This window comes from Prinia subflava, chromosome 4 (genome assembly GCF_021018805.1).
Source record: "Prinia subflava isolate CZ2003 ecotype Zambia chromosome 4, Cam_Psub_1.2, whole genome shotgun sequence".
In the NCBI taxonomy this organism is placed as follows: domain Eukaryota; kingdom Metazoa; phylum Chordata; class Aves; order Passeriformes; family Cisticolidae; genus Prinia; species Prinia subflava.
Genome location: NC_086250.1, coordinates 27,649,092 through 27,793,270, shown reverse-complemented (window position 1 = coordinate 27,793,270; position 144,179 = coordinate 27,649,092). Strand labels below are relative to the sequence as shown.

At 37.2% G+C, this 144,179-nt stretch overlaps 3 long non-coding RNA genes across 4 annotated transcripts; all 3 read left to right on the top strand.

The window, feature by feature from the left end:
• Positions 1-14,431: 14,431 nt before the first annotated feature.
• On the top strand, positions 14,432-16,572 carry LOC134549341 (uncharacterized). Its single transcript, XR_010080064.1, has 3 exons — positions 14,432-14,509; positions 14,951-15,023; positions 15,557-16,572. It is a non-coding gene; the product is annotated as an uncharacterized LOC134549341 (long non-coding RNA).
• A 1,161-nt stretch (positions 16,573-17,733) lies between these two features.
• On the top strand, positions 17,734-20,269 carry LOC134549340 (uncharacterized). Its single transcript, XR_010080063.1, has 3 exons — positions 17,734-17,947; positions 18,734-18,812; positions 19,832-20,269. It is a non-coding gene; the product is annotated as an uncharacterized LOC134549340 (long non-coding RNA).
• A 25,420-nt stretch (positions 20,270-45,689) lies between these two features.
• On the top strand, positions 45,690-126,612 carry LOC134550038 (uncharacterized). 2 transcript variants are annotated; one of them, XR_010080236.1, is made up of 6 exons: positions 45,690-46,073; positions 65,815-66,019; positions 100,929-101,132; positions 119,547-119,644; positions 122,747-122,906; positions 122,994-126,612. It is a non-coding gene; the product is annotated as an uncharacterized LOC134550038 (long non-coding RNA). The 2 variants fall into 2 exon arrangements; XR_010080237.1 differs by lacking the exon at positions 100,929-101,132.
• Positions 126,613-144,179: the final 17,567 nt, after the last annotated feature.

Sequence of the window (144,179 nt, the reverse complement as noted above, 5' to 3'; positions counted from 1 at the left end):
AGAAAAAATGACACCAGTGATAGAATTGCTTCAGCTGCAGTGGAAAAGATCATTGTACTTTGTTTTGAAAGCTACAAGAATAAAGAACGCTTTCCCTGTAATAAGGCCTGTGGCTCCTTCATTCTTCTGCACATCATCACAGAAGGTCAGGCAAGACAATGCAGTGGTTACTTCTCTGTGTCTTTGATAGTTCTGTCACCTCGGTTTCTAGAAATTGATGAGTCTGGCAGCTCATTCATTTCTGGACACTTCAAAAGACACTGAACATTTGTTTTAATGCCCTGTTCTTCAAAATCTTAGGTGACTTTTGAAGGTGACTACAAGGAAGATGAGTAGAGTTGCTTCATGCAGGTGAGCTTTTCAGCTGTTGCTTGATTTAATAGCAAGAAGATACAGACTTTGTACGTGAATTCTTTCCTTTTGCAGATGAGAAGACACTGTGGCATTGCCAGCTTCCAACTTCCTCTTGAAGAAATGGAACTTTTTTCTTCGGACACTATAAAAGTCTGCATGCACCAGATACCCTCCCTAGTACTAACCTTGCAATTAAAACAGATTTCGAAAAGAAAGAGAGGTTAATATCTCAAAGTTTGCAGAGTCCTGGAAAAGGTTTTGGTCCTGGAATACTATTGTGGGAGCTTTGCTTTAGTTTCAGATTCCCAGGAAACTCTCCATTGAGAATGCTCTTTGGCTTTTTTAAAGTAGCATAAGAACTCCTGTTATCTTATAGCAATAGGTTAAGAAAGTTCTGAACTGTAATAATTTCCCTCTTAATTTTCCCTGCGATATCTTTGTTTTTAATTTATTGAGTAGATTTTCTTTTCTCAACCATTATTTTATCAAAATTTGTTGTGAACTAGTTCCCATCTTGTTCCCTCCCTTTTTTGCTGGCAACTTTTGCAGCTGTTGCCAGTGAGACTTTTGAAAGCTTTAACCCTTGCTTGGCTGCTAAGAAATGTTTTTGTTTAATGGTTGTGGTAAAGGGGACTCAGACTTGAGGTTACTGTTTCAGGATGTGTGTGAAGGTGTTGCTACCAGGGAGCCTTTGATAAAAGGCTGGGTAGCTTTTGGCTGGGGAAAGGGCAGGTCTAGGTAATCGTCCCTCAGGGCAAGAGAAGGACCATGTGAGCTCCTGGGGCTCCTCCTTGTTTGTTGGGCCGTTCTGTGGTTTTGGCCCATCTTGTTTGGGGTCAGGCAAGGGGATTCCTGGGCTGTTGTCTTTTCTGCCAGCATAATTCAGTGATACAGCAAATGAGTGTTCAGCCTATATCTCTAAGTTGTCGGCTGAATGCTCTGAAGGCTCTTTATCAGTTTGAACAGGGTAGAACTGTTGTGTGGAGAGAAAGGGCTGGTTGTTCAACTGTTGTTTTATTTGAAATTTTTATCCATCCTGGATATGGGAGCTGTTCCCAGCAAATTTTAAATCTCATCAACACAAGAAGCATGTGTGGGATTTGGGCGGAGGGGATATAAGGATGTATGTGCATTAGGAAAATGGTTTCAAAACTGTTTTGCCTCTGTGCTTTCTGATTGCTAACTCTCTGAACTGCTTGTATGGGGAGGGAAGAGAGCAGACTATGACAAACAACTAGTGCAAAGTAGCTTTTCTTTGTGTCAGTAAAATTGAGTAATAGAGAAACATAGCAGAAGCTCCTTTTGCGAGTGGTTGGTTTCTAATGTGCAGGTGTTATTTTAATTAACACTTTTTTTCCAGCATTAACAAAACCCAAGAGATCCTGTTGATGTCCAGGAGAGGCATAAAGAGAGACAAACAGATTAATCCTAGTCTTGCCCATTGTGAAAGATTTTATATATAGTCACTATGATCTCTACTATGACTTTTTAATCCAGGATCCTGAGAAGTAAATAGCAATTCTCACTGTTGAGAATTCTTCTGCAAATCCATACTGATAGATCTTTTGCAAAGGTTCCCTGACAGCACTCTCCTGCCAGACCTCTGTAAGTCTCTGACTTGCACAGTCATAATCTCTGAGCTACCTATAGCAGGTTCTGGCATTGTCTGCATTTATTATTGTGTAGTAAAAATGTAAGAAATGTGATTATGGACTTCCCTGATGGTGGAGGGCATGTTACCTATTTCTTTGAGCTTTGCAGGCAAGGCTAGGTCAAATGTATCATTGTTGGAGTTTAGATTTTTTGGGTTTGGTTTTGTTTGGTGTTTGAATTTTAAGAGATGTCTGGTTTGCTGTATTGTTTGGGGGTTTTTTTAATAATGAAGAATTAATTGAGTAGCAATATGGAAATTGTTTAAACTCCAGTTAATAATTCAGAGAAGAACAGATCCTAGAGTTTACAAATCTCATATCTTTTCTGATAGTATCCAAATTTCCTCTGGTTTTGTTGACCTGGAATCTATTTAGGATCCTTATAAATGCTGTGTCATTTCTATTGGTATGTGTCAGGGTTCTGGATTTGGTACGTTAATTATCACCAGTTACATTAGCATTTAAGCAAGTTTGCCAGATGGGATGGAAGGACAAAGGAAAACATGCAATATGTTTCTTGTTCTGTCTTGCCCTCTATAGGGGTAGCAGATCATGATTTTCATTCATTTTCATTTGAATGCTAAAATCTGCCTTGGTTTGATAGAGATAGTTAAGCTATGTTAGCTTTGCTCCCCAGCTGAGTGCAGGGATATTTCTTCTCATGCAGTAGAGGAAAACAATTTTGTTCTTTACTTAGGACAGAAAAAGGAGATATAAACATTAGAAAGCCTGTGAAACAGATGGTGATTTAACTGGTAAAGTTATTACAGATAGAATGGCAGTCATTCAGACAGAAGATGTGCAAATCATAATAGCTTCTCAGGTGCATATGCATGATACGAGCTGTGTTACAGAGCAGGTCAAGCAATCAGTTTTACATTCATATCCTGAGCCTCAGTCATTTTTGTTAGATCACTCTCCTGTGAGCTGCTTATTCCATCAGGGCATGGAAATTTATTCTCAAATGAAGAGCATTTGTTTGGGAAAAGAGACAGGAAATTCAAACTGGTTTGACCTGTTTCTAGATGACCAAGATGAAAATTACGTTTAGTCTAGTTGGGATATGGTGGCAACTTCTTCTTTAAAATACAAATGGGGCTTTTAACTTTAGTAAGGTAACAAAAATATTGCACGTGTTTTTATGTGGAAAAGAATATCCATAATATTTTCCCACTGTTCTTTCATGTTTCTAAGGTCCTTTTTATTAGAAACATCCTAGTTTTCTTTTTAAGCTTTCATGTACAGGCATGGACTTGCCTATTTTGTCATTCTCTGTAGAATCTATTCATTAGCACAATGTCATGTAGATGAGTCTTAAAGTTCTTTGGATAAAGAAAGAAAAAGAACATTTCCAAACATTGAAACATGTATAAATGGATGTGCCATCATCTCCTTGAAAGTGCAGAAAGCCTGCAACAGGAACTCTGATCTTTTGGACCATTCTTATTATCTTTTTGGAGTGTCAACACTCAAACTGTGATAAAAATGTCAGTGGCAGCGTTATCCATTTTTGTGTTGATCACTTTCACAGAAGTACTCACCAACTGAGCCTATTACTCAAGCCCAGGTCATATTTGAAGCACTAAATCCTTCATGCATTTTTTTCTGTGCAACTGCCAAAATTTCCTCTTGTTACAATGATGTTGACATGTCACTCTTACAACTAAATTTACTTATTTAATATAAATGGTACAGCAGGTGTGTTTATGCATTTGAATATGAAGTTCTGCCTGATTTCTTTTTAAAAAAAAGGTGATTAGCAGTGACCTCTGTGATGAAAGTAAATTTGATACCAGGGATTTTACTGAAAATCTTTTCAACTCACAGTTCAATGAAATTTGTCATTAGCTGTGGAAGTATTTCTAATTTGTCTAGTAAAGTACCACAATTATAAAAGACTTTAATAAAAATCAGAGCAGAAACTATTTAGTCAAGGTCAGGGTAAGAACCAACAGTGAGAGCATCTGTTTTAATGCAGCTGATGATGTAGAAAACCTGAGCAAGACTTAGATGGGTGGATGCCAGGATCATGGGTATATGCCTTCTCAAATGCCCGCCCCTCTGGCAGGGTTTTGTTAGTGCTCTAGGTCTGACATACCACAGACTCGTGGGAGTGACAACCAAGAGCAGCTTCCTTGCCTGTGAGATAACTCTGTCATATTTCAGGGGTTGAAAGCACCGAGTGCTCGGGAGCCCCAGTAACCCTGCTTGTGCCATGGTGCCCTTCTAGCCAGAGGTAACCACCTGCAGGGAAGATGCACTAGAGGAGGCCTGGGACACTTAGCAAGCTGCCTAGGATTTTTATCCCAAAGAAAATAGGTGCCTGTGGAGGTGACAATGGTGAACAAAAGTGACAAAGGAGGTGCGACTAGACTAGGTTTCCATTTCCAGTAAGTGGAAGCCAGCAGATTAGACATGTGAGTAAAAGTTAGCAGAAGCAAAATAAAAATTATCTGCTTTTTTCCCCCCAATCATTGAATAATTTTCATCTTTGACTTTGGAAAAAAACTAGTATGTTATTGTTGGATAAATAAAATAAAATTAGTTTTGAGCATATAGCAAATCTATTATGTATGTTCTAAAAAGGAAAATCTAAACAAGGACTTAGTAAGATGATAGGACATGTTTTACAGAAAATATAAACATTTAAGGCTTGAAAATAATTCAAAGTATAAAGGCTAGAAGGGTTTACTAAAGGGGCGTTGTGCCAGGCAGAGACATTATCTTCGCTAAAATTATTGAACTTCTAGACCAAGGAGGTCTGGTTTAGATCATCTGACTGTACTGGGATCTGGTAATTAAAATCTGGATATTTATAGTCAAAAGTGGAAAACTGGGGATCTGCATAAGTAATATAAGTGATTAGCTAAATGGAAGACAGCACTGGTTAGTGCTGAATGAGAAAGTACAGGGTTGTGTAGGTATCCCTATTGGAGCTCTTGGAGGATGAGTTTTGTCATGTCTTAAATTTTTCAAGAGATTTACTTGGACCCTGAAAATGAGAGCAAGTTGATGAAATTTTCTTAGGAGAAGGAAGAGAGCTAACTCAATGAGTTGATCACTGAATGACTAAGTCACTGTTATTATACATCAGTTGGGAAGGGAGATGGAAAATCATAGGATGCATTTGGATTTGATTCTGCCCTACTGTTTTATACCAATTAAAGCGTATGTTTAGGTTTTTTTGTGACCTAAACTGCAACAGTTAGCCTTAGTGTCACAATAGATCATTTTCTTTTGCCAGTAAGAACCTTGCAGGTATGCAAAGGCAAAATGCAAAATATCTTGAATACTTTGCATTACATGCAAATGAACCTTGCAGTGCAGTCACATGAGGGAAAAAAAAGGACAGGAAACTGTTTTGAGAGACTTTATCCGGTGTGCATGACAGCAGGAAGCAAGAATTCTTCTTCAAATTAAGCTGACTACCTCAGATTTGACACAGTGGTGAATGGTTTGCAATGTGGGCTTGCACACCCCTGCAAACAAGAACATTTTTCCTGTAGAATCAATTTGTGAGAACAGATCAGAGAGAACTGGAGAGAAATGGTACAAAGGGGAGACTGAGAGAAGAGTGGTGCAGATAAGGAGACAGAAGGAACCAGAATATCAAAAAGATGGAAGAGAGAATATGAAGATGAGCAGGGATAAGGGGTGCACGAAGGAGGGGATGAAAAATAGAGGAGAGGGCACAAGGGAAGGCAGGCAGAAGAAGGTGTGTGTGAATGCCAGTAGGAGTTGGTGAGAAAAGGCTCACGTGCACTGCAGCAGCAGAGGAAGATGCAGGATGGAAGCACGTACTGGGGGGAGGGGGAGAAGCAGTGAATACTCTCAGCAGGAGGGGGAGAGAGATAGATGGCAAACATACACAGAGGAGTGGTGGGGAGAAATAGTGGATGTACACAGCAGGGAGAGAGCAAGTGAGAGAGAGACACAGCAGATGCACACAGCAGGGGGGAGAAATGCATAGAATGAGGAGGGGGGCAGCACAGGGAAAGTATCAAAAAGCCTCAACAAAAATTAACAATAAAAGAATAAGAAATAATAAAAATCTTGATTTCATTATATTATTATTTAACACAGGAAATCAAGAAGAGAATTGAAGATAATTTATATCAGTTAAAAATTTTAAACACTTCAGATGTTAATAGTGTTTGGTTTGGAATAAGACTGTGCTTGACGTAATGAACTCCTCTTTGCATTTGCAGTGAGGCAGATGTCTGCTTTCTGTGTCTGACAGGGGACCCAGTCCATTGCTTTTTGACGTCAATAGGACCGGGGCTTTTTCAAGGGCATGCATTTATCTTGTCAATGTGGTCTAACCAGCCAGCCTCGCCTCACTGCTCTGGTCTCACACAGGTGAGGAGGGTGGGTGGGAAGTGTCGTCACCTAAACTGTCCAAAATCTAACAGCTGTCACATGCTTCTCCGTACTCTTAGGCATGTTTGGGGGCTGATCGCTGTTACCCAGTGCAGCATGCACTTGAGGGGTGGTTGCTGTGATGGGCCTCTGTGTGCGGCTCATTGAGTATCTGGCACCCGCCCAGTGGCATGAACAATATTAGACCAACTTGATAAATATAAAGCACCATCAGTTAAAGAGAAGTCAAATGGTGGAATAGGTAAAAGAGCAGTTTTTTGAGGATCCTTTTTCCTGTTATTGTATTAAATGATGTGTAACTTTTCCTAGATTTTGTGGAAAGCAAACAAGAAAGCTCCAACAATTTTTATGAGCATAACATAAACTCCACTGGTATGCATACGGAGAGAGCACTGCCACTGGAATGACTTTGCTATTACACCTGTACTCAAAGTTGCTTCTCAGTGACTGAGCTGGCAATTCAATGAAAAAAAATGACATAGGAAAAGGGACTCAAAGGGAGACATCTCTCATTCGTGAGGAGACAATATCAGTACAGCAAAGGCATGAGGATCTGGAGGTTGAAGATGCTGTTTCCTAGCAAAGTAAGGTTTGCTCCACAAGAGAGGGGGAGTCGCTGTGGAATAAAAAAGTGTGGATGGACATTTTGGTTTGTTTTTGTGGGCAGAATCAAAGGAATGTTCTGCAGTTGGGCATCAGTATGAGCTGTTAGGAAAGTCTGTCTCTCCTTCAAATGGTTTGTAACTCCTAAAATGATTCATTGTCATTGCTGTGAGGAAGATTCTACATAGTGCTGATAGCATGCTTTTGAAGGGAGGGGTACCACTGTCCAAATTCAAGGCACAAAGAGAGTATACCCAATGTACTCTGTATAGCCAATGTATCCATGCAGGCACACACCTTTGATCAGGGAATGGGAATGTGAGGTTCATATATCTTCAGTGAGAAGTAGAATAGTGATTGGATTAGTCTAAGGTGGAAATATGATAAAAGACATGCTCAAAAAATATAAATGTTCTTATTCATATCACTGTTTTCCTCCTTTCTGAATTCTTACTTATTCTGAAAGCTCTCAGAGAAAAGATTTATTCAAGTTTCATTTAACCTCTGCAATATGATCAGTGGCTGCTGCTGTCCTCCTACGGTGTAAGGAGCTTCATGGAGTGCTGTGCTCTCTGGCCAAGCAGATACAGTAAAAAGAGAGAGAAGATGGGTGAAATGTGTGGGTTTCAAGAGAGATGATGTATATGTCAGAGACTGATATGAAAATGCCAGTGTTGTAGATCATACTGAGAAACTAGGAAGTTCTAGAAGAGTCTGTTTGTCTTGTCCAGATTTGGAAAGATCTCACTGCCCATTTCCTTCTGCCATGGTGAATCCTGTTGTGATTTGACAATGAATGTGGAAAAACAGGGAGGGAGGGTCTCCTGCCAAAAAGAATCCTTGTCTTTTTGCACAAGTGGAAGCAGAAATAAATATCATGTGGTGGGACTGATGCATTCAATTAGATTTCAATACTTGTGAAAGGGCAGGTCAGCAGCAAGCTGACTGTTCTGCTTCTGTGTGCGTTGGTACCTGCTCTGAGAGTGTCTTAGTGATCTTAGTGTAAGTGCTATGTGTATTAAGTCTTGTAAACATACTTCCATCAGTCTTGTGCTAGATCAGCATGATGAGTTTATGCTCCTATTTCTGAACTGGATGAATAGAAGGATTTTGCTTAGGCACTGCTAGAGTGGGGAAAGGTTCACTCTGAGCTGCCATCTCCATCCTCAGAGACTCTGCTCTCTGGTAGCATTAGCTGAGACTTCTCTCATTCTGTGCCCTAATGCTGCTTTGAATACAGCAGGGCATGGCTCAGTCACCCTGAGTGACCAAAATGAGTGCTGATGACCAAGAGCTCTCTCTTGCACTCTTTTGCAACCATGTTTTCAGAATGCTGCTGGGGTTGAGGCAGAGGGAGGAACTCTCACCCCTCCTGGGAACTCTGAAAAGCTGTCTGAAACTGATGGGAAGACGTGTCTTTAGGCTGGGCCCAGTACACATAGAAGATTAAATAATTGCTTTTTGAATGGTACAAATGGCTAGGATATTAATACTGTCTCTTTCTGTGTTGGTAGAATAAGTTTTGTCTCTCTTCTCAGATGCTTTAAATTTCTACAAGGTTTTCAAATGTAAAAATCCTTTTAGTCCAAATGTTCAAGTGGGACTTGGAAAAAATCCCCCTTTGCATTCTGATAATTTTGATTTTGACCAATGTTAGGCTGGGAAAGCAAGGGTTATTTTGGGCAATTCAAGTGTGACAAGATGAGCTGAATCTTATTATCAGAAATCCAACAACAACAAAAAGACTAAAATAGAGGGAATCAGTAAATGGTGATTAAACCCCCCCCCACCAAACAGTAGATACAGCTTCAGCAGGTCTATTATAACAGCAAAAGCTTAGCTGATAGTATCAGATGGGTGACAGCTGAAAACTCCGTGGAGGTAACGTTGCCACTCCACAGAACCCATGTGAGAATATGGTAGGGACGGGAGCACCACTTGGCCTCAGGTACCACAATTGCTCTGTAATTCTCTGATGAAAATCTTTGCTTTTCAATAACTGTTGGATTATTTATTATATGCTTATATGTCAATAGCACAACAAAGTGTTTTTTGACTTATATTCTTCTGCATATGTAAGTAACACCTCAAAAACCCTGAATCTTGTTTATGAAGTGGCTGCTGTGAAGATTTAATTCTGGAGGGACAAGCTTTAGTAATACCTATAAAATACTAAAGCCTTTCTCTTTTTCATCAGCTTCTCTACTGAAATTAATTTTACGGAATCTAAAATTAGATGCTGTTTGTTTAACTACTTGAACTGTAGGGGTTACATGCCAGATATATAAAAGTGTTTTGAATACAAAACAGTACAAAATTAAGTCATTTAAAAATGAGAATGATAACTGTGAGAAAAGCTCAGTCCCCTTCAGCTCTGATTAGTGACTGCGTGATACTTAAAGGGATAGGCTTGAATATTAATATGGTTGATGTGTTCTATTTTCAATCTATTCTATAAAAATTAGAATTAGGTGTAAAGCATAAATCACCTTTGATTTTTTCATTTCATAAGAAATCCTGGGCTTTTTGGGTTTAGAATTCTTAGTTTTTTGGGGTTTTTTGAGGTATATGTTTCTTGTTTTAAACTTCAGCATTAACAGTGTTGTGATTTAAATTATCCTTCTCATATCCAGAATGAAATTAGAAGACCTTATCAGGATGTTGATTGCAGTTTTGCTGATTTTTTTTCAGGACCAGGTAGAGTGCAGACATTATAGCTTCTTTTTCCCTGTCAACAGACAGAGGAAAAAAACATATAATTCTCACATATGATGAAAGACTGGAAGGAAAAGACAGAGAGGAAGAGAGCAAAAAGTAAAATGGTAGGTAGGGTAAAGAGATGAGTATAATGCAGCTGAATTTCTGTGCATTTATGCAGCACAAACCAGGACTTAACACAGCAACGTGACAAAAATGTCAATTATGACTGCTGTGTAACGAAAAGGAAAGGCCTGCTCAGCTCCTGATATATAGCAAGATCTTGATTTCAGTTATGTTATTGAAGTTGAATTTAGGTAATGTCATAATTACAAATGTATTTAAAAAGAAAGAAAAAAATGAAAAGTTTATACATGCTTTTTTAGACCTATCTCACCATTGACATTTCACTTGACAATTCAAAGCAGTTAGATCATACCATGCAATTTTTAAAGTATTATTTATTCCATTATTAGTAAAGGTTTTCTTGGTGTTTCTATATTTACTCAATTAATGATACAATATGCACAAAAAGTGTTTTAGTGACCTTATTTTAAAACACTATTTTGGATATGTTTTGTCCCTCCCCTCCTCCCTCCCCCTCCCCCACTATATTGTGCACAGGTTCTGAGAATATTTTTCTATTCTGTATTAATTTTTGCTCCATCTAGTCATTGTATTCAATTAGTAAGAACTTTCCTTTCTAATGTTGTTGTGTCTAGGGGCTTGGCACATAAGGGCATGATGAGAGAGTTCTGTGCATCATCTTCTTTATTGCTTCCCGTGTGACACATCTTTAACAGACTCCAGAGAAAATCAGTGTATTTGAAAAAAAAATTAGACATCTCTTCCCTTAGGATTTTTTTTAGAAAATAGATACAATATTGACTTCCTGTTATATGTTAAATAAGAAAAAACATTTTCACACTCTTAGAAATGCATGTTGTCTATGTGATCTGCATTAGACTGGGACTGTAGTAATAGACTGTATTCCTGAGTATTCCTCAATTAATGACTTACACCATAATAATGTATAATATTCAGTTCTGATAAATACAGCTTTCCTTATTTCCTAAATGTACTTCCATTTAGGAAATGAGTTAAATATGACAGTTACAGATAAGATAAATCTCTGACTTTGGGCACATTTGGAAGCGTATATGACAATAAAGTAATCTGTTAGTTGAGAGAAATTCCTCCTACCCTGTTAATGGATACCTACTTGGATCCTCTCTTGAAAGATACTTATGATGACCTGGGAAGAAAAGGAAAGGCTCAGTGCAATACATGGGTTTTGTGATGTCCTATGGCATTCAACTCTTTGAACTAAATTTGTACAGTAAAAGCGTTTCTTTTCAGGAGGCTGAAAATGCATTATTACATGCAAAAATTACTTTTTGTTGGTGTTGTGAGAAGAATTAAGCACTTATTTTTACTCTACACTGTGTGCATATTTATTTATTTACTTATTTTTGCAGATGGACACCCTAACATAAGAGACTCCTGACCAACTGTGACATCTCATTCAAGTAGAGGGAAAAATATCATGCCCTGTACTGTTTCCTTTTCTTTATCAGTCAGAGCAAGTCAGTTTTCTAATTACAGGTTGTATTTAGAGTATAAGACATAAGGAATGAGAATAAATAAACGAAAACCTGTTAATATGCCTTTCTACATCAGCAATAGGAATTGCATTTAAAATGCTCAGTGCAATATTGTATCAACAAGACAAAAATATTGGAAAGAATGCAGAAAAACCTGAGCATTAAAAACATTTTTAAAAGGCAAAAGCAAAAAATACTGGAATTTCTGATCATCAAATAGATGGATTTGGTAGTTATGGTTAGCATTTTTTTTATTAATAACAGATTATTCAGTAAAACAGGAAGGTGAGGTGGTAAATTCCAAATGTTCGAAAAAGTTCTTCCAGAAGACCTCTGCAACATACTACTACAAAAAAATCAAGTTAATCAAATGTGGTATAGGAGAAAATAGTTAACAGGTCTTTGATTTTTAAATCTAATTTACTTTGAACTTCAGACTATTTGTCAAATTCTTTACCAAATGGTCTTCAGAAAAAAATGAAGTTGGTGTACTTAGATGACTTTGCTCCCAAGGGCAGGCTGAGCAGACCGGAACTTTAAAGAACCGAAGGGGTACAAATGTGGGAAGTACTCTGGTGAATACAAAGGTGATTGCTGCAGAGGGGATAAGCATGGACCAATGAGCTGGTAGGCTCAGACAGAGGGAGGAAAAAACCCCTAACCCACAGCATTTCTTTTTTACCTCTGCACCACAGAATTTAAACTGTGGTATGTACCTCTACTATTTTTGGATGGTCTTATGTACAAACTGATTTAAAAAAGGACTGGAAAAACAAGAGAGAGGTGGCTAATTAATAGCTATTGATAACAATTTTGTGGACACAACCTGTGACTTGTGAGATACTATCCTCATTTATTACTGACAGGTATTTTGCACGTTCCTAAACCATAGCAGCTATGGAGATGGACTGTGTACTAGACGGATTAATGTTCTGATCTGCAATTGCATTTTTCTAGATTTCCAATATGAATATGAATGTATGTACAAAAGCCATCACTTTAATCTTTTTCCATAGGCTAAGAAAGATCCAAAAATCGCTTGGTATAGTGTATCCTGTAAAACACTCTGCATGAGGTATGGGTTGCTGTGTGGTTCATTGCCTGTGTTCTACTTGATAACGGTACATTACAACAGCAAAGGTGGTAGAGTTTTGCTGAACTGGGTGGGCACAATGAGGTTAACAGCTGTTCTTGCTTTGGAAAATACTCTAGGATGTGATGAGGAGGAATGTTTTTGAGTCAGCCTTTTCTGTATAAGGGACACTTACATTAAAGCTTCTGGTGGTGATTACACTCCAGTTGTATTCTGCCTGGCTCCTGTGGATTGCATTACAAAATGACAATTGAACCTCTGGGTGCTTTATAATGTATATACTGTTGGTGCATAACATGTGGTGGAAAGCAATATCCTTCTGCATCCCAATTTTGGATTGAGGAAATAAATGCACTAGGCAGTTTTGAATAATTACTTATAGTCTGTTCATGAATCTGTGTCTCTGCCATTTATTTGAGCATAAGCAAGTCTCTGGTTGCATCCAAGACTTTGGCTTTTCTTTTAAAATTCTTTGCAGAAGAATGCTTTCTCTTCTCCTTCAGGAGGTATATTTGGTATATGTATATATACTTGTCAACTTATTCAACTTGTCATTTCCCGAGAATACATTTGGGGAACAGTCAGAGCAGGAGCCTGCTATTAGGGACCTCCTGCACAGTGTGCTACAAATGAAAGAAAGGTTCACTTTATATTGATCATGTTATATTTTTAACTAAAAGCTTTTTTGCCTTATTTGATTATTTTTTTTTTGTTTAAATGTAAAACATAAAAATGATTTTCAGTCAATTCATATATAGATCTAAGTACAACAGTCTTTGAAAAAGTATTTATTTTAAAACATAAATATTACCTAGTTTAGAAACAGTAAATAAAAACTAATTCCTAACATATGAATCTGGCTCTTGAGAAAATACACCCAATTCTGAAATGTTGGTGAATTAATATTTTTGAAGAAGCTAAAAGCTTAAGGAGTCACCTGCTTAATATGCATAGCAAGTAACAACCACTGCATATGACTTCAGCAACAGAGCCAAAGATTATGGATTTGTGCATTTTTATCAGCACAACATTTAGGCTTATACTAAATTTTTCAGCTTACTCTTATATTTCATTGGCTTCTGGATTGAAAGTGAAACTTATGCACACTTACAGTCCTTAGTGGTGGGGGACCCCAGGACAGCTGAATGTTTTTGTGGGCTTAGGCCTAATCAAGAAATATCTGGCATGCTGTGTTTCAGAGTCAAATATGTTACTGGTTTAATTGATCTCAAATTCAACCTGGTTTTGGCATAACAATGTGTTTTTGCAGAGCAGCCTGCTTTTACTTGCAGAATGGTATAATAGTGTATAGACTCTGTTGTACGCCTTTTGTTTTAAAGAGTAAAAAAAAAAAAAAAGTCCTCAAGCCCAAAAGAGAATGAAGGTCTTGCATAATTCTTAATGGAAGAGCTGTGCTTTATTCTGAGGTTAAAAAGGAAAATTGAAACAAAAGAATGACCAGTTAATAGAATATAGGATGTTTAGGTAAAATAAAATCATTTAGTCCATGATGAAGAAGGTGCCTGCTGTCAAGCAAGCAAAGAAGGCATAATAACTAATATCTTATTTGTACCTGGGTTATTAGGATAAATCTGCAGATAAGGATATGTGTATAATAGAAGCTACAAAAGCTGCAAATCTGATGTGATAAATGATTCAAAGTGCAACACATTAGATTAGAATTTAGTGTTTGTAAAATGAATGAAACAATACATCTATATGCCAAAACCATATTATCATAAATGTATTTGCCAAACTATTAGACATAAATTGCACTTAAATTTAGTAATCTATGATGGTATGCTTGAATGTATCTTTGTGATTAAACATGAACAATTGCTCCTTTAAGGTAAAGGTCTGTGTATGTGTGATTAATCAGATTGAAATGACAGGGCGGACAGCTCATGCCATGCCTAGTTATCAGAGTGATTGATTTTAGTCAATGCTGCTGGATGAAAAAAAATCTGTTAATAACTACAGCTGCAAAACTCCTGATGTCACTGATAGCACAAATCACGTCTCACACTCCTATTATCTGGCTCATTTGCAGATACGGAGCACACAAACCGATCCATTGGAACGCAAAATTATAACGTGCAGATTTATGTAAGAGGGATGACTGCAAGGTGCGTTGCTTGAGCAGTGTAAGAAGCTGAAAATTGCTGCTGTTGTAGCTGTCATAGGCACGTTATTTTCTTTGGTATATGTGGAAATTTTGCTGTCAGGTTTTTATCCTCCCGATTGTTTGTGCTGTACCTCTCTTCCTGCTTAAAATAGAAAATCAGTCACTGAAACTGGATGCTATTAAGTGTTCTTAGAATAGTTCTTAACTAAGTTGGTCGATTTGCACTTTCTGATGAAGGAACATGTGGTTGTTTATTGCTGGCTCTGAACAAATATGTTTTTCCAGAGTCAACTAATAGGATTACTAATTACATTTCATCAACAGAATTGTTTATCATAGGTATATTCCTTCTATCTAATATTTATCTTTTTAGTTGTCTTTTCAGTTTGAAAGATATGGAATTTATCTGCATCAAACATCGTGTCTTGTCTGCATTTTGCAGGGGTTGACAAGGAACGCTGACGTCTTATGGACTTCATAGGAGAAGAGGGACAACAAGTAGTCTCAAGTATTTGGTAGGATTGTTATCCTAAATCCAGCCCTTTACCAGCCTTCCTCTATTAGCTTTTCATCTGCCATTCCCCACTGGCCTAAAGCAACACATTTGATATGCCTCTAAGAATAAAAATCTTTTTGGGTTCTTATAGTCCCTTGTCTCCCCAGAATTCACAGGTGCATCTGTTTTCAAAAAACACATACAGTTATGGTCTGAAATGCTGGGGCTCTTGTTTTTTTTAAATGATAAAAAAATCCTTGGCTTTTTCAAGCTTCTCCCTTCTGCTCTGTAGGCAAGTAATTCTACTGCAAAAGTATTTATAAGAAAAACCCCAGACTTACTAATGTGTATGCTATTTCATCCCACCACTGTTTAGTGCTGTCTGGTATTCTGCAGAAGACCAGAGTGTGCTCGTAGGGATACCAGTTAGCCCCAACATTTCATGCATATAAATGATAGGGGAAAAAAATGTTCAGTTCGAGAAAGCAGAGATGATTCTTGCTTAGTTGGATATTAAAGCACTGTCATTATTATTTGTTCTTATTTCTCCAGAGGATCTGTGTCTTGATTAGGATTCTATTGTGGTAAGTGCCTCTATCAATCACAGGGAGATCAAGTCCTTGCCTGAAGATGTGCATATAAAGATACTCCATACAGTAGCATGCCTTGAAGGAGCTTGATGGTAATTTCATAGGTGGCAAATATATTAATGTGAGTTCAGGTAAAATGGCATGTTTCTGAAGTCTGAGGTGTTTCAAGATAAAACCTTCTATTTATTTATTTATTTTAATTATTCCTATGATCCTCACAGGAATAATTGTGATGCAAAAACAAAGGACTTAGCTGACTTTTAGATTTGTGACTTTCTGAACTTTAGATATTGTCATTTAATATTTTCAGTAAGGCTGTGTAGGAGTTCTGTGTTAGGTGCTTTCATCAAAGGAATGAAAAACTGAAGATGAATCCTTGCCACTGGTGCAGTTTAGTTAGGAATTTACTGAGGATTTATCACTTAATCTAAAGGTCATAACATTTTAAATAACATGTTTTAATATTCAGAATGGACCCAATTGCCCTCTAAACAGCTGATAACCTTGAAATGCTGTTAGCCACAGATACCCATACATTACCTTCCCTCACTTTCCTTTCATAGAAATAATGAAATTTGAACTTTACTGCAAATATGCTTTTGTCTTTTGTTCAAGAAAAAGAGTTAGAGTTGACTATAAGCCTGCTCATGTGTGATGTTCCTGAGCTCCCTGCTTGATTTTTTTGTTGATATGGAAAACCAAGAAGATATGTTTAAAATACTGCCAGTTGTTTTTACGTGTAGGAGGAATGCCATCCATGAAGGAATCTGAACTAGGAGGACAAGACAGGAGTTCTTGGTTGCACTCTTTTGCTAACGTCATTAAGCCATTACCGTAAGATTGCATGAAGATGCAGCACCCAAGGAATTTTAGATAAAATGTCACAGTTTGACACTGAATACAGGGCATATATATACACATCCATTCCATCTCACAGAGCATCCACTCTGTCTCCAGGCACAGCTGCAGGACTCTTCATAAATAAATAACCTCGTGTAAGACAGATTATGTTCCTTGGATATCAATCACTGGTAAATATCGTGTTCCTGTTTACGATGGAAGAATACTAAATGGAAACTCATGAAGATTTCAGATTTGCCATTATATTTACAGTCCTGGGGCTTACTGCTGAGAATTATTGGATGTCTTTGCCTCTGAATGCAGGCTGAAAGCTGCAGTGGGATACTCATTCCTAGCTTGCCTCACAGATTTTCAAATCAAGACCAATTGTACTTCTTAAAGCCCTACCTCTAAATCACTGTAAATATTGCAAAAGGATTCTAAACTTTGTCAGATGGGGTCAGTGAGGGAACAAAAGCTCAAACTCATCCATTCCTGATTCCATACCTACAAAATGCTTTGGACCAAAGTGTTCTCAATATTGTGTGATTATAGGGACTAAATGTAGTGGAGGAGATGGAGGGAAAAATGTCAGAAAGATACCTGGAGCATTGGAGTGCCTTCTAGTAGCTGCACAATGAAAGGCCAGTTATGTCATTTCCTTTCTTTTACTGGGCAATCAGCTCTTTTTGTGTCAGTGGTCAGACATTTTCCAATTCCAACTGCAAATAATACATCTCTCCATGTACAGATATCATGAAACAGGGTTGTTTTAACCCTCAATTTTTGCCATCTCTCAGAGGCAATGAGTCTTATTTCTTGCAGTCTTGAATGCTTCCCTCACCAGCCACTGTTGTTCACTGGCCAAAATAAAGTTGAGAGATTGCTTACTAATTCAGGAATCCTGTGTTGAAGGCTGTCAGTGTTTTGAATGAAGCCACAGTAGGGTGTTCTGAGATAACTCTAATTTTTTTCAATATGACTGCAGCTGGTGTTGCATTCCTTATTAATTTTGGTTTATTTATAAATAATCCCAGACAAGTTTCAATATTTCTTTTTCATATTCTATTCCATTCTGTTTATTCTTACAGGGAAAAATATAGTTAGAATATACAGACTCCCCTCCCCCTCTATTTAGTATATCCCAAGCTAGCTTGTGATCATTTTTATTGAACTCTAAAAATAAGGAAAAACTCAAAGCTTGCTAAATACTCTTTGTTTTTAATTATTGTTTTTATTAGGGTAATAAAAGGGATATTTGTTATCATTTACCTTCTTAACATAATTGCTCTTATTTTAGGATTGGATTACCTAATTCTGGAACACTCTCATTAAATAGCTGAAGGATGATCAAAACAGAGGAGGAGCCCAGCAGAACAGTATCAGCAGAGTCAAAACCACCTTGGCCAAAATGTGAGCTAAGTGGGGTACACAACATTTCATTACCCTGGTTTAGTCCAGGTACCCTGGAACCATTCCTATGGAGGGGTATCTAGCCGAGGCAACCAACCTGGTAAGAGAACCACTGAAGCTTATTGTAGCCATCTGTATCCTGAGTGAGCTTTAACGTGGTGCTGTAGGATTCAGGCTGACCAAAATTCAGATGTTCGTTGAGGGATGATTGTTTCCAACTGGCATATAACAAATATGATTTTTTCATAAAGTTTTTTTAAAAATTTCTGTTCTGAGTTAAAGCTAGAAAAAACTAGTTTCAATGTGTCTCTTAATTTGGCATTTTTGTGGTAATGCTCTACTTCATACAATGTCGTGGTTAGTACACCATGGGCTTCATAACGCAGCCTCCTGAATTTTCCAAGAAGATTGCTTCAGTGTAGGGGAAAGCTTATTATTTTGCTATTAATTTCTCTTACAGAATAAATAATTTCCAGATAAAAAGTGATTTAGCTTACCACAGAAATGCACAGCATTTTCAAACGTAGAAATCAGAATCTTATTTTTACTACTTGTATGAAACAGTCACTAGGAGAAAACCATTTATGGATTGAGAAAGGGAGACATTTTAGAGGTATATTCAGCCAATTTTGATTCTCTGAAATTATCTTAGGTATTTTCAATCATTTTTCTTCCGTGGATTCATATTTCAGACAGTATTTCTGACAATCTATTTTATGCTTCATTGACCACAAGGTTTGAAATTCTAGTTCATATTGGCACAGTAGTGTCAAATTTGTAGTGATAAATGGATAACTTTTTTCTAATTTTAAATAGGCCTCTGTTGTTTAATTTGAGATCTGTAATTTTTTTTTTGGTTCATTACTGCTGCTATTTTTCTGTCTAGGAAAACATCATTAAAAGAGACAGAAGGATCAAGGTGCTTTAGACTCGTCCATGTGAAGAAATGGATTGTCCAAGGAAGGGTAAATGTACTCATGCCATCTATTCATTTTGTTTTAACAGAATTAATGTTTTAGTTTTCTGAATTTTTTCTTTTTTAGTGAACCAATACTGCTAGTCTTGGGAATCTGTTTAAAATGTGCAACTCAGGATTCATTTTTGGGTAGTATGCTTGCTAATGTTATTTTCATAAGCCGAGATCTTTTATTTAGGTGTATTATGAATTAAATTTCTTGACTTTCAACAGATTAGTAGTGCTACTAAATTATAACCTCCTTATACTTAAAGTGATAATACCTCCTATCATTATTTGTGTTCCATTACCTAATTGTAAGGAGGAGGAAGCTGAAAAAGAAATTATGCACTGAGAAAATGCTTTTATTTTAGTATGTTCTTTATTATTCTTTATCCATTTTATAACAAACCATATATCTTCAAAAATGGACCAAGAATCTCAAGTTACTTATGTTGCTTTCCTAAATCTACAGAAATTTGCATTTTATATCACTCGTATAGGATATTTCTCATCCCAGTCCTTAAGATTGTGTAGATTTTTTTTCATTGTTTTTTTCTTGAAACGGGTGAAAAAATATCCCTAGATTTTCATATGCTGTCATATCTGGGAGAGTCTATTCTTTTATATAGACTGCAATTAAATAGAGAGGACACAGAGCAGGATTATAATATGTCAAGAGACAAAGAAGGGAGTTGCCTACCTGTGGTCAATGAATGAATAGCTTGAGAGAGCTGAACAGTACTGTGTTATATCTAAAGACAATACAGAAAAGCAGCTATTCCTTAAAGTGGAATAAAGAGTTTGCTTCTGAAACCAGTGAATGACAATTAAAAGACATGGTGTGATGAGGAATAGGACTATTTCCCTTATTTGGGACTTTGGCTTGTATGTACTTATGTGTATATAATTTCCTTGTGTATATTTTGTGTTGCAAATTAGTCAAGTTCCTGCTTTTTGTGTGTATCAAACCTATGCTTTCACCAGGAAAATCTATTTGGCGTATGTTTTTGATTGCCATTTGTGCAGGAAGCCATGATAGTGAATCATAGGATCATAGACTATTCTGAGTTGGAAGGGACTCAAGGATCAACTCCTGACCACATGGGACAACCTAAAAGTTAAACCTAGTATCTAAGAGTGTTCTCAACCACTTCTGGAACGCTGACATGCTTGGATCCATGAGTTCACTGGTGAGCTTTTTTCAGTTCCTAATCACATTTTCAGTTAAGAACTTTTTCCGAATCACAGAGTCAAAAAATACCGTGGAAGGGTTCTCAAGGGTCGCCTGGTCCAACCATTCATAACAAAAGTTAAGAATTGTCTCAACAAGATGGCCCAGCACCATGTCCAGCCAAATTGTCCAGTGCTGGGGAAATCACTTCTTCTCTGGGGAAGTTATTCCAATGTCTGGTTGTTTTCATTGTGAAATTTTTTCCTTGTGTAAGCAATCAGAATCTCCCCAGGAGTAACTTGTATCCATTAAACCTTGTCTATTCTGTGTGACTGCTTGTAAGAAGTGCTATAGAAGAGCTTCTTTTCACAGTGGTTTCAAAATTCTGATTGTTTCTTGAAATGCTAAACTGTTATGTTATAGTACAAACAGAAAATCTTTTAGTTAAGTAAAGATGAAATGTTTCAACTGGCACATATTGATGCGCAAATGTGTGTGTATATATACATATTCATATATGTAAAATGCAGTCTGATGTATATAATACTTATATCATGAGTAAGTGAGAAATACAAAACTTACGTCATGAACTGTGATAATAATGCGCTAAAACTTGAACGGAAATTCCAGAATAACCAGGTGACATTTTGTCCTTAAAATTCTGGTGGGCAAGATACCATTTTACCATTTTCTTTACTGCTACAAATTCAAGAATGGTCTTTCATTAAAAGTAAGAAAAGGATGGAAATAAAAGTACACAAACACTTCTCTTTGGGATTTTTTCGACGAGGCTTACTCTTGGATTTCAGAAGGCATGTGCGTTTGAGGAAATGTTGGTTGGTATTCCAAAGCGTGCTGACCTTACCACCATAAGCTATTGATGTCATAAATTACCTCTAATACTCCTATGAGATCATCACCCCATTTTCAGATTTGATTATATTTGGCCAACAAGTTAAAAAATCACTGTACCCAGAAAAAACCCATGATCTCATCTAGCCTAATTTCCTAAGAAATCACGGCAAAGTGTTAAGACAAAAAGACATGGTGCTTTTAAGAAGGAATTGTAGAAATGTGTTTAGTGTTTAGGGTTTTCAAAGAGAACTAAAGATTTTTTTGGGCTGGGAGTGAGGATTGATTGCTGGTGAATAGCATGTATAATTCATCAATTGTCCTCATGTATTTTGATATTTGTGAATTTGTAACATAGACAACGACACTTTGAAACAAAATTATTCTCCTCCTCTTCTTTTTCTCACTGATTTTCTTTAACTTCATCTGTGTTGCCAGAAAGGAACTGCAAGGAAGAGAACTTGGATGAATTTATCTGTCATGATGGGAGAAGAAAGGCAAAGAAGAGCTTCTAATGTTTTAGCATGCATTAGAATGTTAATAGACAATTATCATAATTAAATAAAAACATTCTGGTTTCTTAGTAGTGTGCCAGTTTTCAAAAAGAGAGTATTCCTTTCTGTCTCTTACTTGAGAGATATAAATCAATTTGTCTACTAAATCCAGGAGATGTCAAAGCACATGTTTTATTTATCATGGTGTGTTCATCTATTTGTCCTTTCCTTTATTGAAAATGTGGGTTGGTTTGAGATTTAAAATTGTTAATTTTCTACCCTCTCTCTACTTGAATGTTCTTTATTTTCATGTGCAATCAAAGAAGCATGAGCATAAGCCTCCATGCTGTGTGCATAAATAACTCCTCTAGCAACTGGAAAGAATTAAAACACGGCATTAGCAGCAAAAGCTGCATTAGTTGGAATGGTTTACCCGGGATACACTAACTGATAAACTTGTATCCATTTAAGAAAGATCTAATTAGGACCCTTTTGTTACATAAATGAAACCATATTATTATAATGAAACATACATAAAACAATGAATAGAACATAATTTTTTATAATTTCATTCAAATGAGATGACTTAAATGTAATTTCTACGTTTTAAGCATTTACTTTCATGACATTTCCTAGCAATTCACCAATTATAATGCCTCAAATGTTTCCCATTATTAAGAAACATTTAATGTAAGATTAGATTAGTCATAAATATTTTATAGGGGGAAAATATATTATTTCAGGTACATCCCAATATCTTTATGCCTGTAATTCTGTGCATCTGCATACAAATAAAAGGGATGCTCTGTAAGCATATTTCACTCCTACTACATCCTTCTGTTATGGGTGAGTCAGTCTTGAAACAATTTGAAGATTGTCTTGATTTTGCTTCCAAAGTCTAAAGCTAGATACATTTTGGGATGACTTTTCTTGCCTTTCTCTGTCCTGTCATCTTCGTGGCCTTTGAAGTTAGGCTATGGCTGTTCTAAGGCACTTGAAGATCTGTCTTTGACTGTCCACAGCATAGTTCTGCCTGGTGCAGTAAGGGACAGGTCTGTCAGCCTCCTTGCTGTTTTTCTAGACTGTTATGACAAATATGCCATTTTGGTTTATTTTGTAGTGAAAAACTGAAGTACTATGATATTAAGTGATGGTGTAGAGTTTGTAGGGCTGGGGCATGGAGGGGCTTTGCTCAGTACTTTTAATCACCTTTAGAACTGTAACACTGTTGAGGCATTGGTTTTCCTTTCCAGGGAAGATAAGATTTGCACCATAGCAGTCCCATATGAGTAGGGAAAAACAGTCTTCATGGATCAAGCCAGTAAAGGGGAAAGTGGAGCCAAGGAAACAGCATTTCATTTCATATTTAACAGCCTATTATGGCAGGATTGCTGAAAACATAAATATTTGAATTTTAAGAAATTCACACATTTTAAGAAAAAAAAGGGGGGGAACAAGACATTCCGTAGGTGTTATTCCTCTTCATTCTCTTTGCCTTTTGTGTCAAGGAACTGCATACCAACCTGATGCTGGTGCATTGTGCCCACATCCCTCCTGACTATACTCTCATTTTTATGACCCGAAAAGCAGTCCCAAAAGTTCCTTCCTGAGGGGCTCATGATGTGTATCTGGGTTGGGACTCACCTGCAGCACTCCAGGCATCACCTTAGTTGGTGACCACACATCTGTAAGGACAGTCTGTCCTACAGCAAGCAGGCCTTCACTGAGGAACTCTCGATGTGAGCCCTAGGTAGGAGCCGGATGTGCGCAGCAGCAGCAGCAGCAGCCTGGTGTGGAGCTTCCTAGAGAACACTCACAGCTTTAGAAAGCAATGACACACTTCAGAAGAGATGCTTGGTAAGATCCTCTGCTGTGTGTTTTAGGGGTGTTCTTCACTGCAGAGATTTAATCAGCTTGAAGGAACCATAGTGTCTGCTCTGGAGCGTGCCTGCTCCATTTATTCTCTTGCTATCTGAGGGCAAAACAATGCTGGGTAATTCTATTTGGATCACACATTAACCAAATTTCTATCAACGACTTAAAACATAAATAATACTAGCTGCTAAATAAAGAATAGTGTTTCACAGAATAATTTCAAACCATCAAACCAAATGAAATTAGCAATAATTTCTTAAAAGGTTGTTTTTTAGTTTATGTCTATCCTCTGTTTTCTGCAGTTTTGTGCATCTATAAATTCTGATAGTTGTGGCATGGAGGGGCTTTGCCATGCCAAAATTGTTGATATTGGTCTTCCTTTGAAAGTTTGATTTGCTTCCTATGAGATTTCTTGAAACATAGTAGAAGTTTAGTTATGACTTAAGCTTAAAAAATCCCACCTTGACTGTTTCGTTGCCTCTGTGATAACCTTAAAAATCTGTGTGATCCCCATGCTACCACCTGGGTGTTGAAGCAACTGCATTTCTTTTAAAAATGAACACAATTATTAAGAAAGATAAGGGACTAAAATAATAAAAGATAAATAAATACATATATTCTTAGGTAGAACATGTGATTGTTATGTTTCTAAAATAGTTTTAGCTGCATACTTGGTACCAACTTCTTAAAATTTTATTTTCTTTTAGCTGTGGATTCCCCTCACTCATCTATACCAATGCAAGCAGCAGTCCCCATTCAATGCATAGAAGGCTTTTATTAAGTTGTAAGGACAAGAATAGTGTCTTTGCTTTTTAAATTTTCCCTTTTGTTGGCAAATGCATATTGGAAAGAGGGAGAATAGGCTGGCAATTTCTTGGTATTTGATGAATTTTTAAAAAAGTCAACAGTATCTCCTTCCAGCAGATACAAAAGAGATATAAAAGAAATAGAAAATTGTTTACAGTAACACCATTTTCCCATTTATTTCCCTTTTTTCACTCTATGAGGAACACAGTATTTCTTGTGTAAGAGGACCATTTCTCTTCCTTATACACCCTGTGAAGTAACAACAGCCATCAGTTCCTTGGTGCCAGTTCTGCTGGTACTAATGAAATCTCTTCTACTTGTTTATCCTGTGGTTAACTTTACTTTGGAGCCTTGGAATGACATAAACATTGATTGAAACTCTTGAGAGGTTTTGTGCCTGAGCTCTTTCCCATGTTGGCTTCTCTGGTGCATACACTCAGACCACAGCCTGTCCCTCTTTAGGGGTGTGTGTTTGAGGTCTCTCCCTTTCACCAGAAGTATTTTTTTGACAATACCTGTGGGAACAGTGTGTTTAACCTCTCCACCCCAAAGTTTAATTTCAGCAAAACTAACAGTTCAGAACATGATTAATGAGGGTGGTAAGCAGGCTGACAAGGCAGATAGTATTGACTTCATTAACCTGTATAACTAGGAAACTGGTAAAAAAAAACCATAAAAATTAAATGTAACCTCTAATGCTTCCTTGTCATGTGGTATAGGAAGTGAGAATCACTCACAGTAAATTATAATTCCAAAGAAAATGTATGCCGATATGACAAATGTAATATAAATAGGCAGATAGGCTGGCTTTCACTGCTGCCTTTTACTAAGTCATTGTCCTGCCCCAGTTTGGCTGTACTGTAGAAATTCATAGATAATTTCTTGTAATGAATGAGCATAATTCTGGTGGAACTTGGAAATTGGTAGTAAAGCTTGTTTTTAAAACACTTATTTCTTTTAGTGATATAGTAGAAGCTGAAACTAAAATAAGAACAGAAGTCTCCTCCTTTCCTCTTTCAAATTCTTTTGGAAAGAACACAACATCTGACTCTCACATCTTGTAAAGGTATAAGAAGGCAGATGTCTCCGTGGGTTCAATCTCCATCTTCATTAATTAGAAAAACTGAGGGGCTATTTGGTTTCTGTATTATTTGAACCAGAAGTTGGAGATTAGCAGTCTCCTCTGTGGCGGTAGCCTGCATCTTGGAAGAGAAACAGAATTGAAAGGGCTCTAATTTTTGGGTTAATTTTTATAATAAAAGTAATTTTTTTTGAAACTTGAGTCAGGAAATGGAAAAATGAATCTTCTCAGGGTAACACTAGCTCAGCCTCCTTGTACAAATAGATTTTTTTTCCTCAGTAGATTTCTAAAGCTTATTATGTTACCGTTTGTTTTGCTCTGCATGGAAGAAATTCCCTTCCTTGCAAGGTATACACTGCCTTCCTGTACACTGTCAATAGCTAAACAGTACTAATAGCAATTTTTAAAGGATCAGATGTACAGTTCAATTAGTAGAAGTGGGTTTTAATTTCCTGAGTCTCGATTGGGGATGATATTGATGTAACCTTAATTTTAACTCTGTGTATGTTTTGAAATGTAAATACAAAACAACACATCGGGAAAATGTCATCAGGCACGAGGGAGATGTGCTAGACTGTGTATCCCTCTGATGCAAGAGCAAACAGCAAAGAAATAAGCAGCTAAGTAATCCGATATCCTGTGCTTCACTCAGGTCTGCAACACAGCCTTATCTTCCTCCTTTTCATCACATACAGCTCACATATCACTACCCCCCATCCCATGCAAGCAATTTTGTTATTATTTGCTAACACACAGAATAGAAATTACAGAACTGAAATTTATAAATTAGAACTGTCCTGTAGCTCAGCCACGCTCTGCATGCTCATGAGTTGGGCTGAGCAGTGCTGTGACTCCGCAGCGAGGCCATGGAAGGGCGTTTTGAAGCTCTCGGGGTTCTCCTCGCTTGCGAGCCCGCGGGCGCCCTCGGCGTTGAGTGTGCTGCCCTCTGCCGCTGCGGCCCTGCCCGCTGCAGCCTCTGCTCGGGGGACCGGGAGCCCCGGCCCAGCGCAGCGCGGGCGGGGACGGGGCCGAGCGAGCTGCGGCTGTGCCACAGCACAGCACGGGAGCGGGCCGTGGGCTGCCGCAAATACAGCTCCGAGGCTGAGGGGCAGAGGCAGCAGCGTGTGTGCCAGCAGCCGATCCCGGGTTACCCAGCAGTGTTACTGGAGCTAGCCCTGAGCGCCTAAAGCCCAGGGTGGGCCAGCAGAAAGGCTCTGGCATGCCTCTGTGCCTCAGGCAGGCCTCTGTCATAACCTTTCTCTCTAGAGAGGAATGTATCAATGCAAATAGAGTTTAATTACTGTCTCTTCATTCCCCGTTGAGAAATGGTGAGGGAATGGAACCAGGACATCTGGAATTGGCACCAGTGGGAAATTATCCCAAGTAGTGCTTGTCTCTTCTTGGCTGCTTCTGCAATGCATACAGTGAGATTTCCCATCATCAGAAAAGAAAATGTGGGTCTGAACATTGCAGATCTGATGACAATTCTGATCTTTGTGACTAATGCTGTCAGGGGAAAGGGAGAAGGTGATGCCTTGTGTGGGAAAATAGAGGTGAATGAAAACTGAGCTAGAGAAAAGTCAACTTTGAGAATGCTTTAACATCCTCAGGTCTTGTAATATAGACCTATGGTAACTCCAGAACTTCTGCTTGGATTTCAGAAAATAAATAAGCTCCCATCCAGTATCTGACACTTCTGCTGCTCCCTGAAATTGTAAATTTTCCCCTCCTATGTTGAGGTTCATGAACTGCAATAGCAACCTAAATATGTCACCTTTCGTTTGTCATTTTTCTTTTTCTGTAGGAGTTGGGAGACTGAGTTGTTTAACATATGAAAAGTGAATAATTAAGATACCTCTATTCCTTTCTTAATGGATGTGAATGCCAAGAGTAGCTAATAATGAGGAGGAGACTTGCATGTGTTGATTTTTGTTAAGAAATGTGAGAATGAAAGGAGATAAAAGTGGTTTTCTCCTTTGTTTTCACTGGAAAAGAATAGCAAATAGGCTGTGATGTAATATTAATAATATTGGTCAAAGAAGAGGATATTTTACAACAGTTTAATTCCACAGGTTCATTAAAGAATGGCTAATTGAAGGTCAAACAGTTAAAAAATGTACCGTCAGGGCTCTTTTTGTCTCTGCAGTTCATCTATTGGAATGGTAACTTGCTCCTCTTCTCAGTATTGAATACAATGATCCATTTTATTTCCTAAAAATGAATTAAAGATGGTGAATTTTCCTTTTTATAGGAAGATAGCAGAAAGAAAAAGAACAAGTCTAGAACTGTTATTTGGGTATCTTTCTCTCTGTGAGGAGGACCCCTGTGGTGTTATATTCAGAGACATTTATTCACTGTCTCAAAGTGAATCTTTTCTCAAAGATCTAAATTTCAGTTGTCAAAACTTTCTCCTTTCAGATATAGCAACAGAAGACTTTAAAGCCATGGGATTAACCTTTGGCTTGAATTAAAATGCACATCTCCACGGACTTTAAGCTCAAATCAGACTGATTTCTACCCAACAGATTTTGTAGGTAATACAATATAGTTCAGAAATTCTTTTCAGAGATGGGCCTTGCCCAATCCACCACCACACATACTATGAGGAAGGTGAAAGAAGAACCCTTATTACTACAGGCAGACAAAACTCCTTTTGTTTACATTCCCTTGCATTGGTTCTTTTTCACTCTCAATCAAATTGCATGCCTTTGGCAGCTGGTACTTGTTTCCATTTCTCTTATAAACTGGGTTACTCATAGCTGTCTCTTGGTTTCATGGCACACAACAGTTTTGCTCCAACTTTGCTGCCTTTGTTTTGGCTGGTGTTCTTAACAATTCTTAAAGTATTTTTCCATTTCAGAAGAGGAGGTCTCTGAAAACAGAGGCAAGTCATCACAAGTGGATGTGTCATGACAGTTTTGTTGGCTGTGAAGAGGCTGAGGAGCTGTAACATGAGGATTGTACCTCTCTGTATGATGTAGATGTGTGTACAGTCCTGACTATGGCCTCTGTGTGCATACACACACGATCTCTCTGTGCAGGCCACCCTAATTCATGTGGTGCAACTTTTCTCCTGACAAGAGGTTTCTGGGACCATGGCCATTCATAACCATCATTAAACATTAAGGAACAATAATGCAATGTCCTCGCAGGCATTAATTATCATTTTGGTTTCAACTATGTTGTGGATGTGTGGTGTTCATCTCAGCCTAAGGACTTCTGTAACACGGACTGCTGTTAGATATCAGACAGAAAATGGCCTTCACAGGTGATGTGAAGCTCAGAAAGCTAATGTTCTGAAAGAAGCTTTGCTCAGCCTTCCAGCTGCAGTGCCACAGCAGTCACATAATACTTCCAGAGTATTATGAATACTGTGGGGAGTGTGTGTTAAAATGCTTATGAGCAGGACATATAAGTGTCTTTAACTGAAAGAAATGAATCAGTTATTTTTTCATATGTTGAAAAGGAGCAACTGGAAACAGTTCATCCCATCATGGACAGCAGCACAACGACGATGTACTATTCTACCAAACCAGAGAACTCATCCTATCCAAGTCTTCACTTATATCACACTGTGCAGTGTTTTTCTATCTAGCCTTAGGATGGAACAGAAACAAAACAAAACCCACACAAATCCTCAAGGTCAGTCAGTCTAAATAATGACAGGCAATACAAATGCATTTTATACATAAACAGAAAAGGAGTGGGGAAGGTCTTTCTCATTATGCCAAATGGCAGTCTGGCTATGATTTAATGCATTTGAAATTAAGTCTGTCTCTTCAGCTGTACACTTTTACTAGGTCTGCAGAACAGACTGGCAGACAGTGTGAGCAGATGCTTCTGGTTGGATCAGGATAAATTTCTTTGTGCTGGCTTTTTTGTATGATAAAAACTTCTGAATCTTTTTGCAGCAGTGAGCTTTAGGTGTTTTCCTGATGAAGTGTTGGACCAAATGAGCCTACTGGTGTATCATTGTAAGGAGTCTGTAAAGGCAACTTCTATTTAAAGATCTCTGCTTACTGCATAGGTAAAGAACCAATATGACTCCATGACTTCAATATTTTTCTTGTTCTTTCCATTTTCTCATGGCACCTAAAAAAATGTAATTTTTCTTGTGAATTCTTGTGATCTTTTTCACTCAGTCAGTGCAACATCTGGTCCTTTAGGGAATTACAGTATGTGAGATCAACACCTTATATCATAAGTAAACCAAAAAAAAGGAGATTATGGTTTGGTGTTTTTTTCTTCAGAATTAGGAGAAGTAGTAACCTACTCTTTTTCCTGCTGCCTTGTGTGTGTGTGTGTTTCTGGACAGTCCAATTGGTATCAATAATCCAACTCATAAAGTCCCAGATCCCTGTTTCTATCCCACATGCAGACCCTGACAACAATGACCTTTTCCTGAAGAGTGGGGAAAACATATTATGCAAGCATTTATTATTACGAACTGTCATCTATCATACTTCAATACATAACAATAAAAAAGCTCCTCCAGAATGACACAAGGTACAGTATAGCCAAAATCATGGCTGAGTACCATTGACCCAACATATTACAAATGTAATTCATTATTGTTGATGTGAACAGTTCAACAGTTTAAATTTTTACTTTAAACCAGAAAATAATATAGAATCTCTGAAGAGTGATTATGCTTCCTGAAAATTTCAAATAAATTTAACTTAATGGAAAGGAACAAAGAACAAAAACAAAGGAAAAAAGAAAGGGAGTGTAAAATGCCCTTCTTAATAACTCTCTACATGCATGATTTTTCTTTGTCCCTCTTTTTTGTTCCTTTTTTTTTTTTTTTACTTAGAAGCTTTGTTATCTGGGTCTTTAGTTCTTCCTGCTCCTTTCATATCTTAGCTACTCTTTCAGCAAGAGTTTATGGCCTGTGAGCCAATTGCCTTTTTCTTCTTTAATTATGGAAGCTGAAGGCCACTTTGTCTGCCCTGAGTGCTTAACTGAAGGAGGACCATGCTTACTTTTTTGTTCCTGCTTAGCTTGCCAAGAGTATGGTGCACTGCACAGACAACAGCTTCTTTGGTGATTTCTTTTAACTAGCATCCTGAAGTAAAAGGGGGAGCCAATAAGGAGATTATAGTACTCCGTCTCTTATTTAGGAAGGATTATGATGGCCATAGTTTAAGTATATGTAGAATGTACTTCTGTTTTTCTTTCACCTTGGTAGAAGATATGGGAAAGCCTTTTTTGTAAGCAGTTCACGTAACATATCCTGTGTCTGTCTCTTTTTCCCCATACTAAAAGGGGAAGGGGTATATTCACAAAGAAATCCCCTAGTTTCTACTCTTTCCTCACTAAGTGATATTTTTCTCATTAATTTATTTTGAAAGAAGCATATGTGTGGTCACTGCAAGCTGGTTTGGCTTTTTATATGCCATTCCTATATCAACCAGAATGTGACTTTGAACAATAATTATCTCTATTCAAGTTTTATTATTTATTTGCCTTTTTATACTTGCCCAATTTGATGTCTTGCTTCACAGAAGGAATGTCTTTAAAATTATTCAATAAACCAATAAGATTTCTAAGCAGAGAATTTGAATTACTCTCACAGTATTTATGCTAAAATGACAATCAGACACTCTACCCTGAGATACTTGCTAAATTGGTAGTGGGATTGAACTTGCCCCTGCCTTTTCAGAACATGCAGATCTTATGACTGAGTCATGAAGGGTGAACTGTCACATATCAAAGCTTAATTATTGCTTAAGTTTATCCTTCAATCATTCTCTGATTTGCTCATACTAAAGGAAAAATATTTCCTGTTGGGATGCTTTTTATTTTCCCAGGAACAATTTGAATGATGCCAAAGGAAGCTGTAGTTGCAGTTTAGTGACAGAATACATTAAAAAAAAGTGATAATTATGTTATGAATATTGGTTATAAATTACATTGTCTCATGTAAGCACTCGGAACTTCTTTTGTCTTTTTCTTTTTAGTGCATCATTTTTTCACAATATTGGAAGCCTGGCCATGTGCAGAGATTTTCTTATCTAAGGATACCAGCTGTTTACTGGAGGATGAAACTTGTTATTCCTTTTTCAAGTAATGTCTGTCACAAGGAGACAAAAATGTGTGTATGACTTGATTTGTTTTCATAGTGACGAATGTAGTTTAGTTAGCAAATTGATTATAAAAATAGAAACCAGGCTTTGAAAAGCAATTTGAAGATATGGTGTAGATCTGTTATGATCATTTTAAGGCTACTGAGAATATTTCACTTACGTTGTTAATCTTCTCAGTGTCTAGCAATAATGTTAATGTGGGAAGCCAATGTTGAGAGTAGGATGCACGCTTGGCTGATATGCACCCAAATTATATGCTAACTACTTAATGCATTATTTCCATGGAATGAGTACATAGAATGCAAATGTAATATAAAGCTGAGACATTAATCTTCTTCAGAAGATACAAGTATCAGCACAGAGGAGCAGTAATCTCATTTAGGCTTTCTTCAAATAACAAGAGAAGATTCTGACTCTCTACTGGTTTAGAAGTATAAGCAACAATTTGAGAGTCAGGATCTATCAGATTCAGGCTACCCCTGAACCATGTTTCAGATCCCAGCCTTGAAATATCTCAAAGCCTAGGCTCAAAGAAATATTCCTTGTATCAAGGGAGTAATGTCTTTGTATGACCCCGACAGGGACGGGGCTATGTATCGTGCTATTTCTTCACTCCTTCACGTGATCAGTGTTGGTCACTGTTACTCTGTATTAATTCTGACCAAATTATGGAAGTATCCTTTCTGTAGCTGTGGAAGAACTGTCTACCTGTTGATATCAACAAACTATTTGGTGTTTATTTTACAAAATGTATGCACATTGCTTAGGCAGATCAGATACTTCAAATTTGCTCAAGGCTTTGATAATGTTCTCAGTACACTGCTACCTTCTTTGAAAGTTCTTCCACTAAATGAGGAAATGAATCAGGTGTAATTTAAACAAACAAACAAGTATATGAAAAAAATAAAATTATCTTGGTTTAAATATGTTAGTTTGCCTTTTAGCATGCTAGAATTGTAAACTTTCAAGTCCTCTTGGCTCAGTTTTGTGTTTATACGTTCACTTTGTGGTTATTTTTCTCTCCTGACAAAGTTAAGACAGAGGCAAGAGGCGCACTGACAACAGCCCAAGGAGTTGGCAAGTATATTTTAGCATGAGACTTGCTTTCTGTGATTAGGTCTAATCAAAATCAGTATGGAAATGCCTATCTCTACTTAATTAGTCCACATGAAACTTTGGCATTTCACCTCTTTACTTTGCTTGACGTATTTCATGATTGTGGCATAAATGAGTCTATATCTTTAACAGAAGAAAGTGTTGTAGATTATAAAAAGATTCAATTTTCTTTAGAAAAAACCCCAGACATTTCCTTCTTGCTCCTAAATCCTAAGAATGTGGGAATACGTTGACACAAATACCACTTTACTTTAGCTGAGTAGACCAACAGAATGTCTACAGATTCTTTGTAGGCTGAGTCTCACTCTGTGAAGATGCAAGGCTTTGTCAGGTCTCTGCGCTTCTCAGGTGCTGCCATACCAATTTTCAAGGCACTGTTTTGGGATATTTGGATACACATTTTTCGTCATGTAGGACCTGGGTATCTCATGGGTATTTTTGTTTGTTTTCAATTCTGTAGTACTGTTTTGCCACATTGAATACAATTTTTCTTTGGGAGATGGGAGGGGCTGCAGGTAGAATTAGAGATGATTGTCCATGTCTTATTAAACAGTTTTTTAGATCCTTCTGCACAATGTCTTCAAAACATGTTGAAGAATTTAGTTAATCTTAATCGTGTTTCTCTTTGCATGCAAGTGGAGATCTGGTTGTACGTACAAGAATTTAAACAGAGTTGTCATACTAACATTTAAATCTTTTCTCTCCAGCACAGCACCACTGTGGGTGTGTTACATAAATTGCCATAACGGAATGTATTTCAGATCCTTCATCCCAGAAGCCATCTGTTATTGAAAGTGGCACGTTCACCTGCCCATCACTTCTGCAGCGATGTGTGCACTAGACAGGGCACATCCCTATGTAGTTAACAACAGGAGCAGCTCTTCACAGCTGGCTTGGGAAAGACTTAGTAATCAAGCCACTCTTTCAGATGGGAACAAACACCACAAATAGATTGTTTTTTCTGTCCAAGAGAACAAAAAATGCTTTCTGTTTTGCTTCAGAAAAGAGCAAACTAGTTCCCTGAAGGATATTTTTTCTACTCAGTAGAATTCAGCATTGTTTCTGTAGAAACAATGTAGCTCTTCTCTACTGTCTCTGACCCTTGACAGGTAATCTCAGAGTTCTAGTAAGAAAAATCACCCTCAAGTCCTTGGATGGATCTAGAAGGATTCAACATTTTTATGATGGTCAATACTTATATATTTCTCTCAATTTTCCTTCCACCATTGTATTTCCTTTAACTTGATGAAGGGGAAGTAAGACAGGATGATGTTGACCATTTTTAATATTACTCGTCTGGAGTGTTTTTGGGTTTGAGAATATTTATGTTTTTCTGTATTTGTTTAACTTTTCCTTGTTTCGTGTTTAATGCAAACACTGGAAGTTGTTGAAGGAGGAACTTGACAGTGTGGATGTGTGCTCACAATTTGCTCAAAGAATTTCAACTATGGGTCAGAGATTTTTCTTTCAAATCAGTGACAATGTGCATAACCTTTCTGTCTGCTGTAAATGTTCCTGTCTGTAAAATGAGGTTTTACTTGCCTGCCTCACAGGCATGTTGAAGCTTAATTAGTATAGATAATAAATGCTAAGTATTATTTTAAAGGATCTATTGCTCTCTGAAATGATCAAGTTTGGATCTTAATTCACAGATTTATGAGCTAGGGTTCAGTATTGACTACCTCAGATTTTCACAAAGCCTCTCCTGAATTTAATAAGGGATTTACCAAAATAACTCTTGAAAACACTTATGATCCTTCTGAACAAAAAGCTAACTTGTACTTGCATAAAACTCACAGAGCTGTGCACATTATCAGAATTTTCCTGAATGACAGACAGTCTTTGAAATGCAAATGTTGTACAGGTCTTTCTCATCTAAAGAATATATGGTTGTTATTGAGTTACCATATGTAAAATGTTTTTTCTGCAGATATTTTCTTAAATTATTTTCTTCAGACTCCAGTATACAAAAAACCCATAATTTAAAAATCACATTCATGTGGCACTCTTTCAATATTTCACGAGTAAAAACAAATTACACAGTGGAAATGGATTTTATTTTTCTAAGTTGGAAGACCAAAGAGTAAAATATTGGAGTTTTGGGGTGCCTGGACTTGTACCTCATTATGTTTGATTCCTTTCTCACCATTGCTTGGGAGATAAGCATTGCATTTTTTTTATTTTCTCTTCTTGTTTCAAACCTGCTTAAAGAGGTTGGACTTTTTTTTTTTTTTTTTTTTAATGTATCAGAGGTATTTCTGGAAAATTCTATCAATAAAGTTAAAATATGCAGCACAATCCCAAGGAACAATATGTGTTCTGCAAAATTTGAAGAACAGTAAGAGGAGCTTTCTAGAGAAACTTTGTCTATTTTAAAGTTGGTTCTGTGTGTGTTTTGAATGTGATTTTCCTTTTTCTGCTCTTGCACTTTTTCTTGACGCCACTTTTTGCTATTGTGGCATCTAATTAAAATTAACCTTACTTTAATCAGGGATTCTGAGAAAGTTCCTCTCATGAATTCTTCTAATCTAAAAGTTGTCTAAAGCTCCAGGATGAAAATGTGGTTGCAAGTGTCATTCTTTTTCTACAATGTAAGCTGCTTTGGTAGTGTTAAAAATCATCTCATCCTTGGGGTTCATGTCAAGGCTCTGGGATTCTCCCAGAAGCTAAGAATCATAACAAATCTTGTTTCAATGTATTTTTTCATAACTAGGAACATTTTAAAACTTGCCAGTGTAAATATACAACAGTATATAGAAAACAATAAAATAAACTAAACAAATCTAAATAAAATAAACAATATATAGAAAACAATAAAATAAACTCCACCACAGTTCCCTTCATTTTAATCCTTCAAATAACAATTTAATGTGTACTTGCTGATGTGTCAAAATTCATGGTGGTGGTTGCTGTTTTCGATGCATGCACTGAAGTGGCTTTAGATAGTTGCATTAACAGCTGTGCCAGATGATGTACAGAAGTGGTCATGCATAAGATCACAAGCATGTTTAAATAGACATGGGGTAAAAAGGATTTATCTCTTGGTGGTTGGTTGTTGATTTCCAGTGATAAGAAGGAGTCCTTGTACACTGTGCAGTTTTAGGTACAACAGTAATGACATTCACATTAGTTGTGTTCCAGCAAAAATTTGTAATGTCTTTTTATGATGAAGAATGAAGTACGTTCAAGGATTTTCTGTGTAGCATGGTTCTGTCTCTCCATCTATTTGAAGGAGAAAATCTGCACGGAAATTTTCAGCTAAACTGTCATAAGCAGTTAGTTATGTCCTTGATTTATAGCTGATGCTCTTCTGGATGCATCTGACGCTTTTATTCATTAAGGAAGATTTTCAGCAAATGGTTTTATATCTGCATATTTATCAAGTTGATATGTCACTAAAAACAAAGCAGCAAAGCACTTCTATATTCTCTAACACTGGCCCAAATGAAGTAAGTATTTAACTTTAGGAGCTTTAAACTGGCTCTGAATGACTGATCTGATACTTCATGCTGCATGTCCTGTACTTTAGTATTTCTTTTCTTTTTAGGAAGCGACTTCTTAGATTCCGCTTTCTGTACAAGAGAAATATGTCTGTGATCTTAAAGATAGTCTAAAAGGCTGCCTGATTTTTATTTCTAAATATATATTTGAAAATCTCAGTGGAGATTTTGATTGTCTTTCTCAGGAAATGATGGATACCTTAGACAGGGAATTCCTGATGCTACTGGCATTGGTTCTGACAGAGAGAAAATATGCTACCGGCTTCTCATGGTTGTGTGTAAATAAATCAGGAATTCATTTGGACAGAGGAAATGGAATGAAAATGCATCAGGAGGAGCTCAGAGTTAACACTAGGAAATGGTTCCTCACCCAGAGGGTGTTTGATTGCTGGAATGAGCTTCCCTGGGAAGTTGTCATAGCACCAAGCCTGACAGAGTTCAAGGAACTTTTGGATGCAGCTCTTAGTCATATGATTAAGTTATAGGTAGTCCTCTGAGGAGTAGTGAATTGGATTTGGTGGTCCTTATGGATCCATTCCAACTTGAGATATTCTATGATTTAAGACTGCAGAGTTTTTGACTGACTGAACTAGGACTGCAAACTTTAAAACATTTTGTAGTTCATGTCTCAGTAGGCTGCAGATTTTCAGTATTTGATTAAGCATGATTTGTGTGGAGGATGGTTTTGGAAAATCACAGCAAGTAGCAAATTGTTTTCCCCAGAAGGAAAAATTAAGAAAATATTATATGAGTGAAAGAAAGGATTTTCTTTTAACTTCTTTTATCTTTTAAAGAAGATGAACCCTCCCTATATATTCAGGAAAAATATTTTTCATTTCTTTTGTGAGTAGTTTTCAGGCAGATAAACCAATAATTATATAGCCTGTTTTTTAGCTATGTACTCTGCTCCCCTGCCCCTTCCCTCTCTAATCTGGAGGATGAGAAAAAGGGACTCATTGTTGAAGAATTGCTGAGGAAGGGGAATTCTCTGTAGATTTTTTTTTACTATGAATTTTAATGAACTAATGTGAGATCTAAAAGTGTTGTTGTCTACTGCCTAAGCTAAAAGAGAAACAGTGTCTGTGTGAGGTCTACCTGCAGAGTGTGACAGGAGGAAGGATTGTCACACTCTGAGCTTGACCTCTTGTCCTTGTTTGATGAAGAGAATGAGTGAATGCCCTGGATGCTTGTCAGCTGTATGACTGAATCATACAGCTGAATCATTTATATTAAAAGAGATTTAACTAAAAGAGTGTAACAACAAATATTTATTTACTTTAGTTAGCACATTCATGCTGTATTTAAGAGATTTATCCAAGGAAAGTATGCAGAGCTGTGTACAAAGAAGTGTGAAATTCTTTTTTTAATGTAGACTGTTAGTCAACTCTTCATTTCAAATGCTGTGTTTAGTCTCTAACACCTAAAAAGAAAATAACTTAGTTTGTGTTTTCCTTCTAAAAAAGTAATTTCCTGAGCATAACTTGGCTTACGGAAAGACTGGGGATAAATTCAACAGTTTCATACAGTCCCCAGAAAGTCAACAAAGTTGCCTTGTGAATCTTGCAGAAACCATTTGAATGTCTTATATATGTAAAGTTTGGAAATAAAATACTGCGAGAACATGATTTAGTGCTTTTTAGGTAGCATGAAACTGACTTCAAAGATTTTTGTTTTGTAGAAGACTAATTTTTTATCCTTAGCCCTTTAGAAAAAAAGCTTTTCACATTTCTTTTTATTGATGAGTTGTTTTTAAGGATCTGCTTTTCCCCCATGTTGCATAGAAGTTCTCCTTGGTGATTCAGGTTTGTGCTGAGGTATGTGTGCATACAAGATTTTAAAATAACTATAGTGTTTAAAATAGGGAGTGTGAAAAGTCATAATCCTATTGGAAAGTCAGGGTTATACTCACTAATGATTAACATGGGTTATTTTTTTTTTCCAATGCATGAAAAATCTGCACAAAGACAGTATTTATCATTGTGAGTCAGATAATGCTGATTACTTGAACACAGTGCTTAATATACTCATTAAATGGTCCTTGAGAGAGTTCTGGGGGAAAATAGATATGTAATGTAGGTTCAGGTTCTGTCAGGTTTGCTACAAGGGGCTGTTTAGTGGCTGCTTGCCAAGGGGTAACAGGACTTCAGTGAGCTCATCTCACCCACCCTTGTGTCCCAGGGCAGCAACATCTGTCTCTGCATCTTTCCAAAAACTGCTGCATCTCTCTGTACCAATTTTGGCCAGGACCACTTGTGGACTGTTTCAGTAATCAAAACAATCTTAGTAACTCACAGCTTTTTGTTTACATTTAGTCCTTCATATATAGCTTGGTGTAAATTCTTTTTTCCAATAAACTTTATCATAAATACTAACACACCTTATGCTCACAGTTAGTGCGTGCTGATTGGCTGTGGGTTCCTATTGATTTTAATACTCCAAAAGCAAAAATCAGTTGTAAATTCATTGTATAAATAGATGACAATAAAATAAGGGGCTTGGTAGCGTTCAGTAGATAATCTGTTTGGAAATAAATAATTAATTGCCATAAATGCATCCAAAAGGAAGTTGTGTTTTTTCTCTCTTTTTTTTTTTTTTTTTTTTTTTTTTCTCTCCTCTCTCTTGTAACCTCCACTGAGGGTTTTAAGATATTTGTCCATGTGAATTTTGTGCTAACTTTTCCATAATTGTATGAAAGTAAGAAAACTCATAGTCACCTGGAAAATTTCCAACTCAAAAAGTTTTTGTAGTATATTTATCTTTACATGATAGGAATTCAGTATTTTGAATAAGTTAGCCTATTTCTGACTCACAGAAATAGTACAGAAACTCATGAGAGTGAAGGAAATGGCTGGGCTTAACCACACACCCAGTTTCTATCAAGCTGGTTAGAAGAGGGGTAGGGAAATACTGTGCTTGCATTCTGCAATCTAAAGACTACATTTTTAAAGGCATGATAACAGAATAGAGGTGTTTACTTAGCTGAGTTCTGTTTTGTTGGGAAGATGATGGTCTCATTTGTTTAGCAAGGGGTTAAACAGAAACTAATCCTTTAGGCTTACTTTGAAAGGTGGTTATCTTTCCAGCAAGAGAGAGTATTGTTTGCTTTGACAGAAATAATGTAAGTGTTCCTTAAATCATTTTGTTCTCTAAAAGAATAAACTTCTTAGAGGAACAAAGTCATTGGCAAAAGCAATGTCTTTAGCAAGATTCCAAAAATTAATGAATGTGATTTCATTTATATCTAACAAACATAGGCATTTTGCTTGATGTAGGTGGTATTAAAACTTTTTGTGAAGAAAGTAATTTTTTTGTGTACAAGTGCTCAAATAGAATAGCTCATAGGTTATGGGAAATGGAACAGAAGTGTGGTTGGCTCAAGTTAATTACATTTATTCAAATGAAATACTATTCTACTGTACAGTTCAGGACAAGCAGAGAAAATACCCAAACCTTTTTCAGCCAGCATTTATCTATTTCAATTATTTTTGACAGTTTGTGTTGCATGTGTGCTTTAGCTACAGTGCCTTTATATCGACAGTTGGTAGCACAAGCCTTTTAAAGCACAAAGGGTAGCAGTACTTCAGCCAATCTGTGATAAAAGGGAAAAAAATGAAATCACTATGGAAACTGCAGGAAGAATCTAAAAGCTTTCTTTATAAAGTAAACGTCTGATGTTTGTGACTGCGGGGGCAAAAAATTCATAAATCTGTACGATGCTATCATCTCTGATTTGTTATCGCAGCAAATGCCAAGTCTGAGCAGTCTGACCTTAGCCTTATTAAGTGCTTTCTTTTCAGATACAGTTATTATTTGACAATAGAGAGACTGCAGTGCTGCAAGGGGGAAAACTAATATATTTAAAATATGTGTGTGTGTGCCTACGTGTGTCTGTGTGCGTGTGTATATATATAACTACCCATCTTTTTTACCCTGTGAAGCTTATAGAGTTGAGAGCACTGAGTGTGGGAACTCAGGGACTACTATTCTGAGCGCAATTGAGAAAACTGTGTTTCGTCCCATTGCATGTGCTTGTCTTTGATGTCAAATTGAAAATCTCTCTGCCTCTCCCTCCAATCCAAAAGCAAATAAATACTGAGAGAAAGAAACCTCTGCTCTCAGCACATAGGGCCTCCACAACTGAAAAATGAAGGTGGCTGTAAGAGCTCTGATGAACCTGCTTGGACAACAGACAGCAAAAAAAATACCTGTCTTGGTGGAGGAGTTTAAGAACACTGCAGAGATCATCAGACTATCAGAATATCTAGGCTCACACAGGCCGTTCTCTTTATCTCAAAACAATACCAGCCAAGCTCCTCCATTCTTACAACTGAAGAGCTGCGGGAGCAGGACAGTAACTAATACAGCTTTTATTATGAATCTTCTTGTCTTCTTAAGAAAAAAAAAGAAAAAAAAGATAAATACATTATTCAAAGCAAGGCAAGATACCTGGTAAGTATTTTATTACATTTGGCTGCTTGAGATGGGAGATTGTTTTTAGTCGTAAGTACCTGCTATAATCAAGGTTTGAATGAGTGTGGGGCTTTTGTGAAATTTTTTAGTTATATAAAATTTCATGCCCATCTTTGCATCTCCAACTTTGATAGTTTTTGTATTTCTTTGTTTTGCTGTTGTGCTGTTATTAGTGTGCAAGGTGTTTCCAGATGCTCAAAAGATCACTGTTGTTCCCAGGCTCTTGGAATACAGACATGCCCATGAGGAATACATATTATTGCATATTATATGTACATACACAAAACCAGGCTTTAATATTTGTTTTAGTATGGCAGTTTTCAAATATACTGATAGTGACCCAAGCCAGGCAAGTATTTTCTGACTCTTAAGCTCTCAAAACAGTGTGAATGCTTTAACTCTTATTGAGTAAGTTTATATATGACAATTTAATCTATGACAGCTGCCAGCTTAAAGTTATTTGGTTATAAATGTGAGAGGCCAGAAGAATTCTTGATTATATTTGCATTTCATAGTACATTGGTGAATGCTACTATAGAGTGTACTTGTGTTATTAACAGAAAGATTCCAGGTTAACAGTAGAAAATCAGAGACAATACAGTTCTGTCAGGAGCAGGCCAGTCTTTCAGTAATAAATATTACTCTAAGAAAATATATAGTTTGACTTATTGGCTTCATTGCAGCTTTTTATACATACAATGAAAACCAATTATCTGTGGAGGAAATTTGACATTGTGGAATGGAATTAAATTGCTTTTTAAAGGCTTGCTTAAACAGCACTAGCTGGAGGGAAGTCCAATAACATTTTTAGCTCTGAATTGTAATGACTTTGCTGCATTAATAAATCAGGTTGTGTTCTGGCTTTTATCAAAAGATTCCAAGAAAGAAAACTATCCACGGCAGGTTGATGCCACAGGGACGGTCCTGACTTGCCTTTCTCCATCCAGCTACTGTACTCCAAAAATGTCCCTTCAAAAACCAGCAACTTCCACGGATCAGTGCTTGAAACGGTAGGTCCAAATCCATCCAAGGTGATGAGAACAAGTGATAAACATTAATTACTCCTAAAAAGTGAATTGTCAAACTAGAATATCTGTAATGTAGGGTGCCTACTTAAATCACTGTTCTTAAGGAAGAAAGGGGAAAATTCCTATTAATGTTCAACACATTTGGGTTGGTGTTGATATTGTTTAGGGGGTTTGGGGTTATGTTTTATGAAGTTTTTATTTTTGGGGGGATTTTGTGTAGAAAATATCTTGTTTTATTTATTCTATTTATCTCTTGTCTTGATATGGAACTGGGTACATAATTGTCTTAAAAAGTACAATTTTTAAAAAGAGATGGTTTAATTCACTCTACATGTGTGAATATGCCCTGTTGCTGTAATTCATGTACTACTAGTTAGCTAGGCAAATGTTTGGGCTCAGAGATGAATGGAGGGAGACTTTACAAAGTAAGTAATTTGGGCTCAGAATCTGAAACTTTACAAAAAGAAAAGGATTTATTTGAATAGTGCTTTGGTCTGCTGATGTTAGCTCTAAGGTAATCAGGGGAGAAAAAAAAAGATATTGTCATCTTCTACACATTTTCTCCAACAGATCACATATCAAAAATGTAATCTGTAGGAAGAATGTGAACTGGTGAAATCTACCTCTGATATTGGTTTCCTATGCTTTTATGTAGAATGTTTGTAATTATCTTGCTGAGTCGTAATCCCTGACATTTGCTTTCACAAAGCATCTAGTGGAGAATGTAATACTCTAATTATGTTTCTGTGAAAGAGTTGAAGTGAAAAAAGTTGAGCTCTTTAGAAGAGTATTTTAAAGAAAACAAATTTTGTTAATAATATACATACCAATTTTTGGGAAGGTTAAGTATTCTTTATTGACTGAATTCCAGGTTGTTTTACATTGCAGGATGCAAACATAGTTAAATGTATGTTAATCATAAGTTCTTTCCTAAACTACGTGCTTTACTTGCCTACATCCAAAGAAAAATAGGTACTGGCTTCTGTCAAGATATTTTTGTATCTTTATATCTTTATGTTTGCTATCTTATGTTTTTCAGTATTTTCTAAGATAAATGAAGTCTAGTTACCTCATAATAAATAAACATATTTTTGGTAAAAAAAAAAAAAAAATTTCTTATATTATGTTTTACGGTAGCTTTTGTATTAAGGAAATGAAGATCAAGAATAACAATCAGTTAAATTTAAATTGCACTTCGTGAAGATCACCTCCTGTTACATTCCTTTATGTAGGGAACTAGCCACAAACAATGTGAAGTCATAAAACTGACTTTTGATCATGAAGGGAGCTCACTTTTTATAGATGGGTTTGTCCACAAAGTGAGGCAAAAGGTTAATTGAGGTTGCATATTTGAATACATTATATACATTTCATCTTTGTAAGACAGTTACTGAAACACTGTGCTTTTTTTAATATCTGGTATGAATAATTTCTAAATACAAAGATATTTACCCCAGAATCATTAAAATGGAATCTCCAAAGGAAAATGGATACCTGATACTGGTGTGTGCCTTTGTTTGCCAAAGTGGGGCTGTGTGGGTTAGCTGAAAGAAATGACTCTGGCAGTCTGCTCTCAAGCAAATTTCTCAGATGCAGAATTGTTATGCAAGACATACCTGGCTTTGTTCATGCTCTCTTTTTGGGAAATCAGTTCAAACTGTTCAAATATCCAATGGTATGTGAGATTAGTTACCCAATGTTGTGTCCATAATGTTTGCTTTAAGTAGATGACTTATACAACTAAAAAGAAAAAGAAGGAAAAAAGCCTCGCTTTTCCTCTCCCTTAAGTGGCCCCTTTTTCCCTTCCATTTAGTTCTTGTGTGGCTTTTGCTGTTAAAATGAAAAAAAAATAAATATATATATATAGAAAAAAAATTAGGGCCAATCAGTGTAAACAAACATCATCCTTTCCATAAATCCCATAAGTTATAGCAAGACATCTGTTACTGGTCACTTGGGGTAGACGTGACTGGGGAGAGTGACCATTGTCCCTGTCAAAGGTGACCTCCAGAGGCTGTGAAAGCCTTTGGGCAGAATACTACTCTCCAAAAGTGAAGAAAGATGTTTTCCTCATAAATGCAGGCTAGGGACTGCTCCAGTAGAAGTGTGGAGGGTTTCTGAGAAGGAGGAGGAGGAGGAGGAAGTCACACCTTCGTAGCAAGCACCAACTTCTCTGTCTTCCCGCAAAGTGCCCAGCTCCAAAATGAGCTGCCTCCAGACAGTTTTCATTCTCATCCTCCTGTAAAAGGGTATTTCCAAATGCTTTTGGATGGCCTATGTGCTCATGGAGACACCGAGCCTGAGCAGATGAGCACGTACCAGGATAATACAGCACTGAAGAGGTGTGAGATCCTGGACTCAGGGTGAAATACTCTGCAGCTATTACACTTAACAAGGCCTTCCCAGAGGTTGAAATCAAATGTGACCATGCTCAGTAGCCTGTCACATGGTCCTTAGCAGGGCTTCAAAGCAGGCTTTCCATGGTACTGGTGCAGTGGAGTGCACATGCTGGGCAGGGTAGGTATTTCCACACAGTAACATGTACTCCACAGGCTTTTGTTGTTGCAGCTCCATGGCCACGTTCTCACCAGTTTTTCCATGTTGTGCACCAGCAGCAGAGGATCTTCCTGGAATATATTTCTCCAGAAATTTTAAATTCAGTTTAGTGGCAGGAGTTTGTTTCTGGTTTGCTCAAATAGAAAGCTGGTGCATAATGCTTCAGATTTCATAATAAATTAATCTTTCTGTCTAAGAACACTATTAAATTGCAAACACATTTATAACTGAAAGCTATTTTCCTGCATACATGAACTGATGATAAAAAGTACAGTCCAAAGTATAAGTCTATCATTAAGGACTGATATTCCAACTGATATGAAAAAGATACTCTGGAATTAAACAGCAAAAAGGTTTTTGAATGCAAACTCTTGGTTCTTTAAAATGCATTGGGTAGGCTAGAGGTATTCTGCCACACAGGGCATACTACACTGAAAAACACAGATTTGCTTTCCTATTTGTTTGTTTCCTCGCTGCACTGGAAGAATTTTGAATGGCTCTGAACGCCTGGCATTCTGGTGGGAATGCAATTAAATTCTCAAACATGCAGAAAAGGTTGCTTTGAGACACTCCAAAGTGACCACTGGCAACTTTCAAATTCAATCGCATGCAGTGTTTTTAACATGTCATTTGGAAATTGCTGATAAAGTGATTGTATATTTGTAATGGGTAGGAAGACTTCTCTGAGTTGATAGGGTCTGTCAGGGTAAAATATTGCTTTTGCTCATGTCTCTAATTTGCACTTGTGTTAGCAGTCTCGATTTTAATTTTTTTTTAAATTGTGCATTTTATAAATCTGATTTTATTGGCACGTGAATGTGTTGCTGGTAATCTTTAACTTTTATGTCTTAAACTTGTTTTAAAGCAATCCAAATAACCCACCCTAAGGCACGTATACCCATGCATATACACATCCTACTACAATCTGCCTGAAATGAAATGAAGACTGACTTACACAGAAGGGAAAACAATGTTTTAGAGCTGAAGTAGGCACCTGGCTTGAACTTATACAATAGTTCTACAGAATGCAGGATCATTAGCTTCTCATATAAAAATGCATTACTTCCTAAAAGTCAAGCACAGAATGTAAACGTCAGGATATTTCCTCCAACAGCTTCATTGACCATGTCTTTGCAAATAAATGATTGAGCTCCATGTCATATAAAATGAAAAAAAAATCAAACCAGAACTTCCTGTGTAAATAAAATCTCCTTATAGAAGTATATAACTGCTATGGGACTGAAATGAGTCTATCTCTGCTTTTTATGCCAGCTAATTACTATCTACTTGCTCTAGCTATCTTCATTTTCAGTCAATGCTTAAAATGTATGCCTGTTGGGAAAACTGCTGAAGCTTTTGCACTAAATTTTTCTGGTTTTTAATACCTAGATTATTTGAGCAAGGATGCATGAGTTCTACTCCAACATTTTTATTTTCCTATGAATTATGAAAATTCAGAGGAAGACAGAGCAGGACTTATTTCCCTTATAGGGTTGGAATCCTGTTTTACTGCTGAAGAGTGCTGTTGCTGTGTTGTCCAGCACCAGACTAGATGAGATTTCAAATGAAAGTCAGTACTCCTAAATTTGCATAGGATTACTGCTCATGTATGTGAAACATTTTTCTTAACAAAGCCAGAACAATTTACCGATTTTCTTTTTTTTACCTTCCCTGTCCTTCCCTCTCCAGGGCAAAAGGAGATCTTTGTAAAAAGTGAATGGCTAGTAAATAAAGAGTTAAACCGAAGGCAGGCTCAGTGGTTTGTTGAGATCTGTCAGAGTCTGAGTGGCTGGCTACATATCTGTCTCAAGAACAATAGCTACCTGTATTCTGCACGGGTTGCTGGGCAGGCACTAGCAGTCTGGAGAAGGTCTGCCTCTGTTAGAGGCTTTTTAGTGGGAATCCCTAATGACAGCCCTGCTTCTCATTGGGAGGGGGAGAGAAATCTTGTCTACTCTGTTGATGAGGGACAGAGCTTTGATCATTTTCATTCAGCCCTGACTTGGCCTGAGGTTTAGGCTCCCAGTCCCGAAGTCAGCAGGCTCTCTTTCCTCCCCGCACACACCCGCACACGCACACACACCCCTTCGCTGGTCTGTGCGGGCAGATCAGTGTCACGGCGGTAACTGAGGCACACAGCAATAAACATAGCAGAGCCAATCTCCATGGTGGCAAGAGGGGGCACTGGAGGTGACAGCAATGAAGAAGGATCTTTCTTCTGACAAGTTTTAGGTAAGAGAGACTATTTATACCCTCTGCCAAATATGTGATAGCCTTCTAAATAAGTCAGGAATCGGTAGATTGCAAACATGCCTTGTTATAGAGATGTCTTCGTTTACTGCCGTATCCAGGCTGTTACTAGCGTTTAATCTGTAATTGACATGCTTTGTGCTATGAGAATGTTTGCAGAGTGCAGACAGGCTTTCTTTTTGTGGAAGTGGTGGCTACTATAGTTATGTTCTTGAAAATATAAGATCTCTAATATTTGCATTTTTAAAATTTATTTTGGACGTGTTAAAATTATACTTAACTATCGTAAGTATCCATATCTGATAAAACGTTGTGTAGCTGATAGCACACATGCAATAATAAAACAGTGCTCCCTCAACCCTAATTTGTAATTATTTTCACACCCTTAACTGCACTAGGGTCAGAGAGTTTTAAAAATTAATGAGATTCCCTGCTGAGTTCACATAGTATAATCTACATGAGTTGTTGGTGCAGAGGGCTGAAATTATTCCTGCGTGTTTTTAATTAGGTGTAGAATTTTTGTTTCTGTATTTTTGTCAAACACTCCTTTAAACATCAATCTATGCAACCTACAGTAGGAAGGGAATGACAATAATAACAAACTGAGCATGAGAAATACAGGGCGTACAGTGGCAATACAACACAAACATTTGCTGGATGCGTTTTTTGATTTCATGTGTTAGGTCTGTGTTAGATTTCTGCAGCTGTGATCTGCTTCACCTATTTACAAATAACTACTGTTTTAGGGAGAGGAAAATGAGCAATACTTAGTGCTTTGTGTGAGATTGGAGTAATAGGTTACTGATGTGTTTGGCACATTAGAAAGAATTGTTCAAGTACTTGAAAAGATATACAAAAGAAAAGAGGAACACTGTAAAAAGAGGCAGTAAAAATTAAATAATGTACTATCCCTTACCCTGGAAACACGAGACAGATACTATCACCAGTGCTCCTGGAAAGTAGAATTTGCTGAATATCCTCAAATGGAAGGACTCAAAGGAAAGGGGGAGGGAGCTGTTTACTATGAAATTTCCATATTGAAATCATCAAAGTTTCATACCACAAGATTTAAAATGTTGTTTATTATTTATTATAATCTACTGTGCATTATGTTTAAATGGCAAGCATTTTAAAGCTGAGTATAGTGTAATCAGTGCTAAAGACATGTCTTCCATTTGCAAGACCCACTCTGAGCTTCCTGTGATATATTGTTATGTAAATACGGTGCAGCAAGGGAAAGCAGCACTATGGAGATTCAATTTACTTTGAAAGTTGTTCATTATGGAAGGAATGAATGTTATTTATTGGATGTGAATCAAAGGCTAGAAATGACTTTTTCACTGTGAAGTCTATTGTGATGGGTGCAGCGTGATCTAATCTTTTTAATTTTGGCTTTCACACCAGTGGAGATGAAAAGAGATCTGAGCTCATTTATTGGTTGCTAAGTCTTACTGAAGGCCTAAGTACCATTCTTGGTTGCTATGGCCAATCTGACCTCAATCTATGCAGTTTTAGGGACTTAAGCAATCCCTTTTTTATTTAGGAGCATGTACCTTGATTTATGTCCAAAATTGTGCCTGAAGTCTTTGTCTACAAGTGATAAATGGTGGTGTACAATTCATCAGTTCTTACAAGTAAACACTGCTGTCCCACTAAAAATATGTTTTGTTCTGAGTTAATGGTATGGAACAAGCCAGTCTCCACAAATAGCTATCTTTTATAGTAGAGAGCCACTGAAAGTTGGAGCAAAGTGAAGGAAATTGGCATTCATCTTCTCTGCCATTAGCATTTCGTTTGTGCTCTCTGGTGATGAGACTGTGTGTCCATGGACAATGAAAGGCTAGCATTGTTCTTCCCCGCCTGAATATATAATTGATCAATTATGAATTTATTTATTCTGAACAGATATTAAAAAGTCAGGAGTATGATGTCTTATGCTGTTTGCCTGCTATTTTTGTATTACTAACTGCAAAAATAATTGCAGTCAAATAAACTGTGTCCTAGCTGCAGGAAATACCCAGTTTCCTAGGCAAGTTCCTTGTTTTCGAGTAATAGCAGATATATGAAACTTCCAGACATGTACTACTTGTGTGGTGCTTAGTGGTGCTTAGTCTCTCATCTGTATTAGAACATCTTTCAGTAGGAGCTGCTCTAAGAGGTAATTGAGAATATAGAGTGGTTTTTATGATATGAGTAGTAAATTTTTTTCCATTGAAATTACTTGTAGCCATTCAAGTTGTACACACACGGAACAAATGTGATACGGAACACACATGAGCAGAAGCAAAATATTTTCCTGGGTTTTTTGGTCATTTTTATTATTGTTGTTGTTATTATTTAGTTTTTTTGTTAGGGTATTTTTTTCTAGATATCGTATTAATAAATATATAAAACTATACAAAGCTGGATGTAAAAATGGCTCCTGCAAAATTTGCTACTGTCAGTTTACTAGTCCGTAGAGGGAAAAGTCAGATCAATTGTTCTCTTAGTACTTGACAATATTACAAACATATTGCTTAAAAACACCAAACTATTTCTTTATAAAAATATAAAGAATACCTGGATATTATAGAGTTCAATATAGCTTTGGACAAAAATCATTTTTCAGTTGTATGCCTTTTAAAATTAGAAGAAAAAGTATTTCCTGAAGCTTGATTTCTTTCCACAGCTTATTTTTAATATTAGGCTATGGTGAGGGCTAGTACTTTAATTGAGCAGCTTCTAGTCCTCCTGAGGTAGATTTTTTAACGTTTGAATCTCCAGCGATAACATATTTTCCCCATATACTCAGTAGACGATAGTTGTTGAAATCAATTCTGAGAGATGGAATTTACAAAGGCTCCTGGAACTACTGAGCTGCTTTGCAGCCTCAGATTGATAGTAGAATTTGCAGAGGCAGTTCCTTGGGGTTAGTTCACAATAGTGCTACTGCTTCAGGGCTTTTAAGAGTTATTAGCAGCTATTGCTAAAAATGGTCTGGGATGCTAGTTACAGAACTAACCTGGATTTTCTTTCTATAAAGGTGCTTTGTAACAGTCCAATGTTCTCCTACTGACTGCTTTATACAATAAGAAACTCTTAAATCAGTCCTCTACACTTGGAAGATTTATGAGATTTAATATAAGCACAACCAAACAAAAATATGATGTTTTTTGAAGAGAAATGTCTTAGAAAAAAAATCCAAAATACTAAATCAAGAGTACGTTGTTACTATAATGTGTTTCAGTGTTTATTATTTGTTTCTGCAAATGTAAGGAAAGAACAGCTAGTTTTCCAATCTTGTGAAAATTTTTCATTTAATAAGACAACGACTAAAGAAGCTTTATCGAAGGGTTTGTATCTTTTTGTCTTCTGCACACTTGTATTTAAGTTAACTGGTTTCTGCATGCTTAGGTAGAAATTGCTTTTGGAATAATGGTTTGTAGGATCTGGACACACAGTATATCTTTATTCTTGTTAAGATTTGGTCATCTAAAATGCAAGTATATTATGAAATACTCTCTTCAAAGCTACAGAATTCTGCTTAAAAGAAGAGAATGCAGACATTCTGTCTTTGTATTTCAATAGAGAATAATAAAAGAGTGTGAATTAACTGGCAAAAATGTCACTACCCCCTTGGTGGAGTACCTAATGAGAGGAAAAAAATCCTTACTATTTTTTGGGAGTTAATTCAGTTTATTAAGCAAGTTTCCTTTACTGGTAGTACAGTTTTAGTTTTTGTAGCAGAGTTTCCATTTATGAAAATATATAAATAAGATCCATCAAATTGCAATTTGTTGCAAGAAAGCAGTAAAATTTATAAGCTTATTTTAATCAGTCATCATATGTGAATGAAGTCATTATCATTTCTTGTCAACAGCTGCCTTTCAGCTGATTTATATTCTAGGTTTTGAAATAAAGGTAAAACAGTGGAAAACCCCTGTATTTTTGCTCTATGAAATGCATGTTCTTGCATGTAATCTTGTCAGTAACATGTACATACTTTGAACATGTACATATGAACTCGGTTAACTAATAGTCTGCTTTGTAAGAAAAATAAAGGAATATATAATAATATTATGTATAAATAAGTACACTATCATAAATCTTGCTGGTTTCATTTTCTCTCCCTCATGTTTTCCACAAGAATTACATGTGTTCTCTCACATGTACCCAGAGTGAAGAAGCTGTGACATGTAAAACCATTTCCTATGATTTTTTAAATTTTGGGTGAAGCCAAAACTGCGCAAGTATAGATTTCTGAAAGGATACACTTAATTTTGACAAAGGTTTTTCTACACCTACTAGGCTACAGTAGGTCATACACTAGTAAATTAACGCAGAGGAATTATAAACTATTGAGGTATTGAGGTTTTTTTTCCTTTTCTTTGGCACAGTTCACACGTTGAGGACACCAAATGATGTATCTAGATAAAGCCTGTCTTACCCAGCCTACTCTTGCCCTGGCCATAAATATTGAGCAAAGTATTCAGTTTACTGTTAAAAGCCCTTGGTTCCTCTTCCCTTTAACTGGGACAACAGAGTCACCCACCTGAGGCTGTGGGCAATCATCTTGCTCTCACACAAGCAAACACCACATATTTATTTCTATCAAGGTCAGTGTTTGTTATCACACATGCATTTGTACTTACCTAATTGATCTAAGGCTCCTAATGTATTCTTATTCTTAATTTCCTGGTGTAATTTCCCATAGCTCAGTGTCTGACTCTCCACAGTTCTTGCCTCCTCTCTTTTGAGACATCTTATTGATTAAAGTTTTGTGCAGGATTGGAGTAGTGTCTGGGTGGCTCATGTTATAATTTTGCCTACAGAGGAGCATTTTAAATTTGATGAGGAACAGCACAAACCCCTTTAACATCTGATGGTTGGTCCAGGTTGTGCCATCACTCTTCTCGTTCCCATGGTGGCTATTGTCTATATATCACACTGCAGACCAAAGATGCTTGAGAAAAGAGTAATTTGGATTAAATAATCCAGTATTCACTAAATCTTTCTGTGCACTTAATGAGATGGGGTCTTATCAAAACCAGAAAAAATATAGTTGTGTAATTAAACATGCTATAATGAGGTCCAGTTCTGATTTCATCATCAATTTTAATTTTGGACCCTCTCTTATTATTTATTTGATAATTCTGTACCCTTTATCATAATCTTTGATATTAATTTTTCAGTGTTTGTATAAGATAGAGTGTCTGTGGTTAACTTAAAGTTTGTGAGAATTGTGCCTTTTAATAGCATCCATTTTGTTGAAATGAACTGACAACCAAAATATGCCTGCAAGATTGTCTGAATATTATTTCTCACATTGCTTTGTTTGCTGTAAATCAATAGATTCTACCAGAGCCTGGTTGAGTGAGAGCACTTTGATTTGTCTCTCTCTATCAATTTCATCATCTTCAATCATCTTGATGATACTATTGACCAATTATATAAAAAATTTTCAGGCCTCAAGTACAGGGCGACATGCCCTTCTCTCTTTCGCATGCAAGAAAGAAGTAATTACTATCTCTCTGATAGTAATTACTATCAGAGATATTTTGGGCCACTTGCTCTGTAACTGTGTCTGAACTGCAGGCCAAGATGTCCTCCACTAAACTAAACATGTTTGTGATGTGAAGTGCCTGAGGAAGGGTCACCTGGTTAGCAGCTCTGTCATTGTGTCCATGAAGGACTGAGGAGCATTTCACTGCAGCAGCTTTGCTGACCTGGGCCAGCCAGAGACACTGCTGGTCCTGTCTCCTCTTTGTTGTAGAGAGAACTTGTAAAGCTTTGCTGATCAACTGAAAACTAATCTTCCTTTTCTTTCTCTGGTAGGGTTAGTTTTCAGATGGATCAATCACCTGATCCAGCTGACTGCATGGCTGCTCACACCCTGATGCCTGTGCTGGAGACAGCTTTAGCAGGGCACGAGGCTGGAGAGGGCAGGTCAGCCCTTTGGGCCAGGTCCATCCTGAGCCCTCAGCAGGAGCTAAACCAGTGTTTGGGGACAGGAAGCTCTGTTACACTCCTGCCCCTCTTGCTCCTGCACTTTCTGGAGCAAAATCCACTTGCCTTGGTGATTTTGAGGGTCAAATAATGTGTGAATAAGATGCTTCTCTTCTCTGCACTTGTATCTTGAAAGAGATCTGATCCAGTTTTTCTTGCTCCACGCTGTGACATTTCTTGCAAAAAAAGCTTTTGGAATGGTCTGTAGGTCAATCTGTTAGACAAAGATATTATTCCCTTAAACCTGAATGAGAATGTAGACCCCCTTGAATTCCAGTTTCAATTCTCAATGCTCTAAATGTGCCATGCTGTGATTAAATTGCAGGTCCGCTACTAAAATTGATAGGTCACATTTTCCAGAGGTGTCTTTTACCTCTGCAGGTTTTTTTTCATAGTCAGGGTATTTCCTTTAGCTTCTTCTGCTTTTGTTCAGTCTACTGTTATTGTTTGCATGGGTTCTAGCCCTCTGCTTTAAAGAGGTAGGAGAAGTTTGGTCTTTCATTTCTTGCTAGTAAATCCTCACACACTTTTAAAAAATCATCTTTATCTTCAGTAAATCTTTATCTTCCTCTGGGCCTGTGGCATCAGAAAATGTGGCAGTGTACTCCTTGCTGATGGCATTGACTTGAATGGAAAAATTAAGTTTTGTAGTGTTATTCTCAGCTTTCAACATTAAATTTTTCAATTTTGCTACAGCAACTATACTACATAACAACACGATCTCTACAAATAACTAGAACAGCTATCTTATGTTCATGACTGTTTAATATCTTCTTAAAATTCTGAATTCCTGTTGTTGTGACAGGGCCCTTGCATCTAAGAAAGGAGAACTAAGGCATCCAAGACCTGCACTTGGCCATCAGCTGGAAACCATAGATTTGAAAAATGATCTCATTGTTGGAAGCTGAACCAGCCTTCATTTTGCTGTTTAACATTTGGTTTCCGTCACTGAGGAAGAATGGTAAATTGAAAGAGAGTGAGTGTGATGGGGGCACTGTAAGATTCTCTGTCAAATTTAACTATGAGCTTGGCATGTCTTGGCAGGGTTGTTGCATTGACACAGATGGCAACTGTACTGTCCTGTACCAGGAATGCTGATTTGAGCAGACTGCTCTTCTTTCTATGACGAGAATAACAAATTCACACCTAACACTCAGTAAAGTGCAACAGACACTGAGAAAAATGCATGATACTGAGTATTATTTCCCCATAAGTTACACCTTTGAAAATCTTTATTAAAAACAAACTATTTGCTAGTGAGTTGAAGTGCATTGTTTCAGAAATTTGCTTCCTGGATGAAGTAATTACTACGTAGTTCAGACCAAAAAATTTGCCTGAGTAAATGTGTACTGATATTGTAGAAAATAATCATCATCCTGGCAAATAACTTGTTATCACTACTATCTGCATTCAGTACATTGGTTCAAACTTATTGCACAAATCTTACACTTTTTTCTTTTTGTTCATGTTTCATGAAATGGACTTTAAAGTTAGTATTTGTCTTACACATTCTTTATATTTAGAAATTCTTCACAACTCTAGATATAATAAAAACTAATATGCAGATACATTGTTTGCACCACGATAAACGTTTGGATTGTCAATTTGCTTTAGGGTTTGATTTAAAACAATAGGTAAGAAATATCTACAACTTACTCTCTGTGAGTATATATTATTATATATATTCACATTAGTTTATTGTGCAATCTCTAGGCTTACCACACATACCAAAGCTCCAAATCTGTTCTGTAATGCATAATTTGGTTTTTTCAGTAAGTACGTATTTCATATAGTGGTGAAGACTTTCATGCATTGGAAAAAAAAAATTAAAAATCAGTTCTGTTTCTTCTAGATTGTTCAGAGTTCTGGCACACAGTGCACACATCTCTTGAACAGAAACTGTCTGCAGGGCTTAGTAGCTACAAGGAGGAGAAATTGTGTTCATATACTATTGCAGTAGTTCTCAAACACAGGAGGATTGACCCTTCTTTCTCTAGATTTTCACGGGATACATTTTGTAACCTCTTACTTAGTGCTGAGTGTTTTGTAGGCTCCCTTGTTGTTAGCAAGTTGCCAGAAGTTGTTATTGTGTTTTTGTGTCCATAACCCACTTCTTCCTGTTCTGTGTGCCTGAGAGCAGAGAATTTTTATTTTAAGAACAATTTACTCAAACTGAAATGAGATTAGCTGGGCTGGCAGAGAAAACCAGTCTGAGGGACTGTCTGCCTGAACATGCCCTCTTCTGATGAGAGCAATTCCCCATCTTAGAGTTTTTAGTAGTCCCCTTGGGCAGTCTGTAGAGAGTAGTAAATTCTTTTGCGTTTGACTAGTCAGTTTTGGCCACCTGATGACTCATAGCTGTCATCTCAAAATGACACTTTTTTGGTATTTTCCAGTTGGGATAATAGTGATGGAAAACTGAAGCAGGTAAAAGAAAAAGTACCATTCTATTCATATGCAGCCCATTCAAAGAAATAAAAAATAAATATAAGTTAATTCTCAGTACCCCTCTCTCTCTAAAAAAATTGATTGACACTAGAAAAAAGTGGGTTTTTTCCTAGATAAACCATTTAAATAGAAAAACACCACGGAAAAAAGACTTTCCGCAGTAGAGGTGGTATTAAAATGTACCTCTGAATATTCAGGCTGGTCTTTCATTTTTTTTCCAAATACATTTCCTGATAGTGTCCCCTGCACTTTTCTAGAAGCAGGGAAAGAGGGGCCAGAGTTTAAGAAGTGCCCCACTTTGCAGCCAGCTGACTTTCTCTGTGCTGATTATGTAGCTCAGTATCCCTCCACTTCACTTGTTTTCCAGCTTTTGGGGTTTTAGTTTATGAGGTCTAAGGTGTTTCCTTCATCCCAACCATGCATCCATCTCTGCAAGGGTGCTAGAGGAAAGGGAAGCCACTGGGATTGGGACGAGCCTTGTGCAGCAGTCTGAGCGATGGGCTAGAGGAGATTTCTCTCTTGTACCCAAGGTTTGCGTGTGACTGGGGACCAGCAACGTGAGCCTCAGCACCAGAGGGGTGCTGCCACTATCCTCTCCCAGCTTGCCCAGCCAGGCTTAGCACCAGCCACATCTGAAGGCTTCAGGCTAGTGAGGCAGGAGATGCTGCTGCAAGGTTTCTATGGAGACAGAAGTGGAAGATGAAAGACAACTAACAAGAGGCCAACTAAGACAGCTCCTGGATAGTGATTTGAAAATAAGAGCTTTTAAAAATAACCCTTTACCTTATTTTCCCCCACTCTATCTTTGTTTCTGAAGAAAGAAATCAGAAAGGCAGTGGGTTGCCAGCAGCAGTGAATGAGAGCTCTCACTCACCACTTTCATCTGTTGGCTGTCATGTGAGACCTGTAAGTAGCAGTTTACTAAAACTGGCTGGAGGCTTATAAAGTGTGTAGTAATTGTAATTTTGAACTAGAAGAAAATGTGAAATGCATTTTAAAGGTGTTTTTCCACTCCTGTTTCCATCCTTTTGAATGCAGTAACTTCAGGCATGGCACAAAGGCTCTTCCTTGGCCATGAACTTCCACAAGATATTAACTGCAACAAAATAGATGTATATTTTTCTGCATTCAAAAAAGTTTTGGTATGTTTTACCCATATTGAAAACAGGATCTAGGTTTTTATTCCCTTTAATCTGTTTTGTTCCTCTTTATCCTTCACGGTGTTGTCCCTACACTGACAACTTCTAATGTAGGCATTAGGAGGTTTCAACAAAAATTGTATGAAGTTTTTTCCAAAAAAGATCTTAGAAGAAGGTCATCGTGTATCAGTGAAAAAGGGAATTCTTTGCCAAGTCGCTGTTTTACTTTTTTTTCCCTCCTCAAAGGGTTTAGGAGGTGGAAAGTTATAATTGTATCAATTCCTTACATAAAATTTAAAACTTATACAACAGGCCGTAACTGGAATTAAGGATGAATTTAGTGCTTTCAGTCTCATGCTGGATTGATTTTTGCTGCTGTTATGTTAATGTGATGGTTGGATGCTTGTATTAACCTTTAGAATACAGATACTAGATGAGACTGTGACTCAGCTTCTTAATCAGTTCCTAAAATCTATTGAGAAATTAAAAATAAAGAAAAAATAGTACACTCAAGAGAGGTGGGAACTCCACAACTTACTGTAATATGTCAGTTCCCATCCATGCTGTTGCTAAACCAGAATGAGGAAACCAACTAGTTGATATCCTTTTGCATTTGCACTCCTTACACTGAAGTGTCCTGTTCTATCCCTCTGACCGATGCCTTAGGGAAACCTGGGGCAGAGGCAGTGTGGTCTCTGCCTTCTCTGTCCTGTCACATATGCACAGGAGTGTTCCTATTTTTCATATTGTACCCAGAGTCTGATTTGCTCCCTAAGGCCACTTCTGCATCTGATGGGCATGTCTGTGAACATGTGGCTGTGTGATGCTGCTGAGAAAATTCTCCAGAGACTCAAAGTGGTGGCAAAGATCAGAAATCAGCTGTTTGTGGGAACTGGGAGCACTCTTTGTTGATTTAGGTAAAGTTCAGTTGGAATAAACTCCTGCACTTCATACCTCAGATGAGAGGCACTTCTGAAATTAAAAAAAAAAAAAATCTCTTTGTGTGGACAAGTGGGAGCAGAGAACAAAGTGTCTGGTTAATTTGAACAAGAAAAGTTATTTTGCTGGAAAAGGGCATATGCCCAAGGAGGGCATTTGAACACTCTGCATTTAACAAAAAGTTTTTCTAAAGTCTTGTACAAAAATTCAATAACCTTTAGAAAACGTTACCAAAACTGAAGCACCATTATAGTGTAAATCAAATAAATTTGATTTACCTCTAAATGCAAATTGTTGGAGGTTATGTAGGTTTCCATTACACAGATGTTTTCTTTTTTTCACAGTCTAGTTTTGGAAGCAGAGAGAGGAAAGGAGTAAGGCGTTGAAGAAGAAATAGCTAAGTCTTATGTTAATTAATAGTGATTTAAGGATGAGCAATTTCCAGCATCTTAGTATTTCTTACAAAAAAGAAGAAAATTGTTACTGTCTACCAGGAGTTTTATTTTTCCCTTTAATATACTCTGCATTCCTCCTGTTGATCGTAATATATTTAACAATTGTGCTTGCAGACTTGAAAGTGTAACTGATGCTGATTTGTCCTCCCAGAGGCATGCTAGATTTGACATGCAATATACAATTTGACTTTTTAAAATACTGTATTTTTCACCGTTGAAAAGCTTCTAAAACTATAAGCGTCATTATTTCATAAAAAGCAACAACAAAACCAACCGCAAAACACATCAATTACTACAGCTTGCTGTACATATACATACATTTGTACATATACACAGGTATAAGTTTCGGGCAGTCATAAAAATATTAAATGTTGCATTGGTGTAGGTACCATAATATGCAAAGGCAATTTTCAGTAGATTTTTACTGCTGTAAAAGAATCCCTCTGGTCCTAGAATTGGTCTTCCGCAACACTGTGCTGGTAAGTGCTGTTTTGAGTATCTCTTAGAGATGCCAGAATAAAAGTAGGGTTATGCTGCTGTCAGTTCAGAAAGCAGGTCACTTTCCAGGGACAGTCACTGAAATTTAGTCAGGTAAGTGAGGAAGGTCCTCTGGGAAGGTGATCTAGGCACTTAAATGCTTCCTAATTTTTATAGCACATTATAGACTTTCCTGGATTGCCTTTTAAATCTTGCACCATGTAACAGCAGTGGAAGTGCTGCCAGAAGGATTGGTAGACATACCTATGCATTTGTGGAAAATAATTGAGACTGTATGTTAGTAGTGAGGGTAGCACCCATCACCACAGCCTGGGAACATAATTAATTAAAATATTATCTTTTATGTTGTTTTTCTTAACTAGTCCTGCTGGCACAATTTAAGCCTAAATGTAATATATTTAATAATATTTAATAATATTTAGATTAGTCCAGCTGGCATGAGTCACACTAAAGGAAAAAAGATAACAGTTTTTATATCATTCACTTAGATACTCGTGTGATTGGTCCTAACACATGTCTGTAGGAACGGAACAGATTTAACTTATGGTAGTACTACTGCAGGGCACTTTCAGGGTGTGGGGAGCAAATGTTAACTTTTTCTCTGAATATTTCTTTTGGAAGAGATATTTAGGAAGCGATTTTTCAGCCTTGGTTCTGCTTCTGTGTAGGTTTTTGTTGTTTTTTTTTTTTTTAATCCATCCTTATGAGTTTTTCTTTTGTTGCTTTACCAATTTCATTGTTTTGGAATGTCACATTCATGGATAGTGCCCTTGAAGGGAAAGAATCAGAGAGAGAGGTGGGGGCTTTGAAACAGCTTGAGCTAATCTGATTCATCCCTCAAATTATCTGTGCTCCACAGGACTGTCTGCCTGGTGAGTATATGATAGCCATCCATCAGCATTTGCAACTCTGTTGAGTGTGTTTCAGGCAGAGGTCAGTTTTGTACAGCTTTTTTTTAGAAGGGAGGGAGATCAACCTGTAGGAAAATCTGTTTTTTAATTTTGCCCTCCATGTGGAATTCTCTCTTTAAAGGTTTTTTTTTCCTATCTTTTTTCTTTAAATATTCTCAGAAATGTAAAGTACATTGACAGAGAGGACCATATCTTAGTTTAACAGATCTCACTAACCAATGGTGTTTTCTACTGTTCAATCTTATTTTTTCCTTTCTTAATGCCATCTCATTATAACTATCATAACTTTCATGTCACACTAAGTGATTTTGTGGATCTAGTGAAATATAGACAAATGTGTTCCCTTGGTCATTAGTTCAGTTATCAACAGTTCTCTCTAAGTGAAAGAAATTGTGTCTTATTTTTAAACTTTATCATTCTCCGTCAATTTCCTTACCCTCCATTTTATTGTTTTTGGTTGGGCTCAGGATAAATGTTTTGTGTCTCAAAGGAGTTTTTTTATCTCTTTTGAGCAAGACCCTGAGCCTTTAGCTTTCTTGGGATTGAATATTTGTTAAGGTAAAGGAATCAGCCAGCAGGTCAGAGGGCTTTCTTGCATGGTGATTTTAATGCTCACAAATACTACGGTTAATTTAAGTAGAAGCACAACTTTAATTTAAATAGAGTCAGCTCAGGAAAGACTCATGGACCAAAATAACATGACAGAGTTGACTACTAGAGCAGTCATAAGCCTCCTGGCAGAAGTGTGCTGGGAAGAGAGAGTTTCTTAGAAAAGGAATTCACTGCTGTGTTCACAGGACAAAGATGTTGAAACAAGAATTGGGGGGGGGGGGGGGCGCGGGGGGCAGGGGAAAGAAGAAAAGTCTCTCTGTCCTATGATACAATCAGTTCAGATTTGGCTCTCCTTACACCAGGGCATTGTGAGGAGAGGGTGACCAGGAGACATAATGTTTCTTCTGCTCCCCAGGAAGAACAAGTTTTAAAACCCTTCCTGGCAGTGTGAAGTTGAGTTGTGGAACTCAGTGCCAGAGGAAATTAGGGAGGACAAAATTGTAAGTTAAAAATGGAATTAGTGAGGTTCTTGGGGTAGACATCAGAGTGGCTATAAAATGTAACTGTCATGATGTACCCTGTTCGTTCAGGTTAAGTTTAAATTTCCAGTTTAACCAGAAAATGGGAGGAATACATCCTAGTTTTATAATCCTTCTTGACTGCCGACTCTGAGTCATGGTCAAGGATAAGCACATACAGTACTGGCAAGACTATTCTCACAGATCAGGGAGCTTGGATTTTTTTTTTTTTTCCTCCAAAAATCAGATGCTTATTTCTGTGTGTAGTTCTGTATTTTTTAAAGGTTGCACTGAAAATGAATTCTCAAATTGTAGTATTCAGCCTTTGCTCTGATTTGCACAAGGAGGTAATGCACTGGTGTTCATTAGGAACCCATAGTGATCAGGCAACTTGGAGCTTTTACCAGAGTTGTCTTCTCTTTGTGCAGCTCTAAGTCCCTTGTCAGGATTGAGTTACTTCAGTGTCATCGCACTCCACACTTACAGAATGCATTCAGCTGGGATCGTGGATGCCACTTCTGGAATCTGCATCCTGTGGTTTCCTCTATTGCATTTGAGATGGTTCGTGTTCTTTAAACTTATACCAGCAGCAGCTTAATTTTGTGTCAGGCTAGCTAGATTTTTACGTCACACTTGTAATTTTGTGTCAGACAAGATAGATTTAATAGATTCTGACTCTTTCTCTCCCTTCTAAGGATGATTTTTTTTTTTCCTTTTAATTTTGTACCAGTATAGGAAGAGGGCTTTGGCTGAATGCAATCTATTTAAAGTTTGATTTTCTATTAAAAGTTTTATAATTAGGGAAGAAAAAAATACCAGAAATTGCTTATGATACTAATTATTTTTTCTGTAGCTTCTTGATCAATGGCAATCTTGAATATTTTTGTAATCAGCCCTTTAAAGCATATTTGAGGCTTAAATTCAAGGTTTATGGCAGTATGCTGATTATTTCTGAAAAATGTGGCTGGCACATTGTGAATTATGCTGTTGAGTTTTCAGTCTTAAAACAAATATCTACAAGGGCATCTCAGTCTATTCCTGACTGTTCTTTCATTACTCTATTCTCTGTTCCTGGAAGAAGTTAAGATAAGGCTGGGAAGCTAGTGGAGATGGGCTTAGGTGAGTGGGAGAAACATTAACAGTAGTGAAGGCTGATAGCTACTTTAGATTTTTAAAATTCCTTCTTGGACTTTGAAGTTTAGCATATCGAGTAAAAAAAAGTTGCTGATTTAATTAGCATTTTCATTTATGGATAATTCTGTTTCAAGTTGTCCCCTCCAAAGACTAGTTTTAATGGTGGTGTTATCTGTTCCAAGAAAATAGAAAGCAAGGATTGCTTTTAGGTTTAGGGTTGGGAATTTACTTAAACATGAATCCCTGAGGAGGAGAATCACTTGATTCTCTTTAGCCCTACCTTAATTGTATTCAAAAGTTTCAGGAGATAGTTATATGAAATATCCTTCATAATTTAGAAATTTATGGAAAATTATTTTAGAATAAAAATAGTATGTTTACTTGTGTATATTTCACAATTTTGAATTGTGCAAAAATTAACCCATACATATTGAGATATACATTAATTCTCTTGGTAACTGACTAAACTATATTGAAATGTATATATGTGTGGGTCTGTAAAAAATTAGTACTGCATGTATACACTATAATATTTTAGTGGAATTACACCCCTTAGATGTATACATCTTAGAAGCCTTGAACCTGAGTTCCTGGAATATATTTTCTGGTTATATTAAACAGTATAGTAAAATAGACTGTTAAAGCCCAGGGAAACATATCTTTTTATTTTTATTGCAAATCTTGTTGGCATGCAAGTGCATATGATGTCATGTGCATCCTTGTTTTCTAGAATTCCAAAATCTAAGGAACACTCTTACAAAATTTTGCTGTTTTAATCCACATTTTATATTTGCTTGCACAGCAAAATTTAAATCACTGGAGCATACATATTCATAAGTTGTAAGCTTATATTTCATATTTGATTCCTGAAAATGCCTTCTTTTCCTGGAAAAAGATCCAAGATAGTGCACATTGGTCAGTAACAGCCTTAAGTTCCCAAGCACCAAAGATCTTAGTATTTCATAGCTCTTCCTAGCTCGATTTCAACCTAATTTGGCACATACATTGTAGTTGACCTCAGACAGAATAATTCAGATGTTTGAACCCCTTAGATGGTAGCCAATAGTGAATTATCTTGTTGCCTGTGCTTTTAAAGGTCTGCAAACTGAGCTGAGAAGCAGAATGCAAATTCCAGGACTTGAAGATACCTGTGAGATTATGAAAATGCCTTTGGGATTGCAGAGAATCCTGGTGCCTATGAACATGATTTTTTTGTAGGCATGGTGTATTTAGAAATTTCATATTTGCTTAAATTTCTGGTAACAGAAGTAAAAATGACAATAGAAGCAGCTTATCAATAATTCAATAGTAAATTTACAGTCTTAGATAATAACTTTTGTTGAACCTTTTAATGTCTATTCCATGAGGACTGAAGGAACTGTTTCCTGCAGTTTGTATTTCTGTTTTATTGGGATGGATGAATAATTTTTTGTTCATGCAGAAAAAAAGTTGTATTAAATTAACACTAGCAGAATTGGTTCTTTCAATAGCTTTCTTTTGGTTAAGTAGGTATGAGTACACAGACAAATTATATTTTCAATAGATTGCTGAGGAATTCCCATGTCTCTTGGCTAGGAACGAGAAAGAGCTAACTTCTCAGCTTATGGTAAGTGGGGTTTAGGTTGGGAGCTTTGAGTACTTGGAAAATTTAACTAATAAAAGATGTGGTGATTATTTTACTTAATTAAATATTGCGTATATCTGTACAAATTTCCTATTTTCATTATACAGTAAATTTTGTTTGAGATATTTCATTCTCTGACTGTTTTTTTAGAAGTAGTGAGGGAAGCCTAAGTTTCAGCAGGATGTTCTACCTTCACAAATTTATCTTTGATGGAGATTTGTGTCTAAACACTGATTTTTGAAATTCTTTTATTCTCTGAAACCATGGGTTTGATTCCAAGAGGGGATTGTTTGGTTCTTCACCGTTATAAAGCCTATCAAATGGGCTCTGTGAGATTTTTTTTGTGTGGAGGGTGTTCTTATAAGCACCTATAATACAGAATTCTCTTGATTGCAAAAGTCGTGTCTCTTTTTATAACCATAAGCTCTTTTGGCCAAGCTTCTGTCTAGTCATGAGTCTATAACATACATTCACCCTCCTCTACCAGCCATCCTGAACAAAGTTGTGTGTCAGTGGCTGGTGAAAAGACTTGTCTATGCACTGATTCATAAGATCCTCTCAGATTTTTGAAAAGTTTCAATATGTTTTTCAAAACATCACGAGCACTGGTTAAAACAAAAGAACTCGTGCGTTAAGGAAATGGGTGTGTGGTACCAAGTTTAGATGACTTTCATTGTGTGCATTGTTGCATTGTTTATCCAACCAACAATCCAGTTCTGAAACTGCCTTGAGCTTCCTTAGTTTGTCTACAGGGCTACTGTCTCTAAAAGCTGTTGTGAAACTGAAAACAACAAATTACATTGGCTCCCACAAGTTTGTGAGTTCATCTGCCATCCCCATACAGGATCTGCTGTCAGTATGTATTCAAACATGCTGTCACCTCTCCACAGAGATCCCTGTCTTCTGAAAATCTTGTTTTAAAAAATAGACAAATATTTTGGTGCAGGAAAACAAGGTTTTAGTTTTGAGTTTTAGCAGTAGAAGCCACAGTAGAAACTGCCATGTGTGTTTCCTATGACATTGGGATCATGTTTACCTCTTCATCTTCAGTAACAAGGTGTGCAGCAGCTGCTTCTCTGAATAGTCCCCTCCCTGATCTCACTGGACTAGAATGTATCTAACATCCTGCCAATGATAACTGAATGTGGTATCTTTTTGTCATGGGTTGGCACTGGCCAGATGTTAATGCACCTATGAATATATGTTTTTTCTCTAACAACTACTGTGGGATGTGATCAGGAACAGAGCAGAGCAGGCTTAAATCTTGAAAACAAAAAAACACTAAAACTTTATTACATTACATAAGAACAGGGACAGAAAACTCTTAAACACACACAGAGACAGAAATAAAAACTTCTTAGAACATTTCTTCTCCCAGTTTCCACCCCCCACACATTACTCTTCACAGACCAAACCTTTGGGTTTTAGATCAAACAATCACCACTCAAAAAAAAAAAACCAAACCAATCTTCAATTCAGCAAGGGAGAGAGGAGTCTCTCTCGCACCACAGACTGTTCCTCAGAAAACACGGGTCCACCCCTTATGTGTTTCTATGTCACTCGTGGCACCGCCCGGAGAAGTCTGCTAGGGTGACTCTCTCTTTTTCCTATGTCCAGCGCTCTCACCGGTGTCCATAGTCTGAAGCTGCATACAGGGCTCTTTTAAGGATACTTGCATGCCAAGCTCTCCCCCTTTTTTCTTAGGGGCCGGGGTTCCCAGAGCAGGTCTGCCCTGAGGGCAGAGGGCGCCACCTCACCCTCCCCCTCTCTTCTCTGCTTGCTCCACTCTTCAAGTGCCAGTCACTGTAGCAAAAGCAAGGGCAGCTGTATCCACCCAAAAATGCAGTTTATGTTCAAAAGAGACTCAAGTTCAGTCCATGGCTGACATTATGCAAGAAAAGTCCAGCTCAGAAAGCTACTCCTCTCATTCTTTGCTCATCAGGTTCCTTCCAATCGTGCTTTATCATCTCGGTCCCAGGCCGCTTCCTTCTCTTTTCCGAAACCACCAGTCATGAGAATCAATGTCTAAGAAAAGTTTCTTTCTGCCAAGCAAGGGTTAACAGTTTCTAGCTCTCGGCAGGGTGCAGGCTCAGGCACTCCCAGGCTGGGCAACCCCCACGTGGCTGGGCACCTTCTCCCGGAGTTTGGGGGGAAGGGGGGTGAGCACACACCGAAGGCACTTCCACAGTTTTCCACCCCTCCATCCTGGACGGGGCAGCTCAGTTCCAGTCCTGTCCACTCTCTTCTCCTCCCCCCGGGGCTCCGGCTTACCTGAGCCCGACCATGTGTTTCCCCTCCCCCACCCAGCCTCGTGGCTTGGCAGGGGAAGGCGGCCTGACACGTCTCTCTGCTGAAACTGGAATCTAAAAAGAGGCCAAACCCCCCTGGAGTCCTGCTTTTAACCCTTTGTGTCCTCAGAGGCGTGTCTAAACCTCCAAGTGACCAATCCAGGTGCCAGCAGAAAAGCTGATCACTGATTGGCCTGCCCACATCCCCCTGGAAAAATTGACCTCCCCCCACAACCACGACACTTTTGCAGGCAGTGACGCTAAGGATCTGTGGTTATGATCTTTTTCCCACCTGTGTCAGGGAAAGTAGCTGTGGTTTTCTCCCACAGGCCTCAGAAAAATGTTGGCCTTGAGCTTTGGAAGCTTGAGGCGGAGAAGAAGGAAAGAAATAACAGAGTTCCATTCCATAAAGCAAAGTATGCAGGAACAAAATCCAGATGGGAATTCGAGTGTATTTTTGAGCACTAGGTCACCATATTTAGGAGCAATGATTTAGTATATCAGCAAGGAGGAGTAAGCAGTGGTCTTAGCTGATGTAGTTTCAGTTGAGGATATTGTAACTTTCTGACCATATACATTAAAACAGGTTGGCATACCAATACCTGATCCAGAGGAAATGTGTTAGGACTGCATTTTACCTTTTAACTTAGATAGCAATCTTTTCAAATCCAGGTTTGAAAGGTGTCAATGATTCACAGGGATGCTCAGGAAAATGAAGGTCCTCTGAGACTGGCAGTTTTTGGACGCTGAGCTCAAAACCAGCTCCTGAGCAGTGTTCCAGGACATTGTAAACAGGGAGGGAGGTATGCTACATCCTATTGGAAGAAAAAATAGTGTGATGTGGTTTTCTGGGGTTTTCTTCTCTCAAAACTGTGAAGCTTTTAATTAACTAATGGTTTTGACCATGTCTGATCATGAGGTAAATTGAAGTGTAGAGCCTGTTCGAGAACTAGTTCAGCTGCAAAATGAAGGGTGATTTATTATGAGTTCAAAAGGAAATGATATTTTTGGGGAAAAAAATTGGGATCTTTCAAGTCAAGCTTTTATGTGAGCCTAAGTGTATTCAGCAGGTTGGCTGTTCTGGTGGGTTTATCCCTGAAATGTCTTAAGACAGAAAGTGTTTTAAGAGAGTGTCTTTGTGTCTTTGTCACAAAGCAATTCCAAATGTATAATTTTGAATGAGGATGTCATCTGTATTGTGGAAAACACCCTTTTTACCTTGTATTTTTCAGGACTTGTTGACAGAGCAGCAAATTTACCACAAATCACCTTTGTCTCACCTTGCACTTCCCTGCCACAGATGCTGGGGTCTTGCTGAGCCATTGCCAACCCCTGGCAGAGATGCTGTTCTGAGCAGGAGGAATGCAGTGAACCTCTTCCCATGTCCTGGGGAGCCAAATGCCAAGTGTGGCAAAACCCTCTGGAGGGATAATACAGGTGTGTGAAAAATGTTGGAAACATGAATCCATATTGATTTTATATTAATGTTTGACATGCAGAGTGGGAATAATATTCCAGTGGCAGTTCCTCTCAAGACATGCACCCTTGTAAAAAATAAATGTCAGTGTCTGTATGTGTACAGTTTTCTGATTCACATAGATAATTTGAAGATTTTGAAATTTAAGTTGTCCACTTCTCTTTCTTAGCAGACAAAAATTAATTAGTGTGTCCTGAAATAATTATTTAGAAAATATTGTCAGGATTTTTTTTTCTGCTCCTTTTGCTCTTCTTCGGAGACTTTGAGCAACACTAAATGTTTAGATTCACTAACAAAGATAAATACTGACTTCTGATCCATCCTGCTTTTCTTCTTTTCTCTGCTGCACCTTCCTGTATCTCCCTCAGCCTTTCTGATGACTTCTTAGTCCTGTTTCAGATAGTCGGTATCAGAGAGCACAGAGATAGAATAATCATTCTAAGCATAAATATATTCTGATAAATCACAAATCAGTCATTGGTAAAAGTCAAATTTTGATAAAAAATGAGTCAATTTCTGAAAAACATAAGGCAGGCCTCATAAGAAACTCTGGTGTTTTTCTTGAATATGCTAGTTTCTAGGCTATTAGAATTATGTTCGGGTGCAATGTGAAGCCCTTGCAATTTGATTGTCAGTGCAAGTGCACACTTCGTAGCTGTAGAGTGAAATCCGCTAGTCCTTTAGTCAAATAATGTGCACAAAAAAGGGGAAAGATTTACACACTCTATACTGTCAGAGGACAAAGGCTGATGGTATGGGAATGTCCTGAAATTTGCACAGAGAGGTTACGTTCTCCTCTGCTGAGAATGACATATGTAAACATCATGGTAGAGGACATTATCCAGTGACACATGGAGAAAATCGTCAAATCCACTTATTTTATTGCCTGAGAAATAATTTGAATAGTGCGAAAGAATTTGATTATCTCTATTCTGAACCTGAATGCAAGACTGAAAAAGTCCAGGGTGTGAGTTTTCCATGGTGACTGAAATCAACCAGATTGGTGGGACTTGTGCACACAGCTGGTACCTTCTGGGATCAGGACTTGATTCTTACTGAAAATTTTCTGGAGTTGTCTGTCTCTTTCTGTGGTCTTTAATTTCCTATAGACAGGGAAAAATTAAAATGAGTAAGTTATCATGTCAGTAGGCTTTAGGAAAGGAAACATTTTCACTAAACCAAATCTGTTCTTGGAAGAAATTACTTTCCTTTGGTCGAAGAAAGGATGGTACCCTCACTTCCAGTTTCCCCTGTGACTTAAGAAAACAAACAGAAAAATCACCATGGTGAGCTGGGGTGTTTGCCTATTTTAACATTTCAGGAGTTACTTAGTTAACCACTTTAAAGTAGTAAGAAACTGTAGATACCATATTAGCTGCTCAAAAAAGATCTTAGAAAAAACAGAAACACTGATTTATTCACTTAAGCTTAAACAGGAGTTACCAGGTGGTCTCTTTCCCAAGGTTTGGGCAGATAATATATTCAAGGCTTACAGAATAAAGAAACATAAGCCTCAAGCATCTCTTCTCCTCATATTCTTTTGAATTACTGTGCAGTAATTTATGTAAGTGGCTTCTGTTGCTCCCTTAATGACTACATAATTTTCTTGCTGTGTTTCATCACATGGGATCATGCAATGACTACACAGTTACTTCAGTGATATCAGTACTGGACTAGATAATCTTAGATTTCTAGACTGAAATATCTCCACAGAACATGAAAAAAGGGGAAAAATATTATGCTTTTCATGCCTGAGCAAATATAAGAGTGATGAGAAGCTAGATTATTAAGATTAAGTCAGTGGAGAGGTATTGCTAGAAATTGTGATAGCTTTCCATATTCTAGTTTTCAAATGATACCCCAATACGTTCAGAAAAATACTGAATAAAAATATGACTTTTGATCATTCTCAATGCTGTTATATTTAAAATATTTTCATTTTTTCCCTGGTAAGTGGTCAATTTTAGAAAAAATATATTATTCAGCATAAGTTTTTGTGCAGGATTTTGAGTGGATATTATGCTCAAAGTACTGGGTTTTTACTTACTGGCAATATACTTAAGTGTAAATGGCGTACCAAGTTAATTGAACAATATTTTCTTAATACTTACCCTTTTGATCACATAAGTTTTTTTCAACAAGATAGAAAATGTTTTTCAACTTTCAGTTAGATAAAAAAGACTTATACAAATATTGCTTAGTAACACCTTTTTATTCTACTGGTTTCTAAGAAAAGAAAATTAGGACTATTTAATGTCTCTCTTCACCAAGGAAAACAATACTGAGAATAGGATAAACTGTTTAAGTGGAGTGGAAAATGCTTCTCTGTTCTTAGGAGATGCCAATACCTTCTGTTACATCATATCAACAAATTTCTCTTATATTGTGGAGCACAGTTCCCTTATAGATTCCGGTCCAGAAAATGATTTTGAGATGCAGTTTGAGCAGTAAGCCTGTGATAGTTCATTATGTTCTGAATTTCCATTGCTCATTCCTATTGTGCAGGTAATGACTTTGGGGGCAGAGAGTGAAATGAAATTCCCCAGTGAGTAGATAAACACTCATTTATTACTGCTTCTCCGGGTGCCAAATTATAGGCTAGTTGATAGTGAGAACCTCTATCAGTTTTTAGCCTTTGACTCCAGACGACTGAGGTAATCACGTGACTCATATCACCTCCAAAGAAAAAGCTCCTCTTACGAAAGAGGGGTTGAAAGACTGTTGCTGCATTATTAATAAAAAACAGAGGCAACACAGAATCCCTGATGTCTCAGGATGAGGAGGTGAGACTTTGAATTGTCCCACAGGAAATGGTTTTATTTTATTTATTTTTCCCAGCAAGTTTTGCATTGCCTTTGTTGCCACAGGCAGCTGTAATGCTTTCATGTATAGAGTACAAAATGCAAATAGCAACTCTACAGTTGATAAGTGGTTGGAAATGCCACAGAATGGCAAACCTGCTTGGAATGTGTTATCTCATATATACATTTCTATTTTGTAGTACATCTGCTCAGGGTTCCTGGGTAACCTTGGCGAGCAAGGGCACTCTGCTAAAGTCACAATGATGGTGATATGGGATGGTAAAATACCTGGAGCAAGCATCAAGATAGAGTCCTATTGCTTTAGTTAGAAAAAAAATCACTCCTCCTAATCACACAGACATTGAATTGTTGAAGGGTGTATAGTTGGAGGCTTGGTGTTTCATTAATGATGGACAACGTAATTCAATAATGTAGTTTAAAATGAACATTTAGTATGGACTCACCTATGGTTAATTTGTAAAAACTTCACTTTTATTTTGATGATTTAGGTTCAGTGCTCCAGGAGCCCTGCCTTGGGAACACTCTCTAACCAGTTTAGCTGATAATGTTTGATGAGAGCCAGGGGAGCAATGACACCTAATCCATAGGAGATTTAAGGAGCAAGAGATTCCCTCCGATCTAGACCATTCCTATTGCTTATAGCTCACTGTCATTTTCATTTCTTCCAAAAGGAGCTAGTTATCTTCATAAGATAATGAACTTCCTTATATTTCTTATTTAATGGATTTAACTTTCTTCACGTATATGAACACATGATGTTTAGTTTTGGGCCCTCTGATTTTGCACAGCAACTTGCAATGGGTGTACGTGAAATATCTGTCAACCTAATAAGTACCTACCTAATGAAATAACACTCTTTAGTAACAACGTGCCTTGGCTAGGTAATATGATGAAGCAAGGGCAAGTCACACCACAAAACAGAGTGCAAAATTTAAATTAATGAGGTCTGGGTTTGGGGCTTTTTTAGTGAAATTGATTTTACGTTAGCCATATGTTTCTCTTTATTGACCATTCAACAGTTTTATTAGTAAAAAATGCTGAGGTACCATTTTAGTTGAAGAACTCAGCAAGCTCTAACTTCAGTAGGCTGTTACCATTTGTGTTTGTTGGCAATAGAAAGGACAGTGCTGTGGAAGTTAACAGTATGTTTGTAGCTCCTTACCATACTTTAGTTGATCTCCGACTTCCATGCAAGTCCAAAGAAAATCAATCAGATGGTCAGCATGCTAGAAAACTTTCCCCAAATCCACAGTTTAAAAGAATTAGTCAATTGAAGAAAAGATTTTGGATTGAGATTCAGATACATGTGATGTTGTTGCAAAGAGGAAAGTACTAAACTGTGCTTTTGGCTATGGGGAACAGAAGAAGAATAATAATATTTTCACATTCTAGTGGGGAAGATTTAAGTTGGACATTGGGGAAACCATTGTAAGTGTAAAATTAGTGAAGCACAGCAGCTGACAGATTAGAGATGCTGCAGCATCCCTGTTGGAGATTCTGGGAGTGAGGCAGGCAAACTTCGGTCAGAGGCAGGTTAGCGAATCCTTGTTGTGAGCAGAGGCAAATATGGCTTGTGGCATCCCCAGCCACCTGTCTATGTCAGCTCTGTGTTTATACTGTGCTTGGGAGGCATTGAGATTAAAAACTTTGAATTGCAGTGACTTTTTTACCCTGATCTGTTTAATGATTGTATCTCTTACTTTGCTCTTGTTAGGGTACAAGATACAACCTAAATACACTTTTGACCAGCAAGTTTCCACAGCTTTCTTTTCTCAAGAAGGGTATTGAAAGAAAATGCAGCATGTCTGTTTAATACTGTGCTAGGCCTGATTTTGTGTTATTTGGCAGTATTCTTTGTTCCTGTGTTGTGAATGAAATATTTTTCTAATAATTTGAAACAAAATTTGCATATTGTCATTACATTCCAAAATTAAATTCCAGAAATTTATGGGTTAACTTCTATTTTTATTTAAAGATTTGTAGAAATTAATTAAATTTGAGTTTGTAAAATGCCCTTCTGGTTTTTTTTTTAATACCATAGCATAAATAAAGTCCCTTTTATTCTAAATCTATGTAGCATTGCATCATTTCCCACAATTAAAGCTTCTGTTTTCTAAAGAAGGTGTATTTACAGTAAAATCCTATGGTAATCAAAGTAATAAAATGTGTCTTGTCACAGGTGATGAAGACATTGTTTTCTAGAATGGATGGTAAAGTTCATTGGAGCATTAAAAAGGGTATTCTTGGTTTCTCATATGTAGATACAGCCTAAGCACTTGAATAACCAGCAGAGTCATTACAATGTCTGCCTGTAAGAATACTGGTGTTGGTGGTGAGAAAACAGAAGTATATTTTGCTCATCACTGTCTTTTTTCCTTATTTTTCCTTAGTATCTGACCTTTCTTGCCTTAATATTAATTTGCTTGACCCGTAGTTTGCCTTTCCATTTCTTCTTTTTTGTTTCAGTTCAAGAGCTGGAATAGGAAAACTGTATGGGAGCCCCACTGATATATTTCATTTGAATGGTAATAGAATTTAACTCACTGATATTATACAGTCCTAATTAATTTATTTACAGCATTGGGGATTAGAAAAGCACTTTCTAACAAAAACCAAGCCATTGTTTTCCATACAATTGCTTTTTCCATTGTGCTCTTAGATTTGGAAAAAGAGCAGTGCAAAGTTCCATTAACATTTTTAATTAGAAAAAAATTTAATTGTGATCTTAGACTTCACAAAGATCTGTGGTCTTTCTGAGTGCTAAAAAAGTGGCACATATAGCTTCTGCATCTCTTAAATCTCTTCTTTGAAAAGCACAATTAAAAGTGTATTTTTGCTGCTACTGTCACCACACTTTAGTTCCATGACAATTTTAAAGGAGAAATTTTCTTTGAGTCCAACATGATGGGGCTGATGTGCTGCATGTGAGAGAGAATATATTCTAGTGGGCTTTTAATAGATTTAAAAAAACCCCACTGTTTGTCTTACAGAAACAAGTAAAGGGCCTCCTGTGACACATAAGATTTTGTAAGCACACTGAACTGGCAATCAGCTAATCTCTAGTGTCAGAACAATATCAGTAATTGGATCCCCTATGAAACAACAGGAGTCAGTGGTGGGTGGATTGTTTCTTTGCAGTGCAGTGCAGGCAGCTGAGTGCTCTATGCTCAGCTGCGAGGTTGTGGGAGCATGATTGCCACAGTACCAGGAGAATTGAGACAGGTTTTTAATTACTGCTTTATTGAATTATTTGGTATTATTTCTTGCAAGTGCGCAATGAAGCACCATGTGAGAATACTAATTTCTACTAGGTTAATCATGTGTAGTAGTACTTCTGCTGCATGGATGTAGCCTACTTTTGTCTTTTAGTCTTATAGTAATCATGAGAAATACCACTTTTACAGTTGTATACTTAATGTAGGTAAATTTTGAGTCAGAAATAATATTGTTAATAGACTTGTGATATTATGATTGAAAGTCACAGGAGAGATTTCGGCTTTTCAAGGTACCACAATGGGACTGCCTTGTTGTTCAAGAATAAACAAACAAACAAATGTATAAGGGAGAAGTATAAAATAATCTTATTTCTATTTAATTTATTGTTTGTAATAAGTAGGCCTGTTTTGACTCAACTAATTATCAGAAACACCTGTTCTCCTGTGAGTATTTTCACCAAGAGCAATAACTCCTACAAGACAGATGTACTGATATTTTGAAAGAGTGGTTTAAATATGTATGTATATGGTTTTTTGCATCTATTTGATGTTAAAATTAATTTTAGAGACAGCCATGATGTAAGATGCTCTTTTTCTTTTACTGCCTTAGTCCATACTTCTGTGAAATGGTATAGCATATTTTCTGAGCCATTTAGGCCCCTAAAAGGCCAACTTTTTAATCACCAAAGTACCAAATAAAGCCAAGTATTTGAAACTCTATAAAAACATTTTCTATCATGTTATGTGCTTAGCATTACTTGAACAACACCTCCAAGCTTCTGAAGTTGTTTTTTTTCCCCAGCTTTGACATAATTTTCCTTCACCTATCACCTGCAAATATTATTGATGCTTGAAAGAGTCAAAATACTTGGAAACTGTTTTACTATCTTATTCAAAACTGGGAGGAACTCAAAGTCAGTCCCTATTTAAATTATATCTATTGAGTAGAATTGGAAATGGAGAATATTACTATGGAGAATAGGCAATATATAGGCAGAATACATAGAGGAAGCATTTTAAAAAGGGTTTTATTTATAAGTGATGTTTGTATGTTGTAAGTTTTACTCTATTTTTATAACAGCTTCAGAAATGAACATAATTTCATTGTTTATCATCCATCCACAGTGACACTTTAATGATGACTTTGCAAATCAGAACTAGGCAAATACAGGGAGAACAGTGTTGTGTCTTCTCAGCCTGTGTCATTACTATCTGACTTACATCAGTAAACTGTAGTTTCATGCAGTTAAAGCAGGACTGTAACTGGCTTTGTAAAGAGCCAAGTAAAGAGATCAAGGAAGGATATTTTAAGTCCAGTAAGTTTTAATAACCTTTCAAAGAAAGACAAATTTTGATCTGATTTGACATAGAAAAGGAGAGAGTTTTTTCTCTTTGAAATTAATTGCTCCTCTTCCAAGAACAGTTTCATGGAAATTAGTTCCTTAAATGAAAGTACTGTAGGTAAGCCCAAATTAGTTTTGTCTTTTCTGCCTTCGGTGGTTAAATAAAAAAAAAAAATCAGGTGTATTTGCCTCAATCTTTTATTTTGCCTGAATGAATGCTACACATAGAAGTCAAGTCTCCTCTTGCAGAGCCCTTAAATAGCTGATCATGTCTTTACCCTACTTCACTGGGGTTCTGTCTCTGGAGCATTGATTCAAAGGGGGATTTGGGCTTTTCCTTGTCCTTTCCAAAACTTCTACTGTGGTAGACACACACATACTATTAGGTTTTGAGGTATTTTTTTAAAATTGCTTCCTCTTGCTATAATTTTCCCAACCTTTAAATGTTTTTCTCTCCTATTGTAGTTTTCTGTAAGAAGGCATATTGTGCCTGGTTGTGCTGCAGCCACTTTTCCCATTTAAAAGTATGCTTTTTCAGCTTACTTTGGCAGATCAAGCAAAGTGATAAGATTGCTATGTAGGAGAGTTAGACAAATGTATCAGTGCTGTCCTTGGCATTGATACTTTTCCAAATACTTTGTTTTCTTAGTTGTCTTTTTCATATTCCACATAATGTCAGCATTACACATTCAGGGTCTTAATCAGATTCCAACGTTGCAGTTATCTTCTCTTTTTATGTGGTTTTGGTTTTTTTCGTAGGGTTTTTTCCCCAACAGCATAAAAAACGATCATTTCCTTGTCTAATTTTCTTTGTGAGAAATGCCATTTAGGTTTTACTTTACTTTGACCAATTACACATTTTTGCACCTGCTGTTTCTGTGGCTGGGTGTGCAATGAGGCAGCTTCCTGGTTCTCAGTGCTGGATTGCTTGACAGGCTGTGTTGACTAATTGGTCTCTGCCATTTTCTGTGTCTTTATCTCCTTTCCCTTGCTCCTCCAGTTGGAGCAGAGCACAGTCTCACTGAGAACAGCCCACAGGAAAGCATTCTCCTTGAGCTTCTGACAGCCAGCTCGTCTTTGGTGCTGCTATTAGCAAAACAAAAGCAAAAGTCCTTGTGTGGGCTTCCTGCAAGCAGTGAGGACTCAAACTGTGAATTAAACCTCTCTCCCCTGCTTTGCAGCTAGGAGAGAAACATATCCACGATGTCTGAGGCACAGATCAGGCGGCTTTTTCAGAACACCAAAGAGACAGTCAAGTTTGATACAATGTTTGTTTCGTCCGTTCAGGAGAAGTAATCATAGCATGTCACTTTAGTAAGGTAATAGATTTAAGAACTAAATCACAAGGTAGGTATAATGTAAGTGCAGCACTCCATTCCCACACACTATATATAAACTTTGAGCATCTTTCTGCTCTTTAAATTGAATAAGCCCATATGAAAATGAATAGCTTCACCAGTGTTCAGACAAGGGAAGGAAGTTAATGCTTAAAGTGGTTTAATATTGTATTTACCTTCTTCACTATAATTTTAATTCAATTTGAAAATTATAGAAAAGATTTCTATTCATTGCATTTCATGACATCATTTGAACAACACTTACTGTTAAATTGATCACATCATAGAGCAGAACTGTCAACTTTTTAATGTGTATTTTGAGTTGGGAATTTAAACATAACGTTTTTGATGTGTTCATGCTTGAAGTTCTACTTTTAAAAAGTGTACTGAACAGAATACAGGAATTTACAGCTACAGCATCTAACCTGTCTTGATTCCACCCAATCAAAATGCCCTGTAAGTATAACATGATTGTGTTTGAAAAATTTTAGCACTGAGGTTTTGCACATATTTTCTTTTGTTTTAAGAAGATATATGGTTCAAAGTTAAAGCTTTTGGGACATCTTTATTGTGTATTTCCCTGTTTACCCTGGGAAATACACAATAAAGCTCTTTGTTTTGCTTATTTTTTTCTTTGGTCTGTGGTTCTGGACTAACAGTCTATTAAAAACCTATGTATGTATACTTTATTTCTGATATAGAGACAGCCTTAATTCCATGGCAAGGTATTTTGATCATTTTGGGATGAGATTGCTCTTTGTTATGACATATTCCTAATGAACTGAAGTACCATGATTAAATCTTGTGAACTATGACTTTCCATGTTAGGTTAACTTAAACTTTAATTTGCAGTAGGATAACATTAATAATATCCCAAACATCACTGTTGGAGTGACACAGTTGTCCAAGTGTATCTTGTATGTGTATGCATACCTATACATAAAAATAATTCCCAAAGTATTTTGAATTTCCCAAAGTAGATTGAAGTTCACTGGTAACTTGGTTTAATTTCAGCTTTTTCAACCTAAATATTTAGGTTGAAAAATTTTTAAAGTGTGACAATTGAATCTTAATTGTGGTCACTCAGGATTAAATCTAATCCTGACTGCTAGATCCCTTAGCCATTTTAAAACATTTTAATTACTAATTATACCTGCACAAAACTATTTTTAAAATAAATTCCAATCTGCAATTCAAGGATATGGTGTACTTTTCACATATTTCAGTTGCTTAAATGGCTTATAACAGCCATTTATGTTAGCGTAGGAAAACATATAACTACACAGAGGCGATCATATGCGGTTTTTTATTCTAGCGCGCGGGACACCGGGGTGATAATACACCCAAATCTGATGTCCGAAGCATACAGAGTCGATTCGTGATTTTTATAGTTTAAATTATACACATGTTAACTAACCCCCACCCCTAGATACTGATTATCCTATTCTTTAGTTACTATCTTAAATCATACCTACGCTTCTACCTTGATCTACACTTGATTTGGTTAAAACAATAGCATGGAGCTGTTTACCGAAGCTGACGCTTGTTCCCAGCTAGCTGCGTCAAGTTCCAGTTGTACGTTCTCTACTTTCCTCTCCCTACACATTGCTCAATCTAGAAATTATATTTTTTAACCCTCCACCAACATTTCTCCCTTTGAAAGTATTTTTACTCTAATATACTAAGTGTAAATGCTTTCACTTAATACAGTCTATTAGGCTTCAGAGTTCATACTGGATGTTCATCTTCAAATCCTCTGTTGTCATAGGCTTTGTCCGGGATGTTGTTGCGGATTGAAGGTGCTGGGTTCCGTGCTAATGCTTTCATTATGGTCTTGTTCTAAGATGCCTTTTTCTGTATCTCTCTCTTCAGGATTCTGTAAACTAACTAAATTACTAAAAATATAATCAGTAAAATTATCAGATTTTCAAGGATAGACTTTATCTATGAACTCACATTCTATCTTAATCCTTCAAAGATTTTACTCAACTAGCTAGTAGCTAAATCTTTTTGTTCCTTTTGTGCTTCATGCTCTATTTGTTTTAACTGACTGATGTCATGTTCTACATCTGCAGTTACATTTGGGATGTGGATGCAGCAATGGTCGATTTGTCTCTTTAAATATCTACACACTCCGTGTTCTTTCAAAAGTAACATATCTAAAGCTAAACGATTTTGCAGGGTCATTTTGGTGGTGGCTTGTAATTGCACATTGAGTTCTTTAAATCTCTCTCGTGTGATTCTTGCTAATCTGTCTACTTGACTTGTGAGTCTATATAGCATTTCTCTATTTCGATAATTTGCAATGGGACTAAACAAGGATTCTAGGGCCTACCTAATCTTTACTCTACTAGAGGGTTCTTTCCAAGTGTCATCTGGGTTCTTGTCTTCTGAGACGTCTCGCTTTGCTTTTATTTGCAAGGCTTCACTGCTCCTGTTAAATGGGGATTTCTTCCAAATTGGACATAAAGTGGGAAGGCCCAAGGTGATTTCTCTTACTTCCCTATCTATAGGCAAGTGTGTTGTCCATGTGCCATTACTCATTGCCCATACAAATGGTCCCAGACTTCGAATTGTACTCTTGCTACATCCTACTATAATCTTAGAATCTATTTTGCCTTGTTTGTGTTTAATTTTCCTGCAGGCACAACTAATTCGTAAGGCTATTGCTAATGGTGACCACTGTTTCATTTCTAGATTATCAGAGGTGCAATCATAAATTTTCTTACATACCTACTAACTTACCTTATTTGCCTCTTTCTGACTGCTAGTATCAGTATTTGTCACTGTGGGATCTGTCTCATTTTCAGAGCCTTTCCATTTAATGCACCAGGGTGTGCTTTCTATATATTGGAATTTCTGGAGGATGCTCACAGACTATGCACTGTCCCAAGGTTCTAGTCCTTTCTAATCTTTCTCTTCACATTTCTACACCACAACACTTTCTGTAGCGTTGTCTCTGATCTTTTGATAGCGTAGAAACTAACATTGCTATTTCGTAAGGTCTTGGTCTTTAACCTACCACTCTATGATTTGTCCCAATTTGCCATTACTAAGAATGCACTCTGACTTTCTCATGGGTTGCATATAGGAATCTTCTGTTATCTTCTAGTATTCTCTGACTACTACTCTTGACTCTGGTACTTGTTTACAGTTAATTGTTTTGTTCTCTCTTATTTCAGGTAATTTTGATGTTATTATTCCTCAGCTTACTGGGTCCCCTGCTGCCTTTGGTATTGGCAGACAGGCCGTTATTCTGCTGGTATTATGCATTTTGGCAAAGTCTCTGACCAATCTAATCATTACATTCTCAGCCTGAATTTCATTAGAAATTTCTATTACTTGTGTTTTTGCCTGTATCTCTCTCTTCATTCTAGAATGAAGAGTTGTTAGTTGACCCTTCTGTATCTTATATCTCAAAGTAACAGCAATCTTTACTGGTGACATTAGTATCTATGAAATTAACATTACCCACAGGAAGAGCATGAGCACAGTTACTAATACTATTTGAACAGTTACAGACGTTTCAGCCTCAGCTTTGTTGGTCTAAAAGTTTCTACAGCCTACGACTGGACTCTACGAGGGACTTTCTTCACACGCGTGTAGTGTATCCAGGGTTCTACTCTAGCTACTTTGACTGCTGTAAAGGTGGTTAGCAGTACCTGATGGGGACTAGTCTACTTCTCTTTTAGTGGTTCTTCGTTCTAGGTTTTGATGTATACCTCATCTCCTGGTTCGATATTGTGGACTGGATTCTCCAGGGCCAGTGGTCTGTTCTACACGAGAACACTTCGGAGCCGAGCTAGAGTTTTCCCGAGGGACAGAACATAATTATACACATCTTGTTTCTCTGTGACATGAACATTTGGATTGGGGTTAGGAGATTCATATGGTTTCTCATACAATATTTCATAAGGACTAACTGACATCCTACTCTTAGGCTTTATCCGAACCTTCAGCAATGCGATCGGCAAAGCTTGTGGCCACTGCAGTTTGGCTTCCTGGCATATTTTACTGATCTGCCTTTTCAGTGTCTGGTTCATTCTTTCTACTTGCCTACTTGACTGGGGTCTCCACGGTGTGTGGAGGTCTCAAGATATTCTCAATAACTTGCTTACCTCTTGTACTACCGTGGCTATGAAGTGTGGGCTTCTGTCTGATGATATCTCTAGGGGCACCCCAAACCTGGGAATGATTTCTTGTAATAACCACTTAACTGTTTCCTTTGCTTGGTTTGTGCGACAGGGAAGGGCTTCTGGCCATCTAGAAAACGTGTCAACCCCTACTAACAGGTATTTGTATCTCCGAGTTTTTGGCAGTTCTGCAAAATCTACTTGCCAATAGTCTCCTGGTTCTATTCCTATCCGAATTCTGCCTAACTGTGCCTGTCGTCTAGCTACGGGATTGTTTTTCAGACAGATTTCACATTTAGACATTACTGACTTGGCCATTGTTTGCATCTGTACTGAGATTAGGTATTGTCTTAACTACTTTACCAACGCCTCTGCACCCCAGTGACACTCATTATGTTTTACTTGTAAAATTTCTCTCATTACCAAAGGAGGTACCACTATTTGCCCTTGTGCGGTTACATACTACCCTTCTGCGTTTTTTTGTGCCTTCAGCAGTTGTGCTAGTCTGTCATCTTCGATTGTATAGTTTGGCTTCGGAGGCAAATTAAATTGAGAGATATTAAGTCTTGATGGTATCAATGCCATTGTTTTCTGCACCTCTCGCGCTACCTGACGGGCTGCCCAATTTGCTTTTCGATTTCCTTCACAAATTTTGGAGTTGGCTGATTGATGTGCCTTGCAGTGCATGATTGCTACTTGTTCAGGTTTTTGTACTGCATCTATCAATTGTAGGACTGCATCTTGATGTTTAATATTTGTCCCTTGGGAGGACAGCAGTCTTCTTTCTTTCCATAAAGCTCCATGTACATGCACTACTCTAAAGGCATATTTGGAATCAGTCCAAATATTCACTGTCTTCTCTTCACTCAGCTCGAGTGCTCTGGTTAATGCGATTAGTTCTGCCCTTTGTGCAGACGTGTTAGGTGGTAGTGATTTTGCTTCTATTACTACATCAATTGTAGTTACCGCATATCCCGCGTATCTGGCTCTGTTCTCCATGAAGCTGCTTCCATCTGTAAAGAGTTCCCACTCTGGTTGCTCCAGGGGGACATCCTTCAGATCTGTTCTTGCTGAATAAGTGTGCTCGATGACTTCTAGACAGTCGTGCTCTAATGGGCTTTCCTCAGCTGTGGCACCTAGAAATAGAGCTGGATTCAAGAGGTTAGTTGTTTTTAGTGCAACATCATCCTGCTCAGTCAGGGTTACCTGAAACTTCATCATCCGGCTTGGAGAGAGCCAATGGCCCTTCTTTTGTTCCAGGACTGTAGTTACCATGTGTGGCACATAGACATCTATGTGTCTTCCCATTGTGAGCTTCCTGGCTTCCTGTATCAGCAGTACGGTAGCTGCCACTGCCCGCAGGCATGAAGGCCATCTGGCACTTACGTTGTCGAGTTGTTTGGAAAAGTAACTCACCGGCCTTTTCTAGCTTCCCAGTCGTTGGGTCAGGACTCCCAGTGCCAGTCGCTGCCTTTCATGCACGTACAGCTGAAAGTCTTTAGACAGATCAGGTAACTCCAAAGCAGGAGCAGTTGTCAGTGCTTCCTTTAACTTCTGGAAGGCCTCTTTCTGTGGTTTGCCCTAGGTGAACGGCTGCGTCTTCTGAGCCTCATACAAGGGTTTTGCAATCAGTCCATAGTCTATGATCTACAGGCGACACCACCCTGTCATTCCGAGGAAGATCCGCAGCTCGTGTAGATTCTGGGGCTCTGGAATAGCACAGATAGCTTGAATACGATTAGTACCCAGTTTTCTCTGCCCTTGTGAGATTTCACATCTTAGGTAAATCACAGTCTGTTGGGCAATTTGTGCTTTTTCTCTGGATACCTTATACCCTCCCATTCCTAATGAATTTAAGATCTCAATGGTTACCTTTATGCAGGTCATTTCTTCCTCTGTTGCAATCAAAATGTCATCTACATACTGGAGTAATAAATATTGGTCTCTTGGTACTTGCTCTTCTCTGGTCCAGATTTCCAGTTCTTTTGCCAGTTGACTTCTAAAGAGAGTGGGGGACCCGTTGTACCCTATCGGTAATCGAGTCTAGGTGAGCTGAGTTTTTCTTTTACTTTCTGGATGTTCCTACTCAAAGGCAAATAGTTTCCTACTTTCTTGGTCAAGGGGTATACAGAAGAAAGCATCTTTTAAGTCAATTACAGTAAACTATTTATATATCTCTTTTACGGATGCTAACAATGTATAGGGATTGGCAACTACTGGATGAATGTCTTTTGTTATTTCATTTATACTTCTTAAATCCTGTACAAGTCTATACTCACCATTGGGTTTCTTCACTGGGAAAATTGGGGTGTTGTATTCCGATTTACATTCCTCTAGAATTCGATATTTTAAAAATTTATCAATGGTCTTTGCTATTCTCTGTCGTGCTTCTGGTTTTATAGGGTATTGTTTAATTCGTACAGCTTTTGCTCTTTCTTTTAACTCTACATGTACCGGTTGTGCCAATTTAGATTTTCCAGGTACATCTGTTTCCCAGACAGAGGGAATTACTGCATCTTCTACTTCTTTAGGAATATTAGAAATTGGTTTTTCTTTTATCATCAAAATCTTTCCTGTCTTAGACTCCGGAATTTTCATTACGAGTTCACCATTCTCAAAAGTAATTACTGCCTCCAGTGCTGCCAGTAGATCGCGCCCTAAGAGCGGAGTTGGGCAGTCTGGCATGTATAAGAATTCATGGGTCAAGATCTTATCTTCAAAGCTCAATTCTAGGGGTTGCAAGAATGGCCGTACTTCCTCCTTCCCTGTGGCTCTAACGACTGCTGCTGACTTGTTCTCGATTTGCCCCTCAAGATAATTTAGTACAGAATGTGTGGCCCCCGTGTCAATGAGAAAATCTACGTCTTTTCCTTCTAAATGCAAAGTCACCATGGGCTCCCTTGATCCTGGCTCTCTCTCATGTAAAACCATGACCCTGGCTACACCCTCCAGCTGATGTTCACCACTTTGATTAAACATACTGTCTAACTGAGGCTGACTATTCTGGCTAAACCGGTTTGGACACTCCCTTTTCCAGTGTCTCTCCATCTGACAATATGCACACTGATTCAGACTTAATCTACCATGACTAGAACCTCTGCCAAAGCCACTTCTATTAACGCCACGACCACCTCTACCACGCCCCCGCCCCTGTCTCTGTAAGACTGCCAAAAGGCTTTGCCCCTGTTTCTTGACAATTTCTCTGTCCCTGTTATTATAAACTTTCCAGGCAACCTCTAGGAGTTTATCTAAGTTTCTTAACTCTTCACTTTCCAGTTTCTGTAGCTTTTTCCTAATATCTTCCTGTGCCTGACCCAGAAAAATAAAGGCAAGCCGAGTTCTTCTTTGCTTACTGTCTACTTGAAGATCAGTATATCTTCTTTCAGCGGGTGTGGGCGGGGGAGCAGGATAGCTTTGAGCAGGTGTATGTGGAGAAGGGGGTTTCTCTGAGCAGGCAGAGGAGGGGCAAGCGGAGGAGTGGCTGGCACAGGCAGAGGAGGATAATTACTTTCAGCAGACAAAGGTGGGGGTGAAACATATTGTGCTGGCGTGCGCGAGGGGGGTGTAAGAGAATCAGGTGGGGTCAGGGTGAGCGGGGTAGAACTTGGTGTTGAGGGGGCCGTGGTGGTTCCGGGAGCCATGGGAGATACCAATAATTCCGATTCCAGTTCGTCTCTTTTTCCCTCTAAAATTTCACTTAAAACTGCATGTTCCATACAATGCTTATTTTAGACGCAAGCCAGACACTTATTATTCTCAAGCTTCATTGCTTTCATTTTGTCAAGCCACAAAACCGGTTTCTCAAGCAAGCACAGAAATAAGTCAATATATGGTAATTGTTCTACCCTTCCATCTTGTGTACAAAGCGATCTAAGTTGCATAATAACCTTCACATCAAAAGACCCGTTTTTCGGCCACCTCTGATTTTCAGGCAAAGCGTATTTTGGCCAGTGAACATTACAATATTCAATTAACTTATCTTTTCGTAATTCCTGACCGAAGTTCCCCTCTTTCCAATGTGCTAACAAACAACCCAACGGAGAAGAACTTGGTATAGAGGCATTATTGCTGCCCAAAACCTCTTTTAACCCTTTTAGTTTCTCCATATTACAGATACATAAAAACCACAGATGCCGAACCTGCAACGCTTTCGCGATGTCTGACGGACGGCTGCCTAGGCAATACCACCAGGAATTCCTTTTGCCCAACCAAGCGTAGCTTTCGCTGCGTCTTAATGGCAGGCCCCCAGACCAGAGAATAAAGAACCTTACCTCTCACCAGGGGTCGTTGTGAGCGGCGAGGGTCGCGGCTCCGATGGGCTCCCCGAGAAATCACCCGGTGCCGGCTGGAGCGTGATCGGGTCGCGGGGTCCTGGCTGCGCCCACAAGGTCCCATCTGGGTCGCCAAAAATGTTAGCGTAGGAAAACATATAACCACACAGAGGCGATCATATGCGGTTCTTTATTCCAGCGCGCGGGACACCGGGGTGATAATACACCCAAATCTGATGTCCGAAGCATACAGAGTCGATTCGTGATTTTTATAGTTTAAATTATACACATGTTAACTAACCCCCACCCCTAGATACTGATTATCCTATTCCTTAGTTACTATCTTAAATCATACCTACGCTTCTACCCTGATCCACACTTGATTTGGTTAAAACAATAGCATGGAGCTGTTTACCGAAGCTGACGCTTGTTCCCAGCTAGCTGCGTCAAGTTCCAGTTGTACGTTCTCTACTTTCCTCCCCCTACACATTGCTCAATCTAGAAATTATATTTTTTAACCCTCCACCAACATTTACTGTATAGTAATTGCACAGTAATTATTTTTGTCATAATTTTCTCATTAATATACAAAGCAAAAGTTCTGTCAAAAAAGTTTACTAAGTTGTGGGTTTATCTGGCATCCTAGTGTTTAAGGAGTTGTTTAAGTTAAAATCTGAAATCACCTTCCTGGGAAAGTGAAAGCCATGATGAAGTGCGATGTATGATCTCTGATCACCAGTGGCCATCTCCTCCGTCCATCTGATCTCTGGGAGGAACTGAGGTCCAGCTCATGGATCCCTCTGGATGGATACAAGGAGGCAGCTGATGAATGCTATGAAATTTGTCTCTCCTGCTCAGTCGTAGTTCCTTCTGCTGGTGTCTGTGGAAGCTGGCCCTTTCCTTGACATACCTTTGAGCAGGAGAGAACCACAGAAAAGACAGGACTGGGCTAGGCAGTAAACATCCTTCATGTGAAGACAAAAAGAGAAGCTTAGGGAGGAGGTGTGGGTGCTGTCTAGCCCATTTTGTCTGCTGTCAAAGGCCTGTCTGTATTTTTAACTAGTCAGTGCAGGCAGTTTCCTTAAAAATCAAAATGGGTAACATTCTTGTGTACGTCAATGAATATGCAAACAGACAAGTCCGAAGATCCATTGACTTCAAATCTCTTAACCAAATGAGAAATGTTAGAACAATTCACAGGGAAAGCAAAACAGAACTAGGACAACTTATTCTTTGATAGAAGATATCACTGCTGTCTTTAATTGGTCATAGCTCTGAGTACATATGACCACCTTTCTTTGCTGTTATTCGATAAACAAGTTTAAGGTAATGCCCCTCGCAAAAACCAGGATGAGGATCCATTCAAAGATTGCTCTTAAAACTAAATACAGTTTTTAAAAGGCATGTTATGCAAAGCGCCTATGATGGTTGTTCTTGAAAATGAAGGTAAGATTTTGAGAAGAAATTAGAAATGTTTTTATATTTGTCATATGTTTTCTTTAACACCGTATGAACCCTTGTCTGCTGATCAGTTAAGTTTATCTGCAAATATGAAGTGAGGGGAAAGAGATTATTCAGATGAAAATCTGTATGGTCTAAAGCCTTCTATTTCATAAAAGAAATCAGATCCAAATTCAACTAGTAGTGATTCAGTAGTTAGCAGTGAACAGTTATTGCTTGGTCAATGGCAAAATGAGAAATCGAGATGATATCTACTTGGTATTTTTGAAAAACTCTTTTCCACCTGAGGCAAATGTATTTGATGATGTTAGTAAACATCAGAGTTGCATGGGAAATGAAGCTGCAGGAATTTTGTAGGACATTTGATTTTTATTTACCTAATGGTCATGACTGACATGTGTGGTAAATGAGGCCAGATGTTAGATAAAAAGTCCACTGTTTTGGCTGCGTATAAATTTTTTTTTGTAGACATTCTTTCTGTACTGTTTAAACCAGAGTACACTTTTCATTAACTTCAGTGGATGGAGGATCATGCCCTTGCATCATAATTTTATTGAATCTTCTTGGAAAAAGTGTTCACATAAACCCTGGAAATGTTTCATGTTTCAGAGGAAACAGAGTACATTACAATTATGTTTAGAGAATGAGGAGAAAGACTTTAAATTAGAACAGATTCTTATAGACTGTATTTTCATTAATGGCAAATTCTAGAAAGGTTTACATGGTATAATTTTCATTTGATGACTGGGGGGTATAGTAAAGATGGAAGGTATTTCCAAGTCATTGCTGTTAACTTGTTACTTGTTCTGTGAGTATAACAAAATTTCTGGCTGCTCTTCTGGAAATGACTGAAAAATATCTGTGAAATTAAGAAAAAACATCTGAAAATTTACCATCTTCAGTAGAAACTCATCTAATTTTAATGTATGCTGTGGGTTCAAATTTATGTTCCTTTGTCACTAAGCTAATCTGAAAGAGTTTAATTGGGAAATACCTATTACCCTTTTCCTCAGTGGGACTGAGCTTTCAAACCTATTCAAATTCATCATCAGTCTTGTACAAATTATCTTAGAAAGCCCAAGGAAAATTCAATGGAAATATTTCCCTCAGGATCCACCATACTGATTATGAAAAATATCCATGCTTAATACTGAGTTTATGCTTATATCTTCACTACTTACCATGAAAGAGATTCAGCGTATACATTCATGTGGAGCCAGAGATGTTGCAAGCACTTACAGCTCTGATAAATTTTGTAACAGCTTGCATTTACACCAAACTCTGCTTTGCACTTCTGACAAAAATACATATGTAACTCCCAGGGCATAACATGTGTGTTCATTTTCTCACCACACATGCAAATCTGATGCATTAGACTTGACAGTGTATAATAGAACATTTCCTATTTTGAACTAGCTCTACTACCACTCTGTCATCTTCTGCAACAACCATTTACCTTTCCTAGGGTGAACCACAAATGTTTGCACTCAGGAAAAGTTGACAGTGACATGCAACACTGATTTCTTGTCATTACCATCAGCTGCATGATCCTGTAATGTACAACAGCAGCAGGAACTCAGTTGTGAAATCAAGACCACACAGTTGGCTTTTGGGACCTTCTATGTTAGTGTTGTGAAATTCCTATGGAGTATGGCATCCTTTTCTTTAAGAATGCATAATTTTCTTACAAGTAGTGTTACTGTTTGCTTCCTATTAGGCTTGCAAAATTGTGACTGGCACAGTCTCAGTAGGAGCTTATTTTCCTTTTATTGTTTAAGTTAAATTTTGTGCTCGGCCTGATTTTTCATCAGTTTGAAGGTCAAATTCTTTTACAGATCAAGACAAAATCAGATTACGTTCCCTGTTTTTGGAGAACCACAGTAATGTTAACATTTCTTCACTTCCTGTATCAAATTTCTGATGCCATCAGAAAAGAGGTTTCAGCAGCATTGTCATCAGAAAGGAGTTCAGGAGTGGCAGGGGCACCTCTAATTCACATTGGTATTTTTAAATCCATGACAGAATAGTGAAGGCAGCAGGAGATGCAGACTTTCTTCAGTGTCCACCTTACTGTAGACTTCTGTTGTCTGGTCTTATTTCAGTTGTACAATCAAGGAGCTATTAAATTTTGTCCCTCCTGTTCTCTTATGTTTAAACATGTGTTTTCATGCAAAATTACTGACATCATTAGCATCTCATCCATTTGCCCATTAATGCTCTTTTGCACATGATAAAAAGCTATTCCTGTTACTGAAACAGCTCATATGCCAGGCTTGAAGTCTCTGGAATGACAGCACAAACATTTTACCACAAATAATCAGCTGGTTGCCTTCTTAGGTATTTAAAGACCTGTTTGCTTCTCTTTGACCTGGTGGGTACCTGAGGTTTAAATATTCATGCTTTTAGAGCTTTGTGGGAACCCCACGCAGGACCCTGAAGACAGTGTCCTGTTTATACCCAAGGTAGAATCAGCAGATTTTAGGAAGAATGGAATTCAGGAAGTGGTGGAACAGCAGTCCCAGGCTGGGTGCCCTGTGCTGCTTCCTGCTGCAGCCAGCTTGCTGTCTCTGCAGGCACTGGTGCTGATGCTCTCTTGGAGGGAGGGATGACTGCAGCTTGCTTGTTGTGAATGCTGGGTTTATCAAACGCTGCTACTTAAAAGCATTGTTTCTTAAACCAACCAAACAAGGGAATTAAACAGATTATAGGCTTATGTTAGAACAAGTGAAAGACAGAAAGCGTGTAATTGGAAGGTGGAGTGTTTTGACAGCTTCTGCAGATGGCAATAGACAGAAAGGAGGATTGTGCAACTTTTTTTTAATAAGGCTCAAATAATTCCAGCAGCTTTTTTGAGGGTATTGTATTTGTCATGAGATGTATGACTGCATCTCTTTCTAGGTATTGGTTATGAAAATTTTACTTAGGCTTTTTTGGTTTTTCCCTTCACGATCCAGAACATTTTTTGAGCAATACTATTGTTCAGTTTCTGCGCTAATTTTTGAAGTAATCCTCTGATTTGGTTTTGTATTATATTATATTATTTTCTGGAAGGATAAAATGTGTCCAGAAGGATCAGGAATTCAGTATTGCCTCAGAAACTTTTTGTTGTTTTATCACTCAACAGTGTTTTCATATTTAGTATCATGTCTGTTGCAAAATATTTAAATGGAAGATTGTTTCAGAATACTTATTTTTCAGAAACTTATATAAAAATATTACAGTGAAGAATTCATTTTTTATGATTTTGCTTTTGCCTTTTAAAAACCAAAATAGTTTCTTGAGGGATATGTTTGTCCACATCTATTTTCTCTCCAGCATATGAAATGACAGGCTATACAAAGTGCCCAAATATTAATTTTTGTGGCATGTCTGTGTATTCATCTGTCAACCTTCAGTGGATTTTCTGGTTTTCTATTAGCTTGTCCCAAACTGCTGGCAAGCTAAATTTCTCTAACAGAACATCAATTCACTGCATTAAACTCCTATTCTACTCTGCAAGATGTATTGATTATTTTTTTCTCAGCAAAGTGACAAATACCATTTTCATGACAATAATAGAGATTGATTACCATTTTATAGAACAGAGAAAGAGAAAATATTGCTGGAAGAACCTTGAGGCTAATAAAAAATTGGGAAAAAGATCGTTTGGATTATTAAAAAAATAATTAATTCATCTGTTGCTGATGAAGCTGAAGTATTTTTGATATGAAGAAAACTAGAGTAAATGCATGATCATTGCTGAAGTGAGGCAGATTTAAGTGTGTTTGTAATGTTTGGTGCCTGAAATCACTTGAAGAAATGCTAGTAATTTTGAAGGGCTCAGACTATGAATTCTGTAAAACTGTAATAGTTTTTTCCTATGCATGTAGGTATGCATGATGACATATGCGTGATCATGCTGTGTTAACTTGATCAGTGGAAGTTGAACCTGGAAGACCACGGAAATATTGTTGGGCTTTGTATAGGGGCATCTATTGTGAACCCCAAAGGAAATAAATTTATTTTGGTTTTTTTTTTATTATTTTAATTAGTTTCATTTGCATCTCACTTTATCTTTGCTGGAGATATAAACTTCAAGTCGGGGCTCCTTTACTCTTCTCTCACACCTTATCCACTCTAAATGAAGCTGGACTGAGAGTCAGTGAGGGATCAAGATGAAACTTGAGTATTTAAATTTTACCTGGAGTTTGTTTATTCGTGACATGGCTTCACAGTAAAGTATAATAACAGAATTCATGCAGGGTATAACAACATATACAGTTTACATGTATTTTTATGTATTATCTCATATTTAATGTTATGGATACTTTCATATAAGGCAGAGTCTTCTGTGTGTAATATGACTGTAAAATTCACCTCACATTCATCAACCTTGTATGAATTTTAGGTTTTTTTTTTTTACTTCAAAATATATTTTTCTGATTGATTTACAATTGGTAAGCCAAGGTTATGGTACAAAGAAAGACTTTTAAACAAACTGGAAGGTAGGACAGAGAAGAAAAAAGTTTTACAAATAACTCTAGTCCCTGAAATGACACTTGCTTTTGCATTTAGTTTATTCTCCGATTTTCTCCATCAAGAAATACGAAGAACTACAATTTTAGTCTAGGAAATGAAATTCAGAAAAGTAAGCTTACAGGGATAAGCCAGCGTAATATGTTAAACTAATTAATTCTGTATCCCTTGCACATGTGAATATGTGGGCACAACTTGGAAAATTTTACTCCTGCCTCCATATAAAAAGTTGTAAGTTACCACAGTTCTTATTTAGTGCTGAACCAAACATGGTTTGAGGCAGACAAAAACAAGAAATGTTTCAGAATTAAGTGTGAGGGCATACATTTTGCCTCATTTAGCATACTTACCCATGTCCAAATGTTTGGCTTTTTTTTCTTACAGTTCACATTAACTATAAAGCTTATAAAGGATTTTTGTTGCCAGATTTTTTTTTTAATTGGAAGAGTGAGATAATGTATTGTTTGCCCTCTACTAATTCTATATACATATATGTTTAAAAAAATGCAGATCAACAGAGCTGGAGATTTAGTATTCAAATGTAAAAGCAGAACAAATTAATGAGTACATACATCCCACTCTGGAATTTTCATAGGAGCCTAGCGGTTAAATTAACAAAAGAGACAATTTCTGTATTTGACTTTTCATGATCTGAACTCTTCACATACTACTCTAAAATTTTCAATGGTAAACTTTCAACACAAAAGTTATTTCAATTTATGGAAAACTGTTGAGCAGGAGAAGGTAAAATCATTACCTCATTATAAAAAGGAATGTTTATGACCTTTTAAATGACAGCTGTAGGACCAAAACAGCTGGATAAACAGGTTGAAATTTTTCAAAGTGGCACTTCTTTCTTGGGAGAAAAGTGTTTGAAATGTCTCTATGAAATCAGTTGTGGTTTGGTCTGAACATATTGTGGTTTGCCCATAGGTGGTAAAATTTGTGATAGTATATCCACCAGGTTACTTGGAAGAGCACTTGGCTCAGTCTCTGCTTTATATCTTGTGACTTTTGCAGTATGGTCACCTGGGATTTGCAGGAGTCCAGGTGTCATGTGGTGCTGGCTTTAAATTGTAAAACTTTGGGCTTCCACTTGACTAACTTGCAGTATGCTAACAAATATGTTTATGCCCCAAGAAATCAGGAAATCGGCATTGTTAAGGATTTAGGAGCAATCTCAATTTTCCTTAAATTTTCTGCTTGGGAAGAGGGCTCTGTCTCGATGAGATTGAGGATTTGCAGTTAGACTTCTGCAGAACAAAAGCGGATCCTGTGACTCCTTAGGTGCTTCCCACAAGAGCTGCTCTTGTGGGAAGCTGCTGCTGATCAGCCCTTAAGCACCCACATTATTTTCATGTGGAAGCTGGGGAGAAGTCTTGGCACTGCACTCCCCAAAGATGGCAGAAGGGCAGGGAGTGACAAGAGATACTCTTATCTCCTGTGGCATACTTCAACCTTGCTCCTCAAAGCATGGGGAATGTGGGCTCTGTGGTGAGCTCACTGCAGTTCTGACGGGATGGTCTCCCACAGTGTGCTTTAGTATCTCATTTAGGCTACATCCATGATGGTGCTGTCTGGTAACATGTAATATCCTCAGTGATGAATTTCACTGCTGTTTTCCAGTACAAAATTCTAAGTTCAGAGGAGTTCTGCCAACTAATAATGTGTTCATAACAGTATTGTGCTTCCACACCATTTTGTGAAAGAGGAAAGTTCACTGACAATTAAATAGTGTCAGAAAATAGTTAAATCTCCCTCTGTGACATTTTGCCAGATGTATTTATAGCTAAGTAATTCTATTTGACCATGCAAGACCAGGCAAATGCTTCTGAGTTGTTTTAAATATTGTCAGCAACTTGAACCTATGCAATCACAAGTAACGTATCACCAACTAAACAACATGTGAAATTCCTCATAGGAATACTGGCTGAATTTTGTTTTAGTGTCCTCACTTTGGCTTGAGATTCTGAAAGTAGCCCTAGAAATTCTTCTTTAAACTGTGCTGCACAAATTAATATTTGTAACTGATTTTGGAAGTGCAATGAGAGAACATGTCTGTTTCTCATTTTAATTTCAACTTTGAAACATAAATTTATTTAAATCATTAAAACTGAATATAATGCTTGTATGTGAAGATGAAATTATCATTGCATTTGCTATTTTTTAAATATCCTATTTTTGTAGTGAAATCTTTAAGTATTTAGCCAGATTAGGGACTGACTGTGGGATGAAGCCCTACTTTCATGCAGTAGGTGAAGGACTCTTAAATCAGTCTCTGGAGTTATTTAACGGTTACCAATTACTCCTTCATTGTAAACAATCAAAGTGCTTGTATCTGCAGGCAGTAGATAACCTGAGAATCAAATATATCAGCTCTGCCCAGATCCTTGAGGAGATTGTCCTGTCAGCTAAAACAAGAATAAAAGATGTGATTGTAAATAACATTTCTGGGGCAAGCAGGTTAGTAACATTCATTTGAAAAATAAATATGGAACCACCTGTAGCCCACAGTGGATATTAATTTCACATATGTCAGAAAGTAAAGCCTTAAGAAACTTGGGAGCTTTGCTTCCTGATTGTTCTAAATTATGGTTTGCCATCTTATGATGTGATCCCTGATCAGTTCCCTGATCCATTCTTTGCAAGGAGGCGTAATGGATAGCACTGATCCTGTCAGAGGTGTTGGAAACCCCTGCAGTTTGGATTCCTTGAATCATGAAGTTACTGCTAGCCCTACATTTTCCTTTTTTTTTTGGTGAGACTGCTGTGTTTATGCCTACATGCATGTCACAGGGATTTTACTTTTATATAAGAGTTAATGGATTAATGAATTAAATTGAATACTGTTTCTTACCCGTTAACTTTTTTCTAGTTTTGTTTCTCATTACCAATGATAAAAGAAGAGAAACTAGTCAGCTATAAATTTTGATTGAAATGTCTCCATCTCTATCCATAAAGTGGATGAGAAAAATGAAGGATTTTATATAACCTTATTTTAAATACCATCAGTATTAGAAATAATATAAATGTTACTGACCCTTAAAATTAATCCCACAGCACTGAAGTTATTTGAGATTTGGCCAATTAACACAAGTGCTGGAGCACAAAAAAAGCTTCCAAACCAGTAATATTGTGAGAGTTTCATTGAGAATACTAGGCTGATCCTGCTATAGATGGATGGTTGTGTTGATAGTTTAAGTGTCAAGCTTTCTTCTTTTATTTTGAGGGAGTGAGACGGTGGTGATAATTTCTTTATAGTCATTTCTGGTGGAAATATTTGGTAAATAAATGAAATGGAGGGGAAAGAGCAAATCTTTTAGCTGCTGTTTTCTTGTATAGACTCTTTTTTTTTTTTTTCTCCTAAAGATAGCTATTTAGTCCATTAGTGTGTTTCTTTCCCCTTGCAGGCTGGCTTCCTGTAGGTTTCACCGTAGAGTAGCAGGTGTACAATTCCAAAGTGTCTTTACAAGTGGCTCAGCAGGGCTTCCTGTGCCATACATTCACTGGAGACAGCTCATCTGTTTAATCCTTATGTTTTAGTCAACCTTTCTTATTATGCGGACAGGGCTCCCATGCTCAGCTGGATTTTGACTCTCAGAATGAATTGATGGAGCTCTTTGATCTTTGCTGTGTATTGCATCTGTTTCATCTTTCTTCTTAATGCATGAGCTTCCTAACGTCTAGTTAATGCTTTATTTTGTTTATTTTACCTTTTTCCGCTTGAACACATCAATTTTATTTTGTTCTTTTAGCATGACTTTTTATTTTCAATGAACTTGATTGCACAGCTTTAACATTATGATAATTAAGCTGATAAGGATATTTAAAACACAAGCAAAGACTGGGAGAGCCATGTCTTTTTCAGGGTTGGCACTTTGCATTTTAGAGCCTTGATTGGAATACTTTAAAGGGATTAGTGTGATTTTTTACAAATTCACAGATTATGCATCTGGTGATAGTGGTGATAAATAGTGGACATGCCAAAGAAACAGGTTGTGACAGCACACACGTTTGGAGCAGCCTGCTACTGGGTCCCGACACCTGAACTGCAGTGGCATTGAGCAGTAGTGGGCAGAGATGGTATAATGCAGAATTTTCTTGAGGAGTATCACCTTGACATCCTGACACATGAGCATATATATTTAAGTTCATCCCTTCTAGACTCCTGTTAATTAAACCAGCTCCTTAAGGACTGTTAAGAAGTTATAGTTTTTCATATCTGTGGGGTTATTCCACTCCAAGAAGTTTTGATTTAAAGACATTCAAAACTCCATGTTCTAACTCTAATGCCGAGCTACAGTTACATTTTGGGTTATCCTTTTTTTCCCCCAATCCTAAGTTTAAGTATGACGACCAGCAAGAGATTACTCTTTTTCAAATAAAGCCAGCAAATTAATAATTTTCGTTATACTTCTCAGTTGAAACTAGCACCACCAACAGAGCATTTTCTAATGGTATGATTGAGTCCTCTACTCATACAATGGAGTCTAAATTCTGTTCTTAAGAAGATTTCAATCAGTGTTCGACTTTAAGTGAGAGTAGAAATTTAATTTTTCTCATGATCAATAATGCTATAGTAGAAAGAGCATTTTCAAATGAGCAAAGAGGTCTAAGGCAGCAAAATTCTTGAGTCTTTGCTCATAAGAGGTTTTGATATATTTCACTGCAGTCTAGCATCTTACATGTATGGCATACTCAGAGCTGTTCCCCATTTTGCTGCATATACACACCATATATTGTCCCTTTGGGAATAGCTAGCATTTGGACACTAAAGTTTTTCTGGGTTTTTTAATGCTCTTTCTCTGGAGAGGGGTCTTTATGCAGAACTTCCACTTCCCTGTTTGGTGTGGTAAAACCTGGGGCAGTTGATTGTTACGTGATGGGGAAATCTACATTTAAAAATGGAGATGTATCCTCCAGTGGTGCTTCCTTGGTTAATAACACATGACACAGTCAATTACATGAGAATCTTTTACTATCTTTGTGCAAATACCATCTTTATAAGTGAGGGAAAAAAAGCATAAAACAGTATATTTTTGGAAAGAGCAAAATTTTTACATTTGAACTTGTTAAGCTTTATTTAAAAGGAACCATAGCCTCACAAAATTACTCATTTTAGGCTTGATTTCACTGTGGCATAAGTAGATAACACTGTTACTAGTGATAATTTCTGTAACGAAGAAGTAAAAGGAGATCTGAATCTGATCTAATACAATGACATCTGCTGTTGCTGCAGAAAAGATGATTTGATAATTTTTACCTGATATAATAAATATCTTTCCCCCAAACAAGCAAACTAACCCCTTCCAACCCCTTCCCTCCAACCCTAAACTACACTTCTCTTACAGTTAGCTTAGTACTTCTTTCAGGTATTTTTGACATAAGACTATGTAAGAGCTCTCTGTCATATAATACTGAAAATAATAGATAACTGACATTGATGTGAAAACCAGTTTAAAAATATATAAAGAAGAAATTTAGAATTTGCAAAAAAAATTATGAGACTTGGCCTCCTCGTTATCTTTTTTTTTTTTTTTTCCTTTGGAGTTTTTTACTACTCTGAAATGAATCACTAAATGAATCACTTGTAGAGTATTACCTGTCAGGAAATTACCTGTTTGTATTGAAAGAAGCTCATTAAGTGAATTTAGAAAACTATTAATATCCTGGATACCTGTGTTCGGCAGTTTCAAAATTTGAGACCTATCTTTGTAGAATCCAGACCCGAAATGTAACTACATTAACTCTATACTTTCTTTTTAATGAATTATACTCTATACTTTATTTCTAATGAATTATAATCAGACAATTTTAGTGGTTTATGTTATTGGATTTTACTTTTTTTTCTGTCTGTTGGGTGTTTTGTTTATGTCACTGTGATTGGATCATTGAAGTTACAACCTTTCTAATGGGTCATGTGCCAGAGTTTGTTTCTGCCACATTATTAGTGTTTTACGTGTTTCAATTTTATTCAGACAAAATGGATAATTTTATGAGACTACTTCAGCTGCATTTTTTATTTTGGGGAAAAATATAAAATGACACATTAAACATAAGTACCATATAATCTAAAGAGATTGTGTTGCTGTAGCATGGCAATATGTTTTCTCCAATGTATTTTCTGTTGTTTTCTCCAGAATAAGCATTTGTTCTATTGAGTTTTTATTTTGTTCTTGTGTGTGTGTGTCTGCCATCCCAGTTCCAGTCTACTGCAGGTGAGAACTTTTGCATAGGAGATGCCTTCAGGCTGTAGAAAAGGCTTTTTAACCACAACATTGGGCATGAGTTTCCTGTAAAACAGTACAAACACTGCCTTTAGGGAAGAACTATTGTTAGCTCCTGGAGTTGTGGTGCTCAGATATCTCACTTGACCTAGCAGGAGGCTCTCTGGGAAGGTGTTTTTATGTACTGTCATTCCATGAAGACAACGTGAGATTGAATTGCCTCATCTTTATAGAATGATACAACGCTCAAGCCCACTTCAAATCCAGAATTTTTAGTCTGACTGTTAATGAACATCTTGTCGTTTTTAAAAAATAGGCAAACAGACAGATTGATTTTTTTGTAGATTTCAGATCAGCCTTTCTTATTCCCATGAGCATTTCTGTTTTACAGATATATTGCCAGTAATTCAAGTGTACACCCTTTGTACTGATTTTTTGGGTCATTCTGTTAGGTAGGTAACAGAATTGAAATTGTTATCAAATGTGTTGCATTAAGCCATTCTGGCTTTGTGCTAAGTTAACTTCCATGCCATGAATGGGTAGAAGATGGGAGTGTGTATGAAGAATGAAATTGCTCCTTGCTTACCCTTACATTTTTTCTTGGACACTTGCTACTGGATATTGTCAAAGGCAGGATGTGGGTGTATATATATATGTATGCAGTGTCTATATTCTTAATAGTCAGTTTAAGAAGAGGTATGTCTGACTGCTAGTGCAGGTAACAAAACAGCAGAGCATTGGTGAAAGGGAGTGGCAAGGAAAAAACATTTGCAGCTTTCGGTCTTGTCTGTTGCCCTGGTTTTTCTGAGTTTTTTTAAAGCCTTGTACTTGTTCATAAGATGGAGTCAGTTCTTTAGTTTCTGCACAATATTAGGAGCAGTTTTTCAGTTTCTCACACATTGGAACATAAACAAACCTTCTTGTTTCTGATCACTGTCTGGTTTTTACATATTTCTAGCCTGAAAATAATGTTGGTTGACTCTGGTCTGGCCAGTGGAGTGAGGAGGTAGTAACCCCAGAAGCCAATCCACAAATGTACAAAAATGAAAGAAATGAACAGGCTTGCTCTCTTTTTGGGGAGCAGCTCTTTCACTGAAGACCTCTTGCCTCCCTGTTGTCGTTTCTGCGTGTCGCTTTCACGCTTGTCAGCATCTGGCCACCCCAGGACAGAACAAAAGTCCTTTAGTTCACGTGTCCTGACAATATTAAAGTGAGATAAAACTGGACCTGCTCATCATGCTGCAGGTGGGGAAATAGTCCTTTTCTCCTTTTTTCTTTCTTTGTCAGTTCCTAGAATATAGGCAAGGTTGTTTTCCTTGCAATGCATTAATATTTCACCTCTGCTCATTCTGTGCTAAGGATTGACACAACATGTGGCCTCTTGCCATGGCGCTGCCCTCTCAAGAAGCTACGTGTGACCTTTGCAGACATTGTTCTGCATTGTGAAACTTTATGCACTCATTCTTTTCAGTCGAATATATGTGCACTTTATACTGCAAGCTAACTGCTTAAAAAAAATTAAAAAGAAAAAAATATCCATGGCTATTTCAGGTGCGTGTGATATGCCAAAATGAGAAACCATGCCCCAAGGTCTCTATCTGTAACTGTGTATGCTTTTTCTTGGAGGGGGGAGTCAGTGAGTGAGAGGGTCAGTGTGTCACCAAGCCTTCAAAGTTCCTGTTTTCAGGAAGAGCTTCACTGCAGATGGGTTTTGGTCCTTGGACCCAGGCTCTGCTATATGTGCTTGCTTAAAGCTCTGCACTGGTTGGTATTAGTGTACCTCCCTGCACTAGCTTTGTGCCCTTGTGTTACACTTTTCCTTCTCCTGGTTTGTGTTTTCTAGCAGAATCAAACATGTAAGCTCCTTTATAATTGGCAGTGGCAGTGCATTAAAAGTTAATTTAAAAACCCACTGGATTTCAGTGTGAAGAGTGGTCCTTTCATTACATTGTTCATTATTTTAAATGTATAATTTACATATATTATTGTTTAATTTCGCTTAATTTTTTTTGTAATGAGGTACTAAATGGAAGATTTACAGGATTTATGAGAGTAAAATGGAAGGTTTATTAGATGGACATTCTTAAAATTAAGCTTGTGAATAGGTTGTTTTATTTTGATTTTTTTTCTTTAGATAATGTATCCTACTCTTTTCTATACTTCTTTCTACATTGGATCTTTGGGATTTTAGGGAGTGTTTTGTTTTTTTGGTGTTTTGGGTTTTATTGCCTCCAATATTCTGTGTTCTCAGAATGTAGCAAATACTGTGGAAATCCTGGAGTAATCCAGTCTTTGCCAAAATAAACCTTTCTTTTGAGGCTGTAACATCATTATTATGGCCATGTCTTATGTTTTCTTTTTTAAACTTAATATACTTTCAGTTAACCATGGCCTAGCCTTTGTTTAATCTCCCTCCATGCTAATGAAATTTTTCTTTTACCTGACCCTGAGTTTACTCCTCCTTTACCACTCACTTTCCTTTTCTCCTGTATCAAGTATGTTTTTCAGTGCCTTCTATGGAGGTCTTTGTGCATTTCTTTTGTGTATTCCCCTTGATATGTTTCCTTTTCTCTGAACTTCTTATTGTATGGAGGATTTGATAATTCTAATATTTTTGTCTCAATGGACAGGGGCAAAAACCCCCCTAGCAAATATGGCTGATTTTTCAAAAGGCTTAAGAAATTGAGGGCCAGAGTACTCGGAGGAGGTGCCCCGCCCTCCTGCAAAAATTACATCTCTAATTCCTGTAATTTCGATCATCTCATAATTTTTACTATTTATGTTGCTTTGCTTTAGACAGTTCATAGATAAATGGAATCATTCCATTTGGAAGAGACATCCAGAGGTCAACTAGTCCAGCCTCCTGCTTCAAGCACTGTTAAAACTGAATTCAGACCAGTTTTGCAATTTCCATGAGAGCTAATAGAGAGAGCTAGTCTATCCATCCAGTGTAAAAGTCATTCCACCAGTATCCAAGTATAAAAAGGGGTATAATAATTCATGCTCAGCGGAGTCCATCCACAGTCATGCTGTCCATCCTAGTGATGACGGAGGAGAGTGTATTGACAAGCCCAGTTGCCTTGTTTATCACAGCCGAGGGTACGTGAAGTTAATTCCATATTTTTGCACAGTGATCTTTGAAGTAATGAAAAGGAAAAGAAGTGTGAATAAGAGAAAAAACTGATGTAGCTGTTGAAAATGGACAAAAGCATTTTCTGCTGGGGTCCCAAGTTTGATCCTTCATTCTTGCTTCTTTAAAATGAGTGGTCAGGTCAATCTGTATCTGTCAGAGACCATCCAGTTTGTTTTGCAGCTTTGCCAGCTCAGATCTGTTCTGACAGCTTAGAAACCTAGTCAGGTCTGTACTGGTGGCTGACTGGAGATATTTCTAGGGATAGAATTGTGTATCTGATGATTTTGGTTAACTGTCCAGAAAAATGAATCGATAGTTACAGCAGCCTCCTCTTTTTGTGTACTTCTCAGGTCCCTCAATCATTTGTGATGCTCAGTTATTTCTTCTTGCCTTAAATTGCTGTGCTAAAATCAAGACTATTTCTTCATATTTAGCTGCTGCCTAAATAAAGCAAGATCTGGTTTGAGTAAAGCAATAGAAATGAGAGCAAATAATTCATGAAGGTCTTCCTACCGAGTAGAACCTTCTTGGTGGTAGATATTTTAATAAAGTGAATTATTCAGGAATTTCTAACAGTGTTTGTATTGGTGTCAAATGTTGTGGAGGTATTTGAGTTAGATCTCAATTTGTTAACAATCGGGATATAGGATGCAAAGCAGAACTGGTGTAGTCTTCAATATCTGCCTGAGAAACTGGTTGACTACTTCAGTCATCCAAAATAAATGAAACAATGACATCACGTTTGAAAGTGTAATTTGTTTTCTTGTCCTCATCCTTTCCAACAAATATCAGAAAGCAATTAGCTGTGCTTAATAATGAATTATGAACACCATTATTATTCCTGTATTCAGCCTCCTAAACTTTCCAAATGAGGAAGTCACACAGGAAACTTTATTTAACAAATTTAACTTCTCCAAAGGCAAAGTAGGTTCTGCAACACTAATTTCAAGGGAATAAGGTCAGGATGTAATTGTTACTCCCCCTATTTTTAACTGTTGATATTTTCTGTTTGCATTTCAAGAAAGCGTGAAAATTTCAGCTGAACTGCATGTGAAAACTTTCAAGAAAAAATGTATTGTTTTAGTGAATTTATTAAAAACAGAGATAATTTCATGCTGTGAAGTCCACAAAATCTTCTTCATGATTGAGCCAGTATTGCTAGATACCAACTTAAATATGAAACTAGCTTTCAGTTAAGGTGAAGTAAACATAAGATCACTTTTTCTGAAAAGATATGGTTTTGGAAAAGCAGTCTTCGGTCCAAGTGCCAGGGCAGCCAATGTACCAATAATCCCAAACTGATCCAGAAAATTTTTACATGTCCTTATAAATTTGTGTTCATTGATTATTATGCTCTGTTTAGTTAAGTGGAACTGTCAACAGGGATTTTGAAATTTACCAAGTTAGTTGGGGGGGGGGTTTTGTACCAGAATGCATTATTCTGATAGCTTGACAAGATATCAGAAACGTTTGTTTCTACTTCATATGAGCCACCTTCCACTAACTTTGTCGTGCATTTGGTTTGTAAAAAAAGGTCTTGCAGTAACAGCGCGAGATTGTTTAATGTGCTCTAAATGAAAAGCCCAAAAATACTCCTGTTTCTAGACCAATGCTGAAATTCACCGTCAGCTCAGATTCTGTTAGGATGTTTTTATATTCTGGGTTTATAACATATTTGAGTGCTTAACCTTCTCAAAGCATAGGCTTCACTTGTGGGGTTTTATGTATGGTCAGACTAGTTGAGAGGAAGATGTATACAGAGAAGCATTTAATGGTAGCTAACTGCTTCTGTGGGCCCAATTAAGACTATCCAACTGTGAAACAAATTCCCCAGAGTAACAGTGCGGTCTGCTTGCCTGGGTTTTCTGAGGTGGGGGAAGGAGGCCTGGAATAAGAGAATATCCAAGGCAGCTTTGGAGAAAAAAATTTTAGAGTTTTTTTAGGGGAAAAAAATACCCCAAAACCCTAACAAACTCAACACAAAACAAAACTAAAAGAAGAGCAGCCCTCAAACTTTTGGTATGCAGCATTAATAAAAGTTGAGGTCAGCTTTATGTATACACTGCATTCTAGACTTGACACTGTAGTAACTGTGCCCCAGATCTGGATGCGTTGTTGATCCAAAATCAATCTTGTTGCTCCTCAGAAGGCAATGAGAGATAATAAGTACTATTCACCTGATTGCCTTCCTGTTCTGAGACAGCTGGTGACGCTTGTCTTCCTGATAACCAGGAGCTTCAGATCTAAGGCAGGGATAAAGAAAAGCTGGGAGCTTGCTGAATCTAAATTTGACAGTCGATGGCTGTGTAGAGGGTCAGGAGGGATAGAATCTGTGACATGTATAAGAAAGGAACAAAATTTATCTGCTCTGGTTGCAATGATTAGATGTCTCTTCGTCTGGCTTTCTTACAGTGGATGATTGATTGTACCCGCCAGCTGGCTAATATCATAATTAACAAAGTTGCTACCATGTCTGAGAAGTTTAATCGAAAATATTGCCGGCAGTATGATGCCATTGTCACAGAGATCACAAGCGCAGCAGTGTTGACTTTTGTACTGGTGGAGCTGCAGGACTATGTAGATGTGCTTCAAAGTCGTTCGCTGAGATAACTAAAGGTACGTTTCTTTCCCTATACATTTCTCTGCTTTTCATTCTTTTGAAAAATGAAGTACATGGTCCTTTGATGATACCTTTCATTTCAGGGTGCCATGTGAAGCTATTCTGTCATATTTTAAAGCAGTTGCAATAGCAATACAGAATATGTTTTATCAACGAGTCAAGAGGTGAATAATCAAAACTGTAGTTCAGTGATACTCACCCTTTCTAAGTGGTCTTCGGTGTCTTACTGGACGCTTTTTGCAAAAAATGTGTTGTTTCGTGCTAATTTTCTCAGCTGGAAGCTCAGAAATGCTGTTGACAGTCTACGTTCTAAGAACTTGTAGTTCAGCTTGGGTTTATTTTTGCAGTACTTCTTTTCATACATTACTTCAAGTTAGAATGTAGCTTAAAAAAAAAAAAAAAAAAAAAAAAAAAAAAAAAAAAAAAAAAAGCAACCCAGGGAAAACCCGGTGTTCTTGCATCCATAATTCAGCATTAGAATGTCTTGCTAAAATGCTCTCTTTTGTATACGTGTATTTGTGTCTGTGTGTTCGTGTGTGTGAAAAGAGAGAAGCATTGATGATGTTAGCTGGGTATTCACAGCACCATTGTAAAATACTGCCTGAGAATTTCACTTGCTCCTTTTGTATGTTTACCTAGTTTTCCAAGTTAAACATTGTTCCACGGAGCTCGTTTTCTCTGCAATTGTATTTTAATGCGCGTGTGTGTGTGTGCACTGTGTGGTAGTTGAGTTATGCTCTGGAGTGTGTTGAAAATGCCAGCCTGACATATTGCTAATGAGTGTGCATATTGACAGTGACGGGGGCGTGTGTCTGTCTGTGTGCCATATATTAAAACAAAAAGAGGAGAGAGACGGAGACAGAGAGAGACAGAGAGACAGAGAAGGAAATATTGGGATGGGAAAGAACAGTTTATTTACATTACGGTATGTCAAAATGTTATTATGGCTAAAAATTCCATTTTAAATAGATACAAGTTTTCTTTCTCGCAGGAGCTAATATGGCCATAGTAGGAGGATAAGGGAGACCCATATATTTTGGTGGTATTGGTATTTTTCTGCCCAATAAATTCTAACTTTTTGGTACCAGCTTCTAAAATTTGGGAAATGAATTGTTTGTGGTTTGTTTCGGTTCTGTAAAGAGCTCTCCCTGAGTTTTCTGTTGCTTTTCTCTGTGTCTTTACAGGTAAACTAGTTTTGAGGATTCAGATGGAATTGTTACAGTAGACTTTTGAAGGAATGTATTGTTTAGTTGGTAGCATAGCCGATGTTTATCTAAACCCAACATTTTTGAGGGGATGTGCTCTTTTACATTTGAAAATTGTCTGTTTTGAGTTAAATAATTTCCCCATTTTGAGCTGAAATTGTTGCAATGGTAGTTTAAAACTAATGTTGATGTGAATTTTTCAGAGAGAATTTGCAGTTCGCAGTCAGTTTAATAACATTAATTGTTCTTAATTGGTAGACTAAATTTAAAAACAAGCTGCTCTTTTTTATTATTATTATTTCTTTATTTTTTTAATGGGTTATACCCCAAAAGATACTTCTGTTTTGTGAGAAAATACTTCTCTTCAGGCCAGAAACATATTCCTATCATCATTATTATTCCAATTCTCGGTAATGGATTTTAGGTTTTAACTTATTCTTGCAAATCTATTGCTTTTCAAGAGCTGCTAAGCAAAATTAAAAATCTATATTTTGCTTTGAATAGAAAACATTGTGAGCAATGACAAAATACATTAGTATTGTGATTGCAGACAATAGGGAAGATTAAGTTACTAAAACAGTATATTGTTGTTCTAAACTAAAGCCTGTAATATTTTCTGTAATTGAGACTTCGTGCATTGTTAGAACTCGGCTGGAGTATCAAATGGTTGTGAGGATTAGAGCAGACAACTAAATCAATGTCACAGTAGATGTGGCTGGTTTTTAACAGGATTATCTTCTGAGATGTGTAGAAATGAGCTCTTGTAATAGTTTTGGAGGAATTAATAATTTTAGTAAAATGTTAATAGCAAATGTGCTAATGTAAATAATTAAAAGATTAGTGATGCATCTTTTTGCATGGAAATAAGAAAATAATAAATGTCCTGCAGGTGACTGAAGCTACTGCAATTTTATTGGAGATTAAAGTTTGATTGACCTTTGCTGAGGTGATTAACCCTTCTGAAATGAAAAGCCAGTAGTAAATTATTCTGTCCAATTTAAATGCAAACATGAATGATACAGCATACTGCTCTAAGTGTAAGAGAGAAAAGCGTTTTAATTTTCGTTTCGCACTCAGCGAGATGTGCTCGCAGACAGCGCGGCTGGGCTGCGGTGGAACTGGCCGGTGGCGCCGCGCCTCTGCTGTGCTGGCTCCCGCCGGAGCAGCCGTGCCCCGGAGAGCTGGGCTGGGAGCAGCTGCCTGCAGCGAACCCTCACGGGCGGGAATGCCGGCGAGGTGAGCGGCGCGAACCGCTGCGGGTGCGCTTTGTCCGCTGGCGGAGACCAGCGGGGCGTGCGGGGCAGCGCGCACAGGTGAGGCTCCCTGCCCAGCCTCACAGGGCGCCTCGTCGGAGAGGGGTTGCTCACCTGTGCCAGCCACCGCAGAATTGGAAATTAGTTTGCATCTATGTTGTTCTTTGAGTTGCTTTGCTTCTCCCTGATCCGTAAAAGTCGGATGCACGAGCTTGCAGAGCTGTACCTTTTGACTGACGGAGTGCTTCCTCCAGCGCTGGCTGAGTGCAGGTGTGTGAATTGCCGCGCTGCTTCAGGGCTGTGATTCCCATCCTTCCTACAACGGCGAACAAGTGACTTCTCAGGCTGTAGCCAGTGCGTCATGCTGGATGGGTAGGATCAGGACGTGGTCTTAGTAGTTGTCTAAAGCCTGTGGGATTACTTGCATGTGTAAAGTCTTGCAGATGGTTGTCAGAGTTGCTGTGGCTATGCTACTGAACAGCATTTGAAAAATCTAGAAAGTTATTTTCCAATAGATCTTATAATTCTGCTTCACATTACAGCTTGTATCTGTGTGTGCAAAGTTTATTACTTAATATTAAATTGGAAAGACCTCAGTAATATGCTTGCTGCGTTTTTTAATAAATCTTTCATTAAAAGTTGAACACTTAGGAATTCCTCCCAGAGTATCTGCTTGACTTTTTTTATTTAGCAGCCAAATGAATGTCAGGGCAGTGATTTGTTTTATAATGAATTACATTTAACTTTCACAAAGTAAGAACTCAGGGTGTTGCTATAAAGCGGCATACTGTCTAAAAGTCATTCTGGAGGACTATAATGACTCTCTGAGGGCTTAAATTTACACTGGCTACAGCCATTATAAATGGATCCAGTTCACATATTTTTATTGCTTTTGTTCGAAATTATGTTTTTGTTAAAAGCACCAAAATAATGGTAATTTAGAAGTAGTTCCATTAATTGAGATTGGTTTAACTTGCATGAATAAGTCCTTCAAGGATTACTATCTCCTTCCTTCTCCTGCCAGTCCAGAAGACGGAGGCAAGAGAGTCAGAGAGTCAGGTCTGCACCCAGGACTCTTCATGGTCTTTGGCATACACTGTACTGGATCAGACTATGACAGATTTTTTTTCCTTTTTTTTTTTTTTTCTTTTTCCTTTTTTTTGTTTCCTTTCCTTGAATCCACCTCTCCCTGACCACTTGAAAAGAGATAAAATAGCTCTTTGAAGGCTTCTGCTTGTATGCCAACAGCAGTAGTGCTGGGAATTGGGCTGAAGGGGAGAAGGGCTGCTATAACTGTTTGGTCTTGAGTGGACTTTCTGCCTAGTAAAATTTCCTATTCTTTAATGCAGCTGTAAGGCATTAAAATGATAATGAATGTGCCATCTGCATTCCATATTCAGTTTATCTCCTCACTTTTCATCAAGGAAGATTTCATATTGCATCTGTCAAGGTAGGGAAGTCCAAGGAATTGCAGTTCAGAAATTAAGGACCCTGAGGTAGCAGCTCACTTCTGTCTCGTCTTTTCATTTACACTTTAAACAGCCTTCAGAGAGATGGGTTGCTGCTTCTGGGACCCAGTGAAGAAAGTGAGGAATAGATAAAAGCTAAACTTGTGGTGAAGTGACCTAAATGGAACAGCTGGCAAAAGTATAGAGGGGATCCTCCAGGGTACTGAATTATACCTTCAGGCTTGGATTAGTGGGATGTTTAACAAAGAGATCCATTTGCCAAAAGGATCTCTGCCTGATTTTTAATTATGGAACTAGCGCTTCCTTCAACATTTGCAAATTATTGAGCTTTTTTTCCTCATGTAAAGTGTAGAGTACTAACTGTTGGCTTTTGGGTCTTGGTTTTGCTTTTCTCAGACTAAAAAATTTTGCATGTTTTTGAATTAACCATATGAATACCTGGAACATGAAGCATTTCAACAGTTTTTATGTTATGAATAATGAGTTGCATGCTCTGTGGAGAAAATAAATAACTTTAAATATTTATTGTATTGTTTCTAATTCTGGGATGTTCTTGAGTGCTTGTCATAGGATGAAACTTTTCTTTAAATTGAGGAAAACTGTGTTTACTGATTCTTTGTAGTCATACATATACATAGTATTTTAATGACCAGTAATAGGAATGTAAAATCCAAATTTTAATTGTTTTTTTTAGTAGAAATGTCTCTCAATTATTTTCCATATTTTACAGTAGAGTAATGCAGAAGAGAAAAAAATGGAGCTACCTGTGTCAGAAATACCTATTTACCAGCCAGCTTTCAATATAACATTTTCTCTTTTGAGATAGGCATTATTTCCTTGTCTGTTATCAGCTAATACTACCATACATTTATTAAATCTCTGCAGAAAACCCCCCTCCAAATCACATGAAATAATGATACTCTAGCATGATACAAAAATTTCAAATGGGTGGTGCATCAGGAAAATTCACGATGAAGTAATAACATACACTAAATATATATGTGTTCAGTGAAGATATTCTCCTAACTGTGTCTGCTTACATTTAGTGAGACAGTCAGGCTGAAAAGACAGGGCCTTGTAGTAAAGTTTTTCCGGGAATTTTGTTGGAATACTGTATCTGACTACTTTAGGCAAAAAAAGTGCTAACAATGTGGCTGGTGGGGGAGGGAGAAGGCAAGGAAGTTGTCACTGTCCTCACTTCCTACTGACTGTAACATCTCAAATAAACACTGTTAGTCATTGCACCTTTTGCTTTGCTCTTTTGAAAAAGCATTTATCAAGCAGGTTCTTTCAGAGACAGGTCACATAAGATTGTTTGGATGATCTTCACTGTATGTCAATGTTAACAAGTCACGTGAGAGGTCGGTGGAGTGCTTAGCATGTGATATCTCATATAGATGACTGTTTCTCTCTTGGAAAAAAAAACCCAGAAAAAAAAAGATGCAGGTAAAACCCTGTTTGCCCCCACTATTGCTCCCATACTTTTATGTTGGTCTCGGTTTCTAATTGTTTAGAAATTATCTTGTTTACATTTCTAACATTAGGAGTAGTCATTATGATTATTTGAAAAGAAAATACCTCAAAATTTTACTCCTGCCAAAGACTGTATTTTTCTTCCTCCCTCTCATTTTAATATTCTTTCAATATATTACTCAGCCAATAGCTAAATGAAAATTGGAGGTTTAAGGCCATTTTAACTGCAGCATTTAAAAAATATTTTAATAATGGAACAAACTGCAATTTTTTATATAGAGAAAAGTTTCTGAGTGACATAAGTGACATGTGGACTGCATTACATATGATTTTAAAACACACTGCAATTTCAATAGCTACATAGGCTTTGACCTTAAAGCTGTAAAGAATTCTTTTTATTCACAAGGATGTTTTTAGCAAAAGCTATATATTCCATGTTGCAAATCTGCACAAAATGTATTGCATATTTTCGCCTAGAGTTTTTCCCTCAAATCAGGGAGAAGATACAAAAATTGTAGATTAATTTTAGGCTTCTGTTAAAAATCAGCAATTGCCTAGGTATTTCATCACGGAAAATTAGCTGCAAGTTGATAATTGCATTCCTTGTTCATCATACCTGTGTAGCTTTCTGAAAGTGTGCATAACAGAGAATTGAATTTCAATAACTTGAATAGTTGCATATGAAAACTCTTGGAGTATAATGTTTCAATGAACATTCCTTCATTCCATTTGAATAGAAATTGAAATTCTCTTATGAATGTGCAGTTTCTTATACTGCCTAAATGTTTGGGTTTGGGTGGGTTTTTTTATAGTTTTTGGAGGGATTCAAATTTTGGATTAAGTGAGAGAAAGGGAAGGAAGGAATGTCAAACTTTGTAGGTCAAGGCAGGATATTTTTGAGGTATTTACTTTACATTCTTGAAATGGACGGTGGTAGAAATTTCTAGCTTTTGTTTAAAGGAAACCGAAATGTGCCTCCTTTGAAGAAATTACATTTTTATTTTAGTGGAGGGCTTTCTTATTAAAATTTTTCTGTCTGAAAATGAGAACAAGTTGGACCATTGTGTTCAACAGTTCAAAAACTGCTTGAGAAAACCTTAACTTTTAAAATCACTAAAATTTCCATCAGAAACGAATTCACTCTTTCATTTAGAAACACTGAGGAAAACATTTATATGAAAAAAGTATTGTCAAGTTTGTGAAAATACAGACCAATTAGTGAGATTTAATTTAAATATTTGTGACTGGCTATGTATCATGTATATGTTAGAGCTGATTTATCATTATATTCTTGCCTTATTTGCAAAAAAGGACTCCTACTTATTGAAATATTACTGAAGAATCCAGCTTTCCCCACAAATTACACATTTTTTGCATAAATGTGCCTAATTACCTGAATTCAGTTTTGATTAACAGTGTTAATTGATGCAGCTGTGGATGGGCTCTGTTTACCTAAATTACCATGTGCAAACACCAATACGTTTGAAAGTGAATATGCTAAACTGAAAATACTAATTAGCTAAGACAGATTATTATTCAAGTCACATCTCAGAGCTTTTTAATGAAAGCCTGAATGTGTCAGGGTTTTATGATATTCAGACAGAAATGTCTATATTACATATGAATTCTACATTTAATTCAAGGGAACAGATGGGATGTTGACCGGGGTTCTTCTCCATCACTTCCAGTATTAAAGTGAATATTTTACTCTAGTGGATGCATTTTTGAGTGTGTGTATGTGAGAGAGAAAAGATGTGTGTGAGTGTGTGTGTGAGAGAGAGGAGGGAGGCTCCCTCATTGTATGCCTTGACAATGTGCCAGCCAGGAACATTTAACTGGTCTATTTTTGACTGACATATTTGCAAATTGTAGGCGTCTACTTTCTCAGAATGAAGATAAACAAGCTATTTTGCAAATTTAATAAGGCTAGATAGTAAATGGAATAAAACCAAACAACAGAAAGATTAAACAGATCTCATTAAAGAATTTTTGCAACAACAGAAATTTCCTCTTTTGCAAGAATTAAAAAAAAAGTTCCAGTTTTTTATATAATAGGGCAATTGGGCTACATGTTTCAGATTGTCATGGAAAGGCTTTTAACTGCATTAATCTGTGCAGGAAAATACAAATACAACTTATTTTCTGAATTTTATTTAGAGCAGCACAGATTAAGGTATTCCATTACTGCACTTAATCCCTCCTTTTAGTTGGATGCAAAGCTGTAAATAAGCCTTAAAGTAGTACAAAAGAATATCTAGAGCATAAGTGTTCTTAATATAGATCACCCACCATAAGGCATATGTCCAGTTTTCAATCCATTTATTCTTTTGCTTCAGAGCTTAAATATTCAGGGGTCAGCTCCCATGTGAAATTGAGTAATTCCATCAGAAGCTTTACACACAATGCCTTGACAAAATGAAAAGCAAGGGTTGTAAGTACCGTACCTATTAGTACCAAAATAATAATTAGACTTGTAATTTTCTTATTTGGACAGTTCTTTCAGAAATGTTCTCAAGATACTTGTAATGTTCCTGGTTCAACGTAGGTAGCTACAGTTACAGTTATAAAAAGTTTCAGATCTTTTGATCTCGGTTGGAATCTCTTCTGTGTGTTGCAATGAGAGAGAGAACCCTTTGACTCTGTTATTCCACCGTTATGGTAAATAGAAATGGTCCTGGTTACTTTAGCTTTGTGAACACAATACTCCTTTTTAAAAGGTTCAACAGTTCTGTTTTTGTGTAAGTTGACACATAGAGTTGATGATATTTTCTGCAAGTAATTATCTAAGGTCTTAAACATTATACCTGAATCCTTTAGTCATGGCCTCTTGTACTCCATTAGTGAAGGCTTTACACATGGAACATATTCCCAAATAAATTAGTTCCAGGTACCTTCATTGTTCAGCTGACAATTAACTCTGGCTGAAGAGGAGAACAGTAGTGGTACAAGTCAGATTTGGACCAATATGATAAAAAAATTGCTTCATTCCTATTACATTGCTAAATATGAGTGATCCTCTATAATGAACTGTCTCTTCAGTCCAGACATCTGACCTAGGAAAAAGCTTTTATCCCTGATAAATCACATTTATCAGGAGCTCTGAGTCATAAAATGTTATACTGGACCATTTAATGTCAAGTGCTTCACCACCCTCAATAGAGCTTGACTTCGTTATGCAAGGAGTAGCTGAAAGAGAAAGAGAGAGAGAAGCATCAACTTCTGGAACAGAGAAAGAGAGAGAGAAGCATCAACTTCTGGAACACAGAAAGGGAGAGGGAGACACACAAATCCAAAAATTAGTTTTAAGATGGAGTTTGAAAAAATCATGAAAATTTGAGTCCAGCAAATTTCTGGAATAAATGATTCATAGACAAGATCTTTCAAGCAGTTGATGTAAATGAAAAAAAAAAAAAAGGGTTAGCCCATAGCTTAAAAGAACATACCAATGCCTTTTTTTCCACAGAAAAGAAAGCAGCAACTTCCACATAAATGTTTAAAGAAAGACAATACTTGATGCAGAAAATCTCTCCAAACTTTGACCTTTACTCAACCACTGTTTGAGAGAAAAACCAGTGCAAAAGAAGTCTGCAGTATTTGCTTTTGGCCTTTAAAATAGAAGTTCACACCAGAATCTTGGTGGCAGAAGTCAGCTGTTACTCAGGGCATCTATGTGATACAGCTGCAAAAGCTGATTTAACCGTGCAACAGGTTCTTGTTTCCAGTCAACGATGTAAAGGTGTGTTTGGTATTTTCTGACACCTGCTGTGCCTGAACTATGCATTCTACAGAATTTGTATAAAATTGCTTAGTAAAAAGATACAATAACATTTTTAAGATTATGTCTTTCTTTAGTTCCAAAATTAGCTAGTTTAGGCAAAAATTAACCAAATAACAATAAATAAATACTTATGAGCTCTGCAGTCAACCCTCAAATAAGAAGGACACAAAAAATCATATGGGAAAAAATCATAGCGTCATGACTAATTGCCTTTCTAACTTTTATTTCTCAAAAATTTCTGCATCAATAAAAGTGAGGGATCATCGAATTTCTGTGGAAAATACATCACTTTTGGTCTATTGGAACTGAAATATTTTAAAGCATGTGTGAAAGCCACGGATATAAGCACCCTCGTAAAAAGATCTGAAGTATCCAGGAGACTTGGATCTTATGAAATGTGCTTAACCTGAACAGCAGACATGAACCAAGGAGGAATAATACAAAAGGAGATTCTTCCTCCTCACTCAGCACCACCTTTACAAGTTTAACATTCCCACATCATGCAGCAACATTACATCTCTGGTCAGGGACAAGCTCATCTAAAAATGGAAATGGTTACTAGCACTGTTTATATGTATCTTTGGTTTGAACTTATCTGCCTTGCTTCTTACTTAACCATTCATACTGATTTTCACTTTTTTTTTCTACAACAGAAAGACCATCCTGTTGCTAATGCAGAAATTCTCTCTTCATCTCCTCCTTAAGTGCTTTTGGGCCTTTATTTTGCAGTCAAGATTATCGTAATTCTTGTCATACAAGGTTGACTTGGAAGGAAAGATGAGACACTGTGCTGTCTTGGTTTCTGCTCTGTGAATGAGTTGAATGACTATATATATTCATCCCCTCTGTTCAGATATTTCCAGTGGATTCCAGGGATTTTTTTTGGTTCCAAAATCAGAGCAATGTTTCTGGTCTTCCAAGCCGTTAATGTGTCAGTTTTGGCTCTGTGGGCTACCTCTTTGACTTGTTAAGGTATTTCTCAGAACAAGGAGACTGCTGTTGTTGCATTGGGGAATCTTTTATAGAGTGCAAGCCAAAAAGTATCTTCTGCTTTTATGGATAATTTTTGAAATTTTTCTTATTTATTCTAATTTTCAGCATTGAATTTTTGAGATCTAATGCATTCTGAAGTAGTCTTTTTGTTACAAGTTTATTAGAACACTTTACAGTTCACGTACAGAAAATAACTTACACCTCAGTTACTCACTTGAGCTTTTTTAAAGTCACATTTAGTCTGAATCTATTGCATAATTAAATATTCTCTATTTTTAAAGTTCATTGTATAACATTAAGCAATTAACGTTCCCCTTGAAAAAGGGAAACACATATTAAATATAATTTCTTTTTCATGTTCTATCTCAAAGTATCCATTGGTACAAAGGGTCCTATTTAAAAATGCCTTCAGGACCTTGCCAGAAGTAAAATCCTCTAGTCTCTTCCAGAATCTGTGTTCCCCTTCTCCAGGCTCCTTTTCTCTTATAGTACAGTTGCTATTTTACGTTCACTCTGTTTCTGTACTATCACTGTATCTCACCTCATCATTTACCCTGATCGTCTTTCATGTTTGTTCCTTTCTCCTTGTACTTGGTACACAATTTGGGTAATTTTGATTTTTCTTGCTGGTAATATTTCTCTTCTACTTTAGGCTGACCACAAGTTTTGCTTGGTCTTTATTATACTGCAATTGGTTTTTTCTTTCTAATAGTGTGTGAGAAATTCTATGCACCTGAAAAACAGTTATTTTGCCTTTCAAAGGCAAAATAAAAGTGTGTTATTCTACTGGGCTACTCTAGACATCTGGGAGTGCTATTATCAATAGCGAATATTTTGTTTTTCTAAGTGTCTTGTGCCAGTATGGATTTGAAAAAGTCTTGGAAACTCCTACTTGATCAACTATTTCCGTGCTATCAAAGAATCACAACTCATTTTGTACGTGATCTTCTCCATATGCTTTTCTCTGCTAGATGTTCTTATGTCTCTTATGCTCAGACTCAGCTTCAACCTTCATTTTCTCATTTATTAATTTACTTCATGTCTGTATTTCAAACCATGATATGTATGTCAAAAGGGCAAGTGTAATAACTGTATGTTATCTGCAAACGTCCATCAATTCAAGGCTAATAACTAAAAATTTCTTTTTCACACCACTGGTCTTTTTAAATCCTACTTTTAATTAAATTTCCCAAATTTTTTCTCTATTCTTCGATACAGACTAAATTGTTCCTCTTGTATTTTTTTTTACAATTAGAATTAGAAACAATCTAATTAGAACTAATTAGAAACAATCTTCTTTTAATCTGAAATTACTTTCAGCTATCTGAAACTACACAGGATAGTAAGAGAAGGAAAAGCAGAGTAGGCCAGTATCACCTTTTCTGCCACATTAGAGATACTCTGCTTGTTATGTTGTCCATGTCTGTGCAGAAATATGCTCAGAAAGAAAGACTCAAGCTATGTGAACAAATTCCTTTCTTAGATAACTTCATTAGTTCCTTTGTCAGTGACATTAAGTAGAGATTCCTAGTCTTCTTTTCACCCCCACATATTTCCTTACTTTCTTACTTTCTTACTACCTCTCCTCAATAGTCCCTCACGTATCATTGTGCTTCTTCCCTCATCTACATTCCATATCATCGATGAGAATGATGCTGCAACCCTTTCTTCTGGTAGATCTTGTGTATGTGTGTTTTTGTGAGTGTGCAATGTGTGAACTTACGAGGTTCCTACTTTGGGCCAGTTCCTGTTTCAGACAGAACTTCCATGAAATGGATAAAGCCTCAACATAAGACAGTAAGTTTTCTTATGTTCTAATATCTAATAATGAACTAATTCAGGTTTCAATTGAGAAGTAGAAAACTGAGAAGTACAAAAAACATTATGAGTATTTGAATTTAGTTTGATTCTTTCCTGAGTGTGTATGTATGCACTGACTGATGCTTGCACAGCAGTTATGAACCAACCTGTGTGTGGCATTTTTATGTTGTCATAAACACAGAGTATTTGATTTAGGTGAATATCTACTATAAGAGACATGATTTTTGAAAAATGGCTTTTCCAAGCCTATAGATTCTGAGAAGGAAAATTCCAAGACCAGGAAAAAAAAATACATTTAAAGCAGTGAAAAGACCTGTCTGAAAGTTGTGGTTGCAGAGTATAGCAAGTGTGTTTCTATCTATAATTGGCATACTCATGTGTATGCATGTGCAAATACATAGCCCATCAAAATGGCTGTATAGATCACACAGAAAATTTATCAAAACTCTCACTATCACTCTTCTTTTTCTTGACAACTCCACTTTGACCATTTTTGGGGCATTTGGAGCATATTCCAACAATTGCCATTGTCTTTTTCCAAACGGACTAAAAAGTCCTTTTTCTCTTAGATGAAAATTATCTGTATGCTTATTAGTCTCCAGAGTAGTACTAGACTATGTTTAAATCAGAGACTATTTTTGTTAATTTTCTCTTGGGATATGAGAGTGAAAATTTTACTTTTGGAAAGAAGGAAGAAAACTTGGCCAAATTCCCAGTGGAACAAGATACTTCTTTCCAAGCACACGAGCTCTCAGATGCATAAAATCAAACCTTGATGTTATTTTACCCAGCCTTTTTTTTTTTTTTTTTTTTTTTTGTTAGACTGACTTTTAAACATTTTTGCTTTGATTGTCCTTTTCCTTTTGTACCTATACAATTTGAGTCTGCCTTCAACAATGCCAGTGTGCTCTAAAGTGTTATGCACAATATTAACTCTTTCCCCACTTCCTCATTATAGTATGAACTTTGATTCCTTAGTTGTACCATGTATTTCTCTATAAGGTCTCTTTCATCTCTTTAGAAAGAACCAACCCTGTAAGACCATGCATGTGTGAAGGAAAGATAAAAGAAAGATTTTAGGCAAGTCACTTTGTTTCTCTTTCGTTTCCAACTTCAGCTGTAAGGCCCCTGAGGAAGGAAAGTACAGAATTTGTTGGCTTGTAGTATGTGCTGGAAGGAGCTGGGGATTTCAGGTACTATTTTGATACAAGTAAAGGAAAAAGCTCCACATTCTTACAAACAGTGTGACATAGAAGGGAGGCATAAACATGAATGGTGCCATTTGACCTCTTGTGTTTGTTTGTCAAAGACAAATATGCTGTAAGTGATCAAACACTGAGATGTTAGAGGGCTGCAGTGGACAGCTACAAAATAATCAAAACACTGTATTTTTTAACTCAGTGGAATACCCTTCAGGGTAACAGGTGCATACATTCTAGCTTGTACAGTACAAACTAAAATGACTTCTTGTCCTGAGCATTCACCAATGGCTTTATTTGTAATATGTTATGTATTTATAGATGTATACATCTTTATATGTATGTATTATGTAATTGAAAGGTTGATTTCACTTGACAAAAAGGGAATTCAGCAAAAAAGTAAGTGCATATTACTGCTTTCTAGCTTTAGTGTGGCTGGAGATGGGTCAGTGCTGTGTCAAGACAGAAAGCCAAAAACAGTCCTCCAAAACTCTTTTAAAGAAATTATTGAATAGCTAAATTAATGGTAGATGTTAAAGAAAGTCTGCCCTTAAAAAGAGCTTTTCTTACCACAGCTACTAGTTTTAAATTATTTCAGAGCTGAATTTTTGGAGTAGAACTCACAGAAAGTCAACTTCACTCAGAGTGAAATCTGAGGCCTATAAAAAAAGACATTAATCTATCAGGAATATAAAATTTGGAAAAGAAACCTGTGGTTTCTGTATTGCATTATATAAACTCTAATTTGCTTGATGATATGACACACAGCATGAGAAGAACCTTGACTGTATCTCCATTACATTTTTGTAGGACAGCCAAAAAATTTACTCACCTATATATTCTGGCTTCCAAAACCAGTTCTAATACTAAGGAAAAAATGTACAAAAACTGACATTCAGTTTTATTAAATAATTATTTATAGTGAGTACAACTTGGAGAGGGTTCAACAATACACTGAATAAAGATGCTTTCTGACAGTTGATTTAAAATTTACTCTAGAAAAATGGTGAAAGGCCTAAAGTTCAATGTGCAATGTCCAAATCATTAAGGCCTGTGTATCACAGAATCCTTTAAAAACAACTGCTGATTGGAAATATATATTCACTTTTCTTCTTAGAAGTACAGAAAAATTCAAGTGACAGCAACTGTTTATTCAAATGTTTAGATTCTCATTCAAGTGATCAACCAACACTGAATCTAGCTCAAACGTTGAGAGGAAAAATCAGTTATAAATTCCTCCTGTACCTATGTATATTTTTGAGATCCCTTCATTATAACTTTAATAACAAAAAAGGATTTTCTCTTTCTTTGCACTAAACATACATAAAATGTTGACTCTGGTGCAGTACATATGGTATTTTAATTGCATTTCATTGTTCTCAAACGTAATTTGTTGCATGTTAAGTCTAATGATATTAGAGCTGGGAGCTGAATCAGTGTTCACATGACAGAATTTGGCAAAATGTACTATTATGCATAGTAAATCCAAAAGCAAGGTTTTTTCCTATGTCTTGAGGAAGGTCTAATTTATTTTAAGTTGCCATTTAAGACATAAACATTACATCTAGTAAGTGTATTGGAGCCTCTTTTGAAAGTGCTGTATTTCTTTTGTATAGCAAAAAATGACAGGTTCAAATTACACACCTCACAGAGCAGCTTTTAAGAGAAAGCAAATGCTTACTAAATGATTAACTGACAAAGAATCAGCGTTATTAAGTTGGAAAAGACATTTAAGACCATCAATATTTGGGACCTGTTCTGAAGGATGCAAAACTGGTTTAGCTGCCTCAGTATGATGGAAGATGCGGAAATGTTTCCTGTATCTTCATTGAGAAAGTTTTTAAATTGAGCATAACAAAAAAAGGCAAAACCAAAAGCACAGAAACAAACAAACAAGCTCACCTGCCTTTTCCAGTAGCTAGTCCATTCAGAAAGAAGACATGTTGGAGTATTTGGAAGTAGTAAAACTGGTAGCCACCACCTAACACTGCTTGCTGGAGTCAATCTTAGTAATTATGTCCATCTCTCAAACATTCCTTCCTCATCTGTAAAACAGTTACCAAATTCTTTTGTGTGAGCTACACATGTGAGCAACATGGCCTGCTACAGGTTGAAGGGATGCTGGAGCTCATCTAAAACTCGGATTGTTTCTGGGGCATGCTCTGAAGCCAGCTTTTTGTTGTTTTAGTTTTTGTGGGGTTTTGTGTTTGATTGGATTTTTTCCTCTTAAGAAGAGGGATACAGCTTAGGCATGTCAGCTGGTCAGAACAAAACTGAAGAATACATTAGCGACATATAATCTTGGTAAAATGAGTATGAGAATTAAATCCTCCTTCAAGCCCTTTGAGGATTCTGGCTGTTGGTCAGGACAGACAAATGGCATTTTCCTTTGTTATCAGCTGTTTGGGGAGGAGGGGCTTTGAATCAGAAATGAAGGACAGGATTCATTCAAGTGAAAGACTGTACAGGGAATACCTGTCTTGTAGCTCTCATGGTTATGTACTTCCAACAGAAAAAAAATATTGTGTGGATTCATGTTTTTTCAATTGGCTAAAATCTTATGCTGGATGGGTTTCAGTAAACTAGTGTTCACAAGAGAAAGGCACCTACAATTCCTTTCTCTTAGGACACAGAATTACAAGGTCTTCATTTCAGATTGAATATATATAAGTGTCAGTCTCTTGCTCACACACAAAAAAACCAGGAAGTGAGACATCCTAGTGGTGGGATCCTGTTACTCCAACCGATGTTCCACATGGATCACAGCACTTTAGACTTAAAGGCTGGAAAGAAGAGTGATTCCTGCACCTAACCAAACAACTTGTTGTTAAACTGTGAGAATATTGTTTAGAATGAAATCCTAATTAGAAGTAACTGAAAATGTCTCAACTTTCTGAGCAAACTGTTTTGGTGGTAAACTAAACCTATTGTTACAGGGCAAGTTAGCCTTATTTTGAATTTTGCAAAATTTAACCATCAGCATGGCTAATAATCATATGGGAGGCAAACAGTATCATAAAAATTAGTACAAAAAGGTGGAGACTTGTTGTTACCTGTATGTGAAGGTTAAATTTTTTGTCTTAGAGTGAGAAGGATGTCATTTGGAACATATTAAAAACCTACCCCTTCCATACGTGGTACAATGAATCAGAGTTCATTGAATTAGAGTTTAATTAGAGTGCCTGCCATTGAGGAGACAAGGGAAAAAAAAAAGGAATAGCAACAAAGGTAGTGAGGATTTTGTAAACATGAAATGATGTGGCATCATGGTACTGTGCTGCAAATGGCATCAAAATATGTTGATGGGAGAATATTTTTGGAAAATTGAGTTACAACATTAAATGTTTGTGTCTTGAACAAATATTTTTTCATGATGAATAAGGAATTTTTGGCATAAAGACTGATAGGGTACATGATTTTGTCTTTGAGCATAGGTCAGGAGGACAACAGAACTTAATTCCTCTGTCACTCCTTTTGTTGAGAAAAAAAATAGGAATGAAAATCACAATATTGTCATGTTGCCACAGAAGCTGGAGGGTTCCTCTGTAGTTACACATCTGTGATCTTAGAAAACTAAATTCCTATTTCCTTTTCAGCATCATCCTGAAGATACAGTGGAAATTGGATTAAAAGAATAAAATAAGAGTAGAGTCTAAATCAATTGTTGCAAATCTAGTGATTACTTCTCCCCAGTCCTTTTTCCATGTGTACAGATGCACTTGTCTACTTTCAAGAGCTTCCTAAATTGTAGAAGAGAGTGCTACATTTAAATCTTTTCTGCATCTTTTCTGATGGAAAGTCCATTTCAATTGAAAGTATCTGCTGCCATTAGTAGAACAATTCCTGATGCTTTTTGTTCTTTGCTGTAGCTAAACAGTTTGTTTCTGACTTCCTTTCAGAGGCAAAAAGTTCTGGAGGAATGAAATATAGATAGATAGATAGATAGATAGATAGATAGATAGATAGATAGATAGATAGATAGATGTGCAATTCTTCTGCTGCAATTTCATGTGACCCTCTGATATACAGGGCTTGAAGGGAGGCAATGTGATCATATGGAAATGGCTTTCTTATCGAAGTGGAAACAGGTTTAGTCAGCTTGCAGGAGGGGTCCATAAACATAATACAGTAGAGGAACTCACAGAGCTGTACTTTAATGGCTATTAATTGCCTCTGCTGTGCATTCAGGGTCAGGGTACACGGAATACATATCCTTGTATTATGAATGAAAATAAAAATATCTTCTGAGCAAAAGAAAATCCAGTGTTAATTAAAATTTTCCAGGGGTTGGGTTGGATAATTCTTCTTTTGTGTTCTTAAATCTCTTTTGATTTTAATTGTATGACAAAAAATTGACTGTAAGTGTGATGTTAGCAAATGTTCATATTTGATTACAAACATCTGTGAATGCTAAGTCAAAGAATTGAATTACTTTAATTGGGGCAGGTTTGTTTTCTATTTCTTCATGAGATGTGTTGTATATTTTTTTCCCCCAAGACAGCCACACTGGTAATAAAGCTTGTACTGCCAGTATGCTGAAAATCATTCCTGTAATCTATTCAGTAAGATCTGCTCCACTTTAGGTGAAAAAAATCAACTGAGCATACCTAAAAATGTCAAGAAAATCCTATTATGCTGACTGAATTTCAGTTATGTATTTCAGATTCACATAAAATTCAATGAGTGCTCAGATCAAATATGAAAAATTGTAGCAAGTTTCTGATGTTATGCACAGGGTTTCCCTCTCTCCCTCTCTTCTGTGCTGTCTTAGAGAAACAAGGAAACTCTTCTCAATTATGGCAAAGGATAAAATGAAATTATTAACATCAAAACATACCTAATATTCTGTGCTATGTTTTAAAACTGGAAGCAAAGGTAGGATATGTCTTATCTGTCTGTCGTGACTCCCTGTGCATCTGTCTGTCTCTCTAGAGCAAGTCAATAAAAATGATTAGAGCTGGCATATCACAATTGTACACCCTTAAAGCATGGAGCAATAATACTGTGAAGGAAATTTTTTTTCTGACCTTTTCAAATTACATCCAACTGTCTAGGGAATTTCTCAGTGACTAGAGGTAATAAAGTTCAATCCGTTTTGCCGGTTGGCTTCAAATTTAGCTCCTCAGAAGCCCTAACTTATCTATTCTTTTTATCTTGGCCTTGGCATCTATTCAGTACAGTAATCCATGCATCTAATCTTTTTTTCTCTCCCCTCTCAGGTTTAGCTGGTGGATCATATTGTGAAATCTGCAGCCATGAAAGGCCCTCCATTTACTGTACCCTTCAAAACGAAATGTTAGCATGGGAGGCTAAGCTGGTATGTTGCCTTTGAGAGGCTCTTGTTGAATTTAATTAGCTTTTAGATTTCATCTCCATCTCGCATCTCAGCTTTCCCCATTGTGTGTGATTTAGGCTTCACTGACTTATTTAAAACTTTTTCAACTTAGCTGTGCCACTTTAGAATACTGAGGGGAAAGTAAAGTTTAAAGTTCATTGTCCTAAACTGTTTCTATATCCTATTTAGTTTTTATGATATGAGCTCAGAAGCAATAGAGAAACAGCCTCCCAGTAAGTTAGGATTCAAGTGACAAAGATAACCATTTCTGCCTGTCTTGTTTCTCACTGTACTCCATGAAGTAAAACTGGAAACAGGTAGAGAGCATTTTTAGCAAAATATTTCCTAAATTACTTTTAAATTTGTAAAAACTGGGCTCTACTGCTCTTCCCTGAAAGACTAAACCTGTGTTTAGATATATATCTGATCTGCTAATGAATGACCTGCAGAATATTCAAAATGCACGCATATCGAAAAGCACCTGTGAAACACTTGCTTTTTGTATTGAAAGTAACACATTGGAAGAGATATGTAGCTGTCTTAGTACAGTTGTGAGGGAAAGGAGTAGCTAAAAAATGGTTTGGTAAAGATAGATGGTTTGGATTTTTTTCTTTTTTTTTTTTTTTTTTTCTGAATTCTTCTTCATTTTGATTCTCTTTTCTGAAGTGAAGGGAAACATGGTCATATGGGTAAAGTACAAAATTGGGAATTTATAGATCTTGCTCCTGTATGTAAATGGGACTCCGCTAGGGCTATAATATTTGTCAAGTCACTCAATCACTGTACCATAACCCTGGCTACTGTGAAAAGCTTTCAGGGAGAAAAGCTTTCCTCAGCAGAGGATGAGCACAGGGTGGAATCTGACTATTTCACTGTGTTTAATTGATTCAGTTAAAATGAAATAGGTTCATTTTTAATCAAAATATACTGTGCTCCATTGATACTAACCATGTTGAAAGTAGGATAATCAGTAATCTGTCATGCCTGAAAGAATGATATTCTCAACAAAATTACTGAGGATATCTTTAATTCTGAAATTAATTTAGGAAAAACAGTACCCCACATTGATAAGGCTTCTCACATTCACAGGGATTTTTTTTAGTGTCCTTACTGTTACTTCCTGAAAAGAAATGTTGCTAAATTGACAGATCCAGTTATATTTTTAATCAAGCATGAGTAAGCATTTCAAAATTCTTTTACTAGTTTAGTGCAAACAATAACATACCTAAATTTGCAATATTCTGGATTGTGTCCTTGTTTCAGAGATAATATGGAGGGACATATAGTGTACATGAACACCCAGCTTGGTATTAAAATAAAAGTAAATAAATATTTGTGTGGATATGTTCATTTACTTTCACATCTTGGAAGCTCCACTGATACATGTAGAGTTATTTTTGGCAGAGCCAACTGTTTTTCAGTCTACATGATTTAAGCTTCTACTGATACTCCAGCATTCAAGTCGGTCTCTAGATATGGAGACAAGCAACCCAAAAGGGTACATAGTTTACCAAGTGTCATAGGTCTGAGAAATACTTCATGGAAGTAGCAAGTTTTAGCTTCTCAAATATAGTCACTGTTGTTGGCTATATCTATCTATCTATCTATCTATCTATCTATCTATCTATCTATCTATCTATCTATCTGTATTTTTTTACAGTAGGTGCTTGAAAAACATATGATAAATATTCCCCATAATATTTCAGGCAGAAGTACATAGGAATGGGATAACTTTGAATACAAGTGGGATATTCAGATGGTGGTGATGAGAGTTTTCTTTCACTGAACAACTTCTTATTTCTACAATTCTTTCTAATTTGCAAATCTGAATGCTGGGCAACAGCAGTTCTGCTGACAGGTTTTTCTACCATACTGATGGTTTTCAGCTCAAAAGTATTGAAAATTAATTTTAAGGAGAAAGTATTTTTCTTATTTATTTATTTATTTATTTGTTTGTTTGTTTATTTATTTTATTTATTTGAATTCCATTCAGCACATTATACATTACATAAAATGATCCATGTTGTGATATCTAAATGCTTACATTTCATTTCTTGGAGTGCCTGTGTGGACAACCACTAGGCTGAAGGTGTTGTTTTCCACTTGGAATGTAGCTATGTTTTACTTTGTCAAAGCCAGGCGTTATGGATTACTGAAGGCCTCATCACCTCAGAACAATATTCCAGTTTTTGTCATTAGTGAGGAATAGAAATCTTTGCAAACTAATCCATTCCCTAAAGTAGGTAATTAAAAGAAAAGAAACAAACCATAAGTGTCTTTCAAATCAAGCATACACTACATAGTGTCTTCTAGTAGGAAACAACAGATGTCCTCATGTTTTCCTGGTTTAATGTCTTTATTGCTTTCCTTCCTATTCTGTCTTTCCTGATTTTCATAAATAGGGAATACAATAACAGTATGTCAGGAATAGGTATATGAAATATTGTGTTTCAGCTTTGTTTTTTCTAGTTAGAAAATATGTAGTTTAACAAGTCTTTTTGAGAAGTAAATACTGTAGACTGAGTCAAAGTAACTCCTGTCCGTGCATCAGTGGTGTTGAAATAGAAGATTGCATTGTGCATATCAAAGAGATTGTGTGAATTGATACACTGTTGATCAGTGTTATTTATATTTTCATCATTAGTCTATAAAGTCTTAATAATTAGCTCTCTAATTTCCCAGAAAAAGCATGGTAATCTGTTGAACTGGTTGAAGGAAGAAAAAAAAAGCTGACCAATCTGGCATTGTAAGTTAATAGTATAGAACAAAGCATAGTCATAATTAGTCAAGAAAAAGACTTTCTCTGTTCATTCCAGTTCATAATAAAAAGCGCTTCAACAGAGTGACTTAGAAAATAATACATTCAGACTGGGCAGAATTACTGCCTAGCAATTCTATTTATCTGTAGCTTAAAAAGCAGCTGCGTTTTTGTAAAAAGCAATGAATGTGGCAGTCCTACTTAAAGGTAGAAGAAAAAGAACACCCCTTGTTTTGTAATAAGGAGATTTTCAATTTAAAAGAGAGAGAGAGCCTGTTGTGTGAAGTATGGTTATTACATTCACTGTATTCTATCTCACCCACCAGGAGGCTAATAACGAAGGAGTCAGTGAAGGAGACCAATGCCACGAGGGTTATCTCACAGCCCCAGATGCTGGATAAGTTGAAGGAGGCAGAATCGCTTTTGGATGACATTCAGGAAGGTCTTGAATGATTATCTGGCAAAGAAAAGACTATTCTTTCCGAGGTAAACAGCCCATTTCATCTGTCTGCTGTTGGTGTAAAATATGTTTATATAAATACCTCTAAAGTTCATTTTTTTATCGTTTTTCAGGTTTTCCTTTTTTCCCTAGATGCAGCAATGATCATTTAGGAATCTTTTTTGAGACAAAGGATCCACTCCACTTCCAAACACACCTAAGGAAATGCTTTGAAGGAATTGACAAGCTCACTTTTAATCACAAGAGAGAAATTACCCACATGGAGTCAGCAGAAAATGAAAAAGTAGAGCTCATGCTGCGAATAATTCTAGCAAGTGCTAAGGGGCTAGTTGAGAAATGGCTTCATGAGGTGAATATCTTTAGCTCTTACTTAGGATACTGTATGATCATTTTCTCTTTTAGGAGAAATGAATATTATAAGCGTCTACTAAATAGCTCTGAATATTCGTCAAGATGTTGACAGCTTTCAGCCTTATTGTTTTTATTTATTGCAAATAATTTAGGACCTGAAAACATGCAGAAATTACTTCTAATGAAAACTCTCTTGAATCAAGCTGTCGGCAGAAGCTGGTCTGTGTCTGAAACTATGTGTGTGAATATATGTTTGAGTCTACATGTATGTGTTTTTGTGCTTTCATGGTGTAATGTCTGTAGTTCAGGAGGATATATGCAAAAAATAATCAAAGAAATGTAAGATTTTGAAAGCTTCCCTCCACCCTGCATGAAGTGTGTCCCATTCTGTTGGAGGGGTTTAATATCCAATCATTTCAACAAAAGGGAAGAGAAATTATGTCACTGATAGCATCCTAACCTTTCCCCTTTAGGCCTCTAATCGAAATTCATTGGTTTCAGTACAAAATTAGTTTGGTGACCTTTTTTGTTTGCTTTATTTAACCTTCCTCTACCAGTGGGTAGGAATGGGACCTTCCATTCTTTCATTTCTGGACGTTTTTCTTCCATGTGCTTACATTTCTCCTGGGGCAGGATCAGCCCCAGGAATTCCACTTTCCCTTAGTTCACTTTGTTGTGGGTACTGGTCTCATCCTCAGTGGCTTGTCCCTGGGTGCTCCCTAGGCAAGGGTAAGTGGCAGGGACCAGCACCCAGCTCTAGCAGGAGCAGGGAGTGGAGGCTGGGGGGTTGCTATTTTTATAGCCAGATGACTGGGCAGAGGCTGGAGTGGAATCCCTGGGCAGTGAAACCTGGAGCAGGTGTTTGGCCCTAGTGTGTACTGTGTTTCTGCTGGCTGGGTGAGCAAAGCAGGACTGCATAAGCCCACTTGTGAATCCCCTTTTCCCACACAATGAAGCAGCAATGTGCCAGCTTCGGATGGAGTCCTTTAGGGACTGACTGCATACAGTTTAAAAGGATCCATCTGCATCAGTATTCAGGATAGAGAAGGTGAGGGATGATTTAGGCAAGCCGAAACTCTTCCCACCCTGCTCTCTCTGTCAAGCCACTAGTTTGGTTTTGGACTAGTTTTACAGTCAAAATTGTCTTCCATTAAAAAAAACCAAAAAAACCCACAATGAACAGTGACAGTGGGTAAGTGACAGTCCTGAGGAGTTCAGAAAAAACCCGGATTCTCAAGCCTGTGATATAATTTTTAGCTTTCACTTTCTTCCACAAATAAAACAGAATTGAAGGAGGTGAACAGCAGTGTTTATTTTAATACATCTATTTTAACCCTCACCTAAAAACAAATGGGAAGGTTTGGGAGTGCATTAATCTGGATCCGATTAGTGTCTCCTTCTCCCTCAAAAGTGCAATCTGAGATTAATGAATATAAACTAGAGTTTCATATGCAGTCTTTAAGTCATTTGCATGTTTTATGCATGATAATTGAATTTATTTATGCACTTCCTTTCATTCAATGATTTCTCGCTCTTTTCTATGCTATCAACATTATATTATGCAAGAAGTAGGATTTGGTAGGTGAGAAAGGATAGCAGTATATACATCAAACCCAAGTTAATTTTGAGTTCTAGTGTCAACACTAGATCAGAATTAATGTTGATCCTATGCCAGTGGGTTTCTATGGCGGGGAAGATGTAAAATATTTTTGGTGAAGCATAGACTGTTAGCTTGAGACATTTCTGATGCAGCCTAGTTTGCTTGCAAGTGCACAAGCAAAATTATTTTCAAATGGCAGTTAAATTATTGTATTGACTTTTCAATGACCCTAGAGACTTATGTTTCTACTTGGCCAATTAGTAGTAATAAGAAGATGAATAGTAATTACACTAATAAATAACTGTCTTCAGCCCAGGACCTCAGTATTATAGTCTGGGTTAGAAAATAGGGATATTTTATGATTTGTCTTATTTGGTCTTTCATCAGGAGAAATATGGACTTTGGAACTATAGTAAATTTGTCATAGCCAAGAAGTCCTAGGGGCGAGAAGGTCATATTTGACAGGTGCTCTGTGACAGCTGTTTCGGTGTCATAGGTAGGGAATCTTGTTCTGTTTCTGCAATTAAGCACAGATGTCGTAAAGATGTCTTAGTGCTGAGTCTGATTTTTTAGAATGCATGCCAGGAAGTTACTAAGGAAAATTAGGAAAAAGATGCTGGTAGTGGTGCTTTCATAGCGTTTATCTATACCAGTTTCTTTTGTGTCTCTTGTCTTTCCTTATGTCTTGAAAGCTATATGTGGAAGTGATATTTTTCTGTGGTGTCCTGTCTTTTATCAGTGAACTAAATGGTTGTGTCTTGTGATTGTTTCTTGATTCTCATAGGTAGGAATGTGTTTAAAGGGCAAAGCTCTGTTGATTTGTGATGTAACCATTTCAGTGTCTTTCTTGTCATTGAAATGTAGTTTAAAATGTTGAGTAATGTAGCATGAAATCATTGGTTAGTTTTGGAATGGTGGTGAAATCATGTGAAGAAAATAAGTATTGCATCTGATCAAGATAAATTCACTCTAGTGTTTTATGGCTTTTTATTCCTATGTGATAGTAATAAAGTCTCATGTAGGGATGGAAGCCATGAAATACATTGTGAAAAATCATCAACTCAGATGGGGCCATCAGGATAGCGTGCTGTAGTTGTAGAGTTATTGAGAATGATTGGAAGATGGTTTAGTGTGTCATCACTTTGACTACCATGTTTTTGCATTTTGTTTCTTCATCCTTCACCCTCGTAGTTTGATGAGAGGAAATCAGTTTGTAATGAGGTGATCCATCTTTACATCAGTGTTCAGTATTTAAATTGTTCATACATCTTTCATTTTCTGCCAAAGATAACACTGTATATGAAACCCATAGCTAAGAATTTAATATAGCTAATAAATATATGCCAAAATGAATACAAAGAAATGCCAATGAATTTCTAAATGCTTGGAAATAAGGAAGGAAACAAAGCAAGGTCTACCCTGTAAGCAACTGGTCCAGATTCTTTATTTCCATGTTTAAGACCAAATCTGAGAGGTAATCCAGTGATTAAGAAAGATTTCTTTTCTCTGGCATGTCTTTCTGAAAGTTCTTGTTTTTTTCCTCTCTGGAACTAAGATGAAGCCTGACAGTCTTGGGCTCAGAAAACAGTTTCTGACAAATTCCTTACAGTGCTGCTATTCCACATATTGCCTTACTGCTCCATCTCCTTTGCTTTTGTGTACCAATTACCTTGGGGAATGTTTTGAGGAATGTTATTTATTCTGATGCAAATGTTTCCAATTTTTCTGTTTTAATATTTCTCTGAAGCATATGTTAATAAAACATTATTGAGTTTTTGGTACTTTGACTCCTTTATTATTTCTCTTAGATATGATTTTTTCTCTCTGCTAAAAATACTGGCTTTATTGTAACTAAGGTCATCTTCTGGTTAAAAAAACCTAGCAATAATTAGGCAAGATGCATATTTCCCATTTTATTATAAATTTTAATTTCTTCTTTAAATCAAACAGCACATGAACAAATTAACCATGATTAAATTCCCAGACGTGTGGCAATTATTTCAGTCTTACTTGGGCTTAAAAGGGTAGACACAGGTTTGCTTCAGTGGTGCCAATGGTCTCATGTGAAAGAAAAGTATAAAAACCACAATACAAATCACTATAAAAAACATTATCTTCAGACTCCTATTAAAAGAAAAACTATTTTCTCCTTACATATTAACAAAATATTTTTCAACAGTATCCAGGATGTATAGTATAAGAGACTAAACTGATTTTTTTCAACTTTGTATTTGGCTAAGATAAAAATTGTCTTCATCCTTTCAATACCTACTTTGGTGGTAACTTTTCAGAGACCTGAGAGGAAGTCCTTTAAACATGAGTTCCTGTACTCTTTTTCTCCATTTCTAGCAGTTTAATGATGAATTGCAATTAAACTATTCTCTTGATAAATTGAATTCATCTTTACTGCAAACTATACTTTGAAAAGTAGTCTACAATCCCATCTGTAGAGTATATTTTCAGTACTGTATTTTATTTTCAAATTATTTCAGGAGTCAAAAGTTACAGTGCTCTGAAATAACACCAGAGGTGAGTTCATCCTTGGAAACTAGGCACTAGAATGGTCTAAATGGGCTTCTATCACCCTCCTCATGGTATGTTTGCAGATCTAACTCCGTTGACTACTTCAGAAGCAACTCCAAGTGCCTCTGAGTGTTCAGCCCTGGAGTTAATGAGCAATGACCTGTCCTAAGGAGTGGTCACACCTTAAGGTGTTAGTGGAGGAGAGAGTGTTACTTTGAGATTATATATTCCTTCTAGTAGTAGTTCATCTGTAGATGTTGTAGATAACCTTTATTCTGTTATTTTCTGAAAAAAAAAATTAGTATTTTTATCCTAATTATTTTCCTTTCCCTCTGCCTCCAGGGTGGAGCTGATCTATATTTTTTTTTTGGAGAAGGAAAAATGCTTTCTTATAAATCCTGCAATATGACTTCACATATACTTCTTTGAATTATACATTGTAAAACCTTGACAATCAGGTTTTAGGTGACACCTTGCCATGATGGCAAAGAGAGTATTTTTCTTGTCAGTGTCAAATTGAGTAAAAGGTGTGTATGTTTAAAATACAGTTAGTTGTCAGAAAAAAGCAAGGTCTTGTCACAAAGATGAAATGTTAACATTATCTCTTTGTTAAATATATTATAAATGTCCATATTACATGTGTTCTTAATAAATTAGCAGCCTTAGTCAAGCGCAAAACAGTGTTCTACTTATACCTTCAAAATACTGTCTGAGGTAGTGGACATACCAGCTCTCAGGAGAAGCAGCACCTTGGTAATCTCAGATTCAAACAGGATTTCCTAAGTCTTTCCTGGATAATGCAGACAGCTTGAGTGTCACCTGTAAAGGGGGCAAATATCTGAAAGCAAGTGTAATGTGTTTTCCATGGCCTGGGCTATAAAATCAAGACCTGTGGTTTTCTGCTGGAGCTAGTGCATTAAAGCAGTCTTCAAGGGCAGCATCATGGAGAATAAATTACAGCGATTTTATCTGGATGTAAAAAAGTCTTTGTTAATTGTTGGGAAGGTTGTAACACTGAAGGGAGAAGAGCACTTTGCAATTTCTTTACAAACATAAAACTGGAAAGGCTATTTCTGGAGGCTGGCACTTTCCTATTCTCCCAGCACCATCATTGTCATGCTGATGTCAGCATCAGTTCCCTGTTCATCCACAACCCCATGGTGGGTTTTGAAAAAATCAGGTATGGCTCATTATGAGACAAAAGTTGGAGGAGCTATGTCATTTTGTGGAGTTAGGGGATGGAAAGATTTATACGGAGAGGGAGGGGGAAAAATGGTTTTCTGATCAAGTTTTTCTGCATTATTTGAATTTCTAGAGTTAGTTTAGAGGGTCTGTGAACCTGCTTACTACCTTTAAATTATTGTCTCTTCCAATTTTCTTAGTATTTCTTGATTTCTTAAAAAATATTATGCACAATTTGTTATTTTTCATTCCTCTCCCATAGATGTTTTTTAACTACAAGCTATCACGCAGAACTTCTGGCACACATTAGATGAGTTGGTTTCTGGTTTTCTGATCTATGGCAGTTATTGTTAAAATAAAACTAGCACTTTCTTTCCATGGAAAAAGACACCTATGGCCAGAATTGTGCCCATCTTTTTCCAGCTCAATACAATTTACTCAAAGTTATTACACATCCTTACAAATTTTCCTCTCTTTATTTTATTATTCATACTTCTGGGAAGAACTCAGAGTCCTTGTTCCTAATTATCTACTTGGGAATCTAAACGTTTTGGGGGAATGTTTTTTTTCTACTTTGAAATTAAACACTTTGGCTCAGCCTAAGTTTTCAATAGATTTGGTCAATCCTGTGTGTTGTTTTGAATGAGTTAACTCTGTCACTTTCAGAACATCAGCAAGTAGGGAAATTCCAAGAATCATTGCAGAAAAAGAGTTTGACTCCTATTTGGGACAAGTAGGTTTTTTATTGTTATTTCACTTATGCTTCTTAGTGTTTATGATTACTTTTCCTACCTCCACAAGAAAATACAGAGGGGAGGGTATTTCCTTGGTATTTCAGCCCTGGAAGCACTTGTGCATTAGAAAATTGTAAGCATGCAGAGGTGCCCTGGTCTGATAAAATCTGGAGTCTAACAGTACTCAGAGGTGATACAAATTTGGTGCTTAATATCTGGCCGCAGTTCTTGCACTTTCTGCAGAATTTTCTGTGAGTGTAGGACTGGTCATGCTGAGGAGCTCCCCACTTATGGTCCATTTCAATACATTTCTGTGGGATATTTGTGCTGTCTTCATTGTAGTCTTTCTCCATTGGCAATAAGACCAGAGCAGGAAACAAAATGTAGGGGGACAGGGAGAGGTAGGTAGGCAGTGGAGATGGGGAGCCAAAGAAAGGATCGGGGGTTAGAGAAAGCTGCATGACTGGATTCATTCCAGCCCTCCTCTGCAGAGAAGCTTTTGTGAAACTCACTGTGGCTTCTGAAAAGAAGGTCCCTATTCATCTGGCCACTGAAGGAGATCATACCAATAGGCTCCAGGATCACAAAGACAGGCACCACCTGCTGTCATGACCACAGGTCAGGCTTTGTTTGCTGTGCTGAATGCTTTTTTTTCCTTTATAAACTGAAGTGTAGGTATATATTTGGCAGAGTTTATGATTCTTTCATGTCAGAATTTCAAATTCTAAAAGTTAAAAAAGAAAAGCAGATATTGTCCATATAGTTACAGGTAGACATAGGATGTATTTCTTGCCACTGACACAAGGTAGAGTTCATAAGAAATTTCTGGAATGCACACAAGTGTAGATAATAAAAATAATATCTCAAATAACTTGATTTAAAATTAAGATAGATTTAAGCCAAACTTCATTTTTATCGAGGAGTATTATTTTGGCAGACAATATTGGTATACTCAAGTTTTCTAAAGTAACATTACATTTAAGTGGTCATTGAACTTTTTACCTTAATAAAACTTCTGTATTTAATTTTAAATTAACAAAACAGATCTTTAATCTTATTTGGCTTATTAGAAGAAAAATATCTACATTTTTAACAAGTCTATCAAATTTGTCCATTGAGAGAAATAGAAAATAAAGGACCTATAATATAAAAAATGTTCAGTGTAAACTGTTTCATGTTCCCAGAATTTAATTCATGATAATCCAGGATTCCCAAGATTATTAAACTTTGTCCTGAAATAAGTAACCCAATTAGAAATGTAAACATCATAAAGAATCTGTATTTGAAATCACAGGAGTTCTGCCAGCGGTGCCTGAAATGTGTAATGAGTCTTGTATGTGAAACAACAGATAGCGTCTCCTTTTTCTTGCGCGACCCCATGAATGTCTATTGTAAGAAATCAATTTCTTTTTGTGTTGAGATAATAGCAAACTTTAGAAGGACATATTGTGATAAAAATTGAATTAAATCAGTGCTTGAAGCAACAAATATAAACATTGGAGTTATTTCATGCTTGATCCAAGTAGGAACACAGCTGCAAATAATTTGAAAGCTAAACTGTATTTTTACATCAACACGGTTAGACAAAAATGCCTTATTAAGTAATTGCTATTGTGACATAAGCTTTATGCAGCAGCTGAATTACTTGGCAGAGCTAAAACATCAAGCTACCTTGGGAATCTACCACATTCTTTAATTTTCTGATTGATTAAATGGATTATTTGACATTTTGGCAGAGCTTTGAAATCACGGCAAAACAAAGACTCCTTTCATTGCTTATTATTTGCTCTCTTCAGGCTTAGCACAGATTCTTTGAAATGAAAAGTTTAAGGTGCTCCCTCTCTGAGTAATTTTTGTTCCAGTTCACATTTTTGCTAGGAGTGTCACATTTCCAACTCAAATTCCCTACTGTGTAAATGTAGTTCCTTATAATGACAGTATAACCTATGGAGATGTGTAATCTTGAAAACCACTTTTATATACCTTACAACAGTGGTACTGAAGAATTCAACATGACCAGTCTGCTGTCAGAGAGGCTCTTAACCCTTTCACCACCAACATTTTCTGGAGTGCAGGAAGGTGGGCAAAGTGGTGGGTGTTTCTGTTTGGGTTGTGACAATGTTCAGCTTTCTGCTGACCTAGGGGCAAGAAAACAACGTTATGCAGGAACTTTGGGGGACAGTTCAGAGACAACCAGGCAAGTTGGAGGCCAATTGCCATCGTCACCTTGATATCAGTGAGCAAATGCACTGCCTAATTGGACTTCATGTCATTAATGGGTAACAGTCAGAAAAAAAAAATCTTACTTTCAACATAACTGCACAGTTCTCTCTATTGAGAAGCAGCTCATGAGGGTACCTTCAGGCTTATAGACTTACAGGCTGATCTGCACCATGTTTCTCAAGCACAAGTTTGGTGGAGCTGGATAGCAAGTGCGCAGGTGAAGTGAGACCTTCAGTGTCTTGTATTCATGCACTTTAATGGCAGAAATGCTTGGGCATGCTGAGTGAGTGACTCCTGGTTTTAAACATGTCTTCTAATACTGTGAGTACGGTTGAGTCAAATTGCTTTGATAGTTACCCTCAAAGGGGTCTGTGTGTCCACCCTCACAACTGTGGACAGCAGTCTAGGGCAACACAATCCCGAGGACATAATTGTAAGAATTCCACTGCCCTGGTAAAATTTCTGTTCCAAGAAATTCCTTGCATGAACCTGCATCAGTAACAGAGTTTCTAACATACAGCAAAATATTTACATGGGCTTCTGTGAGCTCCAGACATGCTTTTTGAGCTGTCATGGGCTCATGAACAGTTAGAATCGTACACACTGCTTACTATTCACATTACTTCTTGCTAAGCATGACTTTCTATAATCCATCTCCATCTCTTGTCCTTTTCAAGACAGAGAAATATCTTTGAATATGAAAAACTGAGGTTATAAACTCACAAAAGTTAAGGTGTGATTCTTTTCTTTTCCCATACCATGACAAGAAGAAATGCAAGTCTCCTGTTCAGTCACCAAACACTCACAGATGTGTCTGTAAGATAAGAAGTTCTGATTGTGTGTCTATGGATCTACATTTGTTTCCAGTCATTACAACTCGTTCAGAGGGGATGCTCATACCTGCCATGCTTCCCTTCCCAAGAGTGGGAGCAGGATCCCAGTAATTAGCAATCTTTTTCTGAGGTTATGTCTTGAACTGGAATTTCTATGGTATCCAAGTCTGTCCTGACTTTGACAATTTTTCTAGCTGAAGGAAAACTAGTGTTTCTGATATTTCTCTACTATAAGGCAGTTTCAAATCTAACGTTGGAAGAAACTGTGTAAGTTTATATATAACTTTATTCACCTGAAATAGTGATTCTTGAAGTTAAATTTGTGCAGTGCTTTGTTTTAATATGTTGCTTTCAATTGTCAATATTTGATCAGGCTGAAATTTTCTATGGCTGTGGTTTACTTCAGCAGATTACCAAAATATTGAAAGCAAAACCCTGGAACCACAGGCTACTTAGGAAAAAAGTATCAACATTTCTGTAATAGTTTGAGGTGAGGGTCTCTCCACTGAATATAACCTTTCCAACACTACAGTGAACTACACTACTGCATTAGTTCCTCAATAGTACCTCTGTTCATATCATAGAATTATGAAATAACATATAAACTTATGAAAGAACATACACAAAATCAAAGAACAAAAAGATGCCCAGTTCTCTGTGTGTGCATACACTTCATAAGAAGTGTATGCACACACAATTCCCAAAATAAGGGAGAAGCAATCTTTTACATGCATTTTGACAGTCTTCAGTTACATATTAATAGTAGGTCCCACACAGCATAGCAAACCGAGTGGAAAGGGCACTCAGGACCTAGCCTTCTTCATGGCTACAAAGACAGGAAGGGTTTCACCAGAAGTGGAACAACTTTAGTTGGAAAGGGTGAGGAATTTCCACTCCAGATATAACAACTCAGATATTTGATATGAGTTCAAGAGCTTTCAGGTAAAGCCTTAAGAATCCCAATAACTCATCAGCTGGATAAGTATGAACAACACCAGTATCACATCTGGAATGGGGTGTTTTTAGAAGTTGAAGGGTTTAGAGTACAGGTCTAGAGTACATTTAGTAGTTGTGCAGCTGAAGTTGGGATGTATCAGAAGGAAACAGTTAATGTGTGAAGTTTAGGAATTGGTAGGTTCCCAGAGCCAGAAAATAGAGGTATTTCTGTGCCTAATTCCGGGAAAACCATGTGATCAAAAGTGAGATTTCTGGGAGGAAAAATGTGATTGTGCAACTTATAAATGGCAAGGGAGTCTGTGTATAAAACATTACATGTCTCTTCACGTACCATAATGGTTCAGGTTTTAGACATGTGCTTGAATTATGGCTGACGTAGCTGCAGAACGGGTGTTTATAGCATTATAGCTGTCCATGTACCTGCTTTTAGTCTGCTGCAAATTAAAGGAAATATGACTTTGTACCTCAGTCATTTTAATTTGCATTTGCTGATGGCTGGCAGCAGTTACTGGAGTTCAGCTGATGTGTGGTGGCTGGATTATGGGGCTGAACCTGGGGCCACAGTAAGATATCAAGTTAATGCATGAATCCTGCATATGCAGCAGGTTATAACAGTGACAAAGTCATTACTGACTTGATTTAAAATGAAAGAAAGCAAAACTCCCAAAGGTTTTACATCTTAGCAATAATGAGATCATACAGCAGTTGTATTTCGTGTAAGACTGTTTAAGCCATGGCTCTAGAGATAAAGTCATCCCCTTTGGGTCACATATATGCATCTGGTGTGCCTCAGCTCTAGAGAGAGCAAGACATTCAAGTTTCAGTGTCCTCAGAGCAGTGGCATGTGTGTGATCAGGCATGCTGCTTAGGAAGACCTTGCTTAAGCAGTGGTCTTAGTCTTTGCAGTAATGCCACCTTGTCATCAGTTTAAATTATCACTTTATATTACCTCTGTATTAGACTTGAACAGTCCAGCACCATGCAAATAGCTTAGATAAACTCTAAATTTGCTGAAGGAGGGTTCTGCCTTTAAATATAGGCAAGCTGGTGCATGAAATTTTGCTTGAATGTGTCACAGGTCAATTTTGCTCAATTTCAACCCTGTATCTTAAGCCTAAGATTCACCTTGAGTGGTTATGCTTTGATAAATATTTGGTTCCTTTCTTGTGCTTTATGTTGCAGTATCTGCCTCTAATCAACTCAGTTTAGGAAAGCACCCTCTGTAGCAAAAATACGATCTCAAAATTAGCTCAGCTCAGCATATAATTAGGATCTGGGTTTTTTTAAATATCTATAATATTTATGTTGTATTTTGCATTGTTCATTGAGAGTAAAAACTCAATGGGTTAGTTCTATCCAGAGTAAATGGTAGTTAATGAAACCTTTTATTAATAAAGTTTAGATAATTATCTGGGTAATTGTACAGACAAATAATTCAGTAATTTGAAATGATTTATTCTGTGTATAATGATACTTTATTCCCTTTAAGTGCAGTTTAACATGTTAATTACAGAGACTCAAGGGTCTTGTGAAGAGTTACTCTAGTGATCATATGTTATTAATTCTCCTGGGACACAGCTTTTTTGGAATAGCACCTACAGAATAATTCAAACCTCAAGCCAATATGCAATATTGGCAATTAAAAATTAAAAAAAAACCAGCAAAACAAAAACTACCCTCTATTGGGAAGTGGGTTTGGGGGTTTTTTGGTTGGTTGATTTTGAATTTGAATTTGATTTTGGTATGGGAACACACCACATCATTTCACCCTGTCTTTCCATGCGACAATTTCTGTAAATTGCTTATCTTCAGGTTCTTGTGATTGTAGACACCATGGAGATAAATCTGGTACTAAAGAAAACATCACTCAGTGTTGTTAGTCAATAATGCTAATAATATGAACCTTTTTAGGTTTAGTCTGTGATAGCATCTTTTCCACTGACACCTCAATGACATACATCTTTTGCAAAAGCAGAGCACAAAAATCTTGCGAGCTCTTGTTCTCTGTGAGTAATATCATGCATCTGATCCTCAGGTGTGGAAACATCAATCCCCATATCATTGGAACTATTGCTGTCGGACAAACCCCTCCATTTTTGTAAATGAAGAGGTTTGGTGGTTTTTTTATTTTGTGATTTCTTTTGGGGTTTTGTTTTCGTGGTTTGTTTTTCCCAATTTCTTTGTTTTCTTGAGTTTGTTTTGGTTTTGGTTTGAAAAATCTCTGATTACTGCAAGGCAGAACTTCCCGAAAACCTCACTCATTCCTAATGGCTGGTAAGAGAAGATTGGTCATGTCTGGACAATTTGGGTGTGCTGCAGCTGTTACGATCCTTGTTTTGATGTGGCGGTTTGAGTACCTGCTTCATGCCAGGCAGCTGGGAGCCCCTTGTCACCCCAGGACATCAGAACTCCCACATCTTTTCTGTGCAGCTGGGAGGGGAGCTGCCCACGCTTGGCTGTCACAGATGTGACAGAGGCATCACTGGGGGCTTCCTGGTGAGTTGTTACCGAGCAGGGAGAAGTCTTGAAGCATGTAGTGAAGCACTAGTACTAATCCCACAGAATCCGGGTTCTCTGTTGTGATTCTGCTTCATGTAAATAGGAAACTGAATAACACCAAAACACTGATAGTTGCCATGGATCATCTCTGCAACATGTGCTTCAGACAGTTCTCCTGGGGAGTCATGTGTCAACAGTAGTATGTTCATATTCCACACATGTGGGCTGTCTAAGTTTGAATGGAGGCAGAGGGAGGGAAAATGGAATGATTTATTAGTAATAGATATTGAAACTCCAATCATGCACAATAAGAAATCCTGCTGGTGAGTTTGCCATCTCAGTCCTGTCATATCTGCAAATCCCATTGATCTCTTTTTAGACCAAGTTATAGGTAACAATTTGTTGTTCAAATAGTTTAGATTACTTTGAAATCTCACCTGATCTTAAAATTGATAGGATAATAGATGCATTTGAGGAGGCTTCTACTTTCCATTACACAGAAATTTTTCTTTGCCTTCACTAGGTTTAGACCTATCATCCAAAAGACATCAATGCCCAGAGACAGCCAACCCCTTGAGAGAACATGCTTTTTCCCTGGTCATAATATGGGATTGTCTGGTCCCAGGTTTCACTTTGGTGGAAATACCAGATCCTCTGGATAAAAATATGCAATTCTTAAAAAAATGTATGTTGTGTAATTTCTAAAATGTCTAACTGTGAATTTTTACCCAATTATAAGCAATATTTAGCATGCTGTAGCAAAGATGAGGAGATTGCAGCTATAGCAGAGGAAATAGTGACATTAGAAGATATTTTGAAAAGTGAAGCAAGAAAAATGAAGTCCCATGAAGTAGCAGCATGAGGAATACAGAGCATGTCATTTATTTAGTAAATATATAGATCACCATTCATTGGTATTCAGAATGTGCTAAATTGAGAATGTACTGTTGTTATTAAAAACCCTTAGTAAGTTTTTAAGTGATGGCTCATTAATGATTAAATCAGTCATCTGGTTATCTATATATAAATATCCATATAAATTGTGGATATTTATCATGCTGTTATAGTATCTAATACACTAAAGAGATGTATATCTGATTAAGCTAGGAAAAACTCTGATAGCTGATATTTTATCTTTAGGGCAATATACAAAAGGAGCCTCTCTAGCCATGCATAAATGTTCAGACATTACAACATGCAGAATAATATTGATCTCTCAAAATGATGACAGGTGGGAACAGCAATGAAAAATAAGGAAATACCCGAAGGGATGGAAGATGTGAAAGGTTTCCAGATCTTGCAGCAGGTATTTCCCAAATCCATTGGTTTGAGCTGCTAACAAAAGGGCAGAAAAGTATTGATATTAATTCACAGATTTTGAATTCCTGAACCATGCCCATCAACTTTCAGTTATTTTGAGAAAGCCTGTTCCTGAATCTGAGTGAAGTAAAATTGAATTTTTAATATGTTTCAGTACAGGATCTTGCTTGTGGGAACATGCTGGGAGCTGCCAACACGGGAGCAAGAAGCAGAGGCTGTCCAGAGGATGACTGGCTCCTAGGTTATGTTTCCCTGTGGTTCACTAGTTGTTTTTCCCCTGCTGTTGTTGAGAGCTCCTGAAGGTGCCCTCTGCAGGGGCAAATGGATATAAAGCGTTGAAATGAGGAATAAATAAGGATTACCATGAAATTATGTCAAAGCAGATAACAACATGAAAGCTGAAACTAATTGGAGAGATGATGTATAGGAGTACAGAGGAAAAAAGTCTTAAAAGTAACTTGGAATGCATAATAACAAACACCTTCTTGGAGGACATCCATATGTGCAGCAGTGTTGGATTATTTGTTTGGGCACCTAACATTATAATATATTACACTACTGAACCCTGCTATTTTCTCATGAAATTCTTAGGCAATAAAAATACAGTTGGATTGGAAAAAAAAAAAAGGAAAAGAAAAGAAAAGCTTTTTGCAGCTATTTTTTCATCTCAAGGCCTCACTTTGTCTCTCCCACATTTTACAGTCTCCTCTTTCCCTGCATTTGCTTTCAAATCAGGGACAACTTAGAGGAGATTGCTGAAAGAAGTAAAAGTATGCAGCCAAATGAAAATTCTAAAGTGAGTGTTGTTTTTGAATATGTTATTCTCATTGAAAGCCTCTCAGGAAGCAAAATCAGATTTCTTTAAAAAACATTTTTGAGCAAAACAAAAATCCTCTTTTTTCTCTTGTGTTAGGTAAGTTACCTTCAGGCAGTCTGATAAACAGAAGAGGAATTCTTTTACTGAAAACTCAAGAGAGGATTTACTTGTTGGCCAATTTACCCACTAAGCTTTTAATTCTTCTGACCTTGGAGAAGAGAACTGGAAATACATGTATGACATCTAAGCGCCATTTCAGCTTAGAAAGCTAAAAGGAAACTTAATTTTATTTGTATTGTGAAAATTTACATCCAATCACAGCTTTCAGCCAAGTGTCTTGCTGAGCCTGATGTGTGCATTAAAATATTCTGGAAAAGCATCGCTGGGATGGTAGAAAGATGTTCTTCTGAAAGGTAGCCTCAGAGTCATTCCTTTTCTCATTGAATGAGGCACAGTAGTGCTCTTAGGGTTCCAGGAGCTATAAAACAAGGTTTTACTGAGCACTTCTTTTGCATCATCCTGATAAGAATTTCTGCTACAACAATATATTTTTGATCACTTTTATAACCAAATACATGTGTGGGGAATATTTTTTCACACTGTTGTTATATATTTATTGTAAGGGTAGGGAAAAAAGTCAGTGGCTCACCTGGCTAAACACCTTTTGTAGGTGTTGTTAGAACTTGTCCATAATTTTTACTCTTTGTGCTATTTGTGTTGGAACTTCACTTGTTGTCTTTTTTACTGAGACCTCTCCCCCTGCCTACTCCCACCACCATGGAATAGTGTGGCTCTTTTGGTGATTACTGAAGACAAGTCCTAGGAAAAGGTTAATAAAAGGAAAGTGGATTTACCATAGTTTGACCTTTTCTAGCCTTGCCTTTAAACTAGCCTTTTTCTCAGGAACAGTTAGCATTGGCAAAGATTTGTGAATGAAGATGGCAGCATAGATAGCCAGGAAAACCACCTGTGCTGAACTTACTCCCCTGCCACCAGCCTTGGAGAACAGATAAGCCCAAGTGTTGCACATACAATACAGTTTCTTGCCACTTCTTTTCTTCTTTTGGCTATGAGTTACTGAGAAACCCCAGGTCTTTATTACCATTGAACCATGGTTGGTTCTATGCACCTCAGCTACATAACGATGCTGCTCTGCCTTATGCCATCAGATTAAATTGATCTAGCCATTATTCATCAGTCTTTTGTTAAAACTAGATGTAGAATCTACATTCTGGTGGGGTAGGTTTGAGCTAACTATTCTTTCCAATTGAAAATAACCAAATTTTTATGCTTGTTTCTACTGTCTCATGCTCACTGAGCGATAGTCTTCTCTGCAAGCTTCCCTGATTCCCACTGAAGACCAAAGTGGCCTGCAGGTGATTTAGAGAGCACATCCTGACAAAGTCCTGTGCAGGGACAGGGGGCCTGAACTCAGCTCCAGAGCTACCTCAGTCACAGCATGGGCTACCCCAGTTTGGATCAGGGCAGCCGTAGGCAGCTGTGAACCACAGAGAAGGTCACACTTCAGGTCATTTGTAAGGCAAGAGACTCGTGATTCTTATAACCTTTTAATGCTACTAAGAAAAAGAAGGAACCAAACACCTGAGGCTTATCTCACAGGGGTTTCTCAACAGAAATTTCACCTGTGCCATGCAGCAAAGCTACCACCCAAGGAATTCTTTCTCAAAAATCCCAATAGGTAAAAATTACCTACCCTAGCAAACACAGAATTTGAAGTTGTTCTTCCAGAGGAAGTTATCTATATTGCATTGCTGTTACGAAAACACTTCTAAAATATTTTAATGAACAGGAATTTTACTTGAAGAAGACTACAGACTTGAACATAGTATTGTATTGTCAGTCTGCTGCAGCAATATAGATGAGATTTAAAAGCCACAGTAATTTATGATCTGTACTTAAAACCTATAAAGGGATATCTTGGATTCAGAATTGTTTCATTCCTGATGCGATTTAGAAGATTAAACTGTCATATTTTAGCACAGATAGATGATTGCTATAATTAATCATGTATCATGAATTCTATCATTTAGAAGCTACTTCATATAAAAGTTGAAAATACTTTTTATACATTGCAAAATTAACTAGCCTTATAATTATGTTTTATGGATATATGTTGATTTGTTTTATATGTGAAGGATATTTACTTTACAAGATAATCCAATATACTAAATGCATACTGCAAAACAATACGGTAATGGAGTGTTTGCTAATGACTTCAGTTGAAGTACAGCCTGTCTAATAGCTGAGATAAGACATTACTAAAAGAGTGTCCTAATGATTTGAAAATTGCTACCAAAAATGTGTTCAGTCTAGGAGGGGTAGCAGACATAATTGTGCTAATAAATATAAATATCCAAGTCAACCCTGATTTTGAAGCTTGTATCCTGATTACTACAAGTTTTGGAAATCAGACAGAGCTAAATCATGCTGTTGTGCTCACATGAATAGCTTCTCTGGTGGCACTGCTCATTTGAGTAAAGAGAGCAAATACACCCGTGCTAGACAGAAATGCATTAAACATTCATAATTGACTGGTTAAAATGCTTAACTGTGCATTTTCCTTCCAATTCTATCTATTGAAATTTGGTCTATATACAATCCTGAGTGTAATTTTGGATGTAGGTGTATAGAATTTTAAAATTTGCCTAAGAAGGATTTTGTTCCTATCTGTACCTTACTGTAAAGCACTGTGTGTGTACCAGTGCCACTGTGGCATTTTAATACCTTATTTATGTGCTCAAAGAGATCATCTAGGACAAGATAAGCATGAGCTCAGCTTCTTCTTTGCCTGGATGGCACTAAGGTTTTCCAGATTTTAAGAAAATGATCTAAAGAGCAAGCTAATAAGGAGGGTAAATCATAGCTTCTTATGGGAACAAGGTGTCACTTTGACCATCGCTCAAAGCAAATCTTGGTTTCTGTTCTGCTATGGGCTGCATATGAAGTTTACCTTAAATAGGAAGAGAATAAAGTACATTAAATAGATCTTGGGGCAGAAACTGAACTAAAGTTCATTGTTTACAGTGAGCCAAACCTCAATACAACACCACCTCAGAGGAGCCTTCTATTTAGTTATTAGCCTGTAAGAAGAGGGCTGCCTATTTGAGCCCTCTGATGAGGCATAAGGGTGAGCTAGGGTTAGAGCTGGATTGTCTTAGCAACACTCACATTTCTGGGAGCTGCACAATGAAAAATTCTGCAATCCCAAAGCAGATGGTTGGGAAGCTATGGTACTTGGTATTACACAGCTGGACCAACAGTTAGTAAATCAGAATTTGATGTCTAAGCGTGAAAATCTCCCAAAGCTTTTGCACAACCTCCTATTTCAGCATTGATAGTATTTCAGCCTGTGTTCTTGGAAAAAAAAGCTAGGCCTCTGGCACAGTGAATTTAAATTTTTCCATTTAGAAACAGAATTAAAACCTCTTAAAACAGCTGCTCATAAGATGCAACATTCAAAAGTGTTGGTTCTAAACTGAAGATGTGAAAATCAGTTTGTCCACCACTTTCCCAACAAGGTATGGATTGTGTCTTCCTTCTGCTCCCCACTGCAAGGTGAGGCAGTGGACCAGCTAACCTATACATCTATGTCAACCCCCTTGCTGCAAATTGATGGCTGAGGCTGACTCCTAAGGTGCTTTATTAGGACACCTGCTTTGCAAGCATGAAGTCAGTGGTGTGTGCTGGAGTGGCCTCAGGGGTCTGGGAGGATGCCAAGGAAGGCAGATGTGCCTTTAGAGGAGTAAGTGAAAGGGGCAGCACCATGTACTTGCCTTGGTATTGCAAATTCCCTACTACTGACCAGAGGAGGGTTACACGGCTCCTGACAGCCTCAGAGTGCTGCAGCTGCAAGCCACAAGCAGCAGTGGTAAAAGGCTGTATTCAGATATAGGTCAGAGAGAGAAAAGAAAGGCTAAGCAAGGAATATGGAAGGCTTAATTCACTTGGCTGCTTCCCTTCCCATTGCAGCTGCTCTACTTCAGGTTATTTACCAGGCCTGAATTCTTTCTTTATTTGTCACTGTTGACTGTAGCTAGCTTGCTTTGGGGTTGAAAGGAGCTGAAGAGTCAATTATGTGTCTGGGTGCTTTTGAATGTCTTAAGAGTGGTAACTGGCCGCAACCCCTACTGCTCATGTCTAATGAGGCAAGGCAGAGAACTGCTAGCCTCTGGTCCAGCACAGGCCTGTGGAAACACTCCAAAGAGCCAAACGAAAGCCAGCAGGAAGGGAGAGAATCATGTCTCCACAGGCTTGCAGGGCATTTGCAGCTATAGCACGGTTCCCTCTGCCTCCCTGCCTGCTCTGGAAATGTTCCTCTGCAGGGCAGGGGTGTTGCTCTCTGCCACCTCCAGTGCTGCCTAATGCAGGTGGAGTATCTTCAGGTGGCTTCAGGGTTTAGTGCAGGTAAGTGAAATAAGCAGTGAATGAGGTGCTGGGCTGCAGGTATGGTACCCTGTCAGAGCTCCAGCAAGTGCTCATGGTGCCTGACATCATTCACTACTTGCTCATCTGCTGGGTTCTATCTTGCCTCTTCTCACAAAAGCTTGGGCTGACACAGTGGTGGTTACTGGCATATACTTTACAGCATCATTTACCTCACCTCTGTTTCTAGACCCCAATCTCTTGGATTTAGCCTCGAGAGTTCACATTGCTGGTCACCTCCTCTGACTCCTCTGGCTTGTATCTTAGTTAATTATCTGTAGACAAAGCCACAGTTGATGCCTTATCAACTAGAAAGACTGAATTACTCAGCTTTGTTAGGCAAAGGTTATAGCAAGAGGGTGACCATCCTATCCATCTGTCCACTCATCTCACGAAGAGTAAAATAACAGAACTCTTTAAAATCCTATTAATGGATTATAGGTCAATAACCTAGACACTCTGATAGCTCTGCAAGGAACTATGGACAAAATATCTGGGATTAATGCATTTTCTGAATATTTTTATAGGATCTTTTATAGATTTTTTTCTGTCAAGTGCTAATGTGTTCTGCAAGTAGAAAGAAAATTGCTTTTTACTACTGTATTCCCTTGATGTGGCTAGGCAAAGTTGGGAGGTACCTAAAACTATATAAAGGCACTGAGCTGATCAATTCATATGTAAAGTTCAAGGAGAAAACTTTGGCCTTTTGCCTTCTGAAGTAATCATCCAAGTCACAGAATTGTCTCATCCTGATGTTTGAGTAGTCTCATGCACTGAAATCCAAAAGTTCACCCAATTTACTACTGGTCGTCAAATTGGCAAAATGTACTGAGGAAGCATCAGACCATTGTGCAGCATGCCTTGCTGAGGTGAACCCAATCTCCTCAAATTCTATCTTTTAGAAAAATGTTATACAAGTAGGCAAAGAAATTCTGTCACTTTTTTTTTAATTATGGAAAGTTTCATTTGGAGGTGCATTGTAACCTGTTCAAATGTTAGGGCTCTAAACATGGAGTTTGTGCTTACTTTGCAGTAAGTACAGTTGTGAGGCAGGGTAACCATTTATCTCTGTTCTTTTTTGCCTTTACAGCTGGACTTGACATCTCCAATTGCTGCAGAGTAGGACACTCACACCGAGAACAGGACACAGTGAATGGTTTATCAAATCTTTGTCCCTACTGTCCATTAATCAAAAGAACCTGAATGCCTAATTATGAGAAATTGAAGGTTTATGCCATTGTGGAGATTTATTGCTATTATCTGCAGTGCTAAAATATTTTTAATGTGTTCACCTTTCCTGGCTATTATTTTACAAGAAGGAAGGATCTTCAAGGACTGAGTATGATTTGGGCTTGGTTTCAAATAAATACGTGATCCACATCTTTTCTGGAACAATAAGTAATGGCAGGTGTTTAAAATATTGCATTTATGCTCTGGAAATAGTAGTGGTGTTTTCCTAGGAATTTTTTCATTGGGGTGCGTTTGTGATATTAAAATTCCTGATTTTAAGCAGAGCAAGTTTTTCTGTTCAGTAGCTATGCCAGTTTCCCAAGGCCTTTCTGTGCTTCTTCCAGGCTCGCAAAAACGACCCAGTACCATGCCATGCTTTTCAGTCTCTCAGGATGAATGTCTGGGCTCTTGCAGAAAAATTTCTTCCTCTTTCCTGAGGCATACCCCAGAGAACAGTGATGCCAAGATCCCCTCCTCTCACGGAGCTGGAGCTTTTCAAGGAGCTAGTCTGCCCAAGTGCTGAGGTTTCTTCTGCCACCTGCAGAACAAAAAAAAAATTTACAGAGCAATGCTCTCCCTATCCCTCA